General features: G+C 41.2%; 1 protein-coding gene across 1 annotated transcript; it reads left to right on the forward strand.

Annotated features, from left to right (window-relative positions):
• On the forward strand, positions 5,153–120,707 carry MARCH11 (membrane associated ring-CH-type finger 11). Its single transcript, XM_018065811.1, has 4 exons — positions 5,153–5,898; positions 7,082–7,237; positions 93,708–93,900; positions 120,228–120,707. The coding sequence occupies exons 1-4, from the start codon at positions 5,368–5,370 to the stop codon at positions 120,548–120,550; spliced, it is 1,203 nt and encodes a 400-aa protein (XP_017921300.1). The 5' UTR covers positions 5,153–5,367; the 3' UTR covers positions 120,551–120,707.

Raw genomic sequence — 144,179 nt, forward strand, 5'->3', positions numbered from 1 at the left:
AGGGATCAAACCTGAATCTCCTGCATTGCAGGCAGATTCTCTACTGTCTGAGCCACCACAGAAGCCCCAAATTCTCCATATACTTGTTCTATGAGATTGACTGAACACTCCTCTGACCAGGCACTGTTCTAGGCACTGAGGATAGAGCAGCAAGCAAAATAGTCTTCAACAGAGCAAGTGTTTCAGTGGGACAGTGACACAGAAGTCTGGAATTCAATAGTGGGAAACTATTCCAGTGATTGGAGAAGGAAATGGCAACCCACTCCAATGTTCTTGCCTGGAGAATCCCAGGGACAGGGGAGCCTGGTGGGCTGCCATCTATGGGGTTGCACAGAGTTGGACACGACTGAAGCGACTTAGCAGCAGCAGCAGCAGCAGCAGCAGCATTCCAGTGATCCAGATATTAGATAAGAAAAAAAAAAAGCAAGCGAAGTATGCGCACATTATGTAAATATATACATAGCAGTAAGTCAACTTAGGAAAGTATAAAATTGGGCAAAGGTTAGAGTTAGAATGGGGGTGGAGGGTTCTATTTCAGTTCAGAAGGTTGAGGAAGGTCTTTCTGTTGATGTGTCTCAGAGCACAGATCTGAGTGAGGGAGTGAGCCATTATAACTGGATGAAGTGTGAAAAGGGAATCAACTTGGGGCGTAGCAAGGAGGCCAGCATGACAGGAATGAATAACAAGGACCAGGAGAGGGTGGTGGAGAAGATATAGAGATAGATGTCTTTAGAGATGTAGCCAGGAGCTACACTGAGTATTTGTAGGGCATGCTAAGATTTTTGACATTTGCACCAAGAGGGATGGGAAGCCATTGGTGGGTACCGAGCAGGGGGATAACGTGATTGGACTTTCATTGGATCATCCAGGCTGCTGTAGGTGATAGACTCAAGAATAAGAAGCAGGTGAGAGGAGACTATTTTGATAAACCTGGCTTATCATGGTGGTTGAACTGGGATGGTGGGAACAGAGGTGAAAAGCAGTGAACTTTGAACTATAAAAAAAGTACATGTGAGAGAATTTTTTGCCACACTGACTGTATGAGCCAAAGGATGACTCCAAGGATTTTGGCTTAAGTACCCAGATGAGTGAAGAATTGGTTTACTGATTATGATGAAGATCGGGAGATGGGCAGGTTTAAGGTTATTTGCTTTTGGACTGGGTTAGTTTGGAATACTCTTAGGTATCTATGTAGAGCAGTCATACTGACAGTTTGACACAGAAGTTTGGAATTCAGTAAAGAGGTTAGAATATAGGATATAAGTTGTGGACTTTTCTGTACATGGCATTGTGTGGTATGGTGCTGACTCTGCTTCGTTTCTAGCATACAATGAAGCTGTTCTCTGCCCCAAGTACTTGCAACCTACAGATTGCACTTGACTCTCCTCGTTAAAATTACCCTCCCACTCACACAACATAACCTCGTTGCTCTGTCATATACTGAGTTCTCAACTACTTTTCTCTCAGATATTTGAAGACAATTGAGAATTCTCTGTACTGTACTCGATGACCACAGAGATAAATAAATATACCCCAAAGATGCCAAGTCAACAATTTTGGAACATCTCTAAAAGTTAAACTTAATGGAAAGGCAACTTTTAAATATTTTTCATTAAAGTATACTTGATTTACAATGTTCCAGGTGTACAGCAAAGTGATTCAGATATATTATATATGTATATACATACATTCAGATATATAAGCATCATCATATATGTATATATGCATATACATACATATATATTCTTTTTCAGCTTCTTTTCTACTATTACAAGATACTGAATATATTAATAGTTCCCTGTGATATACAGTAAGTATTTGTTGTTTATGCATTTATATACAGTCTTTTGCACCTGTTAACCCTGGATTCTTAATTTGTTCCTTCCCTCCCCCCGTCAACTTCCCCTGTGGTAACCATAAGTTTGTTTTCTATGTCTGTGAGCCTATATTCTGTTTTGTAAATAAGTTCATTTGTATCTTTTTTAGATTCCACATATAAGTGATGTCATATATTTATCTCTGTCTAGTATGATAATCTCTAGGTCCATCTGAAAGGCAGTTTTAAAGAGCTCTTCAGGCTAACTCTATTGGAGGACAGATCAAGGTCATCACACCTAGTGTAGCTTCAAAGTCATTCCTGAAACAACTCTGACCTAGTGTAGCTTGAACTGTTTTCTGCCTAATATCCCGAGGTGACTTCAGGGGACACCTTCAAGATGTGGTCACAGGGAAGTTCAAGGAGAAAATCGTACACATATCCATTAATATCACCAAAGAAATTTTTGGGACATGCTTGCCTGAGGCCCTTCCATCTCTCTTCCATCCTTGGATTCAACTCAAGAGACTCCTGATGTCTAAAGAGTTTGCATGTTCATAATGAAAGACCTTCTTTGGTAAAGATAAGTGTAACTCTGCACATATGGGTGGGTGGGGTGGGCAAAAACATGAGGATAGAGCCTTTTCAAGCATTACCTGTGTTACTTAGATCTTTCTCTTCATTTGTATAGTTTGGATGTGCCTTTCTCTGTTTGCTCAGATTGGTAGAATTGCCTCTCCCTTCATCCATTTCTTAGTTGGTGGATGCATATCAGCCATTGGATGGCTTTCGGTGGCTGTGGGTGCCCTGTGGTGCTTTATGTGATGTCTGTGTCTCTCTGTCAGCTCTCCTACTTGGGTGCCAGCAGCTGAGAGTGGTTTATCCTTTCAGTACACTGCACTGTTTTTATATATTTATGGCAGAGGATGCAGTCAAGGTTACAAAGGTATTTTTTTCCTTGATCCATTGAAGACTCACTGAGTTAAGCGAAGATTACAAACAAGTTTCCCTTTGTTCAGGTCAGCTTTGGAGATTGCTGCTGCTGCTGCTAAGTCGCTTCAGTCATGTCCGACTCTGTGCGACCCCATAGACAGCAGCCCACCAGGCATATGCTAGCAGATAATATTTTTACATGGCTACTCATCATCATAAGGAAAGTTAATTTTCTCTTACCAGAGTTATTTTTCAACAATCAACTGAAAGAACACATCTAGCATTGTGGCCAGTTTACTCTTTAATCCATGTTACTTTGCTGCCTGAGTCATTGCGCATTGTTTATCCAGAACTCACAGCTTTTATATGCTGTTCTTCAAACAATGATGGATTGTATCATATTTGGGAGAAATGTATTAGTTGTAAACTGAATTATTTAGGGGGATTAAAAAACAATTTAGACACCTTTTAATTCAAGAATTTAGGATTAGGGCTTATGATCAGATTACGACTTGTGGCAGTGTACAGTCTTGTGCGATGTCATTTTGACAGGTGAAGACAGAAAATGAAAGCATTATCTACAACCATATTTCTTCAGTGTGATAAGTTCCTAGGGCATTCAAGGATTATTACTGTTATTTAAATGTGCTTGCTGCTTGCCATTTGGCTACCGAAAACAAGCTAGTTGGAGGAGGCTAAGTGTTAGAGGATATCTCTGGGAACTCTCATCTGGAATCACTTGTGACAAAGCATTCTTGACTTCTTTTTCACTACTTCTCTGCTTTCCAACCAAACCAATTTCTGTTGAAAGAGCTGGATTATTTTTTTTTTTAAACCAAATATACTTCTTACTGCCAAATGTATAGTGGAAAAATTAAATTAGGCTGGTAGTTTATCTTAATCATTCAAGAACATCTAGCTATTAATAGAAGTCAGTGCCACCAAACATGCCATGTATTATTAATACAGTATTGTTTTAGGAGGCAGGAAACAGAATTGGGGGAAAAATCATTCGGTGTTTGAGTCAGAAAATCCGTGGAGTCAGGGAGCTCAAAAGTTCTTTGTTAATAGTTCTGTGACCTTGAACAAGTAACTTTGCCTGTCTGATCCTGGCTCTACAGCTATGAAATGCAGCCAAAAACGACTGCCTGGATAGCAAGTCAGTTGTGTCAAAGACATCAAAGTGTTACACTAGTGAAAAGAACCGATGCTTTGAATAGACACATTGCAGTATATAAATCTATCGCTTTGTGATTTTACACTGTACGAATTTGGAAACTAGGCATGTGCACCGGTCCCCGCCCCCCGCCCCCGAGTCTAGTTCCCTGCAGGTAAGGTAGTTTATTTTCAGAAAAGAACTGAGCTTGTTGCCCTGCAGAAAGAGGAGGCTTTTCGGAGGGGAGTTCCAGAGAAACTGGCTGGCTTCCGGGTGCATAAAATCGAAATCCACGGCTGCAGCAACTTCTGCAGGAGAGGTGTCATTTGAGTCCTTTCTATGACAAGGGTGAAAGAGACCACCCGCCACAGAAACGAGGCATCAGGGTTCACTAGGAGGAACCACTCTAGGACATGATATTTCCAATGTCACCAGGATATTTTCAAATAAACCAGGATACTCACTGCAGGAGGGAGAGGGCGAGGGGGGTAGAGAAGGAAGATGCAGGTTTTAGTGACTTCTGTTTTGGAGGCTCCGGAGGGTCAGTGTGTGCGCCCTTCCCTTGAGGGAGAGGGCTCAGGGAGCTGGAAGCCGTCTAGGGGAAGCATCCGTTAGTCCCCAGGGCCCCGCGCGCCCTTTCCTTCGCCCCCTGCTTAGGGGGCGGCTGGGGCGCGCTAGGGGCAGCAGTGTCGCGAGCCCTCCGCCCCGCCTCCATTCCCACGCGGGTCTCGGGTTCGATCGCCCCCGCCCCGTCCCGCGGGCATGCCCCTAGCCCGTCCGGTAACGGTTTCTGGACCCGGTGGCCTCCGACCCGCCCCCCCAAGCCCCCCTCCCGCAACCCACCGGAGCCGCAGTGCTGCGCGGTTCCGAGAGGGGTAATCCGCCCCGGAACAGACGTGAGCGGCCCCGGGGCGGGGTCGCGGAAGGCGGCCTAGGGATTCCCCCACCCGCCTCCCCCTAACTCCATCCCGCCCGCCGTCTCCGCACCTCACCGGAGGTTTGCGCTCGCCCCCTACCCCCGCCCCTTCCCCATTCCCCGGAACGACCCCCGGCTCCTCCCCACCTACCGCCGGGCGCCGGCTCCCGCCGAATACCTCCTCCTGGGCCCATCCCCTTCGCGGCGCGGCTCCTCCCCCTCCCCTGGTTGCCGGGTCCCCCGCCCTCGCTCCCCCTCCGACCCCCCTCCCCCCCGGGCCCCGCCGCTCTCTCGAGCTGCCGAATCCGGCACCGCCTCCATCAGAGCCGAGCCCGCGGCTCCGCGGAGCAGCAGCCTCCGCCGCCGCCGCCGCCGGACCCTCCGCGTCCCCTCCCCGTCCCGCCCCTCAGTCCCAGGCGCCCCGGGCCCCCGTCACCACCCTCCTCCCGCCCCCTCTTCCTTCCCTCCCTCCTCCCTTCTCCGTTAGCCCGCAGCCCGAGCCCGGCCCGCTTGCCGGGCTGGCAGGAGGGCGGCGGCGGCACCACCATGAGCTTTGAGGGCGGCCACAGCGGCGGCCGGCGCCGCGAGGCGGAGAGCGGGGACGCCGAGCCACCCCCGTCGCCTCCCCCGCCGCCTCCCCCGCCGCCGCCGCCGGGAGAGCCGGCTTCGGGCCCCGCGCCCCCTCGCTACCTGCCGGCGCCGCCCGCGTCCCCTGAGCGCCGCGCGGGGTCCGACGAGCCGCCAGCGGAGGTGGTCCCGCGGCACCGGGGCGCCGAGGAGCTGCCGCCGCCGCCGGCAGGGCAGGAGGTGTCGGCGGCCGGCGACTCCGGCGAAGGTCCGAGGCGCCTTCCGGAGGCGACGGTCCCCGAGGCGGCGGCAGGGAAGGGCGGCCCCGGGGAGCCCGAGGCCGGCGCGGGTGGGGAGGGCGAGCGGCGGGGCGCAGGCGACCAGCCCGAGACGCGCTCGGTGTGTAGCAGCCGCAGCAGCAGCAGCGGCGGCGGCGGCGACCAGCGCGCCGGGCACCAGCATCAGCACCACCAGCCCATCTGCAAGATCTGCTTCCAGGGCGCCGAGCAGGTGAGCCCCGGAGGGACGTGGGGCAGAGGGAGGTGGGCTCGGGCAGGGCTGGGCTGGCTCCCGGTCCGGATGGCCGACTTTCAGCACCAAGGACAGCGCCCGCTTCTGCGTTCCTGGGATGAGCGGTTGCGTGGCGGCTACCCAGGGTCCCTTCCTTGCAAAGGCAAATAACCTTGTCCCGGTGGCGAATAGTGCTTGATTTGGTCTACACTTTTTTTTTCCTACCTGGTTTTGCAGTTACACACTCCTCAGGTGTTTTAGTGGTAATGCTATAAGTATCTCTTTTGTGAATTACTAAATGGATTTGGTTTATACATAGAAACCAACCTATATTCCTTTATCTACAAGTTTATCGTGTGGCAGATAGCCTTAGAGCACAAACAGGGAGTGAGTCATTTCAAAACCAAAAAGGGCAGAGTCTTTCCTTATTGCAAATTTTGGTGACTCAGTCTCACTGATGTGAAAAGCATGTTAGAGTTTTTAATAGGACAAATATAAAATGGATTTTGATCTTGTGAAAGAAAGCCTATTTAGCCAACAATGTACTTGATTAGAAACACAATTCTAAAATTATTGACTCCGTTAGAGGTGCATGCAAACTTATAAGCAAGTAATCGCGGGGTAAACAGGATATACATCTCTCTTATGAAATGTGTGGTCTCAGAAAACATTAGGTTTAATATTTTTATAAGTAAGGAAATTGCATAAGAACATGTAAGCTTTCAGGAATATAGTGCCCTAAGTCAATATTTATGATACTACATTTAGAAAAAAATAAAAGCATAATGCTATTGCAAGCTACTTTCTGGGATGGCATGCATTTCTTCTTTAGCAATGATTAAGAATAACTGCAGAGGAAATGCATCTGACCATCCACTTAAAAGTTATTAAAGAGATTTAATAGTACAGCTTTTCCCCAAGGGTATTGAGAGCTATATCTTGCAGACATTTTGTATGTTGGTAGAACATTTATGTCATGACTCTAAGTAATATCTTTGAAATAGTTTTAAGACTTTAGTTTCATTCCCACCAGAGATATAAAAATTTAATTTCATTTTCTAGGATGGAGTTCGATGCTTGTATCCTTCTGAGTAAATTGCTTTGCAAGAAAAGAAAGCAAGTATTGGGTTTTTAAAACAAAAACACAAACATAAAGATTCAGGCTGAGTTGTTCTCTTTTCAGGGGGAGCTGTTGAACCCCTGCCGATGTGACGGGTCCGTTCGGTATACACATCAGCTGTGCTTGCTAAAATGGATCAGTGAGAGGGGTTCCTGGACCTGTGAACTCTGCTGTTACAGATACCACGTCACAGCCATTAAAATGAAACAACCCTGCCAGGTAAACTGTTGTGAAATTTCCTTCCCTTGAAGTCATTTTGCTACTAAGCATGAGGATATCTGCATACACTACTTAAGATATTCTATACAAATCACTCTAAAACCAAGATTTAGAATTTGTAGAGATGTGCTTTGAGAAGTCTGTAACATTTTTATCTGAGAAACTCCAAAGCCATTTTTTATTCAAATGGCTTCCTTTATTAATTGGTTGTTTATGGATGAAATTATACTCATCCTAGTTTGTAAATGGGCAAGTAGGTAAAAAAGTGTCTTATACTCCAGTTAATTCAATTTTATTAATTAGAAATGTTACACAAATTATTTTAGTAGTATTTTGTTAATTTAAGCATTGAAACTCTAAATGGGCTCCATTTACAGGAGATAGATGCAAGTAAAGCAAAAGTTTACTAATCTGGAAACTTTGGTGGGATCTATTATTTCTAATCTGAGCCGTTTTTACACTTAACCAGACTTTCTTTTTCATATGAGTATTTTTTCACAGTTTTATTTTGGCTACTTTCATTCATTGCTCTGTTCAACTACACAGTGGATGCAGAAGTATTCCCAATATTTACTCTCAATAATATTACTGAAATTTTATATATTCTTAGAACTTTTAGTGCATAATCACATGATCGCATAATGCTCATAACCAGACAAAAATTCTTGGAGAGATAAGCTTTTTTTTTTTAAATGGTGGAACAGATTCAGGTTCTTGGAATAGACTGGTGGGATGTAAAATAATACTAAGAAAGACATCTTAGACTAAAGCAGAATAGTGTGTAATTGACAAAGTCTTATAGTGACATGGGATTGAAGTTTAGCCAATATAAAAGAGTAGGTTCAAAACAGAAATGAAGGAGGTAATGGAAGGAAAAGGAAGAGGAACTGAAAGTTAGGAGGGTGAGAAAGTAATAAAGTCCCATGTTCCCTGTTTCACTTTAACTTACCAAATTTAGTTTGCATTGAGCAATATAAAATAGATGGAATTGTTAGTGATGGCAGTAGGAATATGGAAGCTGAATTCAGTTGAGTTCTGTTCAGTTGCTCAGTCGTGTCCAACCGACTCTTTGCGACCCCATGAATTGCAGCACACCAGGCCTCCCTGTCCATCACCAACTCCCGGAGTTTACCCAAAGTCATGTGCATCGAGTTGGTGATGCCATACAGCCATCTCATCCTCTGTCATCCCCTTCCCCTCCTGCCCCCAATCCCTCGCAGCATCAGGGTCTTTTCCAATGAGTCAACTCTTCACATGAGGTGGCCAAAGTATTGGAGTTTCAGCTTCAGCATCAGTCCTTCCAATGAACACCCAGGACTGATCTCCTTTAAGATGGACTGGTTGGATCTCCTTGCAGTGCAAGGGACTCTCAAGAGTCTTCTCCAACACCACAGTTCAAAAGCATCAATTCTTCAGCACTCAGCTTTCTTCACAGTCCAACTCTCACATCCATACATGACCACTGGAAAAACCATAGCCTTGACTAGATGAACCTTTGTTGGCAAAGTAATGTCTCTGCTTAATATGCTATCTAGGTTGGTCATAACTTTCCTTCCAAAGAGTGTCTTTTAATTTGCAATTAATTTGCATTTCTGATACTCACCATTTAAGGCATGATTAGCTGGCATGAAATAAAAGGATGAATTTTCTCAAGCTGACCTAAGGCTGGTAAATAATTTGGAAAGAAGATGAATAACTAATGTGAATGAATGATGATGATGGTAAAGATTGGCACAAACCTGACATATTTTCTCAGAACCACTAACTGATTGACCTACTTGAGTATCGATTTATAGATCTGTCATTATTGTCTTGAAAAGCAGAGGGAACCATGCCCAAATAACAGGATATGAGTAGTATAATTGAATCTATAATAATTTTATGAATAGAATGTGTGGAGATGAGAAATGGAGAGCCTTGAGGCTCCAGTGAAAAGTCCCATGAGAAGTGCTATGGTCAGATGTTCCAGAGCTGATATAGATTGCTAAGTATTTAAAAAACTTCAACTTATGCCACGATGTATTAATTTGCTTGGTGTGGTTAATTCTAAAGCAAATATAAATAGGCACTTGATGTAATTTTAAAATAGAAGAGACAGAGAGTTGGGGCAAAATGATATTTACTAATTCTAAACCTATAGCAGTATAGATTATTACTGTATTTTGTTTCATTTAAAAAATCAGTAGTTTTGCTTCATTTAAAAAATCAGTAGTTATTTTAATAAAAACAAGTCCCCAAAGTGTGTATGTAATATGACTGAAAAATCAAGAGGAAACAAAAACAACCAAAAACCAAAAGCTAACCTAGTATTACTAATACATTTAGGATTAATTTTATTATGACATGTGCAAATACTGTCATAATCTGTGGCCTGACCTGTTTGTTCCAGTGAACTACAAAATAATATTTAGAAACGAAATTGATATGAGCTCATGATGATGATAGTTCAGATCATGCCTGAAAACACAACTTTCCAGGACTGCATTACGTGCTTATAAAGCTCAGTACTCTTAATGAACAGAACTCAGTTATAAGGTTCCCATAGCATAGATTGCCATACCTAGGAGCAGATTATCCTCAGATAAAATTTGAATGATTGACTAACATATCTGTTATTGATGACCCACACACTGAGCATTTACTCTGAGTTTTGGTTTCCTCTGGTGTGAAGCTAATCAAATTTAGCATTTGATTTTTTATGACACAGCAGAGATCCATCTCCTCATGGTATAGGATCAAATGGGAACCATGTCATGTCCTTCCCTTGCACTTTCTGAACCCCTTCATTTTAAGTAGAGAGCCCTCCCATAGCTGTGAGTAGGTAGTTCCTTGGATGTAGAAGGGAAAAAGATTAAGTAATACTAGTAAGAGAAAGCATTTACTGGACACTTACTTTGTGCCAGGCACTGTTCTAAGTGCTTTACATATTCTATTATTGATGTTTAATCTTCAAAATAAACTTATGAGGTAGAGAATATTATCTCTATTTTATACAAAAGGAAACTGAGGTACAGCATAGTTGAGTACTTTTTACTACGCTCATATCTAGTAAAAGACAAAGCCAAGATTCAAACAGTCTGAAGCTCTGAGGTCCATGGCCTTAGCCACTGTGCCCTGGTTGGCAAGTGTTCTTCTCAACTTCATGATAGCCATCCTGATGTTTCTGGGTTCATCACGACTTATCCTGTGTTATGCTGAGTCAAGCAGGCACTGGTTTCAGCCTGAGTCTCGATGATGGTCTGGAAAGGCTTTATCTACTGCTGTTTAACAAACTACCTCACGCACTTAGTGGTTTAAACAACATCCATCGTTTATTATCTCTTAAGAGTCTGTGGGTTGACTGAGATCAGTTGGGAGGTTCCTCTCCATATATGGCATCATTCTAGAGCTGTGAGGTTTGACTGGATGGGAACATCCAAGAGGGGTAACTTTATTTGACTGGACTGACCCAATGGACACGAATTTGAGTAAATTCCGGGAGCTGGTGATGGACAAGGAGGCCTGGCGTGCTGCAGTCCATGGGGTCGCAAAGAGTCGGACACGACTGAGCGACTGAACCGAACTGAACTGACTTGTGCTGGTCGTTGGTTGGAAGCTCAGTTGGGGCTGTCAGCTGGTGCTTCACTCTTTTCTGTGTGTGATTTGGGTGTGGTGATTGGATTTTATGATTGAACATAAAAGTAAAAGTTACAGGTCTGTTATGACCCAGCCTTGGAAGTGACATGGTTTTATGCCTGCTGCATTCCCTTGATTGAAGCAAATCAGAGGATCAACCAGATTCAAGAGAAGGAAAAATAGACTCCACCTTTGGAGCCTGCCTTCTTTAAAAAGAGTGGACATCTTTAATCCCCTGTGGAGGTAGCTTCCAAAATGGTGCCGTCTACTTACCCTGGTGTTCGCATTTGGCCCTCATCAGGTCCAGATCGGTCAACATGTACCACCATAACTCCCCTTTCAGGGATCAGAAATAAAGAAAGTTAAAAGATGGATGGGAGTTGGACTCCATCGGCAGTGCTCGATGTATCCACTAAAGCACTTTCAGAAGTGACTGTTGCCATGATGCTCCTCTTGGTGCCGAGAGAGATGTGGGGAGAGAGAAGGAAAGGAGCAGCTAACCAAGAAGCACGTGTGTGTGCAGGGAACATGTTGCAGTGAATCTAAAACCTTAGTTCTACTGGTTTTTCTCACTGAGATTAGAATTCCTTGAGAATTGGAGTGTAAACCTCCCCATTTTGGGAGCTTTTAGTGATGCTCATCAACATGACCCAACAGAAATCTGATGTAGCCTGTAGAATATATTTAAATCTTAATTACTGTATCATTAGCAGTAGGAGCTAATTAAGACATTAGGAGTAATTAACATGCATTTACGTTCCTACTACCTCCTTGCAGAATCTTTTATTGATTACCATATTCAAGATGATGCATTAATGATAATTTTAAGAGTAAAAGCTAATTCTGTTTTGAATCTCATACTGTGGTATAAAATTAGTGCAATCTAAGAACATATAAGATCAAATTTGAGATGGTGGTGATATTTTAAATTAATTAAGCAAGTATATTTAGCTTTATGAATGCTTTCAGTACTTTTTCAAGAACTAGAGATGTTTGAAGAGAGAATATTTACTAGATGAAGCATTGTATGGGAAATTTTAAACATGCTATAAGACATGGATTATATGGCAACCCACTCCAGTACTCTTGCCTGGAAAATCCCATGGATGGAGGAGCCTGGTGGGCTGCAGTCCATGGTGTCGCAACTGAGCGACTTCACTTTCACTTTCACTTTCCACTTTCATCTATTCGAGAAGGAAATATCAACCCACCCCAGTGTTCTTGCCTGGAGAATCCCAGGGACTGCGGAGCCTGGTAAGCTGCCATCTATGGGGTCGCACAGAGTCGGACACGACTGAAGCGACTTAGCAGTAGCAGCAGCAGCATAATGCCTAAACATAGAAAAATAAAATGCTAATGGAAGGCAGTAGCTATGTTACCTTGGCTGAGTTAACTATTTGTGCCTCAGTTAACTCATATTTAAAAGATAATAAAGGCACCTATTTTATATATTTTTTGAGGATTAAATATGTATATACCTGTAAAATGCTTGGAATAGTGCCAGCACATAGTAGGTGCCATTTTAATGTCGACTCCGATGACATTTACTTGTTCAGTTGGCTGAGAGATGGGGACTCTCACTCGCTCCCAGCAACAGTTCTTGTTGTTTCCTTCAGTCTCTTGTCACTGAAATAAAGTTATTGACTCTTCTTTCCATATCATTCTTTATCCCTGCATGTTTACTCTCTGCTTTTTCTAGGAGAGCCCGCCTAGGTTTCCGACCAGATTGGTTATTATAAATAAAGAAGGAACCAGCGTTTTACAAAATCAGATGTAGTGAGATATAAAATGTTCTCAGCCCGTGGGCGCATGTTTACTCTCCAGCTGTTCCTCCCCATGAGTCTTTACTGGAGTCTGCTTATAATTGGAGAGATGCTTTTTCATGGCCAAGCACAAGGCAGTACCCTCCAGTGTCACTGAGTAGCATTGCGTGTTTACGCTCTGGAAAGACCCCTGAGTTTGGGTGTGTGTGATAAGCAGGAGGTCAAAGAAGCTCCAGAGATCCTGGGGGGGCAGTCACAGAGGGCACAGGCAGGTGGTCCAGCATCAGTCAACGGTGAATCTGGTATCCATCAGCTTTCCTTCCTCCTCTGTTACTTGGGGCACCAACGACTGGCAAAGGGCTTGTGGGGTAGGGTCGGAGACTGCCACGTGGGCCGCCTGCCTTTATAGATAACAGGGCCCCGGCCATCTTTACCAGCCAATAACATTTTTGTTAATCTGCCCCAATGCTTTTCCTTGAAGCTCTTACAATGGACTATCAGCGACAAGTCTTCTTCTAGCAGTGAGACTGATTGGAGCGACTCCTTGAAATGAGAGTAGTTTTCATTTTTATCTATGTTCTTTTCCTGATGGGATTCATTGTGATAGTTTTGAATTAGAGATGAAGTTGACACGAGGCAGCTTCACCTTGGCTACCGTTCTAAGGTACAGCTTCTGGACTACATGTGTACAAAGCGATTATAGACCTTTAATGAGCTTCTCGAGGGCCCCGTGATCATTATTTTGCTAAATAGGGCTCTGTCGTGAAAGGGGTATTTCCTCCTTCAGAGGTGATTTAAGTTGTTCTCATGATGTAGCTGATGAAGTAAGAGAAGCTGACAAACTATCATTGAAAATTGACTGTGATTTTGGAAATGCATTAGGAAAACATCAGAACATGAACTTTATCAGCATTGCTGTCTGTTGAAATACTCAAGGCGTTTGCATTTAATGGATTAAGAATGTCTGCATACATTCAACATGGCTGAAGTGGTGAAGCCACCACTTTTACTTTTTCTCTGTTGCTCTTGTTGGCATCTCTGTAGGTTTCCCAGCAAATGACACGTGGGGGGGCGGGCACGTTTTATTACCATGCCTGAATATCTGAGAAACAGTGCTGAAATGTTAATATTTAAATACATGTACTGATGTATATAATAGGTAATTAAAAATATCAAAATAAACAAAGAACACATCATGAGGCATCTCCCTGGCCTTTGAAGTGATTTTTGTTTCATTTGCTTACTAATTCTCAAAGCACTTAGATCTGCATTTTACTGCAGTTAAACACTGCCCAGTTAAATCTGCACTAGAACAGATTAATAATCCTCTAGTGAATAAAACATGTAAATTATACTGCATCTACTACTATAGCCATCTTACCTACTGTATGGGCTGTGTGTACAGTAGTTTAGCAATCTGTTTCAAAGCCAGATGGTTCCAAGATGATAGTAAAAAAAAAGATGGAGACCCTTCAGGGTATCGCGGACTGGTACTTGCTTTAATCCTTTATGGAGAGAGGGCCAGGAATGATGCAGTCCTGATGGATGATACTCTCCAGAACTTTCTTTCCCACATGTGTCTGCTTTTCTACATTCATTCTAGCTCTTTTCAAGTATATCTTCCTTTTGACACCTTTCTCTTCTTTGCTCTCTTGGCCTCTCCACTCAGCTGCTTGTAGAGGAAGAATCTGTCCCTAAAAATCTGTGGGACAGATTTTAGAAAAAAATGAGGTAACACAGATAATGTAGCTTGGCAGTCACTTTCTTGGTCACTTCGTGGGCATTCAGTGAGTATTTGTAGTAGGCATGAGTGAATGAACACATGAGCAAGTGTTTTAGAAAGATAGAGAAGATCATGGGGGTCGTGTTCGTATTTCTGTGGTGAGAATATGATTTAAGGAAATTAAGTTGCATTTACTCCTCACCCATTAGCCATCTACAGTTAATTTTCAACTCCTTCTTAAATTGACCTCATACTCCTATCTGAATCTGCCTGGGAAAATATGTTTGGTTCTTCAGACCATAGGGAAAAAAAAATCTTAAAAGTAGGGTCTATTTTTAAAAACCTAGAATAAAAAAAAAAAGTTTTCAGTGAGACAGATCTGCTCTTTTCAAAAACTAAAATGTCATGAAAAAGACTCTGTGAATGTGAAATTACCCATGTGTGACACACTTGGTTTCTTGAGGTTGTCACTGGTTGAAGGATTTCATCTAGCATTTGTTCAGAGAAATTGAATAATTTGTTGGAAATTTTACTGTATGATCGCGGGTGTAGATGAACTGCTAAGAATGTCTACTGGGTAGTTTTCTTGGTGTGAAATCTGCCACCTGGCTGAAAACTAGGTGATGGATTTTTTTTTTTTTATTTTTTAATGAGCAGTTTGTACAGTTGTAACATAACTTCCAAAATGATTTTCCACTGGTGAGTACAATACCCCAACGCAGGGCGATGCGGCAAGGGAACAGACCATCTCTCCCTTACTCATTTCCTGCTTTGGCTTGGCATGTGGCTTTGCTGTGATGTGACTGACATTTGCTGAAGGGATCGGAACAAAGGAAACTCAGCTTCCTTCTATTTTTGGACCTTCTAAGAGTAGGATGGGGTGAAGCTACAGTGCTTCTGACCCTTCAGAGCAGCAGGGAACGGACAAGATAATCGCCTACAATTACAAGTAAATGGATAGCGGACATTGAGGACGTTGCCAAGACAAACTGCACCGTGGCTTGTACTTTTCGTATCCTTGGATATTTGACAGCATCTTCCCTGTGCCCATAACTTAATAGTTGAACAACTGTTCTAGTGATTTAGCCAAATTAAGTCCCACATAAGGAGAGGTGGTCTGGAAGCAGTCCCGTGGGAAGACGTGACAAAAACGTTGCTGTGTAAAGTCAGTGAGAACTTACTGGGGAGATATTTCTTATTCAGTCCCTCCTTTTAGGTATATATGCTCTGAAAGTGACTCTAAAAACCTGTTCCCCCCTCCCCAGTTTTCATCTCTTCAACAAAGCTGATTTTGAATAATGACATCTGGGCAATGCATGTGTCCTTTACATGGTAACGGGGTTCCGTTGCCCTAATATGTTTTCCAGTTTTCTTTCTCATTTTGGTATGCTAATTATGTGCAAGTGGCCAAGGCTTAATCTAGGCACAGGGGCCCTCCTGGTATGAATGGAGCATCCAGCTCTTATTTCAGGAGCCCTCTGGGCACGCCTTTGTTATATATGGACCTGCAGTTGTGCCCTGACACTTACATGTCATAACTCCAGGGTACAAAATAGTTCAGATAAACAAGGAACTATTTCAAGAAATGTATACAGGCTTGCCTTGGTTTGTTCAGCCTGTTAAAAAAAAAGTCTTTAAGAAGGATAATATCTCTCACAAATATTAGTGGATTTTATTTATATTCCTGTGACAGAATATTCCAGAAGCCACAGGAAATACTTTTTTCTTTTCTTCCCACCCCAGTGTTAACTTCTTTTCTGTGTTACATTTGCAGATTTTAATATAAGTATGTATAAGCATCCTCGTGTACATACACACTTTAAAAGAAAGTTTTTAAAAGAAAATAAGAAAATCAAGGGCTTCCCAGGTGGTACTAATGGTAAAGAATCCACCTGCCAACGCAAGAGATGCGAGAGACTCAAGTTCAATCCATGGGTCGGGAAGATCCCCTGGAGTAGGAAGTGGCAACCCACTCCAGTTTTCTTGCTGGAGAATTCCATGAACGGAGGAGCCTGGAGGGCTACAGTCCATGGGGCTGCAAAGAGTCAGACATAACTGAGCACAAAGAAATTTAAAACTTTACCAAATTTTGGTAAAATTAGTTGTAATCTTAAGAGTAGAATAATAATAAAAAGCACAGGATTTTCCAGGCATATACTGAGCATTCTGTAAATATTTCTCTTATCCTCCTTCCATCTTTTTCTTCCTTTTCTTGACAACATCTTAGCCTTCTCTTTGTACTGAAGATAACTAGATGGGAGGTTTGCAGGGGAGCCTGCAGCTCTTCAGAGAGAAAAGACACAGTGAACAGGGTGACAGCCCTTGTCCACGCTGTGTTCTCTAGGGTTGACAGGCATGCCTTAGGGCAAACCTGGGAGTGGAAAGAAAATCTTGAATGCAGAATCCCTTTCAGTCCCCTCTCAAACTGTCTTCCTTTTACCTTTCATACTACAAAAGCTTCTATGAAAGACATTTTCAGAACTAGACACGGTTTTTCAATAATTTGAGAAATAACAGAAAGAAGAAAAATGCTAAGTCAACAAAATTAGAACTAATTGTACCAAAATTTGTCAGGTAGCTTTGAGTGACACGTCGTCCCTAGACTTGGGGGAAAAGACCTCCTTGAGTAGTTTGGTGAAGCATAAGGATGGGTGAGGAATGTCCTTACCTCCTGTCTGCCTCTTCTGTCTGACCTACACCCTACTAAGACTGAAGTAGTATACGTTGCATAGAAGGACATCTGAGATAGAAATATGTTACTTTCATTTTGGGCATAATTAAGCTCCACTATAGTAAACTTCAGGGGGAAATTCTCAAGCATTCCTTGAAATGCTTTTGGGGAAACTTTCAACTCCTAGTGATGGTGAATGCACAGTGATTATTGATATAATAGGGCATAGAGCTGGATTAATATCTGTTTATTTTTCATTTAGAAGATCTTACTCATGTCAAGGGTTAGGCTCAAAATATTTCATCTTTTTTTCTACTATGAATTAGTTGATGATTTTTATTGACTATTTTTTCACTCATCAGTACATTAACCACTCCCAAGTTGCAGGCACTGTTCTCGGTTCTAGAGCTATGGAATTTGTTGAAACAGGCCTCTGTTTCTAAATTTAAATTCTTGATGATGAAGGACAAACAATAAACAATAAGTAAGCAAACTAGGTAATTTTAGATTAAGTTAATAATTTCAGTAGGAAAAATCTGGAAGATTTAAAAATGATTAAAAAATGATTTAAAAAATGCAATGAACCATATGATACTGGGTTAGGGTTGGAAACATCAGTGTAAACTCATGTTTTGCTTAATATGGATACAAATGGTTACATATGGAAATATTTATAGATATGTGCTTGTGCATGAGTTAGTATACACACACCCATTTCTTCTCTCTGTCTCTTGAGAAGCCTAATAGTAAAATCCCAGTTACAGTTTACCTAGCACCAGATCTTAGTTTCCAATATCATCCTCCAGTAAAAGGAACCAGTCTTATACAAGATGTTATTCTATGAGATTGGAGTATGTTGTTCCAGAAAAGAAAATGCTCAAAAAAACAATGATGGGACTCAGGAAAAGGACACATGAGCCAGCCTGGAAGAGTCCCCAATGGCTAAATTTGGAACAATTTGAGCAATAAAATAAATAATGTAGTATTGGATTATAATGTAAACTGTAATATGAACTTCCATGTATGCATATTATTATAAATAAATGACTGCATGAATAAGCAAATGGAGGAAAAGAGACAAATCTCCCACAGAGGAATTCTAAATTATATATTTATATACTGTCCTCTCCAGGAAGTGGAGCCCAGCTCCCCTTGGCTCTTGAGTATGGGCTGTACTTAGTGGCTTGTTTCCGAAGAATAGACTGGTTATAGGATAGAATGTGGGGAGAGTGATTAACTTAACAGTAGAGAAGTCTGGCAAATGCCGCCCAAGCCTTGTGGCCAAGTTTAACATTACCAGTGATAAGCCACGTTGCTATTATGTGCCCTTGATACGGTGTGATGAGACCACCTTCCTTACCTTTGTAGTCTTCCTCCTAAAAACCCATAACCCTCACTGAACCATGAAACAGCAGACCAAACCTAATTGGGGTACAGACTACAAAATACCTGACCAGTACTCTTCTGTGAAGAAAAAACAAGAAAAGCCCAAGAAGCTGTCACAAGCCAGAGAAAGCTAAGGCTATGTGGCGTGCATGCCCCTCTGTCCATGGGGTTCTCCAGGCAAGAATACTGGAGTGGGTTGCCATGCGCTCCTCCAGGGGACCTTCCCCACCCAAGGATCAAACCCAGGTCTTCTGTATTGCAGGCGGATTCTTTACCGCCTGAGCTGCCAGGGAAGCCACCAGGAGATGCGGCAACAAAACGTAATGTGGCGTCCTGGATGGCAATCTGGAAATAGAAAAAGGACATTAGAGAAGAACTAGTGAAATCCTAGTGAAGCGTGCTGGTGGTTTCATTTCTAAGTCACGTCCGACTCTTGCGACCCCATGGACTGTAGCCCGCCAGGCTCCTCTGTCCATGGAATTCTCCAGGCAAAAATACTGGAGTGGGTTGCCATTTCCTTTTTCAGGGGATCTTTCCAACCCAGAGATCAAACCCTGGTCTCCTGCACTGCAGGCAGATTCTTTACCAACTAAGCTACCAGAGAAGCTTAGTAAAGCTTAGTAAAATGTGGAGCTTAGTCAATAGTAACGTGCCAGTGTTGATCTACTAAATTGTGACAAACGTACCTTAGTAATGTTAGATGCTGATGGTAGGAGAAATTGTGTGTGTCATATATGGGAACTCTTTGTACTTGTCTTTGCAACTTTTATGTACATCTAAAGCCACTCTTGGAGAAGGCAATGGCAACCCACTGCAGTACTCTTGCCTGGAAAATCCCGTGGACGGAGGAGCCTGAGAGTCTACCATCCATGGGGTCGCAAAGAGTCAGACACGACTGAGCAACTTAAAAAAAAAAAAAAAAAAAGCCACTCTAAAAGTCATTTTTTTTTTTTTTTGAGGTATGGGAAACACTAAGTGTATCTAGATAGAAGGGGTAAGGAAAGTCTTTCTGAGATGATGGTAGTCAAGTTTAAACCTAAAGATTGATGATAATCACCCTGAAAGGAGGAGCAGCTAGATCAAAGACTCGAAATCATGAAGAGCTTGTTGTATTGGGCAGAATAAAAGGGGATCCATGAGTGAGGAAGAGTAGGAGATGTTGGGGAAGTAGGGATGCACCTTACCACACAGGCCACTTGTGATAGATTTGTGTTTCATTCCAAGAGCCATGGGGCATCATTGTAGAGTTTCAGGCAGAGGAGTAAAATAGTAAAAGCAACAAATACCTTTGGGTGGTTTGTAAAGCCTGGATTGGAAGGAACCTGGGCTGAGAGCAGGAATGCTGCTAGAACGCTCCCTGATGGATAGGAAGGAGGTAACAGGGGTTCCTATTTGGATGATGGCAGCAGAGATGAAGAGAAGTGTATCCAAAATGCTTTGAAAGTAGAAGCAAGAGTTAACTTTTTTTTTTTTTGTAATTTATTACATGACAAAACACCTGGACTGAGTTGAAGCTGTTTGTAGTCTTTTTCTAAGGTAGGGTCAGTTTTCATATATTTTGCTGTAGAAATATTGTGATCAATTATAGGATATTGACCTAGACCCTGCTGAGCATGGAGGATATTATATAATACAATAAAAATGTAACATACTTTAAAAATATGGACAATTTGAAATTCTGAAACACATATGGTCTGAAGTGTTTTGGGTAAGGGATTTTGCTCTAACATATGGTCTACTCTGGAGAGTATTCCATGTGCTCTTAAGAAGAGTATATATTCTGCTCTTGTTGAGTGATGTATTCTATCACTCAAAGGTCTGTTTGGTGTAGTTAGTTTATTTCCTTGTTGATCTTCTGTCTAGTTGAAAGTGAGGTATTGAAGTTTCCAAATGTTATTGTTAAATTGTCTATTTCTCTCTTCAATTCTCCCAGTTTTTTATGTATTTTGGGGCTCTGTTATTAAGTGCAGATATATTCATAAGTGTTACGTCTTGATGGACTGACTTTTTTTTTTAATGACAAAATGTTCTTGGTCCCTAGTAACAATTTTTATCTGTAAGATACTAGTATAGCTACTCCAGCTGTCTTTTGGATATGTCTGTGTGATTTATCTTCATTCTTTTTATTTTCAACCTATTTGTTTCTTGAATCTAAATTGTGTCTCTTACAGACAACACATCATTGGATTATTGGGTAAAAGAGTTTGGACCTGTATGTAGTTATTCCTGTAATAGTGTCTAATGAAAATCAACAAATGTTGTTAACATTGCTTGAAAGGAACTATATCACCTGAGGCTTGATGTGAGTAATTGAGAATTTGTGGAACCCTAGGCTTTTCTATGGAGAAGGCAATGGCAACCCACTCCAGAACTCTTGCCTGGAAAATCCCATGGACGGAGCAGCCTGGTAGACTGCAGTCCATGGGATCGCTGAGGGTCGGACACAACTGAGTGACTTCATTTTCACTTTTCACTTTCATGCATTGGAGAAGGAAATGGCAACCCATTCCAGTGTTCTTGCCTGGAGAATCCCAGGGATGGGGGAGCCTGGTGGGCTGCCGTCTCTGGGGTTGCACAGAGTTGGACATGACTGAAGCGACTTAGCAGCAGCAGCAGCAGACTTTTCTAATAAACAGGATATTCTTATAGCTATTCATAAATACTCAACTGTTTCTTCTAAGTCTCCAAAGCCCCCTGAGTATGAGCATTTTGACACAATTAACCTTTGTAATTTTAGATCATCCTTTTATACACTTGTTACACATCTTCTAGAGGAGCTGAGATTATATGTAGGTCAGTGGGATATAATGGATAAAACACAGACTTTAGCAACATGCAGACCAGGGTCTAAATTTTAGCTCAGCTACATACTAAGTTGTGTGACCCACAGTGATACCGTAGGTATTCATTCCTTAGTGTTGTTGGAAAGTCAAATCAGGTAACATTTTCAAAGTTCTTGGCATGTAACTGTTTTATTAGTTCTGTTAGAACAAGAGTTGGAACACATAAAATTCTGCTAGGTTTTGTATTTGTTGTTTATTCACTTACATTCATCCATTTAATCCAACAAATATTTATTAATTACTTACTAGGTCAGGCACTGTTCTAAGGGTTGGAGATAAACAGAAGAGTAAGCAAAAGAAATAAAATTCCTGCCCTCAGAGGGCATATACTCCAGAGAGGGAGGTTGATAATAAACAAATAAAACTTCCTAATAAAAAAATTAGTAAATTAATTCATTGTAAGTGCTAAGGAAAAAACTTTGGCCAAAAAGAGGGGTATGAAAAGCTGAGAGAGGTGGCTAAAATTTTAGATGAAATGGTTAGGAAAGTCTACCCATGCGTGAGATTTGACATTGACAGAAATTTTCCATATGTGGCTTTCTAGAGATAGGAAGTAGGATATACTCATGAATATTTAGGGGCTTCCCCAATAGCTCAGTGGGTAAAAAATCCATGTGCAATGCAGGAGACACAGGCTAGGAAGATCCCTGGTTTGAGAAGATCCTCTGGAGCAGGAAGTGGCGATCCACTCTAGTATTCTTACCAGGAGAATCCCAGGGACAGAGGAACCTGGCAGGCTACAGTCCAAAGGGTCACAAAGAGTCAGACATGACTAAGCATGACAGTGATGTTTCCCATGGTTAGTTTTCCTACTAAAGTACATTCCATTCTGGGTTTTAGTTTTCCATGAGTAGACTGTTGGGGTCCATGTTTTACTGCCTATAGTTTTCAAGTTTGCATACGTATATTAAAAACCTTGGTGAAAGTTGAAAGTGAAGTCGCTGCCATGTCCGACTCTTTGCGACCCCATGGACTGTAGCCTGCCAGGCTCTTCCATCCATGGGATTCTCCAGGCAAGAGTACTGGAGTGGGTTGCCATTTCCCTCTCCAGGGGATATTCTCAACCCAGGGCTCGAACCCAGGTCTCCTGCCTTGTAGGCAGACGCTTTACCATCTGAGCCACCAGGGAAATCCTTGGTAGTGGCCCTATTTCCTTGACCTGTTGTATATCTTGGATATTATGGTGAATGTTCAGACATTGGTTTTAAAAGCAAGGAAAAAGACTACACTGTCATATATATATTAAGAGAAAAAGAATAGTTAAAAGTGTATTTTGGATTCTAAGAATCACAGATGCTCAATTTGTACTTCCTGAATTATTTAAAACATTTGTATTGCCACATTCACTGTTCAATCTATAGAATTATTAAGGGGTTAGGAGAATCCCAGGGACGGGAGAGCCTGGTTGGCTGCCGTCTGTGGGGTCACACAGAGTTGGACACAACTGAAATGACTTAGCAGCAGTAGCAGCAGGATCTTAAATACAAACTATCATATATGAGAAACGTGAGAAATTCAGCCTGTTCAGATTATAATTCTTCTTAACACTAATTATTATAAGTATAATATATTTTATAAATATAGTGATAATAAAACACTTTTCTAGAACAAACACATTTTTTTTTTCTGTGAGAAACACACATTTTCTGAGATGGATTGTTTTGAAGGGACGCTCCATCATCTCATGGAATGCCATCCAAGAAACTTGATTATCTGGAGAATGAATGTGTGAGGCTGTAATTTTCAATGTACTGTAATTAAGAGTTTTTGACATGGCATGTATATGACTTGGCCACTCTGAAAGTCTTGCAGGGGCTGAAAGTGGAGAAGTGGCTTTTTATGTTGCTCCTGAAGCTACAGAAATTGATACTTGGATTTCCAAAATCCACATGACATAAATGGCTTCCATTTATCAGTGCAGCGGAATGCAGGGTACCCATCTTTTTTGAATCTCGGCCATTGACAGAGAATGAGCACAGAGGAGCTCTGAAGGTTGAGCACTTCTTCTTCCTCCTCAGAAAACTTTTAATAATATGGAGACATTTTGTCTCAGCTTATGGTACTTAGCTCACCAAAATGGGATAATCCGTTCCTCAGATTTGACGGGAAATGTCATCTGTAACTTAAAAGCCCTGGGTTTCAAAGGCATGAGCATAAGTGGGTTATGAACAATCTTTTATTCAGGAGAAAAGTGATGGTTACTTCATGGGGAGTGACATGTTATAAACATGTGCAGGAAGGAAGATAGATGTTCTTACAGCAAATATTCTCCATAGAACTCCAGTCTGGGTGTCCTGTGTTTGACTGTAGTGAACTAGTTTAGATCTTCCGTTAAAAATCTAAAGCCTTTTAAGATAACTCAGTATCTTGAGAGTTTGTAATCAGGGCAAGCATCTGATGACTGATATCCCCTTCCCCAGTGAGATGTCAGAAAAACTTCACCGTGCAACTCCGCCCTCTAGTGTTTCCTGGTCATGGTCTCAAAATCGGACCCATGGTGCCCAGAATTTCACTAGGTTACAGATATTTCTATATATTTCACATCTTGTTTGAAAATAAATTTGGCCCAGGTTCCATTTGTGTAAAAGCCTTTGACATCTGTTTTTGTTTACCTAATTTGTTTTAGAAAAGGTGTTCCCCCCATTTGATTAGATTTTGATTGAATCAAACTTGTTTCTTTATTCCACTTTGCAAATATGGAGGATTAAATTTTAGTCTGTTGAGAGACTTTGGAATAACTATGTCTTAAATAGTTTAAGAACATAAATCACGTGAGCTCAAGAAGAATGTTAAACCCATTTGAAGTTATTTTAGGGAGCACATTCACATGTTGATTCCCCACTGACTATCTAGGTGCAACAAGTTTACATAGAAGATGATTATGACATCTAGCATCCCTGTCGGGAGAAGGCAATGGCAACCCACTCTGGTACTCTTGTCTGGAGAATCCCATGGATGGAGGAACCTGGTAGGCTACAGTCCATGGGGTCACTAAGAGTTGGACACGACTGAGCAATTTCACTTTCGCCTTTCACTTTCATGCATTGGAGAAGGAAATGGTAACCCACTCTAGTATTCTTGCCTGGAGACTCCCAGGGACAGAGGAGCCTGTTGGGCTGCCGTCTGTGGGGTCGCACAGAGTCGAACACAACTGACATGACTTAGCAGCAGCAGCGGCAGCAGCATCCCTGTCAAAGCTGTGGTTTTTCTAGAAGTCATGTATGGATGTGAGAGCTGGACCATAAAGAAAGCTAAGTGCTGAAGAATTGATGCTTTTGAACTGTGGTGTTGGAGAAGACTCTTGAGTCCTTTAGACAGCAAGGAGGTCAAACTAATCTATCCTAAAGGTAATCAGTCCTGAATATTCATTGGAAGGGCTGATGCTGAAGCTGAAGTTCCAATATTTGGCCACCTGATGTGAAGAACTGACTCCTTGGAAAAGACCCTGATGCTGGGAAAGATTGAAGGCAGGAGAAGGGGATGCCAGAGGATGAGTTGGTTGGGTGGCATCACCAACTTGATGGAAATGAGTTAGAGCAAGCTCTGGGAGTTGGTGATGGACAGGGAAGCCTGGTGTGCTGCAGTCCATGGTGTCGCAAAGAGTCAGACATGACAGCAATTGAACTACACTGAACTGAGCATTTTTGTCAAAATATTTGCAATATATTGATGATCAAGTATTTTAGATATTTTGCAAATTAGACAAAAATATCCTTAGTATTTGGATTAATGTATTTAAGAGAAACTGCTGCTGCTGTCATTCAGTCACTAAGTCGTGTCCAGCTCTCTGCAACCTCATGAACTGCAGCAAGTCAGTTCTCCTTGTCCTTGACCATCTCCCAGAGTTTATTCAAACTCATGTCCATTGAGTCAGTAATGCTGCCTCGTCTCTGCCTCATCGCATCCTCTGCCTCCCGCTTCTCCTCTTATCCTCATTTTCCCCCAGCATCAGGGTCTTTTCCATGAGTCAGTTCTTTGCATCAGGTGGCCAAACAACTGAAGCTTCAGCTTCAGCATCAGTCCTTCCAATGAATATTTAGGGTTGATTTCCTTTAGGATTGACTGATTTCCTTTCAGTCCAATGGACTCTCAGGAGTCTTTTCCAGCACTGCAATTCTTAAGCATCAATTCTTAAGAGAAACTATTGATTGAATATTGGGGCGGTTTTATTTGAAAGAGAGACTGATCACATTTCAGCTTCTTTTGTTCAGCTTCAGATTTTTCAAAGAGGCCCTTTTATTTTGCTGCAGGCAACGTTTTTAAAAAGAGAATTAGATGAGAAGCAATTTTCATGATGTAAAACTTATGAACTATATGTGAAAATGAGGTTTTTAATTACTGCTGATTGTTTTACTAATGGTGAGCCATCTTGCTTGAGGGAGAAAATTTTTCCAGGAGGCTTAAGCTCTTAGTTAACAACCAGAGGAACCTTAATGAAGCAGTTACTATTGAGGTCCCAGCCACCTCCTGAGGTTTATCACTGTGGGGAGAGATGGTGAAGAGAGAGTGTTTCTGTCTGGTTTGAGTACCCTCAAAATAACTAGAGTAAATGAAAAGAAATAATAGCAGAAGGAAAAGGAATGATAAGTAGAGTTTTCTTTTTATAAGTGGGGAATATAATTTTATTTTAGAGATACAAAGGTTTCTAAGAGTATTAATAGGGGTATTAGACAAACTTAGTTGTCTTGAACAGTGTTAATATCCTTCCAAGTCAGTGAGGCCATAGGTACTCTTGGTTCCATGCTCAGAAACTAAGACCTATTAGTTATTGTGTGTGTGTGTTTCTGTGTGTGTGTGTTTGTGTGTGTGTGTTAAACTTGTGGTTTATTTTGCAAGTAGTCTTGGTAATGTGGTTATATAGAATTGCCCGTGGTTAGAAAACTCAGATGTTTTTTAAACTTTATATTTTATATTGGAGTATAGCCGTTAACGACATTGTGATAGTTTCAGGTTTTCGGCAGAGTGACTCTAACCATACATACACAAATATTCATTCTATCCCACACTCCCCTCCCAACCAGGCTGCCACACTAGCATTGAGCAGCGTTCCCTGTGCTGTATAGCAGGACCTGTTAGTTATTGAAAATGAGTAATACGGAACTATCAATAGGTCAAAGAGCTCAGTTTGTGATACTGTCCCTGCCCTCTTGGCTGAGTAACTCAATTATCAAGAAGTACAAGAAAGGATGGTAAAGGTGGAAGGAACGTTACACTCTATTGGGGGAAACGATTTCAGCACTGTAGTGTCCAGCCTCATAGGTGGGGCAGGGGGCTTGTACAAAGCTTCTGATAGACACTTATGTGGGCATAACATTCATTAAATATATTTTAAATAGGGATAATGTGAGGCGGATTTTAAGTGGACAGATAAACATTTAAAAGAAATACACTGTCTCTTCCATAAAGATGCACATGTAGTTCTTTCGCCTTATCAAAAATTAAAAAGTATTTTGAGACCAGCGTGGATTTCAGAGAAGATTTTAAAAAGCTGAACATGATCATAATTGCATAAATTAGCATGATAAATTTACAGTTGACTGTCTTGGTCATGTATAAGTTTTAGTTTCGACAGCTGGAAAAATGTTCTTCATCAGATTTTCGTACGGTGAGAAAAAAGGCTTACATTACTTAGTAAATGCCTTTTTTCTCTCTGAGTAGCAAACCATAGGTGCTAAATGAAATAAACACAGAATAAATTAAAATTATTTTGCAAGGGTGATAACATGCTTTCAGTGGTTAAATCTTACAGCAAAATGAAAACATACTCATTTTTACGGTGTTATTGCAATGGAGAGTTAATAGAAAATTGGGACAATTTTCAATGAAATAGCATAATGTTTCATTAAGAGTAAGGAGGAAAATTCTTATATTAATCATGTATATGCATTACACGTTCTGTGTGAAAACATATTTGTTTAACCATTTCCCAGCAGCTTCACATCAATATAAGACTAGTATTTCCATAAAGAACCATGAGAATAATGGCCATCGTTAAAGGCAGTTTTAGTTTATAGTTTGAAGACAAGGCCTTAACTTTAAATAAGGTGCTAATTATATATAGATGACAGTTCTGTGATATGAAAAGAAAACACAGAACTCCTTATCAACTGTGAGTCAGAATTTGGCCAGCACATTAGAAGTAAAGAGAAGCTCATTTCTCATATGGTATCAGAATCCAGTGATGGAATTTCCTTTAGATATCTGGTCAAAACCAGCCAGTGTCAGCAAAGTGACTTTACAATAATTAAATTATACAATTACTATCTTTTAAGTATCTAATAAATCCACTCAGAACTCAGTACAAAATTATATTGCTTTGTCTACTTAGAGATATTTGTGGATTAAAATGAACTTGATTGCGCAGTGAGCAGCAGTGCAAAGTGACGAAGATTAGACAAGCGTTTACTTTAAGCAAATCCCAATATGTCATTTCCAGGACTGAAAATATTTCTGAAGTATGGTTGAGAGCTATCTGCTACAAGAGGATTAGAGTATGTTTGAGCATCTCCCCTTGGACACGCTTTCTCTGCGGCAGAGCCTTTGAAGAGCTCGGAAAATAAGCGTGTTTATCGTAAAGTTTGTGTCGCACTACAAGACACTTGTGGAGATTCTTACTGATAATAATAATAGCTGTTGTTTATTGAGCTTGTAGGTGCTTAAGAGGCATTGCCTCATTTAATTCTGAAAAATACTGTAAGAATGAACATTTGGAAAAATGTATCTTACTTGGAGGTGCTTCAGTTTAAGTTTGTGTCTACATTTACAGGATCAACCAAACTCTCTGGAATTCAGTGACATTTAAATCAGTTTGGGAAAATGGAAAAACCCTTTCCAATCAGTTAAGGAGACTGAATGCTAGTTTATGAGTCACCACATATAGTGACTCAATGGTGAAGAATCTGCCTGTAATGTGGGAGACACAGGGTTGATCCCTGGTCCAGGAAGACCCCCTGGAGAAGGAAATGGCAACCCACTCCAGTATTCTTGCCTGGAGAACCCCATGGACAGAGGAGTCTGGCGGGCTACAGTCCACAGCGTCACAGAGTTTCAGACACAATTTAGTGACTGAACAAGTACAACAACAACGACAACAACATGTCACTCTGAGATTTGGGATAAATTTAATAATTTACTGAACTGTTTTTACACAGATAACTCAGGAAAACATAATATTGTCAAAAAAGCATGTTAAAATTGCAATAATTGAGATAATATAGAGGCCAGTAAAAAATGAATAATCTCTCTCTTTATTGACTCTCAAGGCCCCACCCCAATCTGGGTAATCACTGTTGAAACATTGGTCTGTATACTTCAAGTCCTTTTGGAAGAATGCATTTACATATATATAAATATATGTTTGTGCAATTATAGTATTTTTTCCTCACCTCATGCCTTATTCTTTAGTTTCTTTTACTTGATAGTATGTATTACATGACTGTTATTTTTTTAATCAATGAATTAATTATATTGTTCAGACTGAATCTAAGTTTATTGAACAGTTTTTCTGTTGAAGGACACTCAGGTTATAATTTTTCACTGTTATAAAAGTGCTGCAGATAACCCTAGACACATGTTGGGAACATAACAGTAGGGTGGAGCCAGACATGGAAATGTTGGGGTATAGGGTATGTGCCATAAACTTTTGAAAGATAAAGTCACTTCCCAATTGACCACCATCTCCACTGTCTTAATACGACGCTCCATCAGCAGTGTAGGTGAGCATTTTCCGTGTCTTCACGAATACCGGCAATCATCAATTATTAATAGTTAGTAAACTAAATTATTAATGTTTTATAAAAATGACACTTTATTATTTTAAGTTTTATTTCCTTAATTGTCAGTGAGCTGGAACACTGCTTTTTGTGTTTACTGACCATTGACATTTCTCTCTGTGTGCAGATTACATGCTCATACCCTTGGTTTGTTTTTGATTGAGACCAAGTTTATCAGTTTAAAAAATCTATGGTCATGTCTTTACAAATTTTTCCCTTTTCTTGACCAGTTTGATCTGTCAGTTTCTCTTATATAACTTAGAATCTATTGGGATATAGACATTAACAAGTTATCATGCAGTTAATTTTTATATGTATAAGGACTATCTTTGTGTTACTGATTTTTAATTGAATAGCCTTGTGATTAGAAAACATACTTGATAAGAATTCAGTGTTTCAACATTTGCTGAGACTTGAGTTTTGGCCAACTGTATGGGTAATTTCTGCAGATATGTAATGTGTGCTCGCAAAGAATGTGTTTTCTTCAGTTATTGGATGCAATTTCTCAAGTCTGATTGGATCGTCCAGTACGGCTTGCCTCACCCCTTACAGAATTCTTGAGTTCTTAAGGTGAAGTTAACAGATTTGCTGGATGTGTGACTGCAAAAAGCCTCTTGCATCACTTTCTCAACTGTGTCAGATAGGATTTGGTTTAGATGCCAGTGGTGAATATCCAAAATACCCAAAGCTCAGAAAAGATAAGAATTTCTTTTTCTCTTTCATGAAAATGTCAGGTAAGATGCTCCAGTGCTGTGCAGGTGCTCCGTGTGTCAGAGCCCAAGTTCTTCCTCTTATTGTCCTGATATATGAGACCCTCATCTCACGGTCACCTTATTGCCAATATTGGCTGCTTCAGCTCCAGACATTACACCTACATTCCAGCATGAAGGGGAAAAGAAGGGAAAGATCCCTCCTCAAGAGATGTGTGGAAATGTCTAGAGGCCACTTCCCAGAAGTGTGCACAGCACTTCAGACTATGTCCCATGGTCCACAGTTTAGTCTTATGACCTTATCCAGCTACAGGGCAAGTTAAGAAAGGTTTGGTCTTTTTTCTGTGACTTGCCTGATCTGGAGAATTCTTTAACAAAAGGGATGAATAGGTATTGAGTAGCAATTAACCATCTCTGCCATAACCAGTTTCCATCAATATGTACATATATCAATTAATACTCAATTTATTGAATGCAAATGTCTTGAAATGTAAAGAATATGCTTTAATTTTGTGTGCCATCTTTGTTAAAATACTTAGAACTCCACCTTTTCTACATCTTAAACATAACTCTGAGCATCTGTATCCCTTCTTAAAAGCTTTTTCAGCAACTACCAGTTGCCTACTGAGTCACATTCTTGCTCTCTAGCATGGTGGTCAAGGTCTTAATTGACCTTGTCATAGCTTAAGTTACTGATATATGCCTGCTTCCTGGTCTTCTTCTTGCAAGCCTGGTAAAGAGTTATTCTTATTTTCCCAACACAAACCATGAACCCTGCCTTAGTTCCTAAGCTCCTTTGTCATCTAGGAAGTGTGCTTTCTCTATTTTCTACATGGAGAAATCTCTTGCTTTCCAAGTCTAATCCAAAAGCCGCTTGTCCATTGAGCCGTCTCTGATCACTCCAGAATGTGCATTATCTTCCTGTTGGGACCACTGTGACACTTTATCTTTTCTGTAATTGTGTACACATTTTGTCTCTCTGTTACACTGGGAGGCTTGTGAGGGCCAATCTAGTGCCTGAGTTACTTTCCATCCTCTGCCTAGCCATGTGTATAATATTGGGCAATAATACATCAGTAAAGGGGTAAATAAAGTGAATGATTGATTGCTTATAAAATGTGTGTATTTAGTGCCATAATATTTATTTTATACAAATCTATAGTATTAAATTACATTCATGTAATTCTTTTTCTGTGTGGTCCAGATGATATAGTTGGTTCTTGATCACAGTAATAAGCAGAGATGCTTTCAGTTCAAAGATAACATGACCAGCTGCAGGTGGTGAGAGAAACAAGATCCTACTTACTGGCATATCTTAATATTTTAACAGATTTATTCTTAGCCAAACAGAGGAAGCAGAATTTAGAAACAATGCTGGTTCCTGAAATTGGATTCATCAGGGGGCACTTTATTTCATAAACTTTGGGAAAGAGTGATGAAACATCTCGGGTTCCATTTGTGTCTCTGATGGAGGGTAAGAAATGGATGTCTGGTTTTGCTGTGAAAGCTGTTTGTAGGTAATCTTATCCTGTGGTTTTATATCTATCTGGTCACAAGCAGGATTTCTTTACATCAGACTAGATCTTGCCAAAATTTGGTTTAGTGTCTCTAAGATGAATTAATAAAAAAGGCTTGATTTGGTTTGTGACACAGATCTTGATTATACTGTTATTACTCTTACATTGCACATATACTCAGAACATGTGCTTTAACTCTATTTTTGCAAGTTGGTACAGAAACTTGGAACAAATCTCATGTTTGGACAGAAACTGAGAAAAGGGTCTTTGTTAGACAGATGGGTAGGCAGGTAGAAACTGTCTGGTTCATATCACACTCACCATGAGTATCTCAGTCAGTGTGTATTCATCTTGATAGATACACAAAAGCTTCATTTGGAAAAAGTCATTTAATCATAATGGAACTGTGAGAGAAATATAAATAAAAATATAAAACTCAACTAAAAAGTGTCTTGTGCTTGATAACTGAGATACTGGAAATATAACTGCTAATGTCAGGTCAGAACACAAGTACCGCTGTCATCGCAGCTATTTGAAAAATTTCTGGAAGTGCAAGTTAATGCAATTTGGAAAGAGATCCAAAAGAATGGACATATGTTTCTTTCCCTGACACTTGCCTCAAGAGAGAATATTACTCTTTGCCTTCGCCTCCAAATGACAGCAACAAGAAAACAAAACCCAAATAGTCATTATTATTTTATTTGCATTCTTTTGGTTAGTGGGAGTTTGGATATCTTTTCATATGTTTATTGGCGAAGTTAAGAGTGAGTGTTGAAATGTTTACTTGTGGCAATAACTAGAGACATGGAAGGGAGAATTCTGATTGACATCACTTTTCGATAGCTCCCATCTCTCTCTTATACGCACACACACACACACACACACACACACACACACACACTAGCACGTGCACTCTTAAGGCAAAGTAAATAACTAAGCTGCCAGGTTTTTGTCTTTCTAAGAGAAGGCAATGGCACCCCACTCTAGTACTCTTGCCTGGAAAATCCCATGAACGGAGGAGCCTGGTAGGCTGCAGTCCATGGGGTCGCTGAGTCAGACACAACTGAGCGACTTCACTTTCACTTTGCACTTTCCTGCATTGGAGAAGGAAATGGCAACCCACTCCAGTATTCTTGCCTGGAGAATCCCAGGGACGGGGGAGCCTGGTGGGCTGCCGTCTATGGGGTCGCACAGAGTCAGACACGACTGAAGCGACTTACCAGCAGCAGCAGCAGGAGACAAAGTAATTAATCAGTCTCCAAGAGTGGGATGTGTTGGGGAGTGGTTCTGGGAAACGGATTTGGGTCCTATAAATTGATACACTGTTTTAGGAAAGTAATCTGGGAATGTTTACACAAATATAAAATCTTCAACTGTTTGACTTGGCAATCACACCTTGAGATTTACTCTAAGGATATAATTATACAAGTCTGAAATGGTGTATGTACTAGGATATTGACTTCTGTCTTGTTTGTGATAGAAAAATATTGGAAAAGATTTAAATGCTCATCCATCAAGGCATTGTACACCATACAATAGTACGAAATCAGTGAAATGTATGGACTTGGGAGAATTTCTGCATCCTTATTTTGAAAACAAAGTGGAGGTTCCTGAGCACATGTATGTTCTAATTCTACTTTGTAGTTGAATAGACAGGTAGATTCATATCTGTATATCTAAACATATCTATGAATGTAAAGAGATAGTTAGAAAAAACATTTGCTAAAATATTGACATTGATAATTAAAAATCTAACTGGGAAGATGAGCTGGTAAAGATTCCACCTGCAGTACAGGAGACCTGGGTTCAATCCCTGGGTTGGGAGGAGAAGGGAATGGCTACCCTTTCCAGTTTACTGGCCTGGAGAATTCCTTGGACTGTATATAGTCCATGGGGTGGCAAACAGTCAGAAACGACTGAGCAACTTTCACTTTCAACTGGGCAGATACATGCAGATTCAAAGCTGATGGGGAGTAATGAGAGATACAGTAATTCTTAGGGTCTCAGGGTTTCAGAAAAGGAGAAGCTTTGTGTAGCAAGAAAGGTCAGAGGGTCTCACATAGTCAGAAGCACTTGGATTGATTCATTTATCCAGGGTAGGGTTTGAGCAGCTAGAGAGGCGGGAACAGCATTTTAGGTGGGAGTAAAGCATTCATCTGCCTCATTGGTATGAAGCAGTGAGGGCAGACACCAAGAATCACATATAAGTTATGGCCTGCAGACTGAAGAAGCTTATAGACTAGTGGAGAATAAAAGCACCTAAGTTACAATCCAGTGTGGAACATGCATCTCTAGAACTGTGCCCAGGGCACTGTGAGAATACTGAAAATGGGTACTTACCTAAGTCTAGAGGGTGGTGAGTGAGGAGGAGGGGAGATGGGGAGGGGCTCCATGGGGGAAGTTTCCAGGAGTGGTGAGTGTGAGCTAACTCAGAGGGTGAGTTAGCTATGTGGGGATTGAGTAATGCTAGAAATAAATGTGAATGTTTACCTCAGTTTTGATGGTTACATGGATAGAAGAGGCTGCCTCCAACCTACCATCAGGAAATGAATGCATTGACGAAAGTGAAAGAGGAGAGTGAAGAAGTTGGCTTAAAGCTCAAGATTCAGAAAACTAAGACCATGGCATCCAGTCCCATCACTTCATGGCAAATAGATGGGGAAACAATGGAAACAGTGACAGACTTTATTTGGGGGGGGCTCCAAAATAACTGCAGATGGTGACTGCAGCCATGAAATTCAAAGACACTTTCTCCTTGGAAAAAAAGTTATGACCAACCTAGACAGCATATTAAAAAGCAGAGGCATTACTTTGCCCATAAAGGTTTGTCAGTCAAAGCTATGATTTTTCCAGTAGTCTGTATGGATGTGAGAGTTGGGCTATAAAGAAAGCTGAGCACCAAAGAATTGATTTTGAACTGTGGTGTTGGAGAAGACTCTTGAGAGTCCCTTGGACAGCAAGGAGATCCAACCAGTTCATCCTAAAGGAAATCAGTCCTGAATATTCATTGGAAAGGGATGATGCTGAAGCTGAAACTCCAATCCTTTGGCCACCTGATGCAAAGAACTGACTCATTTGAAAAAATCCTGAGGCTGGAAAAATTGAAGGCGGGAGGAGAAGGGTTGGATGGCATCGCTGACTCAATGGACATGAGTTTGAGTACACTCTGGGAGTTGGTGATGGACAGGGAGGCCTGGTGTGCTGCAGTCCATGTGGTCGCAAAGAGTTGGACACGACTGAGCGACTGAACTGAACTGATCTTATGTGGGTGTGATACCCTCCTTCTCTTCTCTGTCCCCTGCTAGGAGTACAGGTCCCTACAGGACTGTGTCTTCTCCTTTCCTACCAGACTCTTTGTGGATCTTTCTTTATAGCTTTGCCTGTAGAAAAGTCCTTTCACCAGCCTCCTGGTCGTCTTCAGTAAGAGGTGCTCCTCATGTGGTTGTATTTTTGACGTGTTCATGGTGGGAGATGAGCTCAGCATCTGCTTACCTGACCATCTCCAGCTCTACCACCTAGTAGGGAGCATACTGGTATACACACACCCAGTCTTCCTCTTGATTAACATCTTACATTAGTTACTATGGTGCACTTGTCACAGCTAAGGAGGAAATACTGGCACATTATGATTGACCAAGCTTCATTAAAATTTCACTATTCTCCCCATCCCCAATAAATTTTGTCTGGCTCAGAATCCTCTCCAGGGCAGCACATGATGTTCAGTTGTTGTGTCTCCTTAGGCTCCTTCAGTCTGTGACATTTTTGAAACTTTCTTTGTTTTTGATGACCTTGACAGATTTGAGGAGAATTGGTCAGGTGTCTTCTAGAATGTTCCTCAGTGTGGGTTTGCTGATGTTTTTCTCTCTTAGGCAGACTGGGATTATGATCATGGTTTTCAGGGAGAGGTGAAGTGTCATTCTTAACACATTGTATTAAGGATACCTGCTACCACTAGGAATTGTAACCACTGATGTTAACCTAGTTTGAGATAATATTTAGCAGGTTTCTCTACTGTAATGTTCCTCTTCCTACTTCCTCCCATAATTTCATAATTTACTCTTTTGAAAACAAGTTAGTAAGTACGGGTTTCCTCGGTGTTTCAGATGGTAAAGAATCTGCCTGCAATGCAGGAGACTCATGTTTGATCAGGAAGATCCCCTGGAGAAGGAGATGGCCACCCACTCCAATATTCTTGTCTGAACAGTTCCATGGACAGAGGAGCCTGGCGGGCTACAGTCCATGAGATCACAAAAGAGTCGGATAAGACTGAGAGACTAACCTGTCGAGTATTCAAAGGGTAGAAGGTCTTTGACTTTATTAAACAAATGTGTTGAACTCTTTTCTATTACCCTAAACTGTTAAAGTGAGTCCCAATTCTTATCCTTATCTAATGGGAAGTTTTTGAAAAAACAGTACTGAAATACAGTTGATTTACAATGTTAGTTTCAGGTGTACAGCAAAGAGATATAGTTATACATATATATACCTGGAGAAAGAAATGGCAACCCACTCCAGTATTCTTGCCTGGAGAATCCCACGGACAGAGGAGCCTGGTGGGCTACAGTCCATGGGGCCACAAAGAGTTGGACACAGCTGAGGGCTTAACATTATTTTTGTTTAGATTCTTTTCCATTATAGGTTATTAAAAGACACTGAGTTTAGCTGCCTGTGCTACACAGCAAGTCGCCGTTGATTATCTACTTTATATATAATAATGTATATATTTTAATTCCACACACCTAATTCATCCCTCTCCTCTTTCTCTCTCTGGTAACCATATGCTTGTTTTCTAGGTCTGTGAGTCTATTTCTGTTTTTTAAATAAGTTCATTCATATCATTTTTAAAAAGATTCCACACATAAGCAATATCATATAATATTTGTCTTGCTCTGTCTGACTTCATTTAGTATAATAACCTCTAGGTCCATCCATGTAGCTGCAAATGACATTTCATTCTTCTTTATGGCCAAGTATTCCGCTGTGTTTATATGTACCACATTTATCCATTCCTCTGTTGATGGACACTTAGGTTGCTTCCATGCCCTGGCTATTGTAAACAGTGCTGCTGTGAACACTGGGGTGCATGTAATGGGAAGAATTTTCTCTTGTGATTTTCCTGCAAGCTCCACGTATTCTCTTCTTGTCATTTCTGTCAGCTGTCATTCTTAACTTTGCCCCCCTTTTTTTTTCTGTTGTGTGCACATGGCATTTAAAATCCAGATTAAGACTGAAAATTTTAGTCAGCTATCCTCCTGTTTCCACTTAATTGAAATGTTTGCCTAATAGCCTAAAAATTCAGATAACAAACTGAAAATGGTTTTTCAATTACAGATTTTGGCACTGTAGGGTGATATACTTACTTTGGCACCGTGAATTTCTCACTTTGTTATTAAATTATATATAATTTCAAGGGATATGGAGCCACATGACTCATATTTGAGCATTCCTTTGTGGGCTTGATAAACAGATTGCAATATGTTGCTTTGATTAAGAATCAGCGGGCTGCATGCTTTAACTAAAAGTGAAAACCCCTAAATCAATCATGTGGGCTGGTGGAAAAACAAGGTTAGGGGATAGAGAGGAGAAGGCCAGTGAGCACACGTTTAGTAGTTAGTGCTGGAGAACAAAGAGAGAGAATAGGACTGTAAGTGATGCTGTTAGGAAGTGTCCCATTATGGAGAGGGCCGAGAGGGCGTGCTAATGATGGCAGATGACAGAGATGATAACGCACTGGGAGAGCATGTATGGTCTAGGCAACTCGGAGCAATTTGATAAGTTTTATTTTAAAGGGCACAAGTCATCTCAGTGAGTATTTAAATAGTATTCACGAATGCAGCTATGGGCTTCCCTTGTAGTCGGTAAAGCATCTGCCTGCAATGCAGGAGAGACCTGGGTTCAATTCCTGAGTGGGAAAGTTCCTCTGGAGAAAGAAATGACAACCCATTCCAGTAGTCTTGCCTGGAGAATCCCATGGACAGAAGAGCCTGGCAGGCTACAGTTCATGGGATCCCAAGAGTCAGACACGACTTAGTGCTATCTTTCTTTCAAGAACGCATTCTTGACTTTTTTCTTTACTAAACTCGTTTTATAGTGTTAATTCTGAGTTTCTCTGAGAAACAGTAAATTAACATTTCATTCTTGTTTTTCCATGCATAAGGTGCTTTCACATTCATTCACTGAATAATCTCATATGAAAATATATGATGTTAATTTTTTTCTTAGTCCCATTTTACAGATGGGTCTTTCGCGGCTTGGGGAGGTTAACCAACTTATTCTGGCTCACCTGCTCAGAGATAAGCAGGAATTTCTATTAATTTCAGTTGACTGGCTTCAGTGAACATAAGTGAGTAACCTTGACTGAATGAGAGTGAGTCGTACACCTGAGTCTCCATACAGCTGCTCTCTACACTGGAGTCTACTGCAGTCTATTTAAATCAGAATTCTGAAGTCCTGCCAGTGTTTGGAGGAGATTTTCCTATCAGGATGTCTAAGCCAAGTTTGTTTTGGGAGGTGTTGCCCAGAGGAACCTGGGAGGCTACAGTCCATGGGGTCACAAAGAGTCGGACATGACTAAGCGACTAACACACACACACACACACACACAGACACACAAACACCCAGACTCAGGCTTGATTATGACTACCCCTCCTACTCTGTGCCCACACTCCACTAGACTCAGGCAAGATTCTCTCCAATGCCTGCCTCCCTCTCTCTGACCTTGCCCTAGTCACCCTGGTTTAGGTAAAAAGGGTGGATTAGGGTTAGAGGAAAAATCCCCTTTTTCTTACAACATTTCCTAGGGCTTGGCTCTTAGGACAGTTCTCTTTCTTGAACACATTCTTACTGAGTGATGTTCAGGTTAGCTCCAAGACAGGCTCACCTCAGAAAGGGAGAAGGTCCACATTCAGTGGCGCAGTGGCCCACTCCAGGGAGTCAGCCAGGAGGAGCAGACTGGCCAGGGGGACCCGGGAGACCTGGCATCGAGGTGTTAAGAGGGACAGGGAATGACTGCACAAAAAGAGCAATGGGTGGGGCAAGATGTGTGTCCCATCAGCCGCCCTCGCCAGCCCCCTGTCTGCCTCCCAGCTCCAGCACGTTCACAGCGCTCTCTTACTCCCCACCTCCCTGTGCTGCCTTAGAAATAGGACGCTGCTGCTGTTTAGTCGCTATGTCGTGTCTGACTCTTTTGTGACCCAGGCTCCTCTGTCCCTGAAATTTTCCAGGCAAGAATACTAGAGTGGGTCACCATTTCCTTCTCCAAGGGCTTTTTCTGACCCAGGAATTGAATCCGGGTCTCCTGCTTGGCAGGCAGATTCTTTCCCAGTCTGAGCCACCTGGGAAGCCCCAGAAATAGGGATAGAACAAAGCTATCAGCTAGAAGAGCTTCAAATAGAGTAGAGAGCCAAGGGCAGGTGAAACAGAAACAGAGAAAGCAGAGGGAGGAGATATGGGCACGGGGTGGGGGTGGGTTGTCTCTTTTAAGGTCTGATACGATTTGCATTTATACATTAGAAGGTGATACACCTGCGGTGATACGCCTGCGTCCCTATGCCTGTCCTGCAAATAGGTTCATTTGTACCATTTTTCTAGATTCCATCATATATGTGTTACTATATATGATATTTGGTGTTCTGTTAGGATGGACATGCAGACACGGGAGGGGAATGGGAGAGTGGGATGAATTGGGAAGGTACCACTGATATATATGCTACCATGTGTAAAGTAGCTCGCTGGTGGCAAGCTGCTCCATAGCACGGGGAGCGGTGGAATGGTGGCACAGGAGGGAGGCGATTAATGTTGTACGGCAGAAACTAACACAGCATTATGAAGTAATGATGCTCCAATATTAAAATTAAAAAAAAAAGTGATGACCCAGAGAGATGTTATGGGGAGGGAGGTGAGAGGGAGGTTCATGTTTGGGAACACATGTACACCCGTGGTGGATTCATGTCAATGTATGGCAAAACCAATACAGTATTGTAAAGTTAAAAAAAAAATTAAATAAAATTAAAAAAAATTTAAATGAACATTTTTAAGTATTTTTGAAAAAAGCTAAAATACACAAAGTACAAACAGGGCTTTCCCTCTGAGCGGACTAACAGAGGAGAGGAAGGCAGGGGTCGTGGAAGCTGTGGTGTGATGACCTCGGCCTGGTCCACCAGATGGCACAGCACCCTGTGCTCCACCAAAATGGCGGCTTCTGGAACTTGTCGGCAGTTTGAGTCCTCAGGGCAAAGCCAGGCTGCGTTTTACGGTACTTACTCTAGGGTATATATATATATATTTTTAAGCTGGTTGCCTTAAGAGCCATCCACTTGGCAGAAGACACTGTTGGACTCAGAAGAGGAATATTTGAAGTCTGTCCCAGTGGTCCTGGAGCGGAATTACTCTTCCTGTTGTGATTCTAATGAGGAAAGTGAGTGTGAGCGGAGGAGATGATGAAGGTACCAGGTCCGCCCGGAAGACTGCGTTCTGGTTGTCAAGTTCTTGGATGCTGTTGCCTCTTAAACATCTCACCTCAGAAACGACTTGCCTTTGTCAACAGAGCACCATTTAATAGCTTCCCCCTTCATTTTAACTACTTGTCGGGAACTGTTATGGTTTCGGAAACCGCAGTGCCAGCTCTTCAGTGGGGTTTTTAGTCATGTTGGCCTGAGTTGATACTCTGTGAATAAGATAGAATCTGCTGTTTTTCCTTTAAAAAAATGGTCACAAGACTGGGCTCCTAAATTTCTGGCAGTGACTCATGTGGAAACCACGGGGAGGCTCTGACTTGCCTTTTAAAAATCTCTATGTTAAAAGTAATTTGCCAGGAAAAAGGGAAAGAAGTCTTTTAAAAATCCAGCAACATCCTGGTCGCGGAGGGCCTTGAGGGCGTTCCTGTACTGTGAGGTAATGACTGTGAAGTGCCCAGATCCTGGAAAGTTCCCTTGACAGGGCAGAGGGTTTGTAGGCAACATCACTCTTACCTCCTCAGGGTCACAGTATATTGTTCTCATGTGCTTCTTGGCTCTTGAGCTTCAATTCACGTTTTCAAGGTGAATGGAAGGAAAATTTTATTGGTTTTTTAAAATGTCCTTTTCCTTCAAAATGTTAAAGTGAACCTGCTGTGCAGATGAGGGTGTCCTAAGCCACTGTTTAACTTCTGATGGGTGTGTTTCTTTCCTAGTTCTGTTTCTGAGTTTCCAAAGACACCGCTTTCTTTTATTTTGCTGATAGGATATGACAGGGTAGTCATGGTTCCTGGTGACACTTGGCCTGCACATCCCATGGGTGCCTTGAGAAGGACCATGGTTTTGTATTCATTTAATCTAGTGCCTGAGGTTTGGGGAGTGTTTGCTAATAATAAATAGGATTCGCACCACTATGTTCTTCCTGTGTTTAGATTTAGGACCAGAATGCGAGACAGATGAGGACAGTTTATTCTCTTGGTAAATCTCCAGCACCTAGAACCGTATCCGGCACCCTGCAGGCATTCAATAAATATTTGCATGTTCCACGAGCGTGTCTGCCATCTGATGAGATATGCATTGGCTGTTGGGTAAAGCAGAGCACCTGCTACACGGTCCCTGTCTAGAGGGTCCAACGGACTCTGGGAGGTAAGCTTATAGATGTGTCTTCTTCTGGTTTAGCAACCAGATGATTCCTGCAACTTTCAGAATAAATCAAGGGTCCTACCGGGTGGGCCCTGCCTCCCTGCTTCCTCTGTTCCCATTGCCCTTGTGTTACTTTCAGAAAAGAAAAAAGAGAGTCTGAATAAGTAAACATCCACCTAAAACACCACGTAGTAAACACTTTATAAATATTAGTTGTTATTATGATGTTACTGAAGTCACCATATTCTATTTTATTGAGTTTTTATTTTCTTTTAATTTTTTTAATATAAATTTTTATTTTTACTTTATTTTACTTTACAATACTGTATTGGTTTTGCCATACATTGACATGAATCCAACACAGGTGTACATGTGTTCCCAAATATGAACCCCCCTCCCACCTCCCTCCCCATAACATTTTAAAAAATCAGGTGAATAAATTTTAAATTTTATCAAATTTTGTCCAATTAATTTTTAATGAAAATCATTTCTCTTTTTATTTATTATTACAATGAAAAGTTATGTCAACATTATTCTCTAATGTTGAACAGTCCAAAATTTTATTGGATTATAGTTGATTTATGGGCTTCCCAGATGGCTTAGTGATAAAGAATCTGCCTGCCAAGGCAGGAGACACGGATTCAATGTCTGGGTTTGGATGAGCCCCTTGAGTAGGAAATGGCAGCCCACTCCAGTATGTCTTGCCTGGAAAATCCCAGGGACAGAGGAGCGTGGCGGGCTACAGGGGTTGCAAATACTTGGACATGACTGAGCGACTGCACATGCATGTATAGTTGATTTGCAATGTTATATTAGTTTCTGGTATCCAACAAAATGAGTCAATTATACATATAAACACTCTTTATTTCTAGATTCTTTTCCCTTATAGGTCATTGTGGAGTATGGAGTAGAGTTGCCTGTGCTATGCTGCAGGTCCTAGTTTTTATTTATTTACTATTTTTTGGCCGTACCATGTGACCTGCAGGATCTTAGTTCCCCAGCCAGGGATCAAACCCCCCTGCAGTGAAGTGCAGAGTCCTAACCCTGGACTGCCAGGGAAGCCCCTAACATTGAACAGTCAGTAAACGCCTCTTGTGAGCCCCACTGAGCTGCATAATTTGGCTTACGTTAATTTAGGACTTTTGCATTGAGAACATAAGTGAAATTTGTCTGTAGTTTTGTTTCCTGTGGGTGTGCCATCTGCAGATGTTGGTGCTGATTTTATGCTGGTTTTGTCGAGTCAAAAGCTTCTCTTCCTTTTCAGTGTGCATTGTAAGTAGCGGTGAAATCTGATCCTTTGAGGATTTGTAGAATTCACAAGTGTGAAATTGATTAAGTCTGGTGCATTTTGGGAGGGGTTATTCTTTTAAAAATGTACTACAGTTTCATTTATGGTAATTGCTAGTGTGCAAAAATCATCCATCCATTTAGGATTTTACATTTATTATAATATTTTTCAGCCAAGTAGTTTTTATGATGCACATATTCTATGAACAATTGTGGTTATTTTCTATAGTCTCACTTCTGTTTCTTTTTCTATTTTGGTTAGTCAAAGGTTTATCTTATTTATTGGCCTTAACTTAAAAAGAAGACTCTCATATATCTATATAGGTAGTTTAGACTGTGAATTTTCCTTTGAGCACATCATAGCTGTATCCCAGAGATTTCAATAGAGAGCATTCCATTTTATTATATTCTGCATATTCTGTATTCTTGGTTTTGATTTTATTTTTGACACAAAGTTTATCTTGGAGAATTAAAAATTTTCAGATGGTAGGATCTCTTGATTTTCTGCTTTTGTTATAGATTATTATTTTATTGTGAACATAAATTATTTTTATCTCACTTTAACTTTTGTAATTGATTGAGGCTTTATTTTTGACCTAATAAATACTCAAAATGGAGTATTTGTAAAGAAGCTGTATTCTCTGTTCTAAGATATGGAATTCCATGTATATATCAGTTAGAACAGTTTTGTGTCTTATTATTTCTTGTTCATGTGATCATTTTCCAGCAGGAATAAATTGTCATCTGTATTTCTTACACCTCTGTGCTTCAGATAATTTTTGTTATATAAATGATGATGGCATATCTATAAATGCTTATTGTGGATTGTACTCTCTGCAGGTTTAAAGTACCCTCTTCCCTTGTAGCTAAGTTGGTAAAGAATTTGACTCCAATGTAGGAGACCTGGGTTTGATCCCTGGGTCAGGAAGATCCTCTGGAGAAGCAAATGCCAACCCACTCCGGTATTCCTGCCTGGAGAATCCCATGGACAGAGGAGCTTGGCCGGCTACAGTCCATGGGTTTGCAAGAGCTGGACACAACTTAGCATCTAAATCAAAACTTCTTATTGGATATCTTTATTTTGAATTCAATGTGCCTGATACTAAGATTAAGATTTCTGGTTTTTTGTTGGTACTTGCCTGGCATGCCTTTACCCAGACTTTTATTTTCAAATTTTCTGAGTCATTTTATTTTAGGTGTTTCTGACATAGAGCATACAATTTTTTTCTTTTTTTTTTACTTTGAGAACCAGTTTGGGTCTTTTTGTTTTGATTTTTGAATATAATGCACATATGTTTCTTTATAATAGATATGTTCAGCCTTAATTCTGTAATTATACTTTATGCTATTCTTCACTTTATTACTTCACTTTTTATTATATGGTCTCAGTTTAATTGTATGTTTTTCTCCTGTTATTTGGAAAGTTCTTGCCCATCATGCCATAACTGTTTTAGTGATAACCTTTACAACAATAGCTTCATCAGTTCAGTTCAGTCGCTCAGTTGAGTCCGACTCTTTGTGACCCCATGGATTGTAGCACGCCAGGCCTCCCTGTCCATCACCATCTCCCGGAATTCATTCAGACTCATGTCCATCAAGTCAGTGATGCCATCCAGCCATCTCATCCTCGGTGGTCCCATTCTCCTCCTGCCCCCAATCCCTCCCAGCATCAGAGTCTTTTCCAATGAGTCAACTCTTCGCATGAGGTGGCCAAAGTACTGGAGCTTCAGCTTTAGCATCATTCCTTCCAAAGAAATCCCAGGGCTGATCTCCTTCAGAATGGACTGGTTGGATCTCCTAGTGGTCCAAGGGACTCTCAAGAGTCTTCTCCAACACCACAGTTCAAAAGCATCAATTCTTCGGTGCTCAGCCTTCTTCACAGTCCAACTCTCACATCAATACATGACTACTGGAAAAACCATAGCCTTGACTAGACGGACCTTAGTTGGCAAAGTAATGTCTCTGCTTTTGAACATGCTGTCTAGGTTGGTCATAACTTTTCTTCCAAGGAGAAAGCGTCTTTGAATTTCATGGCTGCAGTCACCATCTGCAGTTATTTTGGAGCCCCCCAAAATAAAGTCTGACACTGTTTCCACTGTTTCCCCATCTATTTCCCATGAAGTGATGGGACCAGATGCCATGATCTTCGTTTTCTGAATGTTGAGCTTTAAGCCAACTTTTTCACTCTCCACTTTCACTTTCATCAACAGGCTTTTTAGCTCCTCTTCACTTTCTGCCATAAGGGTAGTATCATCTGCATATCTGAGATTATTGATATTTCTCCCAGCAATCTTGATTCCAGCTTGTGTTTCTTCCAGTCCAGCGTTTCTCATGACGTAATAGCTTCATCGTTAATTATAATCTGTTAACCAGTGTCTATCTATGCCTCCTAAGACTCATGAAGAAATGAGTATAATTCTACTTATTTCTACATTCCATTCCTTCCTTCTACCATCTAGTTTTAGTTGATTATACTATATATTTTTAGTTATTCTATTTCCTTTTATACTTTTACTTCACTTAAATTTCCTTTCCTTTACCAGATTTGAATTTTATGTTTTTACCCTGGCAATAAAAGATGAGTCAATCCGTGCATTCCACACGTCTTGACTTCTCTTTCTGCGTGCCCCGAGTTTTGTGGGCTACATTGTTTCTATACCATTTTTGTTCTATTCTATAGCCACAGTTCCCATGGTGGCTTTAATCCCCATTCCTTCATTAAATGCAGTCAGTGCTCAGTACTAGGCATTTTGCTGAAGGTTTTTTTTTTTTTTTTTAATCATCTCTTGGTTTACCTTGCCTGAGGACTTCTTGCCTTAGGTCTTCTACCATGTCTTAATATTGAATGTTTCTGGGGGAGAAGCCAAAGTTAGCTCATGTCTCTTCCTTCAAGATAAAGTTATCTCTTTATCTTATCCGGATGCCCAAGCAATTTTCTTTATTTGAAGTCCCGTAGCTTCATGTTGGTTGTTACTTAGCAGTTTTACCCCTTGGTATCCAAGACTGCACTTTCAGTCTGCTTTGAATCTTTTCTTTCTAATATTTTCTTGTATTACTTACCTGTTGTATATGCATATGTATGTATATATATATTTATCTATCTTACTTGTTTTTCCTTTTTTCTGCAGCATTTATACAAATATAGTGTGTTTGTTTAATTGCTATCACTTTGTCCCTGAATTTTTAAATATCAGATTACATTTACTCCTTAATCTATAGATGAGAAATGAGGCATAGTAAGAGGACTGGCAAGGATTCAAACCCAGGTCTACCTTTTCTGTGTCTTTGTAGAGGGGCACCTGTCTTCCTACTGAAGATCTTTCTAAGTTTGTTCCTTCTCTTTCTCTCCTTTCTTCCTTACCTTCCCCCACCACATACCTCTCTCTCTGCCCTTCCCTCCTCACTTTCATTCCTTCTTATTGTCTTTGACATCTTTCCCCACATCTTTTCACTGAGGAACATGTTCTAAGTAAAAATGTGGCTGTAACAATGTGTGTCATTGGAAGCAGTGGTGGAAGAGAAGGAGCTGGCATGAAGGTCACATTGCTTACTTATACTGTTTTGGAGGCATTGACTTCAGTAGACATGGAGACCTCAGTTACGTTTCATGTACCCTAAGCCTTCTAAACTTTTCAATAGTGTCCTCTTTGGGCTATGTGATCTTGTTTCTGAAAAGGTATTGTGATATATGATGTTTTCCTTTAAGCCTTTCTTTTTAAACTTTGGATCAAAAACTTTAGGTGATATTCATTAAAGACTGAACATGGTCAATGGGATGGGAAGGAATTCAGCTCATGTTTTTGTTAGTCGCTGTAGATTTCCATAAAGCACTTGATTTTATACACAGCTTTTTAATTCATGTTCATTCAGTTCCTGGTCCACTAACTCCTAGATCCATTCTAGACACGCCTGCACGCCCTCTCTGTATTGCCTAGTGTAATTAATGCATGTATTTACAGAGGATGAGATACAATATGCATGTTCTGTAAATGACCCAGCAGACATCTCTTTTGGATCTCATCCTATTTATTTCTGATTGCTTCAGCGTTTAACAATGTCATTCTGAATTCATAAAGTCTTCTGGTTTAGCTATTACGTTTATATACTGCGCCACTGTGTAGTGACCAATGAAAAGATTATAAAATGTACTGAGCCAGGAATTGACTTCAAAAATTCATCCAAAACTATACTAATTATTTTTTTCTTCCAGTTTTACTGAAATATATTTGACATACAGCATTGTAGGAGTTTAAGGTGTAGAGCATAAAGATTTGACTTACGTACATCATGGACTGATGACTGCAGTGAGGCTAGTGAACATCTGTCAGCTCACATCGACACAAAACTTGAAAAATAGAAAAAATATTTTCACCTTGTGATAAGAACTCTCAGGCTTAACAACTTTCCTACATAACATGTAGCCATGTTAATTATATTTATCATATTGTATTAATACATCATATCTCTAGTACTTATCTTATGACTGGAAGTTTGTATTTTTTGACTGTCTTCTTCTAATTCTCCCTCCTCTCACCCTGTCTCTTTACCCATTAATTTATTGATCGACACTAAGGTTGCTATATAACTTATTCCTTAAAAAGTGAATTTACTGATTGTGTTTATAACATTAATGTATGCTTACTGTGCGGCATTTGAAAACTGTGTGTGTGTATAATGTTACATAAGCGTACTCCTGCAGGCACAATGATTACTTAGCATGGTTGTGTTTCCTTCTGGTCTTTATATACACACACACTTTTATTAACTTTTAGTCATGCTTAAATATCTAAAATTTAGTATTGTTTTTCTCTTTGTATTGCTATGTTATCTCATTTTGGTAAATATTCTTTATTTATGATTTCTGTAATGGCTACATAATTTTAAATAAGGCTACACCAAATTTTAATCACTCCCTTATTATTAAACCTCTTGTATTATCAGATTTTGTCCATATTTGTATTTGTTTTATTAAGACAATGTCCGAGTGTAGAATTAATAAGTGAAATATCATGACTTTTTTTAGTGCTATTTATTTGTTTTCTGTTTCATTGTGAACTACTACATGTGTAGAAATGTAATATAAGCATGAGCCTTTTTCAGACTCAAAATATGAGACTCGTCATAAGAATGGCTTGTCATTTTTACCTTCTCACCAAGAATGTGTTTGAGTGGTTGCCTTCCCATGTCACACTCAACATTTAGCCTTGTGAGTTTTAAATTTTATTGTCAATTTAGCATGGAAAAATGGCATTTTTTTTGCTTTAATTTTTGTTTCTTTCATCTATGGAGTTGTGTGGACTGACTGTGATATTTATTATCCACTTGTATTTTTTCTGTAAATTGTCTAAAGAAGTTCTTTGCCCAATTGTCTGTTGGTGTGTAGAGTTTTGCTTATTTCCTTCAAAAGCATTTCAAATATTTCAACATTTTTCATATACTTATATGTATGCATATGTGGGTGCATGTGTATGCATGTTACAATATTTTTGTTCCTATTTAGGTAAATTAGTTAGCTGGTGCTGTGTAACAAAAAAATTATGAAACTCAGTGTCTTACAATTATCCTTTATCATTGTTCCTTAGTCTTTGGGCAGTCTTTCTATGGGTTTTTGATCCTGACTGCAGTGTCTAATGTGTCTGCTGTCAGCTATGGGGTAGGGAGATGTTTCTGCTAATCTTAGTCAAGGCATTTTAGGCAATGACAGGCTGGCTGAATGATGACCTAAACTAGGGCAACTGAGTTCTGTTTTCTTCAGGAGGCTAGAATGGCTTGTTCAAATGATAGGATTTCAAAAAAGCTTGGAACTGGTACACAGCTATTTTTGGTACATTTATTGGCAAAAACCAGAATCAAAGTCACAGAACCAACCCAGATTCAAGAAATGGAGAAACAGACTCCACCTCTCAGTGGAAGGAACTGCAAAAAGCATTGCAAAGACACAGATAAAGGGAGGAGGGGATAGTTGTGAACATTCTTTAAATTTTTCACAGTAGCTAACTAGTTTGGTTTTTGTTTTTCATTGAATCCTTTTAGGATATTTCCTCACCCTTTTGTTTCAAAGATTTTTCTACGACATATCTAAAAGACATTTTAAAATTTAATTTCACTTTTCTTTAAGTGCAAGATTTTCTCAAGTATGTCTTTGATTATTGTATCTATTCCTGCTTATGTGCATGCTAAGTCGCTTCAGTTGTGTCTGACTCTTTGCGACGCTATGGATTGTAGCCTGCCAGGCTCCTCTGTCCATGGGATTCTCCAGGCAAGAATACTTGGTGGGTTGCCGTGCTCTCCTCCAGGGGATCTTCCTGACTCAGGGTTCAAACCTACATCTCTCTTACCTCTTCTACATTGGCAGGTGGGTTCTTTACCACTAACACCACCTGGGAAGCCTGCATGTATTCCGATTGCCTGTGTTAATGTCAGTTGCTTACTCCAGTGTGAATTTTGTCTTATTTGTTATGTTTTATTATTTCCTTGCAATTATTTGTCTCTGTTGTGGCAAATTGTGTTTCTATCTGTTCCTGTTAACTTTTCATCTGAGGGTTTTCTGTCCTTGTTATTTTCTGCTTTTAGCTCTTATAAGGCATTGCTTCTTTTATTCTTGAGGCTTCCAAGAAGTCTTTAAGGTGTTCTTTGGGCTTCTTTAATAAAACATCAGCTCTCTTATTTTTGGTCTCCAGACGAACACTCCACACTGTCTTGTTCTCTGACATTTTAAATATAAATCATCCATATCCAAATGCAACCCTTGATTTGCCTGTTTCTGAACCTTTTTCCATATTTTAATACCTTGCTTATAAAGAGCTCTTCTTATACAGCTAAATTTCCATGTCCTGTTGAACCTTGAACAACATGGATTTGAACTGCATACATCCACTTACACATGGATTTTTTCATAAATGTTACAGTACTACACATCTATTGGTTGAGTGAACAGATACAGAAACTCAGATACAAAGGGCTGCCTATGGGACTCGACAGTTCACAGATTTTGGTCCTGGAACCTTTCCCTTGCAGGTACCAGGGACAGCTGTACACACTTTACACCATTGAGCATCCTTGGTTCTTGCAGTCCAGACACTCTAGGGAGTTTATGAGGGTCATGTTAGGGAGGAAGAAGCCAAAGATGGATGCAAAGTGTAAGCTCCTAGACCAGCAAGGAATGGAGCCCTGAGATGGGTATTAAGTTGGACTGGTAGGATACACATGACTGGCCTGAGGCTGATAAGATCAGACCAAAAGGAACATATTCAAAACAGGGCCCATTATTCTCTTTATCATCACCTTTTCAGACATATTAGTTCCTTTTTGCTTTTAAGCCATTCATACAACTTGAGAATAAGTCACATTATGCTTGGTTCTGGCCATAGCAGCAGCTCCTGCCTCATTCTCCTGCATCACTTGGGCAGCTTCTCCAGCCACACCTGGGGATGCTTAGAGCTCTTGTCCTGAGGGCATGGATCAAGAATGAAAGGAATCCTTTGTAGCAGGCTCTGGGCTATACTCTGGGGCCTAAGTCCTTGACCTTGTCTCTGCTTTTCCTTTCTGTTCTTTTATGTGGGTGAACCTTACCCTACCTCAGAGGATCTGTGACTTTATCATTGTGTCTCCCTTTTAAATGCTGCCACATCACTGCTATTAAATATTTTGCTTCACAAGTTGGCAGAAGATAGAACTGAGTAGGTATTTAGATACAAAAGGACATATATTCCAGTTCCAAGCACAAAGTAAAATGATCTTTCTATTTAAGCTGTTCTTTGTGAAATGGCAATGTTCCCAGGTTATTTGAGCTGAAAAGGATCTAAGAGATCATCAGCTGTACCTGGAAGAAGATGAGCCCCAGACGGGTAAGGATGATTCATTCATGATTCCAAAATTGGAATTCAGATCCAGGTCCCATCAATCCATTGCTTCTTTATTTTTAACTTTCCCTCTGGTTCTTCACACTACTTTGCTGATAACATATTTTATTTTAGATTGTGATTTTTTTCTTTTCTCTCTACTGTACTTAGTCGTATCTGACACTTTGCAACCCCCATGGACTGTAGCCCACCAGGCTCCTCTGTCCGTGGGAATTCTCCAGGCAAGTATACTAGAGTGGGTTGCCATCCCCTCCTCCAGGCATCGAACCCAGGGATCGAACCCAGGTCTCCTGCATTACAGGTGGATTCTTTACTGCCTGAGCCATCAGGGAAGCCCAAGAATATGGAGTGGGTAGCCTGTCCCATCTCCAGGGGATCTTCCTGACCCAGGAATCAAACCAGGAAATCTTGCATTGCAGGCGGATTCTTTACCAGCTGAGCTACCTGGGTTGAAATCTTTTTCACCTTTGTTCTATTTTGTATACTTTCTATATTTCAAAATTGAAAATCTATCCATAATCTAATAGAAAGTCCTAAGTAAGAAATTGTAACTTACTATTTTCTGCTTTCCTTTCTCCATAGTAGGTAATTCTAATGGCATTATGTTACTGCTTATGAACTAGAGTACATTACTGCCTGCTATTTCTTTCATAATGATTGTTTGGTTTCTTCCTTACAAATTAATGAGGAGTTACTGCAATTAGGATTAGAATGTTGAACTTTAAAAAACAAAGCATTATGTTGAACTGTTTTATTAACATGCATTGCCTTAAGTTGCACATGCATCCCGGTGAGCTGAGCCTGGCCTTCTGTCCGAATTCCCCAGGCTGTCCCCTATTAAATGGAACAGTCAAGCCACTGCTGGCTTTAAAGCGTGTGTCTAAATGCATTTGTAAGTATTCACCATTATTTCATCTATTTAAAATGAAATATCAATCCCATCAGATCTCATTTGCCTGGTAAATTAACATGAGCCTTCAGACATGTTGTTTAGTCACTAAGTCATGTCCGACTCTTTGAGACCCCATGAACTGCAGCACATCAGGCTTCCCTGTCCTTCACTGTCTCCAGGGAATTTGCTAAAACTCATGTCCATTGAGTCAGTGATGCCATCCAACCATCTCATCCCCTGCTGCTCCCTTCTCCTCCTGCCTTCAATTCTTTCCCAGCATCAGGGTCTTTTCTGATAAGTTGGCTCTTCCTATCAGGAGACTAAAGGATTGGAGCTTCAGCTTCAGCATCAGTCCTTGCAATGAATATTCAGGGTCTATTTCCTTTAGGATTGACTGGTTTAATCTCTTTCTAATCAAAGGGACTCTCAAGAGTCTTCTCCAGCTCCACAGTTCAAAAACATCAGTTCTTCAGTGCTCAGCCTTCTTTATGGTCCAACTCTCACATCTGTACATGACTACTGGAGAAACCATAGGCTTGACTATTCAGACATTTGTGGGCAAAGTAATGTCTCTCCTTTTTAATATGCTGTCTAGATTTGTCATAGCTTTCCTTCCAGGGAGCAAGTGTCTTTTAATTTGTGGCTGCAGTCACCGTCTGCAATGATTTTGGAGCCCAAGAAAATAAAATCTGTTACTGTTTCCACATCTATTTACCATGAAGTGATGGTCCTGGAAGCCGTGATCTATAGGCCACAGTAAATTTTGTCGGGTGGAAAAAGATTTAGGAAGTGAACTGATTTCAGTAAGAATGGAAAGTGTTGTCTACTATAGGAACATATCTGGAGTTAGACTGTCAGCTTACAGTTGGATCTCTGGCAGTGTTACTGGGTTGATTTGTTGGTGACACGATTGTCTTGTGCCTCAATAATGACAAATTAGAGTATATTTTGAGCACTCTGACTTTGTTTAATAATGCTGTCTCAGTTGTCTTCACCTATAAAATTATTGCTGCCTTTTGCCCTTTTGCGTCTATCCCTTTATGTATATCACCATCAGACTTTTTTTTTTTTTTACCAGAACCAAGGATGTTTTATTTTCCTTCATTGAGTAGCACCCTGCACAGATTTTGTTCTCTAATATCCTACAACTCTACAGAAGTTTGAAAGACAGTAAAACCCAATGGCACCCCTCTCTAGTACTCTTGCCTGGAAAATCCCATGGACGGAGGAGCCTGGAAGGCTACAGTCCATGGGGTCGCTGAGGATCGGACACAACTGAATGACTTCACTTTCACTTTTCACTTTCCTGCATTGGAGAAGGAAATGGCAACCCACTCCAGTGTTCTTGCCTGGAGAATCCCAGGGACGGGGGAGCCTGATGGGCTGCCATCTATGGGGTCGCACAGAGTCAGACATGACTGAGTGACTTAGCAGCAGTAGCAGTATATCCTACAACTCTACAGAAGTCTGAAAGACAGTAAAACTATCTTTATAATGCCCGAATGTCATGGGCACAGCATTTTGTGTCACAATATCTTAATTTTGAGTGTGTTTAGCATAATAGAAGTCTTCAAGTTCAAGGTTTGTAAACACTTGATCTTTTCAAATAGCTCATGATCTTCATTGATTGGAAACATTGACCAATGTTTAACAAATAGTTAGTAAAAATATGAATACACCTATTGAATATGTGTGTTTATCACCTAGAATTGATGGTACTTCCATCAGCACAGCAATTAATATGAACTATTAGCTGAGAGGTGGACCAAATTTCCAAAATTAAATCTGGATTTAATTATTGAGTTTATTAAAGTGAGATTTAACTTGCATTTACATAATTCAGTTAGAATAGAATCTTAAGGGCAACAAATAACTATCTCATTTTCTCTGTAACTGATGTAATATTTTGTCTTTATTAATTTCCTAGGAAATTTTCACATCTTGAAATGCTAAGAAAGGGAAAACATGGAAATTTCATCATCCTTGCATTTACTAGCACACATTTTTAACTTCATAGCACAAATGCATAGCATTGCATTTTCTTTTTAAAATTTTGATTTAATTTTCTTTTGGTCCTTGATCAGTAATAGGAATTCCTCACTCTGATAACAGTCCCAGTGTCATGTAAGGACAAAAATAAGTTGGGACAAGTGGCATAAAATGACCTCAAATGAAAGAATTGTGTAACTTATTGGGATGAATGTCAACTGGAAATTACTCTTTCTCTATTGAAACACCTGAAAACAAACTCAAAAATGGTATTAGTGATATCTTACTCAATTCTACAGCTAATTTTTATAAAGTCCTTTTTGGAGCTCTGAAACTTAGTATAGAAATAAAGTATTGCTCAGCCAGCAAGTTGCTTGAAAAATAATTTACTTAAGGTATAATGGGAATGTAAAATAATCCTAAAATAAGTATTATAAATATCTTTATTTGGACATCTTTATAAAGGGCTTTCCAGGTGGCTAGTGGTAAAGAATCCATCTGCCAATGCAGGAGTCACAGGAAATGCAGATTCAATCCCTGGGTAGAGAAGATACCCTGAAGGAGGAGATGACAACCCACTCCAGTATTCTTGCTGGAAAATCCAACAGACAGAGGAGCCTGGTGGGCTACAGTCCATAGGATTGCCAAGAGTTGGACACAACGGACATGACTGGAGCACACATTAAATAAAATTTGACATAGCTATTTCCTATAAAATAGTTGCCTTAAAAATAAGGACATTTTTCCATTTTAAACTGTGATTTAAAAAAATTATTACAGTCTTTTGCTTCATAGAAAAAAATGAAGGGCACCAACTGTATGCTAGAAAAATGTTTCTTGAGCAATGCCAAGAAAATATACTCAATAAACACTGATAAATAGTATGAAGATGATAGAAAACATTTCCAGGCATTCCACAACTTTAAATACCTATAAATGTCTTTGGATGGTTTGACATAATACTGGTTTATTTGTACAGCATCTGGCTTTTCAGAAATGAGAGAAAGTATTGTGCCAGAGTAAGCAGCAGCATAGCAGCTCATGTCAATTATATGTCAGTTACCCCAATTGCATGAACTATGATGAACAGTTGAGAGATTCAGGGTTGCCACGTGAAGGACTGAATGATGTATGGTAAAACCAATACAGTATTGTAAAGTAAAAAAGGAAAAAAAAAAAAAAGAAATAGAGGCATTCATCTGTAAGATCGCCTTTTCATCAGTCCTTACTAATCAAGGGTTCATGGGACTTGTTTGCATAAGCATAATGTTGGAAGGCAGTGGTTTTGTATACAAAATAGATATTTTGGAAAATGAAACCAGCTCAGCACCAAAGGGCAGAGTAAGTGAAAGTCTAAGGTTTAAATATCCATCTGGAATTGGTGTTTTATAAGTTACTTGCGTGAACAGATGGCCAAGCTTGCTTACATTTTCCCCCCTGAAATTTGGAATATTGGATCAGTTTTCCTATGAACTTTGAAAGACTCATTTGAAGTGGTGTTTTCACACACACACACACACCAAAGTTTACTATATGACTTGTAAATTCATTCCAAGGAAGTCATTTCTTTTGCTAGGGCACGTGCTATTATCAGAGACTTTTCTGACACCTCACTCTGGAATTAAACAGGGACTGACAGCAAGAGCATTAAATTCTGGTTCTCTGGTTCTTGCCTCTCCTTTCTAGGGAGGAACCCTGTACAGCTTCAGACCATTTCCAGATACTCCTGGGCTTACCCAGGGGCCATTGCAGTGGGCTTGAATACACCTTGGCAGTTAGTAGTTGTTCCGCAAAACTGCAGTGGTCAAAGCGCATGGAAAGAGCCAGCCACGGCCTCTTGAGCCCGTACTCGGGCTGTCTGCAAACTGTCACAGTCCTGCAGGTCCCTCCACCCAACAGGTGTGAGGATGTGACTCACTCACTAGGGCCCTGGGTGCCCGTGGGTCTCTGGGAGTCTGCATATAGCCCAGCTGCGCCTTGCCTCGAGTCAGGACAGGGAGAACACCTCACTTTCTCTGTTCAGCTGTATTTCACCTGATGAGGCCACTTTGTGTCTTGGTGTCTTACCATTATTTCCGGAAACATAATTTTAGCCTTTTAAATTACACGCAGCCTGAATGCAACCCTGATAGGAAACACAAAGATCTCTAGATGTGTCTTGTGGATGCTGTGAGCAGGGTGTGTGCATGCTCAGTCACTTCCATCGTGTCTAACTCTTTGTGACTCCCTGGACTGTAGCCTGCCAGGCTCCTCTCTCCATGTGGATTCTCCAGGCAAGAACACTGCAGTGGGTTGCCATGCCCTCCTCCAGGGGATCTTCCTGACACAGGGACTGAACCTGTGTCTCTTACATCTCCTGCACTGGCAGGCAGGTTCTTTACCACTTTTACCGCTAGGACCACTTGTGAGAGGGGTAAAGAGAACCAACGAGACAGCTAGGATGTGAAGGGATGGGGGGAGGGTTCTTGGAGATTGTTCAGAGCTGTGCTGTGGAAGAGGAGGTGAGCTGAGGTTAGAAGAATGTAGCGACTGCTGTGTTGGTCTCAGGTAAGGAGGAAGCAGGGGGAGCAGACACCCCACCTTCACTCTGCTCCTTCCCCTTGACCTTTTGCAGGCTCTTCCCATCCAACCAGAATCCCGAGGGTTGGGGAGCTGATGTGACGGTTTCATAAAGAAGAGAGCAGACAGAATGGAGATGCTTGGCACTAACAGTGCCAAACTAACAGTGCTTGGCACACCGACTTCCCCTCCCCCCACCCTTGCGTCTCCTGTGCTGCAGTAGACTGGGTCCTGGGAGCTGGGTCCGAGTAGAACTCTGCAAAGCAGGTGGCTTATCACTCTCAGAAGAGTCCCTCTCTGCAGAGCAGTGACAGTTCGTAACTGTGGTGCTTGAGTTCATGTGCAGAAGGCTGGCTACTCAGGCAGATGCACTCCTGTGTTGACCCAGGCGCTTCTCCAGACTTGCCCAGACATGCCTCATATTAGTCAGAGGAGTTAGGCTGCAGTGTGGATCAGACTGCAAAATTCCGGAGAGTTTACCCACTTAACCCAAAGAGAACTGCTCACTCATGTTCTAGTCCAGGATGGGTCAAGTGCTTTCTGTCTTGGAGATAAACCGTCTACACATGGGGTCTCCAGAATTCAGAGAAGGAAGAGAAAGGGAGGATTACAAAAGATAATTTTATGGCCAGGCCTGGTGGGGCTGACATCTGGCCACTCACAATCTCTTGACCTCTTAGTTACCTGGTTCCACACTGCAGACAAAGAAAGGCAGGACTTTGAAGAGTTTTGACGGTCTCTATTGTGTGCCTGAAGCCCAGCAATGAATATAACTTAGAGTGAGTGGAGCTCCTTAGGACATGTTCATTGAATACTCAGCCCCCACCGTGTGGGTTCTCAGTCACTCAGTCGTATCCAGTTCCTCACGACCCCATGGACTGTAGCCCACCAGGCTCTGGGAGAAAGCCCATGGAATATTTTTCAGGCAAGAATACCGGTATTGTCCTCCTCCAGGGGATCTTCCCAAACCCAGAGACCTCACCTGAGTTCTCCCAAGTCTCCTGCATCACCGGGGATCCTTTTCCACTGAGTCACAGGGGAAGCCTCCACAATTGTACATATCCGTTAATTCTTGTTATCCTGGGGATTTCCAGCATAGCCTGTGAAACCTGAATGTTTTACTAGTTACTCTAAATCTTTAATTATCCAATTAATTAATTTTATGTAACTTTAATTGTCTCCACAATTCATGTTTGGAAGAACCATTGTGGGGGGTGCTTTTTACTTATTGATTTTTTGATTGAGTTGAGATGATGTAAGTAGGTAGATTTATGTTGTTATTAGAGATTTCTGACCCTTCAAATATATTTCCCCAATGTTTAGTACCTTAATCAAGTTATTAATTTATCTCTTTATAAAGCATCCATGCCCATTAAAAGTAGATGCTTATCAAAGCAAGACTTTTAGAGATATCATATCTTAAGGTTAGAAAAAACAGTATTATGGTGGGCAGTTACTATGGTGAATTGATTTAATGTCAGTACTTATTAGAATTTTAACTCTACAACTGGAATCTTAATTCAGTATGTCCCATTACATGAGTACCTTAAAATATTTGAAACCAAATATTTAGGACTAAAGAGAGGTCCAAAGGGAGAATATGTCATTGAGCTTTTCTTGCCTTAAGAAATACAGGACCATCATATAACACTAATATTTTTCATTCTTATAAGCACTTTAAAAATATCTCTGCAGGGCATTAAAAAAGTAGCTGTTGTAAAAATAAGAACAATATAGAAAGCCTTTGCAATTAAAGACTTAAGTTGAATTCCAGCTGCAAAGTGTTATAATTTGAAATAGGGTACAAAATAATTCATGTGTTAAAAATTGGTCTATCTGCCAATGTTTTTTTGTAAAAGATTTAGTTGTTAATTAGAGGCATTTATATGACACGTTCTTAGCATGCGACTTCATGGAAGCACTGTGCAGATGAGAAACGGATTCATCTTAATTCTTGATTCTCCTTTATTTAGATGTCAAGTGATCCATATGAACCCCTTACACCCACCACCCCAACTTTAAACCATCCATGGTTTATGTTAAAATGATGGCTCCTTTTTTCCTTCGTTAACAATTTCTCCTTGACTGCACCAGGTTGCAATGCTTAATTTGCACAATAACTGTTAGTGGGAGTGATGTTATTTAAGAAACACAAACTCAACTGAAGCAGTTAAGGGATTCATCTGAATTTTTTACGGTGAACACTTTCTAAAGACTTGCCAGCAAGAAGTTATGTTCACAAATCAGAATGAGGACATTCTCATCACGCTGACTTGGTATTAATATATAGGGGTTTTAGGGCCTACATGTCTTTGTTCTCACTCATTCTGGATTTCTTGACATGGATCCCTTTGATAGTATAATGAAGCAGAAGTCAACAAGAACTTACAGACTGCCAGGGTTCCCCTGCCGAGAGAAGTCCATGGATGAAGCAGTCCTAAGGTCCTGGCTACTTTTACAAGCTCCGAATCCATCCTGAGATGCCCGCCTTGGGGCTAGATTCTTCGTGGCAGGCCAAGTATTGCTGGGAATATTCCATACTTTAAAAGCCACATGGCAAGTGGCCATTTTGAAGACCAAACAGTACTGAGAGCTCAAAGATAATAGGATTTATTGAACTTGAACCACATGCCATCCAAGTCATAGGACAGTTACATGTATTTTCCTCAGTCTGGGTTTCCAGGTGACTCAGTAGTAAAGAATCCACTTGCCAATGCAAGAGACACAATTTGAATCCCTGGGTCGGAAGGAACCCCTGGAGGAGGAAGTGGCAACCCACTCCAGTATTCTTGCCTGAGAAATCCCATTGACAGAGGAGCCTGGCAGGCTGTAGTCCCTGGGGTTGCAGAGTTGGACACAACTTAGCAACTAAGCCGCAACAGCAGCATCCTTAGTCGACACAGCAGCAGCCTTACTGATATTTAACATACGAGTTGGCTTTTGCGCCAGTATTCAGTTCAAACGTCAGATGGTCATGAATATGCTATCAGCAATGTTCCAAAGGAGGAACCTTGGCAGTGTCATCCTCATTGGGGTTGCATTTCAGCTTAATGTGACATATCCCGTTATCAGGACCCCATGGGATAGATATTGCAGATGACAGTACTTGGTTTAAACTCCACTTTACCATCACACAACTGACAAGAGGTTAAAAAACATTCTGGTAAAGAAAGCTTGGCTGAAAGGCAGTTATAACAATGCACACCTAATCAAACAATAAGAACACGGTTCAGCTGCCTCGTAGCAGTGCAAATCTAGACATCTGACAAAACAGTTAGCCCGCAACTTAGAAACGATTAACAGATTAGTAGAAATTGAAAGATGTAGATTTGCATCTTCTATTCTTAATTATGAGACTTGCCCATATGTGTAATGTTATGTTTGAGATATAAACTAATGATTTTATAAGTCTCTGGCTTGGAAATTTATGCCTGGCAACTTCCAGGGGCACCACTGGATACTGTCAATTTTCAAGGAAAATATGGCACCATCTGTCTGGAAATGGGTGAATTGCCAGCTCAGGGTAGTTCATTGTTTCAGGTTTCCAGCTTCCTTCTGATAGCCTAAGTTTGTAAAGTCAGATTTTCAGGATTGCTGGGATACGATGAAAGTGCCCCGTGAAGATAGAGCTGAAGCAGGGAATGGAGGAGGCAGTATCTTCTCTCAGTTGAAAACCTGAGAAGCTGATCAGGGTCTAGCAGGGACACATGCTATGTTACAAGTAATTGTGGTCATTGAATAATGACAATTATTATTTCTTCACGTGGCTACTAAGTTGTTTAGAAAGGTACTTATTTAAGTGTCTGGATCTGACTACGTCATAAACAAACAGGACTTTAAGCTGTTTTGTTTGGCTTAGGGACAATGTGAGAAAATTTATTGTGATGATAGGGGCCCTGTGAAACATTTAGGATTCTTGCCTGTAAATCCATCATTACCAAGACCTTTTCAAAAATTAATAGGCAAAAAGGAACAAATCTATTACATCATTTCTCTAAAGATAGTTTCAAATCACATTTTAACAGAGCGATCATTTTTACTCATGTGCCTAGAATCTTTATGAATGTCTTATGAAACCTGCTAGTTCTCACCATGTCTGCAAATTTTTATTAGGCTGACCTCAGCTCTTATCTTGAGGCATTATTCACCTTGAATTGGTGACTGAATTTCCAAGAACCATGGCTTACCTTGGGTTTTCATTTCATTATGCAGCTGTGATGATACAGACTGAGGATGCAACCCAAACACCTATAGCTGTCGCTGACGTGAACAGATATGAGGTTCCTTAGCAGGGGAGCATGTTCCAGCCTTCCCTATGGGCAGTAGTGATCAGTATTAACAGAACATATAGGGAAGGAGGCCATGCCCGCGTTTTGTCTTCATTTCTAGGGAACATGCTTTTGTACTCCCTACACATCTCTTTTCAATCCATTTTGCTGACCTCCAGCCCTAGCTATCCATCTTGTGTAGAAGTATGGTCCCCGACTCATGGTTCTGTCCTCTCCTGGCTTAATGAATAAGAGAGGTCATAATTTCTGAATTACTGAGTCTCACTTTTGAATTCCAGGTTGAATTAGAGTCCTTGTTATCCCCGCCACATTCTAACAATACCAGGCAACCAACTCAGCCTCAAAATAAAACCCTCAGTGTTCAGTGACAAGGCAGCACAGGACATATCCTAAGGCCTTTTACTGTGTATGAGTTGCTACGGCTGCAGGAATAGAGTGCTGCTGCGCACTGGCCGTCATGGACCACAGAACTTCCTAGTCTTACAGTTCTCAGGCTGAAAGTCCGGATCAAGGCATCAGCAGAGTGGTTCCTTCTTAGAGCCATGAAGGAAAGGTCTGTTCCTGGCCTCCGTCCATGTCTTGGAGATGGCTGTCTTCTCCTGTGTGTTCATGTGGTCTTCCCTGTATATGTGTCTTTGTGTTTAAGTTCCTGCTTCTTACAAACACACCTATTTTACTGGATCAGGGACCACCCTAATGACCTTATTTTATCTCAGGTACCTGGTGTTATGAATGGAATGTAAGTATACCTCTCAAATTCATATGTTGAAATCCAGTCTCCAGTGTGATTATATTAGGAGGTGGGACTTTTGGGAAGCGATTAGGTCATGAGGGTGGAGCCCAGTGATGGGATTAGTGCCCTTATAAGAAGAAGGCCAGAGAGATGCCTAGTTGTCTTTCTTCCATGTAAGGATATAAGAAGGCAGTCTTATGAAATCCCTGGGCAGACTCAAGGAGGCATCTTCACTGGAACCAATTATGCTGGCGGCTCTGTGGGCTTCCCTAGTGGCTCAGCGGTAAAGATTCTGCATGAACTGCAGGAGACATAAGGGACATGGGTTCAATCTCTGGATCAGGAAGATCCCTGGAGAAGGGAATGGCAACCCATGCTAGTATTTTTGGGTTGCAAAGAGTCAGACACGACTGACTGACTAGCACACACACATATCATTTTATAGATTCCACATATAAGTGCTATCATATGATATCTGTCTCTGACTTCACTTAGTATGAAATCTCTAGATCCATCCTTGTTGCTGCAGTATAGCAGCAAAAATATTTTATGTTACATTGGAACATAGTTGATTAACAATGTTGTGTTAGTTTCAGGTGTACAGCAGAGTGATTCAGTTACATCCCTGTATCTATTCTTTTCAAATTCTTTTTGCAGAATATTGAGCATAGTTCCTGTGCTACACAGTAGGGTCTTGTTTGCTATCTGTTTTAAACATGTCTATATGTACATGTTCATCCAAAACTCCCACCCTTTTCCCTACACTAACCAGTTATGTTGGTACCCTTATCTCTTGATCACCGTAAATTTGTTTTCTAAGTCTATGAGTTAGTTTCTGTTTGTAAATAAGTTCCTTTGCATCACTTTTTTTAGATTCTACATATAAGTGATATTATATGATACTTATCTTCGTCTGACTTACTACACTCAGAATGATCATAACCAGGTACATCCATTTTGCTGCAAAAGGCATTATTTTATTATTTTTGTGACTGAGTAATATTCCTCTTTATATGTGTACCACATCTTCTTTATCCATTCATCTGCTGATGGACATTTAGGTTGCTTCTGTGTCCTGGCTATTGTGAACAGTACTGCAATGCACACTGGAGTACATGCATCCTTCCAAACCATGCTTTTCTCTGGATATATACCCAGGAGTAGGATTGCCCCAATTGCTTGTGTTTAAATCCAGTACTACTGATTCAGTTCAGTTCAGTCACTCAGTTGTGTCTGACTCTTTGCGACCCCATGGACTGCAGCAGTATGCCAGGCTTTGTTGTCCATCACCAACTCCCGAAGCTTACTCAAACTCATGTCCATCGAGTCAGTGATGCCATCCAGCTACTGCTTAGCACATACCTAAATTCTCCGTCTCCTAGTTTCTGTCTGTACAATGAAGATAATAATTTTCAGTTCAGTTCAGTCGCTCAGTTGTGTCCCACTCTTTGCAACCCCATGAATCGCAGCACGCCAGGCCTCCCTGTCCATCACCAACTCCAGGAGTTCACTCAGACTCACGTCCATCGAGTCAGTAATGCCATCCAGCCATCTCATCCTCTGTCGTCCCCTTCTCCTACTGCCCCCAATCCCTCCCAGCATCAGAGTCTTTTCCAATGAATCAACTCTTCGTATGAGGTGGCCAAAGGACTGGAGTTTCAGCTTTAGCATCATTCCTTCCAAAGAACACCCAGGACTGGTCTCCTTCAGGATGGACTGGTTGGATCTCCTTGTAGTCCAAGGGACTCTCAAGAGTCTTCTCCAACACCGCAGCTCAAAAGCATCAATTCTTCAGTGCTCAGCTTTCTTCACAGTCCAACTCTCACATCTATACATGAGCATTGGAAAAACCGTAGCCTTGACTAGACAGACCTTAGTCGGCAAAGTAATGTCTCTGCTTTTGAATATGCTATCTAGGTTGGTCATAACTTTTCTTCCAAGGAGTAAGCGTCTTTTAATTTCATGGCTACAATCACCAATGAGTTAGCATGCATAGTGTACCATAGACAGTACCTGGAGCAGTACAGTCACTTGAAAAGATTCATATTGTGATTATTGTTACCTGGGATAGGGTAGCTATAATGATATTGATGGCATAATTGATAGGAGAGGTCATGAAAGACTACCTACTTCAGGACTGGTACAAAGCTCTAGCCTTCCTTTTTGGATCTGTCGGTGGACACTGACCCTCGGCAGTTATAGTGTATTCAGCCGTGATCAGAAACAATGGCATTATTGGTGTGACACTTACATGCAAACCGAAGAGTTTATTCCGGTGTTCATGCAGATGTCGCTACCTCAGCAATTCCTTCTGTCACCACCAAATCTGAAGGAGACACCAGTACACTTACTACCTCATCATCCTATTTTAAATTTTTTTATACTAGTTATTGCTATCTTATGTTTCCTGGTTTGTTTCTTTCACTCATTGGCTTACTTATTTCCTACCATGTGCTAGGCATTGTATCAGTTACAGGAAACATAAGGATGATGAAACAAGAAAAAGCCCTGGTCCTCATGGGACTTATATTCTAATGGACAAGGTAGATTAAAAATAAATAAATATATAAATGTATGGTAAATATCATATATTAGATGGTGAGAAACCTCATGCAGAAACACAAAAACAGTGCTGGGCTGCAGTAAGTAAGTTTGCAGTACTATATACTGTGTGCATTTCAGACTCTTGTTGACTGTGAGGGCTACTCCATTTCTTCTAAGGGATTATTGCTCATAAAAGTAAATATAATGGTCATCTGAATTAAATTTGCCCATTCTGGTCCATTTTAGTTCACTGATTCCTAAAATGTCGATGTTCACTCTTGCCATCTCCTGTTTGACCACATCCAATTCACCTTGATTCATGGACCTAACATTCCAGATTCCTATGCAACATTGTTCTTTACCGCATCAGACTTTTTCACCACCAGACTCATTCACAGCTGGGTGCTGTTTACTACGTTGGCTCAGCCTCTTCATTCCTTCCAGAGCTATTTCTCTGTTGTTCTCTATAGTATATTGGGTACCTACAGACCTGGGGAGTTCATCTTTCAGTGTCAAATTTTTTTGCCTTTTCATACTGTTCATGGGGTTCTTAAGGCAAGAATGCTGAAAGAAGAACCAGTTCCAAAGAAGGGCAATGCCAAGAATGTTCAAACTACTGCACAGTTTCACTCATCACCAACTCAATGGACATGAGTTTGAGCAGGCTCTGGGAGATGGTGAAGGACAGGGAAGCCTGGCGTTCTGCAGTCCATGGGGTCATGAAGAGCCAGACACATGACTGAACAACAATACTGTGTGCAAGGAATGTCTCACTAAAGGCTCACAGTTGGGCAGAGATCTGGAGAGTGTGATATATGTGGATATCTGGTTGAGAAGTGCTCTAAAGGGAATAGCAACTGCAAAGGGTGGGAGGTACACAGTTTAGTTGTATTCATGTGACAGTAAGGAAGTGGGTATGGCGGGGATGAAATGAGTGAGGGGAGATGCATCAGTTAGCTTTTGTTGTGTAATAAGCTGCCTCGGAGAAGGCAATGGCACCCCACTCCAGTTCTCTTGCCTGGAAAATCCTCATGGACGGAGGAGCCTGGTAGGCTGCAGTCCATGGGGTCGCTAAGAGTCGGACATGACTGAGCGACTTCACTTTCACTTTTCACTTTCATGCATTGGAGGAGGAAATGGCAACCCACTCCAGTGTTCTTGCCTGCAGAATCCCAGGGACGGGGGAGCCTAGTGGGCTGCCATCTGTGGGGTCGCACAGGGTCGGACACGACTGAAGCGACTCAGCGGCAGCAGCAGCAAGCCACCTGAAAGCCTAGTGGTTTAAAACAGTGACCATTCATTTAGCTTAGTAACCCATTTGTGGGCAGTTTAGCTGGATAGTCTTCTGTTGAACTTGACGGAGCTCAGTCACATATCTTTGGCAGCTATCAGAAGCTGAGCACTGATTGGCCTTGGGGGCCACAGACAGGATGGCTTATCTCTGGTCCTCATCCTCTAACAAGTTATTGGAAGCTTGTTAATATGGCAGCTCACTTTTCCCACATTCTATTGGTCAAAGCAAGTCTCATGGCCAATCCCAGGTTTAAGGCCTGGAGAATTTGACTGTTGTTGGGACAAACGGCCAAACACTGTGTCCATTTTTTGCAGTGTGCCCTAAGGAGAATGGCAGGGCATGAGGTCAGAGGATTTCAGCCTTGCAAGTTGTAAATGTGAGTTGATATTTTATTCATAATGTAAGTTGTAAATGTAAGCTGGAAAGCCATCCAAAGGTTTGGAGCAGAGCTTTGACATGGTCTGAATTAATAATTGAAAAGTCTTTCTTTGGCTGCTCAGTGGAGAAGGGACCATAAAGGGACAAAGTGGAAGTTGAATATCCAGTTAGGAGGCTGTTGCAGTAATCTTAAGTGAGGCTTGGTGGCAACTTGAACTGGGGTGGAGGCAGTGAAAGAGGTGAGAATTGACCACATTCTCCATGTATGTTGAAAGTCATCCCTGACTTATTCTCACTCTCCGTCATTTTGAATGAAAACTCCTCGTGGGCAAGGAATATTTTATTTCCCACAATTTTCTCAGCTCCTAGGACCACAGCTGCCATGCGGTAGATGCTCAAAGCATATATGTTGAATGAGTGAATGAGTAAATGAATCTGCTGGACTTCAGATTTCCAAGGTGAACTTGTGGAAAGAGATAGAGCCCCATTCTCAGACACTCCTCCTGGGATCCAGTGGCTCTGGGCTGCTCATGGTTCCTGCAGAACAGCAGGTGCAGGCCCTGCTTGCTGTCCTTGGACCATCTGCTGGGAGGGGAGTGTCCTTGAGTTAAGCACTTAGCAGTGTAAGTAAGTATGGGCATAAAGCCTAGGGGAAATCCATTTGTGAAGGGTTATTTAGTACACAGTGCATTTTAAGCTAGTTCATTTTACTTCATTTCATTCTGCATGTTTATTTGAATCTGTGGGTTGAGTTTTTATTACCATAAATAGAAGTAATAAAACACTGAGTCTTGGGGTTTTTTGCCTTAGAGGTATAATTGGTGGAATAAACTCAAAATTAGAGGATTCTTAAAAGGTATTGTCAGCAAGTCAGTAAACATAATTGTTCTGTTGGCTGATTGGACTTCAGCATCACCAGAGTCTTCATGGGCAGGCAGCTTTTAACATTTTAAAATCCCAAAGCTTCCAATCTTCATGGCTCTGGGAATTTGGATTACAATCAAGTTTTCCTCAAGCCGTGTGTATAATGTCAGTGATGCTTCTGGCGTGATCTCTCCCCAGCTTGGACCAGAGAGGGAAGAGCAGCCTCTTCAGAGCTCATAACTCTTCTCTTGCTCCAGACCTCAGTGCTCCCTCCCTACTACCAACAGCTCGAGTCTTTTGTTCCTTGGTTGTTTCTTCTCTTTCTTGACTCTTCAACTGGATTATTTCCAAGAGTGGTGGTACAGAGTTCTATAGTCTCCCCTCATTCTAAGAAACAGAACTGAAAAAGCAAAAAGCCAACAAATAAACCTACCTTTGACCTACTCAGCTACTATTTCCTTTTTCTTTCCCAGCCACACTCCTTAAAAGTATTCCCCATGATTAACTGTTTCTACCTCTTTGCTTCCCAGCCATTCTTCAACCCACACTAAGCAGGATTCTTCTGTAATGTTCCTGAAACTGTTCTGGTAAAACCAGTCATGGCCTGGGAGAGGGGTCTTCAGACATTCCAGAATACGACACAGTGGGTGATGCCCTCCTTTTCTCCTATTGCTCTTGATTTCCCTGACCTGGGCTCTTATCTTCTCTCTGACTGCTCTGGCTTTTTTGTTTGTTTGTTTGAATTTTTATCCTGGTTCTTCCTTCTTTATATAGTGTGGTAATTTTTTCATGCTCATAAATCCAACAACTACCATCCTAAAATGAATTTTCTACTTCTACTCAGATCCATTCTCTATCTATACATCACCTCTCGTGTTAAAATCCTTCAGTGGTTTGTTTCCCTGTGCGTTGGGAAAAAAAAATTTTCAGTCCTTAAAATGACTCGCAGGTTCTGCCTGACCCGGGCCGCGCCTACATCTTCAAGCTCCTTTCGTGTTGCTTGCATGCTCAACCTGCCACTTTCCATCTCTGGTTCTATATGTTCCTCAGAGTCCCCCTAGGTGTTCAGTGCTCTTCCCCTTGCTGTGCACACCTGTCCCCAAGCTCTTCTCCTGACGAACTCTTGCCCATCCCTCACGTCTCAGGATAAAAGAATCTTTTGGTTGAAGGGGCTTTCCTGAACCCTTAAACCCATATCCTCCCTTCCTCCTTCAGAGCAGCCTGTGCTGTCTCATAGCAGTTGTCACAATTTATAGTTACGTGCCAGCTTCCTTTGTGCCATTTTGGGTCTAATTTCTGCATCTTCTGCTGGCCGGTAAGTATCATGTGAGCAGGAACTTGCCTGTCTTTTCACCAACACAGGTCCTACATCAGGCACGTGGTAAGCATTAAGGTGTAGGATGAATGAGCGAGTTTTATGTCTGAGTTTATTGGGGAAGAAAGCAGCCATCAATTTCCTTGGGCCTGTGGCCTTCCTGAGGGACCAAGTCCACCAGTGGGTGTGGCTTGGCTCTGTTGCTTTGTGTAGAATACTTCCTACCTGCATGTTATTTTTTCCCCGATGTATAAATGGATGTGAGTTCAGGACTGTGAAGAAAGAAGCTGGCCCTGAAATGTGTTTATGCAAATCAATTTTAGCAAAGAAAATCTGATGAAGTCAATTTTTATCAGAGGGCTTTAAAAGGTTAGTAAGTCAACATGCTGAATGGGTCCACAGTCAGGAATAAATAATTCACAGCATCCCAAATGAGTCCTATTACAGCACAGCTGATTCAGTCATATTTTATTTATCTCTGGATTGAAGAAAATCAGTTTGAGGAGATTTGCAGGGCGATCCCAGTATCCTGGTACTTACCTGCTATGGCTAAGTGGGCAAGCACCAGAATGCCAGGTGTGTTAAGTTAGATGGTTCTTTTCAAGTGAAACAGCTGCACAACTTCCTCCTGCTCTTTCTGCCTCTCTGATAAGATCTTCACTGCAGGTATTCAACACCACTGCAGTTTTTGCACATTTGTCCTTCTCAGTACACTCTGACTTGTAATTTAAATGATGGCTCTGGGGTTCTAATAGTCAGAATGACATTTACGTCAGAGTTTAGTTCTTCTCCTTTATCCATGTCTTCCCTAAACGTCCTAGCTGGACAATGTCAGATCTTCTCCTTGAGCTTTCATTCCTGTGCCTGAGAAAGTCTTAGCACTTCCTAGTGCCTGACCCTTTATGAGGTGATAGGACTCTGAGAAAGCAACTTCTGTTATAAGGGTGCTTTGGGGGAATTTTACCCAAATTTGATTGCTTAAACATTTGTCCCTCGATTTAGATAGCTCTTTATTTAGATGCATGAGTGTGTCTGTGTGATCAGGCATGGCCGACTCTTTGCAACCCCGGGACTGCGGCCTGCCAGGCTCCTCTGTCCATGGGACTCTTCAGGCAAGAATACTGGAGTGGATTGCCATCCCCTTCTCCTTCATGAGCTTGGAGAAGCAGGCAATCCCAGCTCCCTGCTAGGCAGGCACACATCATGAAGTTAGTGTAGTGGGTGAAGTATATTTTCTGGTGAGAGGGATTCAGTTCCTGGCTCCAGGCATTGAAGTGTGGTCAGTTTGATTTCTTAGTGTGAGATTCAATTTTGTGGTTGTTGACAGACAGACAGAAAAGACTGAGGACAGTAACGTCAAGAATGCTGTTCATTGACTTTGAAATACTCAAGCATAAAGAGAGTGGTTTTCTTTGTTGTCTGCAGGGTCTCTTTTGATGGTTATTAAGAAGTGCACGCTTATTTCAAATGCGAGAATCAAGTCACTAAACTTTGCCATCTCTCTCTCAGTGATGCTCAGCCTCACAAAATGCATGGCAACGTGGGTTTCCAAGAGTATCTAATTCCCACAGAGAAACCCGCAAAGCCAATCTCAACACAGGTGTTCATACTGAAATGTTCCTGGAAAACAGATGAGTTTTAGAAAAGTAAGCAAGCTCCAAGTTTTCAGTTTAACTGATAAAATTTTCACATCAGTCTTTTTATTCTATCCTGCTTACCCAATGTTTTAAAAATTGTAGATGACTCCTAACTTACATGCTTCCTACAAATGCTTTTTAAAAAATTTATTTGTAAATGCTTTTTTTAAGAAAAAAATATTCTCTTCACATGTCGTTGCTTCTATCTTCTCTTCTACCTTCCAAGGGTCTTGATTCAAATTTAGTGATATGATCCTGTAATCCTACTCCTGGGCATATATCTGGAGAAAAACATGGTCCAAAAGGATGCATGCACCCCAGTGTTCATTGCAGCACTGTTTGCAATAACCAAGACATGGAAGCAACCTAAATGCCCATTGATGAATGAATAAAGACGGGGTACATATATACTGGGAAATATTACTCAGCCATTAAAAAGAATGAAATAATGCCATTTGCAGGAACATGGATGGACCTAGAGATTATCATACTGAGTGAAGTAAGTCAGGCAGAAAAAGCCAAGTCTCATATATCACTTAACATGCAGAATCTTAAAAAAAATGTGATACAAATGAACTTATTTACAAAATAGAAACAGACTCACAGACTTAGAGAACAAACTCATCCTTACCAAAGGGGCAGGGTGGTGGAGGGAGGGAGAGTTAAGGAGTTTGGGACTGACATGTACACACTGCTATATTTAAAATGGATAACCAACAAGGACCTACTGTATAGCACAGGGAACCCTGCTCAATATTATATAACAACCTAAATGGGAAAAGATTTGAAAAAGGTTACATGTATATGTATAATTGAATCGCTTTGCTATACATCTGAAACTAACATAACATTGTTAATGAACTATACTCCAGTATAAAAATTAAAAGAAGATAAAAAATGGATTTAGTGATGAGTTCATTCTTCTCCCCTAAACTCATGAGGCTGTGGCATCAAGCTGCACCTGACGGTTTTCCTCAGCCGAGGAGAAAGCCAGAAACTCACAACACGCACTGCAGGGAAGCACAGGAAGCGGACCTGAGTGCATGTCGAATGCAAGTGTTATGAAGGAAATGGAAGAATTAAGGAATGAGAGGGCACTCAGTACAAAATAATGGCTTAAATTAGATTCACAGATTTTATCTTAAGAAGCCGACTGACGAAATATTTCAAGTTATGCTCACTGCAAGATGCCCTTTACAAAGTCCCACCTTAGCCTCCATTAAAAATGTTACTGCAGAGTCAAGACTCAAAATCTTATTTATGACCTTCACTGATGACAGGAATGTATTCACTGCAGAAGGATAAAGTAATAGCAAGAGAGTGAGCCATGCTGTGCAGCTGCTGCTAAGTCGCTTCAGTCGTGTCTGATTCTGTGCGACCCCATAGATGGCAGCCCACCAGGCTCCCCAGTCTCTGGGATTCTCCAGGCAAGAACACTGGAGTGGGTTGCCATTTCCTTCTCCAGTGCATGAAAGTGAAAAGTGAAAGTGAAGTCGCTCAGTCATGTGTGACCCTCAGCGACCCCATGGACTGCAGCCTTCCAGGCTCCTCCGCCCATGAGATTTTCCAGGCAAGAGTACTGGAGTGGGATGCCATTGCCTTCTCCGATGGCATGCAGCTAAATACTGTAAATACCGTCAACTAGAAGAGCTTAGCCTAATGGCTTTTGATTCCACAACACAGTTTTGTTCTTCTTTTAATTCTTAAAAGAACAAGCCCAGTAATAAAAGTAGATTTAATTAAGGGAAAATATGAGACCACATCGCATTTCTTTTTCATATCATTAATTAAGGCAGCCGTGTCTTCCTGATAACAAAAGACTTCCAATAATGTCGGCCCTATGTATGCACCACAAGCTCCTCCTCACCTACTGGTTCCACAGTGGGACACTTCTGGACCAAAAGGGAGATTGCCGCTCAACAATAATGATGCTTCTTGGGAAACAGACAAGCTGGAAATAGGAAAAAAGGGCATGTTGGCAATTGACCTGCAAGCCTAATCAGTTCACAAGTGAAACACCAGAAATGTTTTTTGGATTTTGGCTTCCTTCTGTATTTTATCTTGAGTTGCATAAATCTCAGTTTGTATATTATAACCAAAGTTTGTGTTAATTTTTAAAATTCTTATACTATAAATCAGCTCTGTGAAAAAACTATGATAATAGCCTTTCTTTGAAAAAAAAATATGCTCTTGATATAAAGTATTGGTATTAGGAGGGAGGATTGTATTGTTAAAATTTTTTCAAAGACATTGTGATGTTGAGATTTGTTTAAATTGAAGTATAGTTGATGTACAATATTGTATAAGTTTCAGGTGTACGATATAGTATTTTAAAGGTTATGCTCCATTTATAGTTACTATAAAATATTGGATATATTCCTTGTGCTATACATTACATCCTGTATCTTATTTATTTTATACATAATAGTTTTTGCATCTTAATTCCCTACCCTTTCACTGTCCCTAATCACCTTCTGTCTCCTCACTGGTCACTACTTGTTTGTTATCTATATCTGGGAGTCTGGTTCTGTTTTGTTATATTCACTATTTTATTGTGTGTTTTATAGTTCACATATAACTGTTATCATATGGTATTTATCTTTCTCTGTCTGACTTATTTCACTTAACATAATACTCTTTAAGTCCATCCATGTTGTTTCAAATGGCACAATTTCATTCTCTTTTTATGGCTGGGTTAAGATAGGCATAATAAAGGACGGAAATGGTATGGACCCAGCAGAAGCAGAAGATATTAAGAAGAAGTGGCAAGAATACACAGAACTGTACAAAAAAGATCTTCACAACCAGACAATCACCATGGTGTGATAACTCACCTAGAGCCAGACATCCTGGAATACAAAGTCAAGTGGGCCTTAGGAAGCATCAGTATGAACAAAGCTAGTGGAGGTGACAGAATTCCAGTTGAGCTATTCCAAGTCCTAAAAGATGATGCTGTGAAAGTGCTGCACTCAATCTGCCAGCAAATTTGGAAAACTTAGCAGTGGCTACAGGACTGGAAAAGGTCACTTTTCATTCCAATCCTAAAGAAAGGAAATGCCAAAAAATGTTCAAACTACTGCACAATTGCATTCATCTTGCATGCTAGTAAAGTAGTGCTCAAAATTCTCTAAGCCAGGCTTCAACAGTACGTGAACCGTGAATGTCCAGATGTTCAAGCTGGATTTAGAAAAAGCAGAGGAACCAGAGATCAAATTGCCAACATCCACTGGCTCATCAAAAAAGCAAGAGAGTTCCAGAAAAATATCTGCTTATTCTCTATTGACTACACCAAAACCTTGTTGGGTGGATCACAACAACTGTGGAAAATTCTTAAAAGAGATGGGAATACCAGATCACCTGACCTGCCTCCTGAGAAATCTGTATGCAGGTCAAGAAGGAACAGTTAGAACTGAACATGGAATAACAGACTGGTTCCAAATAGGAAAAGGAGTACATTGAGGCTGTATATTGTCATCCTGCTTATTTAACTTATATGCAAAGTACATCATGTAAAATGCTGGGCTGGATGAAGCACAAGCTGGAATCAAGATTGCTGGGAGAAATATCAATAACCTCAGATATGCAGATGACATTACCCTTATGGCAGAAAGTGAAGAAGAAACTAAAGAGCTTCTTCACGAAAGTGAAAGAGGGCAGTGAAAAAGTTGGCTTAAAACTCAACATTCAGAAAACTCAGATCATGGCATCCAGTCCCATCACTGCATGGCAAGAAGATGGGGAAACAGTGGAAATGGTGAGAAACTATTTTTCAGGGCTCCAAAATCACTGCAGATGGTGAATGCAACTAGCCATGAAATTAAAAGATGCTTGCTCCTTGGAAGAAAAGCTATGACCAACCTAGACAGCATATTAAAAAGCAGGGACATTACTTTGCCAACAAAGGTCTGAATAGTCAAACCTGTGGTTTTTCCTATAGTCGTGTATGGATGTGATAATTGGACTACAAAGAAAGCTGAGTGCCAAAGAATTGATGCTTTTGAACTGTGGTGTTGGAGAAGACTCTTGAGAGTCCCTTGGATTGCAAGGAGATCCAACCAGTCTATCCTAGAGAAAATCAGTCCTGAATATTCATTGGAAGGACTGAAGTTTAAGCTGAAACTCCAATACTTTCGCCACCTGATGCAAAGAACTGACTCATTTGAAAAGACCCTGATGCTGGGAAAGATTGAGGGCGGGAGGAAAAGGGGATGACAGAGGAGGAGGTGGTTGCATGTCATCACTGTCTCAATGGACATGAGTTTGAGTGAGTTAGTGATGGACAGGAAAGCCTGGCATGCTGCAGTCCATGGGTCACAAAGAGTTGGAGATGACTGAACAATTGAACTCTACTAATATTCCATTTTATGTGTATATGTATACATATATAGTGCTCCCCTGGTGGCTTAGATTGTACAAAATCTGCTTTGTATGTATATATATTCACATCTTCTTTATCTGTGCATCTGTGAATAGACACTTAGGTTGCAGTCATATATTGGCAATTGTAAATAATGCTTCTATAATCATTGGGGGCATGTATCTTTTTGAAATAGTGTTTTCATTCTTTTAAGATCTCTACCCAGGAGTGGAATTGCTGGATCCTATGGTCGTTCTGTTGTTAGTTTTTTTGAGGAAGCTTCATATGGTTTTCGACAGTGACTGCACAAATTTTCATCACCACCAACTGTGTACCAGGTTTCTCTTTGTTCCACATCCTCACCAATATTTATCATCTGTGTTCTTTTTGATCATAGCCATTCTGATAGGTATGAGATGCTTTCTCATTGTGGTTTTAATTTGTATCTCCCTGATGATTAGTGATGTTGAGCATTTTTTCATGTGCCTACTGGCCATTTGTCTGTCCTCTTTGGGAAAATGTCTATTCATGTCTTCTGCTCATATTTTAATCAAATTATTTTTTTGATGTTTTGTTGTATGAACTGTTTATACATATTAGATATGAACTCCTTATTGGTCATATCACTTGCAAATATTTTCTCCCATTCAATAGGTTGTGTGTGTTTTTAAATTTTATGTGTGTGTGTGTGTTCTCAGTGATTTCCTTTGCTGTGCAAAACTTTTGAAGTTAATTAGGTACTCCTTGTTTATTTTTGCTTTTATTTCTTTTGCTTTAGGAGTGGGATCCAAAAAAATATTGCTGAGATTTGTGTCAAAGAGGGTTCTGCCTATATTTTCCTCTAAGAGTTTTATGGTCTCTGGTCTTACATTTAGGTCTTTAATCCATTTTGATTTTATCTTTTTAGGTAGTGTGAGAAAATGTTCTAATTCCATTCTTTTTCTGGTAGCTCTCCAGTTTTCCCAGCACCACTTATTAAAGAAACTCTGTTTTCTCCATTACATATTCTTGCTTCATTTGTTGTAGATTAATTGACCATAAATAGGTGAGTGTATTTTCAAGCCCTCTATTTGCTTCATTGACCTGGGCCAATCCATGCTGTTTTGATTACTGTAGCTTTGTAGTATAGTGTGAAGTCAGGGAGCATGATACCTACAGCTTTGTTCTTTTTTCTCAAGATTGCTTTGGGAATTCAGGGTCTTTTTGTGGTTCAGTATAAATTTTAGGATTATTTGTTCTGTTTCTGTGAAAAATATCATGGGTATTTTGATAAGGATTGTGTTAAATCTGTAGATTTCTTTGAGTAGTATCAACATTTAACAATATTAATCCTCTAATCCAAAACACATTATATCTTTCCTCTTCTTTGTTTCATATTCAGATTCCTTCATCAGTGTTTCATAGTTTCCCTAGTATGGGTCTTTTACTTCCTTGGTTAAGTTTATCCTAGATACTTTATTCTTTTTGGTGAGATTTTAAACATAATTATTTTCTTGCTTTCTCTTTCTGATAGTTCATTATTAGTGTATAGAAAAAGAATCAATTTCTATATATCAATCTTGTATCCTGTAAGTTTACTAAATTCATTTATTAGTTCTAATGGATAGAGACTTTAGGGCTTTCTATATTAAATATTATGTCATCTAAAAATAGTTGTAGTTTTAATCTTCTCTTCCAATTTGCATGCTATTTATTCTTTATCTAGTCTGATTGTTGAGGCTAGGACTCCAATACTCTATTATGTAGACATGAAGAGAGTTTAAATTCTTGTCTTATTCTTGATTTTAGAGGAAAGGCTTTCAGTTTTTCACTGTTGAGTGTGTTAACTATGAGGTTGTCTCATGACAACATGGTCCCTCTGTACTAACTTTGATGAAAATTTTTATCATGAATGAATGAATGATGAAGTCTACCAAATGTTTTTCTGTGTCTACTGAGATCATGTGCTTTTTTCCTTCTTTTCATTAATATGATATATCACATTAATTGATTTGTAAATATCAAAGTATCCTTGCATTCCTGTAATAAATCACTTAATCATGGTGTGTGATCCTTTTTGTATATTCTTAGATTTGGTTTGCTATTGTTATTTCTCCACTTTCATTTCTTATTTTGTTAATATCTGTCTTCTCTCCTTTCTTCTTGATGAGCCTGACTCATAGATTATCACTTTCAAAAAACCAGCTCTTGGTTTTATTGATCTTCTCTATTGGACTGGAGGGGATCTCTATTTTATTCATTTCCTCTATGATCTTTATTTTTTCCTTCAACTGACTTTGGGCTTTGTTCTTCTTTTTTCTAATTCTTTTATACACCAAGTTAGGTTGTATATTTCAGATTTTTCTTGTTTCTTGAGGTAGGCCTTCTAAATGCTTTTTTTAAACCTCTAATGTTTAGTTCAAATAAATGCGTGCATGCTAAGTCACTTCAGCTGTGTCCAAATCTGTGTGACCCCATACACTTTAGCCTGCCAGGCTCCTCTGTCCATGGGATTCTCCAGGTAAGAATACTGGCATGGGTTACCATGCCTTCCTCCAGGGGATCTTCCCAATGCAGGGCTCAAACCCATATCTATTACATCTCCTGCATTGATAGGCAGATTCTTTACCACTAGCGCCACCTGGGAAGCCCAGAAAAGTGAACACTAACCCCAACATGATTTGAACACACAATCTTTTGATCTGGAGTCAGATGTGTTACAGTTGTACCACAAGGTTGGGCTCAAATAAATACATATTTAATATTATATAATTGTATTGTTTTCTAATTGTGCATTCAGATACAAAAATGCTGCTCTTTACCCACAACTAGGAACCCACATATAAGCAGTGAAAAATGCAATGAATTTTTTCTTTGGGTTGTGTGATTTTCTTCTTTAAATCTGGTCTCCTTTGAGTCCAGTGACACAATTTAATGATTCATTTGTGCAAAACAGTCTTACAGGTACAGAAAGTGAATTATGTGATCTTGATCTCAGTTAGTGTCCTAAACATTAGTCTTTGTCTTGTTCTTGTTTTCTAAAGGAGGCCTTTAAAATTGCATGTATTAGAAATTTTCTAAATTAATAAAAACATATGAATATAATTTGTCTAGAGATCTAGGGAGAAAATATATTCCCTATGTTACCAATACATTGCACCAATGGTCCTGGGGGAAAAAATGTGACAGTTGCTGTTTTTGCCTATTGGATTAAACATGCTTGGGCATGCCTTCTCTCAGGGCTCAGCTGGTGAATTTCTGGGAACTTTGACCTCTTTACAGTTAGTAGCTAGATGCAGTCCGTTGAAACCTTCTGTTCCAAGGATGCCACTAAGTGCTTAAAATCATCTCCTGTGATGCTCAAAGTAATCCAATAAGGTAGGTATGATTAGCCTGTTCTGAAAATAAGGAAACTGAGGCTCTGAAAGGTCAGGCAGATTTCCAGGCTTATGTAGGAAATAGCAGAATTAGGACTCTCATTGAGACTGGACCACACTGAGGCTTGTTCAGTTCAGTTCAGTCACTCAGTCATATCCAACTCTTTGTGACCCCATGGACTGCAGCACGCCAGGCCTCCCTGTCCATCACCAACTCCCATAGCTTACTCACACACATGTCCATTGAGTCGGTGATGCAATCCAACCATTTCATCCTTTGTCGTCCCATTCTCCTCCTGCCTTCAATCTTTCCCAGCATCAGGATCTTTTTAAGAGTCAGTTCTTTGCATCAGGTGGCCAAAGTATTGGAGTTTCAGTTTCAGCATCAGTCCTTCCAATAAATATTCAGGACTGATTTCCTTTAGGATGGACTGGTTGGATCTCCTTCTAGTCCAAGGGACTCTTAAGAGCCTTCTCCAACACCACAGTTCAAAGGCATCAATTCTTTGGTGCTCAGCTTTCTTTATAGTCCAACTGTCAGATCCATACATGACTACTGGAAAAACCATAGCCTTGACTAGCTGGACCTTTGTTGGCAAAGTAATATCTCTGCTTTTTAATAAGCTGTCTAGGTTGGTCATAACTTTTCTTCCAGGGAGCAAGCATCTTTTAATTTCATGGCTGCAGGCACCATCTGTAGTGATAAAATCTGTCACTGTTTCCATCGTTTCTATTTGCCATGAAGTGATGGGACCGGATGCCATGATCTTCGTTTTTTGAATGTTGAGTTTTAAGCCAACTTTTTCACTCTCCTCTTTCACTTTCATCAAGAAGCTCTTTAGTTCTTCTTCACTTTCTGCCATAAAGGTGATGTCATCTGCATATCTGAAGTTATTGATATTTCTCCCGGAAATCTTGATTCCAGCTTGTGCTTCTTCCAGTCCAGCATTTCTCATGATGTACTCTGCATAGAAGTTAAATAAGCAGGGTGACAATATACAGCCTTGACGTACTCCTTTCCCAATTTGGAACCAGTCTGTTGTTCCATGTCCAGTTCTAACTGTTGTCCTGACCTGCATACAGATTTCTCGGGAGGCAGGTCAGGTGGTCTGGTATTCCTATGTCTTTCAGAATTTTCCATAGTTTGTTGTGATCCACACAGTCAAAGGCTTTGGCATAGTCAATAATGCAGAAGTAGATGTTTTTCTAGAACTCTTTTTGGTTTTTCTATGATCCAACAGATGTTGGCAACTTGATCTCTGGTTCCTCTGCCTTTTCTAAATCATCCTTGAACATCTGGAAGTTCACGCTTCACACTGAGGCTTATGATATGAACTATCATCAATGCCAGGCAGGGGACACAGGTATGTGGTCATAAACACACATACTCATGTATACATGTGTGTGTTGATGGAAGAAAAAAAATACAACATACAAGTTGTAAATTTTTATTTGGAAACCTTCAGTTCAGTTCAGTCACTCAGTCGTGTCCGACTCTACAACCCCACATGCTACAGCACATCAGGCTTCCTTACTGAGGATTATAGCCTGGGAGCCAGCCACTGAGCTCTGAGGAACAGTTCCAAAAAGGTAAGAGAGGAGCCTGGATATATAGGAACTTTTGCTGAAAAAAGAAACACGTAGTCAAACAGGAAAAGATTACTGCTAATCACACAAAAAATGATTATAGTGCTTTTCCTTGTATAGGAAAGTACAAGGGTCTGGGCTCATTGATTTCTTAGATATGCATCTTAACTATCACAGGCCAGTATCCAGAATACAGAGCATTTCCTGTTTTTCTTCATTCTGAATTCCCCTCAGGGCACACCACTGGGTACCGCTGCCAGGGCTGGTGGCTTGCTGGTGGGCAACACTCATAGTTTACTGGAATGGCTGGCGATGTTCCTTTTTCATAGGCATGCACGCACACAGAAACACACACACACAGACACCGCACACACTGCACAGATGCTGTCTGCACAGAGCTCTTTGCACAGAGCTCTGCTCCTATAGCTGCAGGAGAAACTCAGACCAGAGCATGTCTTTCTCATGCCATCAGCTACCTGGAAAGACACTGGCCCTGTTTTCCGTTGTCTGCTCTCTTGGGCCACTTCAGCTCGGAATCTATCATTTTGCAGACCCCCTCTTCACCGCTCCCTCCTCTGCCCCAGGTCGCAAAGCCTTCTGGAAAGGAATGGAACTGATCCTCTCTGCTCTCCCTTTTCTCCAGAGCTTGTCCTTCCTGGGGATGGTTCTGCCACCAGCAGGCCCCCTTTCTCTTCCCTGACAGATGTTAAGACAGGACCTTCCAAGTTCCATGCCCATCACTGCAGCCCTGTACCTGCCCTCCTCTCCCATCTCTTAGCCAGAGATTTAGGCTTTATTTCTTTAGCAGGAGCACGTTTAATATTGTAGCCATTTAATAATTTGTTAATTACTTGGGAGCACAGGAGGCCTTATTTTACTGTCTGCAAAGCATGCTTAGTTTCAGGCATTCATTCTTCCTGCTTCCAACTATAAAACTTTTGTCAGAGAAGTTTTTTGAAGAATAGATTTTTATTTAATAAGGATATAGTCTCCTAAAAGGACTTCCCTGGTGGCTTAGCTGGTAAAGAACCCTCCTGCCAACGCAGGAGATGCAAGATATGCAGGTTCAATCCCTGGGTCGGGAAGATCCCCTGGAGAAGGAAATGACAACCCACTCCAGTATCCTTGCCTAGAAAATCCCATGGACAGAGGAGCCTGGTGGGCTGTAGTCCATGGGGTTGCAGAGAGTCAGACATGATGCACGCACACATACAGCCTTCTAAAAAGGGTAATATGGTAATCTAATTTAAAAAAAAAACACACATCAATAATGCTTCCCTCAAGCCCTTCTCTTTTCTCTAAACTACTTACTTTTTTTCACTCTAAGCATTTCTTGGGGAAGGGAAAGCTCTGGAAAAGTTGCCTTCATGTCTCCTCTTAGATAAATCCTGTTCATAAATGAAGTGGCTTAAAAGCTAGGTCAGCTGTCATGTGAATAATTTAATATTCATCTCTTCTGCAATGTACATCATTTTGGAACATTTCTCAGGATAGACTGAGATTTCCTAAGAAGTAGAGGAGCAGCTTAGTGAACACCTGACCTGTAGCCAGGTCCCTGGCCAGTGTTGAGGATCCTCCCTGAGTTGCCTCTGATATTGTGGGTCGTGGGGCAGGGGGTTTCTACCACTATCATAAGTTATGGGCTGGATCCGTGGGCTTGACGAGGAAGAGTTAAGAGTGACTAGTACATTAGCTCATCGGAGAAGGCAATGGCACCCCACTCCAGTACTCTTGCTTGGAAAATCCCATGGATGGAGGAGCCTGGTAGGCTGCAGTCCATGGGGTCGCTAAGAGTCGGACACGACTGAGCGACTTCACTTTCACTTTTCTCTTTCATGCACTGGAGAAGGAAATGGCAACCCACTCCAGTGCTCTTGCCTGGAGAATCCCAGGGACGGTGGAGCCTGATGGGCTGCCGTCTATGGGGTCGCACAGAGTCGGACTTAGCAGCAGCAGCAGTAGCAGTACATCAGCTCATAGGAGTGAGATGGCCCAAGATGAGAGAGGAGAGGTTTCAGGGTAAGTTCAGAGGCATCACGGCAGAGTGGCTGGACCAACGTCAATGGTCACGTTGATGTCCCAGCAGCCAGCGTGGTGGCCTTGACTAGCAGTTTGCTTCTCTGCTGGGACCTCTCTTTTCTCTTCCTTAAAACGAAGGGCCTCTGAGCAGCTTTTTGCCTCCTTCCACATGTGTTTCTACAAGGACAGGTTCTTGGTTGTGCATGTTCAAATCTGAAACAGGTTGATCTCTGACCTCAGTAGACGTGGCTTTCATCCGCACCCATCATTTCTCTATAAACCAGATTATCTTTGCTTTTCTCTCTTATCTGAAGAGCTCTCCTCTCTCCAGGACCACAGGATTATTTAGTTTCTAGGGTAGGTTCCCTCTCTGAGGTGCCTAATCCAAAAGCTGTTTGGTATCAGAATGTTAGAAATACCCTAAAGTTGTTGAGTAACTTTCTTCTAATTCCTAATCAAAAACCATAAAAGGCTAATTTGGGTTTCTTCAGTGTATGGAGACTCTGCGCAGGATGATAATACAGCATTATGGATGCTTTAGTGACCTTGGCTGTGGCCTTGGATGGGGGTAAGTCAGTCTGTCTTTCCATCTATCCAATCATTTGTCTACCTATCATCCATCCATCCACTCATCTATCCTTCCCCTCTCTCTCCCTCCCTGTGTCCCTCCCTCCCTACCCCCTTCCTTGTTTCCATCACTCCCGCCCTTCCTTCCTTCTTTCCATACTTCCCTCTGTATCTGGAGTTATAAAGAAATCTTTCCTTAGCAACATGCTTTTCCTTCCTTTATCAATGCTTCACTGAATCATCTGTCATTCATTTCAAAAATTAGCATGCTGGGTTAATAGATGCCTGTAGGTTATTTCATGCAGAATCACAAGGAATTGGAAATTTTTTTTTAATTGGCACATTAGTCACCGTCTGACATTGTCCTCCCCGCACTGTTTCTCACGAATTTTCCAGCTGAGTCACCATGTAATGCAGTTGGCTGGCTGATGAGATGACCCCTGACACACTTTGGACATCACCGCTGTTAGGTTTCTCAGGAAACTACATTGAATTATCTTGAAAAGAATCAAGCTTTTTCCCTCTCATTTTCTTTCTTTCTTTCTTTCTTTTTTTTTTTAAGATAAGCATGCTTTAGGTTCAGAAGAGAGTACAGCTAAAATACCCACAATCCAAACACAGTGTCTATTTCAGTCTTAAGTGTGACAAACTAGTTTCTCGACCTTGGCACTATCGACATTTGGGGACTGATAATTTTGTGGGGCTGACTTGTACACTGTAGGATGTAAGCAGCTCCCCTGGCTTTTACTTCCTAAATGCCAGGGGCACCATTTCCAGTGATGATAACTGAAAATGTCTCCAAATTCTGTCAAATGTCCCCAGGGGAGAAGGTGGGCAAAAATCATCCTTGGTTGGGAACTAGACCAGAAAGTTACAGTGACTTTGGGATCCTTTCATGCTGTCAAAACAAATCACTCACATAAAGAGATAAAGCAGAACTAAGTCTCCTTCACTGACTCAGTGTGAGTTCTGATGATGTGCCAGGCACAGTGCCAAGTGACAAGGATTCAGTCAGACATTGAGAAGGTTTTTGTCCCTGCCTGCACAGAGCTCCCAGTGAAGTCAGGGAAGCAGACGTGTAAACCGATCACCATGTATCGATGGGACTTAATAGAGAGAAAGTTAGTCATATTGCTGGATGTTCTGTGTCTCAGATTGTAGACCAACATCACTTCTCAAATGATTCTTCTGGGGTCCTGCGAATACAGCCTGCCTTTAGATCGGGGACCCCAGAAGCATCCCTTGTTCTTTCCTTCACCTTGGAGCCTTGCTCAGGTTGCTCCTCCTGAAACATCTCATGTCAGACTTTTCCATCTCCACATTTCCCCTGTCACTCACAGGCAGGCCAGGGAGCCGTTCTGGGTCGCTTGAATTTGCGTTGATGTCTGCCCACCTAATTCCCATCTTGAAACTCACAGTCTCTTCTGCACAGTCGATGGCTAAATTGCATGCTGTATTGCTTGATTCCCCTGTTTCTCATGCACTGGTCTCATCCCTCAAGTAGATTATGGGCTATTTGGGGTGGAAGCCAGGTATTATACTCAAATGTTTACATTAATGGCCTAAGAAGTCACTATTTGACTGCTGTTGGCTTGCAAAACTAAGTGTGAGAATAGAACTAAAATCTATTATAAAAGACAGGTGAAAGAATGATAAAATGAAATTAAAGCAAAACCTGTAGCCAAAGAGAGAGAGGTGCTTGGTCTTCTGTCTGGCACGTTCTTTTCTGCCTAATGAACCTCTACTGATGCGTCAAAACCCCGGAGAACATTACCTTCCTCTTTATGCTTTTGTGGCTTCAGATTGTGAAGCGCGTCTCTGCTCTGCACTTCGAGAGTGGTGTGTGCACAGATGTGGTTGCTGGGGAATCCCCTGGGGTGAGCCGCTGCCTCAGTCTCTAGAACCCAACTAAGGAAGGAGTGCGAGGTGTGAAGATGTCTGTACACAGTTATTCTGAGACAACTATGTCAGATGTCATTTTACAGTGAAGAACACTGAGGTCCTTAGGGGAAGAGTAACTCATGTGGTAGAATAGCCAATTCAGTTCTCTTTTGGAACCAGTCCCCCCATAGCCAAGGGAAACCACTGTGTAAAGACTGCATCAGTTACACAGAAGAGGTGATTTTGATTCATGCTCTGGTCCTTAACGATCTGGTCCTAACGATCAGGGGGTACTGTTCTGACCCCCAGGAGAGTATACGGTGTTCAGTCTTCTCAATGACAATAACCAATAAACCATCTATGGTAATAATAGAAAAGAGCTTTATCTGAGATAAATTGAAGACTGTATCTCAGGAGAGACCCTTTCATCTAACTCCAAGGAACTGTTCCAGAGAAGCACGGTTTTCCTGCTTGTCAGAACAAAGAGAATGAAACAAATCAGGGCTACATTCCTGGAAGGTTTCAAGAAAAACAGATCAGGATGTCCACAGCCAGTCAGTATGGCCTTGGCACCTGGAAGACAGTCTTATCATCAAAGGAGGACCAGCATTGGCACCTCAGGGAGGGAGGCACTTAATCTTGATTTTTAGCACGGACATTCTCTTCTGCTCCTCAGTGCACCCTTTTCCTTAATAATTAAAGCAGGCGTGCAACGTGTGTTTGATGGGCCACAAACAGGGTGTTTTAGGTAGCAGAAAATTCACGTCGACTCAAGTATAAGCCAAATGACTTCCCTGTACCTCAGGATGTGAACGTTTCCTTCATCAGTCTGCATGAACTGAATATTTCAAATGAGAAGGTAGTTGCTTTCCGTGCAAATCTTGTTCCAAAAGCAAGGCTGAAGACTAGTAACAGCCCATTGAGAGTTTTAGTTCCATTAACAAAGGTAGCTTTCAATTCGTGGAGAGAACAAGTAAATACGATTGTGACCACCTACTAATTACTTAGAGAGGCCCTGGGCAGTGTGTGTTCAAACGTTGTGCTAATACATGCATGCTTAGTCGCTCAGTCATGACCTTCATGGACTGCAACCCGCAACCAAGCTAGTTCCTCGTTCCATGGGATTTTCCAAGCAAGGATACTGGAGTGGGTTGCCATTGCCTATACCAGGGAATCTTCCCAATCCAGGTATCAAATTTGCATCTCTTGGGTCTCCTGCATTGGCAGGTGGGTTCTTTACTGCTGCACCACCTGGGAAGCCCGTTCAAACATCATGAGTACCAAATATTGAGAAGAGTATTGAAACAAAAGTGCTTTATATGCAGGCATACACTTTTAATTCATATGGGATAAAATCTAGTTATTGAGATTAACTATATTAGACAGTTGACACTTGAGGCAAATTTCCCTGATTTGAAATAATGGATAGCACCTGCTTTTGTTGCAAGAAAGAATTAACACAGAGAGGGAAAGGGCAATATAAGGTCTTGAACACTGAAGAGCTAAAGTGTATTTTTATTTGAACACTTGCAACGTTAAATTTGGATCAACATGCCTTTGACAAGTATGGACATCTACAACAATCAAAACAGTTGAACAAGAGATTACCTTGAGGGACGAGATATGGATGGTTCAGAAAGAATTAGACGAATAAAATGCAGGAGTAAATATGCATTTTCTTAAGTGAGATCCAGAATCTTTGGTATCTTCATGTAGACTCCATACCCTACAGTTGCTAACAAAATACTAGCTTGTGGCCTTGTGGTAAAGAACCTGCCTGCCAATGCAGGAGAGATAAAGAGACGTGGGTTCAATCCCTGGGTCAGGAAGATGCCCTGGAGGAGGGCATGGCAGCTCACTCCAGTATTCTTGCCTGGAGAATCCCATGGACAAAGGAGCCTGGAGGGCCACTACAGTCCATAGGGTCACAGAGTCAGACACGACTGAAGTAACCTATTACAAATTAGTTTAAAAAGCTGTTGCTCCTGTTAATACCAAGTCACTTGAGAGATTTTTTTCAGTGAGGCAAAACCTTACATCTAACAATACTCATCTCTTATAAAAAGACTTCACACTTTCTTCTCTTTTGATCTTTCATCTTCCTGTGACTCTGGAGACAGCTAGATAGGATGGTCTTCAGCTTCCATTTACAAAGACTTGGGATCTGAATAGAGGACAGCTTTGGTTAGAAGGGTTTTTCTGGACAGATAATGTGGAAAGGCTCATCTGACAGATGAGTTAGTGTCCATCTCTCTGGCCATTCACAGGCACTTCTTCTGTTCAGCTTGCCTCCCTACTCCATGTCTGTGGGCTCTGCTGGTCCTGCTTCTTACTTAGTGATGAAGCTTTCTCTTTGTTCCTCTCATCCTGGAGTTGAATTTTCAAACTTGCCATGCTTATCTGATCACTCTGGCCCAGCCCTGAATTTTTGGTCCCTTTGCTGTTCCACGTGGCCTCAGGCCAGTTTAACATTTTTTTTTTTCCTGATTCATCCAAGACTATTCTCCTGGAGTTAAAGTCAAAGGGTAGCCTTGCCCCAGTTCAGTTTAGTTCAGTTCAGTCGCTCAATCATGTCTGATTATTTATGAACCCATAGACTGCAGCACGCCAGGCCTCCCTGTCCATCACCAACTCCTGGAGTTCACCCAAACTCATGTCCATTGCGACAGTGATGCCATCCAACCATCTCATCCTTTGTCATCCCCTTTTCCTCTCTCCTTCAATCTTTCCCAGCATCAGGGTCTCTTCAAATGAGTCAGTTCTTCACATCAGCTGGCAAAAGTATTGGAGTTTCAGCTTCAGCATCAGTCCTTCCAATGAATGTTCAGGACTGATTTCTTTTAGGATAGACTGGTTGGATCTCCTTCTAGTCCAAGGGACTCTCAAGAGTCTTCTCCAACACCACAGTTCAAAAGCATCAATTCTTTGGCACTCAGCTTTCTTTATAGTCCAACTCACATCCATACATGACTACTGGAAAAATCATAGCTTTGCCCATTCATATGTAAACTCCATGTGACCCGAGTTGTCATGTGGAAAACTGGGATGACTCTCAACACTGGAGGGAAATCTTCTTAGGGTCCGCCTTCTTTCAGAGGTTTCCTTCCTGAGGGGAGAATATTTCTCTCCTACTTCATAATCCAAGGACCCAGGCACATAGTTCTGGACACTCATCCCAGGAAGTGTGCACATTTTGAGGTACAGGGAATGCTAAGACATCTTGTTTGTGGTCCATCAAGCATGCCTCGTGCTGGCCTCCCTGGTGGCTCAGTGGTAAAGAATCCACCTCCAGTGCAGGGGACTCGGGTTCAATCCCTGATCCTGGAAGACCCCCTGGAGAAGGAAACGGCAACCGCTCTAATATTTCCTGCCTGGAAAAATGCCATGGACAGAGGAGCATGGTGGGCCAGTCCATGAAGTCTCAATGTGTCCGACAGAACTTAGCAACTGAACAAAAACAAAACATACATTTTACAACTGCTTTAATTATTAAAGAAAAGGGTACAAAGACCAGAAAGTAGTGAATGTCACTCGTGCTGCATTATTATATTTATATATTGATGGATTTGATTTGCTAATATTTTATAGAGGATTTTTTTTTTTTCATCTATGCTCATAAGGAGTATGGTCTGAAAGTTTTTGTCTTTTTTTTTCTTGTAATGTTTTTGTCAGGTTTTGGTACCTGGTTGATGCTGACCTCATAAAATGAGTTGGGAAATATTCTGTCCTCCTTTATTTTCTGAAAGAATATGTGCACAATTCACATTTTATTTTCCAAATGTTTGATAAAATTCTCCAGTCAAACTCTCTGGTCCTGGAGATGTTTGTTCATTTGTTTGTGGAAGGCTTTGGATTAAAAATTCAATTTATTTTATATAGTATTATTCTATTTCTATACATTCTATTTCATCTTGAGTCAGTTTTGGTAAGTCTGTTTTCTTCAGAGAATTTGTCTGTTTCACGTTTGTAATTGAATCCATTGGCATAAAATTGTCTACAGTGTCCTCTTAGCGTTCTTTTCCTCTGTAACATCAGTCATCACATTTCCTCTTTCATTTCTTGGTTAGTTTTTCTAGAGCTTTATCAATTTTATTAACATTTAAAAGAAGCAGTTTTGTGTTCCCCTAATTATTTTTCCTAGGTTGTTTAGATTTCACCTTTTTCACACAAAGCAAATTTCTCTTGCATGACGTTTATCTCAGGTCTGACAAATTTATGAAAATGCTTTTCTCACAGAGAAGACTCATATTAAGCCATGAAATCATTTTTAATATGCACCCTATAAATGAGAGTCTTCAAAGAATAGGCATATAATTAACTGAATGTTTTATCCGCCTGTCAAATTGATTACACATTGAGATGTTTTCTGCCAGCGTTTCAAATTCCAACTTTAGTGGTTCAATTTAAACACCATCTAAAGATGATTGAAAATGGGTTTTCACTGAATTCACTTTTCTGTAGAGGACCCTTCTTAAGAGCAGGTGTTTTCTCCTGTGACATTGGTAAGTAATACCACCTGTCACACTGCATGTTATAAATCACTATTCTGCAAATCTATTAGCTGTGATTCATATCTGACCTGCCTTGTAAAAACAAAGATGAAGCAGTGCTTCAGACTGAATGATTTAATGCACCCTGAAACAATCTACTTTCTCTGAGTTTAGCCTCATTCCCTCTGAGCACGTGCTATTTTCAGGGAGGAAATTGGTTCTAAATTGAGAGGCTGCATTAACTCTTTCAGACAACAGAATGACAGGAACACATCATTCTAAACAGCTTCCTGGAGGCCTGATAGAGTGCACGCCTTTCTCTGGTTCTCATTTGACTGGCTAGAAGTGATTTATACAAGGAGGGGACTCGATCTCGTCATGGCTTGGGCTCCCATCATTTCTTTAAAGAAAATTCCTGGCTTTTTCTTCCATCCTTTTTTGTCTGAAGACAGTAATACACCTGTGATTGTACTGTTGTTCAGTCATTCAGTCATGTCCGACTCTTTGCAGCCCCATGGACTGCAGCATGCCAGGCTCCCCTGACTTTCACCATCTCCCAGAGCTTGTTCAAACTCATGTCCATTGAGTCAGTGATGCCATCCAACCATCTCATCCTCTGTCAACCTGGTCTCTTTCTGCCTTCAGTCTTTCCCAGCATCAGGGTCTTTTCCAGTGAGTCAGCTTTTCCGATCAGGTGGCCAAAGTATTGGAGCTTCAGCATCAGTCCTTCCAATGAATATTCAGAATTGATTTCCTTTAAGATTAACTGGTTTGATATCCTCATAGTCCAAGGGACTCTCAAGAGTCTTCTCCAACACCACAGTTCAAAAGTATCAATTCTTTGGCACTGAACTTTCTTTATGGTCCAACTCTCACATCTGTACATGACTACTGGAAAAACCAAAGCTTTGACCAATAAGGACCTTTGTCAGCAAAGTAATGTCCCTCCTCCTTAATATGCTTTCTAGGTTGGTCATAGCTTGTTTTCCAAGGAGCAAGTGTCTTTTAATTTCATGGCTGCAGTATGATTTCATTGGTAATGGCAACAGTTAGTGCCATGGTTTCAGAGCAGTCTATAGAAATTATTGGGATACTTATCAAGTTTCCCATGAAGGGGATACCAAACCAATATGGACCCTTACACAATATCATACCCTGTTTGGGGCCACACACACTTGTCTGTGTCTTTCTAGCACCGATGGACCTTACTTGGTACATCTCTGAACAGTTATATATAAAGAGAATGTTAAAAAGTTTCCAGTATGACTTTATTTCCAAACTTTGTTAAAATTAAAGAAGTATAATTCCATCAGCATGTCATCATTATGTTAATATTCATTTACGTGTATGTATATGTGCTTAGTCCCTCAGTCGTGTAGCCCACCAGGCAAGAATACTGGTGTGCATTGCCATTTCCTTCTCCAGGGAAATCTTCCTGACCCAGGGGTTGAACTCGGGTTTCATATTGTAGGTGGATTATTTGCCATCTGAGCTACAAGGAAAGCCCAATATTCATTTAACGAATTGCAACTTTCATACTGAAGAAGTATGTGAGGATCGATCCCATTTGAAAAGCTATTGGTCAGGTTTAGTTGGTATTCTGCTGCTCTGCTTTTTGCATTTGTTGACTTTTTTCATCCCTAGAGTTACCTTTAGGTAGGTATAGCCATGTCCTCTTTGGCTTTGCTTTTAGATGTAGGATGGGTCAGTTTAAATAGACAGAAGGTGTGAAAAGCAGACAGTATGCAGAGGCAGACACTTAAGAAAGAAGTCAGGCTTTGGAAACAAATCTGAGTTTAAATTCTCACTTCTTTACTCACTGGTGGCTTCGCCAGAGCTGAACTTTATCCTGTCGGCAATGACAGAATGGATGTGGAGAGAATGTTAATCTGGCAATCAGTTAGGTGATGGAAACTAAAGTCAGGTATGGTGTATTTAAAGCATTGACTAGGTGCGCTCTGCTGTTTGGTGAACACAACGGGAGGTGAGACTCAGCTTCTGCTATCATGTCATGCAATGTGTGGACGATAGGATTCCAAGACAACATGGGAGTCCAATGAAAGAAATCCATGCTAATCAGAAGTATACAGACTGGCTCGTGGGGTCCATAAGGAGGAATTCTGCTTAAAAGAGAAGGGGCAGGAGGGGGCTGCCTTTTTAGAAGAGCTGGCATCACAGCAAGTTGTGGATGGATGAGAGATTTCATCAAGTGAGAACGTGCTCAAAAGCAGAGAAGGGACCTAAGTAAAAGGTACACAGCCTTTGGGAGAATACAGAGAATCAGATGAAGCTGAATTGAGGAGTACACCTCTCTCTCCTCTCTCCCTCCCTTCCTCCTTTCATCCCTCCTTCCCTACCTTGCTTCTTTCCTTCCTCCCTCTTTCTTCCCTTCTTCCCTGTCTTCCTTGTGATATTCTTCCATCCCTTTCTTCCATCCTTCCTGCAACAGTTATGTGCCAGGCCCTGGGAATATGTGCTGAACCAGATATTTAGCCTCCTTAATGGAGCTTAGAGTCCAGCCCAATGGGGGCAGGTTTTCTTTCATTAGGAGTATAGATTTGGGAGTTAAATAGAGGATCAGTGAGTGACTCACAGCTGGCTATGCAGCTAGAAAGCTGTCTCAGTAGACCAGAAAAGACAGTCTTGAAGCTTTTATCAAAAAACTGCCATGGCACTGAAATGATGGGGTATAGGAGAAGGACATGGCAACCCACTCCAGTGTTCTTGCCTAGAGAATCCTGTGGACAGAGAAGCCTGGTGGGCTGCTGTCCATGGGGTCGCACAGAGTCGGACATGACTGAAGCGACTTAGCATGCATGCATGCGTGCATGCAGTTAACTGTTATCAGAGCTCAATGAAATTATTACACAGAATAGTATCAGGGTTGAGAGCATGACCTAGAGGCCAGACTAGCTGGGTTTATATCTCAAATCCAGTCCTTACTAGGTGTTTTAATTTGGAGCAATTGTTAAGCCTCTCTCTACCTGTTTCCTTATCTGTAAAATGGGGATTGTAATAGTACCTCCCTCCTAAGGTAGCCAGGGGAATTAGATGAGTTAATATGTATAACTTCTTATAAAAGTGCCTGACACATATTAGTCCTGGATAAATACAGGGCATGAATATTAAATTACTTCTTCTAGTACACTAAATTAGAAGAACTTCCCAAAGAGGAACCAATTGGTCCCATTTTTTTCTAGAAACAATAGGTTGAATAGTTGTGTAAGGTGAACAGCTTTTCAGGAATATAAAAGAGTCATACATATTCACATATTATAGACTGAAAGAAAATAACAGCAATTATTGGCTTTAAACCAATCTGATTATTGTTACTTTCCTTTCCAAACTTGGGAAGACATTTAAGTGAAAAAAATATATATATATACATACTTATGTATGAAGTTTTAGAGGAGGAAAAAAAGTGTGCTCAGCAGTTGACAAATTTTGTTCAAGATTCAGAAGTGCCTTACAAACTGCCGTCCAGGCCTTCAGTATCCTTGTGGTAGAGAGAGATGCCCCAAGACACTTGTCTACTGTTTTTATTGTCCAAGCTAATGGTCCATTAACACAGTTCCTTTAGGCTGAGCCTGGTAGATAATGAGTGTCTTCCAGGGCAAGGAGTATTTCCTTGTGGTGGGAAGTAGTAGTATTTTTCCTAGGGGAAGAATGTGAAAAATCCCACTTTTTGTACATAATGGTAAAAATAAGAGAGCGGTATACAGTGGGTGAAGAAATTATCAAGATGGTGTCAGTGTTCAAAGGGCAATCTCTAAGTTCATAATTGGTTTCATAAATTTAATTTCAGTAATGGTTTGTCCTCATTAGCTATTCAGTGAAATAGTACCAATTTTAAGGTTCATCAGCATGTGAAGAATATACATGCACTTTCAGACACACTTGCACGCACGTTTGCACTATTAGTGAAGTAACAGAAAACCAAAATTGCAGGGAGCTCATTGCAGATTTTGAGCAGTTTGTCCTTCTTTAAAAATAAACTTCAAAAGTCTCAAATTACTTCTTATATCCACCACTAAAAAATCATTTCTATGATAGTAAATAATTGAGCCTCCAGGTGTATTGTAATCAAGAGTTGTTCTTTTTTATCCTAGCTTCCTGATATAATTTTAAATGCATTGATTGCAAACAGCCAGGCATTTGAATTTTAAACCATTTTAAATCTGGTAACACGAAACAAGTATGAAGCATCAATATTTCCTTTTTCTCTTGTTGGGGTATAGTTGACTTACAATGTTGTGTTAGTTTCATTTGTACAGCAAAGTGATTCAGTTATACATATGCATATATTTGTTCTTTTCAGACTCTTTTTCCTTATAGTTCACTGCAAAATATTGAGTACACTTCTCTGTGTTATATAGTAGGTCCTTGCTGGTTATCTATTTTAAGTATAATAGTGTGTATATTTTAATCCCAACCTCCTAATTTATCCCTTCCCACCCCCACCCTTCCCCTTTGGTAACCATAAATTTGTTTTCTATGACTGTGGGCCTATTTCTATTTTGTATATAAGTTCATTTGTATCAAGGTTTTTTTTTTTTTTTTTTTTTTTAAGATTCCAAATATAAGTGATACCATATGCTCCTTATTTCTAGTAAGTCTGTCTTGTTGTTCATTCACCTTTCTTGTCAAGGCACGGCTGAGCCTCATGTTTGGAAAGCCTGCTGCCTGAGCACGGCCTCCCTGTCTTGGCAGTCAGCTGACTCTGAGACCCAGAGTCACCAGCTTCCTTGTCCCAGGACACACCACAGCACCATAAAACCAGCCCCACCAGTTCTCCCAAATCCAAGTGCCCCCGAGGGTGTCTGTGGCCATCATCAGTTATGCTGTTACTCAATTGTCATGCAGGCAGCCTGGATCAACTAATTAATTAATAAGCTTAACTGGAGCAAAATATAATTAATTATACAATATTGAGCTGTCCAAATTTAATGCCGCTGAAATTACATAATGAATCTGGAACATAAAGGATTCCTGGCAAAAGGGAAAGAGATATCAGTATGTAGAGTGCATTCCTGGTGAACCCTCTTCACACACTGGACTTTTTGACTCCTGTGATGCAGGCGTATGTATTTTGAAACCTGTAGCCCATCCTGTGAAAATCAAACATACATACATACGCACACAAATTGGACACCTTTGCCTCTTGGGTTTAAAATGATGCTTTGTTTTCATCTGTGTGATGTGATTAATAAATTGATAAAGACTAACATAGTGTATACAGACCTGTTAGCATCCATCTAAGCTGGAGATTAGTTGGAAGCAGTTTTCTGTGTTGCTAACTATGTTGTTGTATTTCATGCAGACTTTAATGGATATCAAAACTAAACAAGACCACAGACACTGACACTTCACACTTGGCTGGCAACACCAAATTTAAAATGGTTTAAAATTCAAATGCCTAGTCATTTGAAATTAATGTGCTTAATGTTACATCAGGAAGACAGTGGGAAAAAAATAAAGCTTCAGAAATGTGCTCAAAATATAATACTGATTTATTTGTAGTGATATAATAATATGATAAAATGATATTGACTAGTTCAGTTATTATTCATGCAAATTTATAAAGATAAGAACCACTTTTCAATAAATTAATCTTCATATTAAAATGATTAAAAATGTCTTCATTATAGAATCCACAAACTTTTTCATTTGGTTCTGGTTTGTGTGTGTGTGTGTGTGTTTTTTTTCAAGAGAAGCCAGTAAGTGACTTGAGAGAATGAAGTATTTTGAATTCATTTTACTATTTAATCTTTAACAAATGTAGACTTATGTGTCTTAAGAATACGAAAGGTTCAAATCATGCTTAAAATCATTATATGTAACTTACTTGTGGTGAGAGAGGCAATGAGGAAGAGAGGGAAGTTATGAGCAGTGATAGACTTCTTTCTGGGGATTCACATATTCACACTCCAGGTAAGTAAAGGGTTTAAGGAGGTTGTCAGATTCACCCAGTGGATTCTGACTGTTGAAGCTCATTTGTTTTTTAAAGGTTATTTAAACTGTTTAGCAATTCTTCTGACAAGCCATATGTTGTAACAGCCACAACTCTCACACATGAGGAGACTGTGCCGGTTGTTTTGAGTTTCATTGCTTGATTTACTGGCAGACCATAATAGCAATTCTAGTTGTGTTTCTGTCTCAGTGATGCAAAAGTGAGAACATGATTAATTAATTCTCTCAAGTTGTTAACACCCTTGAAAGATTTTTCATCGTTTGTACAATAAATCCTGTCAAATGTTGATGCTTTGGACACCAAATTATTGTCTCCACTGAATGGTGGTTGCTTATACAGTTTGTGAGTTTCAAAGATACTCCTTAAAGTACAAATTCTAAATCTTGACAAGAATGGCTTCATGGATTGCTCATTAGATAATAAATAGCCAGTAATATCTGAGCATATGAAATGTAGCAATAACAGATAACATACAGTTTTATAGTTTCCTTATAATTATTTCAGTGTGTTAAATGACTTTTTCACAGATGTTCTTATATAGATTCTTTATTTACTTTTTACGTTTTTTCACAAAAGGAGATACTTCCCTTTTTTGCAGTAGCCAGATGTATTAAGAGCAAAATAAATTTCCAGGCAGAGGAGCCCTTACCATGTTTCTTCAGAGTGCATTTAATTTCATGCATGTGTGAAAGATGACAATGTGATTCCTCGGTACTAAATATTCCTCAGCCATTCACACTCAGTACGGTTATCTGGAATAAAACTAGATTAAATTTGCAGAGTGGTGAAATACTGAAAATAATGAAGTTGAGGCAATTCATTAATCTTTATCTACTGGTCTATTTTTTATACACTGAATGAAATGGGAAAAAAAAAATCATTGGGGGACCGATCAGATTGAAAAGGGTCTAATGTGAAGAGAAACATGGGGCTAAAAATGTTTTTTTTTTCTTTTTAAATTATCCACAGCACCTTTTCTTACATGCCTCTGTTTTTCTTTTAGTGGCAGAGCATTTCTATAACACTGGTTGAGAAAGTTCAGATGATCGCTGTAATTCTAGGATCCCTGTTCTTAATAGCGAGTGTGACCTGGCTCCTCTGGTCCGCCTTCAGCCCCTATGCAGTGTGGCAGAGGAAGGACATCCTTTTTCAGATCTGCTATGGAATGTATGGTTTTATGGATCTAGTGTGCATAGGTAAGACCATGACGTTCAACGCTAACAAACTGTCAGTAATCCGTTTCTTCCAGCTCTTTCGTTTCCATCAGTCGGATCTCACCTAGAATGTGGTGGTTCACGTGATCTTGGTTCTCTAGCTCATTAACTACCTGGGGCGCCACAATCCACCACTTTTCTCAAAAAGCATAGCGTCTCTGTTCCCAAGTAATCTGAAAAAAAATAAAATGAACAGGATAATGCCCCTTTAAAGTGGTTTATTTTGCACCATAAAGAAGGAGGAGTTGAAGAAATTATTTGGGGGTGGGCGATGGAAGGATGGTCATTTAATTGTCAAGGAAGAATAGCAACTAAATCCCTCACGTAGCTGGGAAGGTATTGACTAATGTCAACGGCCATAGTGTGTGTCTGGGGAGAACACGGATACCTGGAGGTCTTACTTCGTGGCCAGGCAACCTCAGACTCCCTGCCCAGGACATAAAGGGCTCCTTGGAAGGGTAAGGACTTGGGGACAGTTTTCCTTGCCATTCTGTGCCGCTTAGTTTCACTTATTACATTTAGCAGTTCAGAAGGGGAAAAGGATGGGGGCACTTTAGCCAAAATAGACACTACAAAAAGGTTCTTTGCACGTTTCACTGGCCCAATCTCATTTCCCTTGTACCATGGGAAAACGGAAGCTGATGCAGGCAGCATCTACTTGATGTGTATGAGGTGCCACAGGCATTGCAATGGTGACCAGTTGGCACCAGTGGACAGGCATGGAGAGCCACCGTACCTTACCCAGGTGAGCCCCTGCTCCAATGTGGCTCACAAGTTATGGGATGTAAAGTGAGCCCACGGAGGAAAGTATGGTCCGAGGACCACTCTTGGCCACAGCAGCATCTGCAGCGCCTTATAAAGAAATGCACATTCTCAAGAGCCACCCCAGACCCGCCAAATCCAACATTTCAGGGTACCCCCTCTCCAGCCACCGTCTGTGTTCACAAGCTCACCAACAGGCAGATGATGTGAGAGCCACTGACTTCAGGGAATGGACTCGACCTGCCATCGAGTGCCTTGGTTTCTAACCCTGGCCTCTGCTTGGACAGGTCAACCTTCTCTCTCTCTATTCCTTTTTTTTTTTTTCCCTCACCTATAAAAATGGGGATAAGCCTCCATAGCACACAGACTTAAATAAAGGAAAAGGCTATTATAAAATAATTATGTTAGTAACTGAGAGTTGTAAAAATTAAGTGTGTTTGAATAAGACACAAACACTGAAAGACTTGAAATCACTTAGAGTAATGCCTCTACTCACAAAAGCCTTTCAATCAGCAGCAATTTCAATATTCTCAGTCAGTTTTTCTAAGAGAACTTTGTACATTTAAAAACTATGATCAGCTGGAATTTCACCTCTTTTTCTTCTTTTCACCATTGTTACTAACACAAGACTAGTAAGAAAGAAAAGTATAACATTTCAAATCAAGAAGGAAAAACGAATGGAGGGAGATGTCATGAAAAATATGTAAACTGAGCAGGTGTGGCCTGAATAATTGGGCTAATCATGTATACGAACAATTTGCATTAAATGTGATAATACTTATGTAGGCATTTGGAAATTCCAACTCTCTATTCAAATAAATCTCTGAGGTATGGCTCTAAATTGAAAAGGATTACAGAATTGTTCTATAAATCCTTCAACAAATTCAGAAATAGTGTTTTCTATCTTTCAATATAAAAGTTATAAAATGTGGTATTGCACTGATATTTAAAGGAGAGATGAAAAACGAAAGAACAATTAGGCTCCTAATCTGACCTGAAGGGAAAAACAATTCCAGTTGAGTTGATTACAGCACTGAAAGGGCCAGGCCTTTCTTGCTTAGGAGATCATCTTCTTGAATATCATAGCTTATATTTAATACTGAGTTATTATGTCTTGTGTTTTGATTGCTGATGCCAGTCTTTTAATCAAGATTATTAGGATTCTGGTTTTAAGAGCACACACATAGGCACTAATGATCTTTTTGACAACATAAGATGTATTTGGGCCTCCCTTTTGAAATGTGGGTGTTTGCCCATTTTATAAAGTTAAGTTTCTTAGGAAGAAAACCCAGTGGACATTTTCCTGGAGAAGCTTTGGAGAGTGAGTTTTTATCTAGGTTTTAAATATTGACAATGCTTTTCATTGTCTTTTGGCTCATCAAATCAAAATCCCATCATTTAGTGATTTATTTGTATATTTTGAAAAATATTAAAGAATTCAGATGGAACAACAGTATTTATTTCACTTTGCAATGTCATTAGTTAGCCTTTTTGGACCCAGAAGTGAAGTGAGAGTCGCTCAATCGTGTCTGACTCTTTGCCACCCCATGAACTGTAGCCCGTCAGGCCCCTCTGTCCATGGAATTCTCCAGGCCAAAATACTGGAATGGATTGCCATTTCCCTTCTCCATTTTGGACCCAGAGAAAAGTTTATTTTTCCCCCAAGAAATTGGAAACCTATTAGATTTAGAAAGCAAATACATGTAGGCTACCAACAGCCAGCTGGATCATGGCAGGTAATTATTCCTGCTAACATTTCAAATTAATTAAAATGTCAGCTAACTAAATGTAGGCAGTAACAAAGTAGCTTACATTGATTATACCTCAAATACCTGTGACTGCAAGACCAGATTCAGAGTGAAAAGTGTACATCTTTGTGTCCAGTTTGTTCAGTTCAATCAGCTTCCTATGTGTCAGACACAGTGCTAAGTGCTGGGAGTGCAAATGAGAGCCGATCACTTTCCTGCCCTCTAGGAGCTCCCAGCCACACAGGGAGGACAGATATGAGAGCTAGAATTCAGCAGGATGTGCAGTGATGGACTTAAGCACAGGAGATGGTAGTTGAGCAAAGCTGGGGGAGACTGACACTGGTTGTTTTACGTGGGAAGGGAACTGTTTCAGGCAGATTTCATGGGGAAGCGATAGCTGAGCAGGCTGATGGATGAAGAGATGCTTGGCACATGGGGAGATAGCCCCCTTATCACCGCTAGAGGCTGTAAGATTGGCTCTCCATTTGGAAGGCTTTAAGGCGGCTGGAAACATTCCCATATTCCTGTTCGTCTAAGCTTTTCAAACTTATTTATACCTAAACGGAAAAGGAGCAGATTGACAGCTTCATAAATGTTCTTCTTAAAAAATATTTCTGTCAATTCATAGAAGATTATTCCAGAATCAAAACAATGTTATAGTCCAGTCAGGGTAAGTAACATGTTGTACTCAGTCACTCAGTCATGTCTGACTCTTTGTGACCCCTCTGTCCATGGGATTCTCCAGGCAAGAATACTGGAATGGGTTGGCATTTCCTCCTCCAGAGGATCTTCCAGACCAAGGGATGGAACCCACATCTTTGGCGTCTCCTGCATTGGCGCCATCCAGGAAGCCAACATAATGTTTAGGAAAATAACTTGGGGAAATTTACTTATTCCCAAAGTTAATTCGTTGTTTTCATTTATTATCAACTAATATATCTGCTTTCTCAAGATCCAGTTTCTTCTTGCTGTTAAAGTTTTGAATTCTCCCAAGGGTCTGGGTACCATGATACTTTAAATACTTAGATCAGGGCTGTCCAAAGTTCTCCAGAACTTTCTGCAATGAGTAAAATGTGTATCTGTGTTGCCCAATACCAGAGACACTAGCTCCATTTGTCTGTTGAGCACTTGAAAGGTACTTAGTGTGAATGAGAAACTGAATCTTAAATTTAATTTTACTGAAACTTCACATAAATAACCACCTGTGGCTCATGGCTACCATATTGGACAGATTTCTAGATGATGGGATGGTAAATGTGTAAGGGTTAGGGTTGACAAGTTTCACCTTGTCTTTATAACAGGTTACAGTTCCTAAATGATGAAGTAACTCTGTTTCATGAGATGAATAAAGTGAAAATGAGTGCAAGAGGATTGGGAGAAGAGTATTAACAGTGAGAGGGAGGTGGTCCTGAGCTAGACAGAGAGCTGTCAGAGGGAGCCGTCTTAAGGAAATGGGAGTACAGAGAGATGTAACTTTAGATTATATTTGGGGAGCTCTTTTAAATATTTAAGTAGATGGCATTCAGACTATAACTGTGTACTAGGAAAACTAATATAAAGGATCTCAATTACTGAGATGCTATAGCCCAGGGGCAGCAATTTAGGGAGAAGTAATAGTCACAGCAGGCTCACAGTGGCTCCCTCCTAAGAAGTTTTGCACAGTGGACGCAGAAAGATGAGCCAACTCAGAAATTAAAAGCAAGTGCCTGGCAGAAGGCTCTGAGCACAAGACCTGGTTCTCAGCTCCATACATGGCACACGGAAAAAACAAGACTCCTGCTTATATCGGCCTTGTCCCTCTAAGGATTCTTGGACCACAAGAGGAATATGTTTCTGAGTGACTTGAAGAAATGAGGGATTGAGATCATCTGATGAACTTGCATCTGGAAAGTGAGGGCCCTTACCAGGTCCCCTCAGTGTCTGGTGACCCTGAGGAGGTGAGTTCAGTCTCTCATAGAAGCAGTAAACTAAAACAAAAGCCTCATCATGTTCCCTATTATGTGGGATTCCCGGAACAGAGGCAGCAGTGCTAATACCTACCTCGTCTCCTGCACACGCCAGGTTAGTGCCAAAACCACATCTGGAAGATCCGTATCTTCCTTGGAATGATAAGGGAAGGGTGATGAGGGTTATGGCTACGAAATTTAGAAATCTGGATCACTGTTGTTCTTTCGAAAGGTTTTGTTCGTCATCCACATAATATAAACACACATGTATTCAGACTAAAACACCTTTCATGTTTACAACTGCGAAATTATATAAAGTTAAAAAAAAAAGACCCTTTCCCTCCCACTGCCCCTTTTCATGTCACTTCCTGTGCAGAAATGTCCCCTCTCCAATGGTGATGTATATCTTTGAGATCTTTTTCACACTTTCCTTTTTCGACATAGTGATCGGTAGTTTGGATTGCATTTAACGCCATTAGAGTGGTTTTCTTAAAATCCGTTCTATGACCATATCCCCAGAGAAGGAAATGGCAGCCCACTCCAATATTCTTGCCTGGTGAATCCCATGGCCTGTAGCCCACCAGGCTCTTCTGTCATAGCTCAGTTGGTAAAGAATACACCTGCAATGCAGGAGATCCCGATTCGATTCCTGGGTCAGGAAGATCTGCTGGAGAAGAGAAAGGCTACCCACTCCAGTATTCTTGGACTTTCCCTGTGGCTCAGCTGGTAAAGAATCTGCCTGCAATGCGGGAGATCTGGATTCAATCCCTGGATTGGGAAAATCCCTGGAGAAGGGAAAGGCTACCCACTCCAGTATAGTGGCCTGGAGAATTCCATGGACTGTATAAGTCCATGGGGTCACAAAGAGTCAGACACAACTGAGCAACTGAACACATGACTATCTAGGTTTGTGGGACAAGTTTATCTAAGAAAGTGGGAGTGGCCACTCCGGACCTTGCTCCTATGCGGCTTGTCCTGTCTGGCGTCTCTCAGGGACATCAGGATTGCCATGTGCAGCTTTCAAGAGAAGGACAGTGTAAATTCCATCTTATAATTTATCTCATTATTTCAAAAGCATCCTGTGAGGTAGTTCTGGTTCCTGCTCATTACATCTGTGTGTGTGTGTGTGTGTGTGTGTGTGTGTGTGTGTGTGTGTGTGAGAGAGAGAGAGAGAGAGAGAGAGAGAGAGAGAGAGAGAAAGAGAGAGAGAGTATATGCGCTGTTGTGCATGCTTGTACTTGAGTTTGAGAAATAGAATAATCAGGAGAGTCAGCGATAACAGAATTGGGACATTAGCCACAGAGCCATGTGACAAAGGGAAGCAATTTTTCTTAAAGCAATTTCTGGGAATGTTTACTACATGAGAAAAAGAGATTGAGAAGTGAAAGGCTTTCAGTGTTAACAGTGTAATAGGTATAGAAGAAAGTGACCCCAGAGCTCCTGAATGTGCTGGAGAAGGTTGAGGGTCTTGGGAGGCAGTGATCTGGATCACCCCTGCTGGATTTTGCTTTCCAAGATCTTCAGAGCAGATCCAGTATTTCAGTATTGTATTCAAAAGTAACCCCAGACATACTAGAATAAGGATCAGATCAAGGTGCCTTCTTCTTTCTGCATCAATTATAGTCAATACTGAACAGTGCTGCTTCTGCAGAAATTTCATGCTCTCCAATATAAGGTTTTTCTAAGTTTCAAGTCCATTTTTTTTTAATCTATATAAATGTTTGGATCTATTGAGGCCCTTTTGAATATCTGTTTTTCATAGTTGATAATAAATCTAGCTAAAGCTACTCAGGCAAATGCAAGAAAACTATTTAGAGTTACCAGTTGATAACTTTTATTCACATTTCATTCTAGAACTTTGGAAGAACAAACAAATACAGCAGTTTCCTGTGGTCTTGGATTGACGATATTAGACCTACATTTACTGTTTAAAAGGCACAATAATTCTCTTTAAAAGGCACAAATTCTCTTGCTTTTGACATTGCTTCACTTCTCTATTTTTTTTCCTTCAGTCAGAATAGCTAAAAGTAACACAGAATTTAACATTTGATTGATGGGAAGTGTAAAATGCAAATTTTCCATTTTTTAAAAATATTATATGAGGAAAGATGAAGAAGTTTGACAGAAAGTTTCCAGATATTCAGAGTCTGGTTACAAGGAATGAATCCTTGCCGTGAAGGATGACCAATGTGTATTTCATGGTGGGGTTGTTTTCCCCTAAAATGATGCTTCTAGGTCATCTTCCTTCCTGTGGCTGGGTTTCAACACATACAGCCTAATTACATAAGTGAAGCATAATCGAGAAAGTGAATCAACTAAGGGAACAAAATCCTAATGCATATTTATATTTCTGAATAAAATATCAGTGACGTTGAAACCATCCCCTGTTTAAAATTTTCCATGCTTTCTGGCACTTCCCAGCATGATTCAGAAGTTGACAATATTTCTTAGAGTATTTTAGGTGAAAAACACATTTACTGAAGGAAATTAGTATTGGAATTGAAACATGCCACAATGATTTCGAGCAGAAAAAAAAAATGGGTTTACTGAAGAGCACCCCCTTCCCTGTTCTTACCTTGTCACAAGGGGTCGTCACGAAACAGAGGTGCAGCTGTTGGTGAGGTTTGCAAAATGTGCAGCCCCTGGGCTGTGACAGAGAGACAGAACTTTCTTCTTTTTAAAAAAAAAATGTATTGGAGTATAGTTGACTTACAATGTTGTGTTAGTTTCAGGTGTAAAACAAAGTGGATCAGTTATGCAGATACATATATCCCCTCTTTCTTTAGCATTTTTTCCCATATAGGTCATTACAGAGTATTGATTTGAGTTCCCCGTGCTATACAGTAGGTCCTTATTACTGATCTATTTTATATATAGTAGTGTGTACATGCTGAGAGACAGCATTTTCTTAAGCTGTCGAGGATGTATGGATAAATATAGAATTTGTCAAACACTCCATTTCACCACACTCCTAGGGCCGGTGAGGTCCTGCACAGAGCAGGTGTGGATGTCCGCCAAGGTCACCTCTTGCCGGGTCCTCCCAGCGGAGAGCCTGGGCCACAGAGCCCAGTTTGACCTGAAGTGGGGCATCTCCACTTGAAGAGGCTTTCTCTGTGGGACAGGGGGACCCCTTTTCTCTTCTTCTCTTCTGCCCAAACGACACAGCCCTGACTCATTCAAACTTGCCAGCAACTTTGATCATGAGATTTCAGATGCACATGAAGTAGATTGTTTTTGGTGGGAGACAGTCCACCCTGTCCCACCCCGGTCACCACCACCACCATCACCACCAAATCTGGGATCTGCGTCACTGGAATCCCTTGGGAAAACAGAGCTTAGACTGCCAGTAGGTCCACATGGAGCCTTGGGGAGAGGATGGGGATGTGAAAGCTACTTGCGCGCCCTGGTTGGCGTTCTGCATTGCAGTGGATGGTGGGGGTTGTGGTTGCCTTTGTGTCGCACCTATTTTCATAGGAAGCACAGATGTGGGTGCATCTGCATGAATCATAAGATGTGAGAAGGAAAGAAGCGCAACTTAAAAAGTGTTTGGCAAAATAACTAGAAAAGTCAATTAGCCCAGTGCTTCCTTTTTGAATCTTCCTATTACAGTTTTCCCTCTAGACAGGAGAGGACCAGTCAGCCACCTCAGCTCCATTTCCTTCTTCCGTTTCCTGGTCTATAATTTGATCGGGGACCAACATCCCTCCAGCATCTCAGTTTGGCATCCTGGGAGACCTTGGCCCAGCTGCTGACTTAGGACAGACAGAAGCCTTCTTCTCCAGCCCGGAGCTCCCCTGGGTTTCTCTTCAAACATCTCCCCAGGGGAAGACTGGGCTGGGAGGTTGGCCATGCTGCCTGGTGTTACCCTTGCAGCCAGGGCTGTTAACCAGATTTGAATGCTCTCCTGGTTCGTTTAGAATTATTTCTTAGAGCAGAAATCCTTTACAAGCCCAGATCATTTTTCCTGATTTCAGAATATCTTGGTGTGCTTCATGCCCCCAGGAAATGCCCCAACTTCACTTAGAATCTAGCCAGACCCCTTGGAAGGAGAGGCAGAGTGGCCCCTTGTAATTCAACATCATTAGGGAAAGAACAGCTCTTTACCCTTTATATGCTGAGAGAAGTAAGCTGTTATTATCTCTTTACTCTGGAGGTACAAATTATAGGCTTGTCTATGCCTTAATCATACTGATGTTTACCAGTTTTTCCAAAGATTACTGTCATAGTTGGTTATTAGTGGTACTGATGCCTTTAAAACCCCAGGAAAGAAAGTAGAAGCGATCTTGCTTTTGCTCCTTACCCTCAGGGCTGTGCTGAAAGGGTCTCTCAAAGTGAATTCACTCTTCAGCCCTCCTCCTGGCAGAGAAAACCCAACCCCAGACCTTCCCCTCCTGTGACTGGGTACAGTTCAAGTTTTTTTTTGGCGAAACATGGACATGATTAGCTGAGCAGCAGATCAAATATATTGTTGTTGGTGACTTTTGTTTCCTCTTTAGAAAAAAGTGTGAATCTTTCAACCTCTCTCAATTGGTGGCTCAGATGGTAAAGAATCTGCCCACAATGCAGGAGACGCTGTGTTGATCCCTGGATCAGGAGGATCCCCTGGAGAAGGGAATGGCAACCCACTCCAATATTCTTGCCTGGAGAATCCCAGGGACAGAGGAGCCTGGAAGGCTGTAGTCGGACACAAAGTCGCAAAGAGTCGGGACACAACTGTGCCACTAAGCACGTGTGAAATTGGGGGTGGTTTAGCCAAACAAGTATTAGTCATCTATTGGGCCAACATTAATTGGGTATTTATCGTGTCCCAAGCCTGGAGCACAGGCTAGAGATACAATTAGTTCAGAGTCTGCTGCCTGTTTTTACCATATAAGATCTAAGAATGATTTTTGTGTTTTGAAATGGTTGAATAAACATTAAAAGAATATTATTTCATGACATATGGAAATTATGTCAAATATAAATTTCCATGGCCATAAAAAAATGTTTTGTTGGAACCCAGTCATATCCATTCATTGATATGTTATCAGTGAGTGGTTGCAGCTTCAACAAAGAGGGACTATGATATCTGTATAACCTATAGTACTTACTGTCTGGCCCTTTGCAGAAGAGCTTTTGGACTATAGCATCCTCTCTGCTCTCCAGCTGCTGGCGAGAGACCGTCAGGGAAGTGAGCAATTAAGATACAACATGGAAAGTGCCAGGAGAGAAATATATGTGAGAGCAGATGGGGGAAAGGTAATCATCCTTAGGGTTGGAAATTTGAGCTGGGGGTTTATATCTGGTAGCTGAAACCAGCATCTGCAAGGGAAGTGATTCAGGAGAGATGAGCAGCATTTTGAAGAAGACAGACACAGAGCAAGCAGAGAGATGAGCATGGCCAGAGAAGGAGAGAGTGGGGTCGGGTGAGGTGAGGAAAGGACTTGGGGGCGGAGAAGCAAGCGGCTGACAGTGCCAGATGCTTTATCAAGAGTAGGTGAAATCAAGCCAAAATGCATCACTGGATTTGGCAGTGTGGGGGTTGGCTGGATAGACACAGATTGCAGAGAATGGCTGGGATAGGCAGAAGGGGCTCAGGATGTAAGTTTATAAATCATGTTTGAAAAAGAGCACAGTCAAATGAGGGTAGAATCTAGGGGTGGGGGTGTGGAATTGAGAAAGTTGCTATTTGCTTGTTTTCATGGTGGAGTGAAGTTTGAGCAAATGTTGAGAAGACAGACTTAGAAGGAATCAGAAGGCAGATTGAAGATCCGGGGGGGGGGTGGGGGGGTGGGACAGCTTGATGCCCTTTAGGTGCAGAGATGGAACTCAGCACTCAGGAGAGGGGTCTGTCTTGCACAGGAAGGGTCCTCCGACCCTGAAATGGGCAGGTGGGGCAGGAAAGGGTAGGCATGGCTGTAGATGCCTCATGCACTGCTCTGGGAGAGTAAACAGAGGGACCTCCTTGCAAAAGATCTGTTGCTCAGGCAGTAGGTGGATGTGTGGTCAGTCTCTTAGTCATGTCCAACTCTTTGCGACTCTGTAGACTGTAGCCCTCCAGGCTCCTCTGTCCATGGTATTCTCCAGGCAAGAATACTGGAGCAGGTTGCCGTTTCCTCCTCCAGGGGATCTTCCTGACCCAGAGATCGAATCTGCCTCTCCTGCATCCCCTGCTTGGTAGTAGGTTGTGTGGTCCTCTGCTGAGATGGAGAAGGCACTGTGTGGGGAGAAGAGTCTGTCGAGAGCATTATAAGTGATGGTCAGCTGCAGAGAGCTTTGGGGAGAGGAGGCTGAGCCAGGAGACAAGAAGAACCACAGGACATGGCTGAGTGCCCTCCTGAGGCTGGGCCAGGGGTGCCCCAGTCTACAGGGCCAGGAGGCTGTATGTTTTTACCCATTAGGGCTGAGGAGTGAGTGCAGAGGGGTGAAATAGTGAGACTAGGTTAGGATGAGGCTTTGTATCCAGAGCTGCTGGAACACCAGCAAGGACAAAGATCAACCTTGTCCTTCACCTTGAGAGGTGGAGAGTAAGTACAGGATGGGATTGCTTTCTCAGAGACTGGGGAAGGAACCAAAGCCAGAAAGAAGCTTACCAAGGAAGATTGCCCAATAGAGGGGCTTGAAGTCATATGGAAGCAGAATAGGGTGCATTCATTGAAATGAAGTAGCTCAGTTGGTAAAGAATCTGCCTGCAATGCAGAAGACTCGGGTTTGATCCCTGGGTCGGGAATATCCCCTGGAGAAGGAAATGGCAACCCACTCCAGTATTCTTGCCTGGAGAACCCCATGGACAGAAAAACTTGGCAGGCTGCAGTCCATGGGGTCGCGAGAGTCAGACATGACTTAGTGACTAAACCACCACCACCTTTAAAGTGAAGAAAGTGGGTGAGTGAGAAGCGCTGGAGGCGGTGGTTGCCAGCAATGCTGGGAGAGTGTCAGGGCTTGTGGTTGGACCAGTTTCTGGAAGGGAGAGGCCTGAGCTGAAGTGAAGGAGGGACAGCAGAGGGTAAGAGTTACACAAGTCAGGTCACGGTGAAGTCATCCACATGGACGTGAAGGGGGTGGGTGTGTGGGGCTGCAGAGATCCAGGAGCCAGGGAACCAGTCATCCGAGATTATTGGGAGCAACTGAGGGGTCAGCAGGGGACATCCCTTGTGGTTTCATTCTGTACGTGAGCATGCACATGTGTGTGTGTGTGTGTGTGTGTGTGTTTTGTGTGACTTCACTCTCTCTCCAACTTGACTGTTTTCCACAAGAGCGGTTGTGTGATTTCTAAACACATGAGGCTTGGAACAATTGCAGCAACTTTGGAGAGAGCTGAATATATCCCTAGGCTACTCTAAAATGAGGTTATTAAAGAGGCCAACTCAACTTGGACACGGCAAGTTTTCCTTGGAAGAGAAAGCAAAGGCGCCCGTGGTAATGGGAATGGTGAAGTAAAGCAGCTTCTTCACTTCAGAACCTAGAGATGGTTCATCAGAACTGGCATCCAGTCTTTGGGGACCTCCTGACTTCAGACGATTTTGCAACAAAGAACTTTCTCACCAAGGAGAGTGTGAATGTGGTGATCTTTGTAAACTATGTTCCTACTTGGAACACAAGTAGGTGTCCTGACAGGGTTCCTCTGGGGTCAGGAAGAACCGCAGAGATGAGCGCATTTCCAAACATGTTGAAAGGAGGTTTTCAAACCAAATCTCCAGTGATGGCTAAGATTATGTTTACTGTGATCCAAGCAGCATTCTAAGCACTTTACTTTGGTTTTCACACTCAATTTTCATAACAGCCCTATGGGGTGTAGGTACTCTTCTCATCTCAGAGGTGAGAAAACTAAGGCACCATTAACTAGTTTCCAGAGGCCATACAGATTAGAAGAGGGATGCAAGATTGTGGCTCCAGAGCCTGTTACAGGCTGAGCTTGAATTGGTAATTTATAAAATGTTCCTGACTATTCAATAAACTGAAACTACTTCTTTAGTTACTGTCTCAAATACCTAAGGTATGATACCGGAAATAAATATTTGTTTTAACACTTTGTTTTAGATCAGAAATGGAGAAAAAAAATTTCCCTAAAAACTCAAAGTAATTAGCTATTTTGTGAATCTTTTATTTATTATTAAGTAATAGAACAAAAACTATGCAGAAACATATTAAAGATAAAATATTTAATATTACCATACCAAAATCCATTTCTCTCTCCATTGTTTTAAGTGAAGCAGTTTCTTGATAAGAATTATTTATGTAAAGAATCACATCTCAGCCTTGAATTTTCTTGCTAGATCACAGAATAATAGTATATTAAGAGGAGAGTGAAAAAGTTGGCTTAAAGCTCAACATTCAGAAAACGAAGATCATGGCATCCGGTCCCATCACTTCATGGGAAATAGACGGGGAAACAGTGGAAACAGTGTCAGACTTTATTTTTTTGGGCTCCAAAATCACCGCAGATGGTGACTGCAGCCATGAAATTAAAAGACGCTTACTCCTTGGAAGAAAAGTTATGACCAACCTAGATAGCATATTTAAAAGCAGAGACATTACTTTGCCAACTAAGGTCCATCTAGTCAAGGCTATGGTTTTTCCTCTGGTCATGTAACGATGTGAGAGTTGGACTGTGAAGAAGGCTGAGCGCCGAAGAATTGATGCTTTTGAACTGTGGTGTTGGAGAAGACTCTTGAGAGTCCCTTGGACTGCAAGGAGATCCAACCAGTCCATTCTGAAGGAGATCAGCCCTAGGATTTCTTTGGAGGGAATGATGCCGAAGCTGAAACTCCAGTCCTTTGGCCACCTCATGCAAAGAGTTGACTCATTGGAAAAGACTCTGATGCTGGGAGGGATTGGGGGCAGTAGGAGAAAGGGACGACCGAGGATGAGATGGCTGGATGGCATCACGGACTTGATGGACCTGAGTCTGAGTGAATTCCGGGAGATGGTGATGAACAGGGAGGCCTGGCATGCTGTGATTCATGGGGTCGCAAAGAGTCAGACACGACTGAGCGACTGAACTGAACTGAAGGAAGTCTAAGGTCTGAGCCAGAGAAGGCAATGGCAACCCACTCCAGTACTCTTGCCTGGAAAATCCCATGGACGGAGGAGTCTGGTGGGCTGTAGTCCATGGGGTCGCTAGGAGTCAGACACGACTGAGCGACTTCACTTTCACTTTTCATTTTCATGTATTGGAGAAAGAAATGGCAACCCACTCCAGAATTCTTGCCTGGAGAATCCCAGGGACGGAGGAACCTGGTGGGCTGCCATGTCTGGGGTCACACAGAGTCGGACATAACTGAAGCGACTTAGCTGCAGCAGCAGCAAGGTCTGAGCATTTTTATATTCAGGTTAAAAATTCTAATTAACATCAATTCAAATATATCAAATTTAATTGATATTCTCAACTACAAAATATTACTGATGTTATGAGGCTGAAGTCAAAGAGTTATACATTTTGCTTATGCTGAGACGACCGCTTCTGTTTGGAATATTTACCCACAGTCTGTGTGATTTAAGAGAAATGAAAAGCAAAGTCAACAAAAGTGAACTAGCCTATGTCAGGTCCAAAGATAAACAGGTTTTAATTAGATATTTCAATTAAAACGTCTAAAATATTGTTCTCACCCCATGAAATGGAAGAATCAATACATGTATTGTTTATCCCTAAGGTTAATAAAATCATAATCTGCAGGTTGGCAGTAGTTAATCCATTGGAGACGGAAGGGAAATTTGCATAAACATATTTTGGCTTGCCACTAAGAAAAGTCCACTGATAGCCTCCTTCTCAGAACTGGCTTTGGTCCAGAGTGTGGGAAACAAATGGAAATCTACCAAGGTAGATCCTGAATCCTTAAAGAATTAATTCACAGAAGATAGACATCTATCTTTAAACCAGATGCTGTAGCATTGAGGTTTGCAGAGTTATTTATTAATATTTTATATATTGTGAAGGTCACTATAGTCCTCCCCTTTCCTACCCAGATGTGGCCATGCACACTTTAGGATAAAGGTCAGAGGAGAGCTGACCATCACAGCCTCTTGTGTTACTGAAGAAAGATTTTGACTGTCTAGTCATAGTCAGGTAATATCCCTCGGGTCAGAGACACACATGTGAGGACAAGTTTGGCCAGGGATGGCTCCTGAAATCTGAGTTCTTGCAGAGGAGTATACTGGATCAGGCTTCAAGGGTCTAGCTCTGATTCTGGCTTTGAACGTAACTGTGGCCCGTTGGTCAAGCTATGTCACTTCTCTGGGCTTCAGAGACTTCATCTCTGCATATGAACAGGTTGGGTTAAATCATACCAGTATTTCCTAATTTTGAGATTTAGTTACTGTGTTTGTACACTTCATATCTCTCTGATGCCAGGTGTTCCATCTGTCCATAATTTGAAGGACAGAATTGGAGTTGCATTCAACTGAAATTAAACCAATTCTAATCCATGCTTCCAGTTACAAGGAAACTCTGTGTGTCTGTGTGCTCAGTCACTCAGTTGTGTTCGACTCTTTGTGACCCCATGGACTGTAGCCTCTCTGTCCATGGGATTATCCCAGCAAGAATACTGGAATGGGTTGCCATTTCCTTCTCCAGGAGATCTTCCGGACCCGGGGATTGAATCCCGAGTCTCCTGGGTCTCCTGCATTGGTTGGTAGATTCTTTACCATCTGGGAAGCCCAGGGGAACTCTAGGATACCTGTATTATATATTAAAAAAAGTACTGGACTCATTCTTTTATGTCTTTTATTGAAATAGTAATATCCACAGATCTTTTTTTCCTTGAGCCCTATTGGGTGGAAACTTAGATAATATAACAATTCTCTCCAGTGAATTATTGTAATCCTTTTTTAAAAAAATTTGCATACTGTGTATTTTATAATGTATAACAAGTTTGCAGCTTTTGAGGAATATTCTGTGAATATGCCTATGGTAGATTTGTGCTCCAGGGCTGGTGATTGAAAGAGCAGAAGAAGAATCTCCTTTCTACAAAGGAAGAAAAGAAATCATTAAAATAATTAATTGATGGATTGATTTCTGAACAGAGCAAGTGGCCAGAAAAAATGGCCAGCATTTTTTTTAATTCTCCTGTTTTGTCTGGAAATAGAAGAGAATATCCACTTCTGAATTGTAGGCTTTTTGGTCTGGCACAGATGTTTGTAACTATATCATTCATGATTGTTTAACTCAAGTAAACATTTGATGACCAGGCCAACAAGATAGAGGGAGAGGCTGCTACAATTTAGTGAGGCTAAAACAAGCCCTTGTAAAGAATTTTCGCTCTTCTACTTCTGGCAGGCTGTGTGTATGTGTGTGTGTTTATTTTGAAACGTGAACGTGAACATGAAGTCGCTCAGTCATGTCTGACTCTTTGTGACGCCATGGACTGTAGCCTACCAGGCTCCTCTGTCCATGGGATTTTCCAGGCAATAGTACTGGAGTGGATTGCCATTTACTTCTCCAAGGGATCTTCCCAACCCAGGGATCGAACCCGGGTCTCCCGCATCATAGACAGACGCTTTACCATCTGAGCCACTGGGGCAAAACCCACTGTTATGAAATAAAGGCCCAAATTTTTAAACCCTTTTCATTTCTAGTCTTGAAATACATGTTTCAGTTTGTCTTTGGTATCTCCAGGTATTATTCTAACTTTTGAAAGAACAGTACTGGAGACATTTTGTGTTTTAACAAGACTGTTGCGCCCAGATGGAGTCAGTCTTATCACCTTTTAGATTCCAGTGACAGTTACTCTTCTCTTTCTCACTCCCTCTCATTTAGCAAAGATTTGTTGAGTTCCTACTATGTATCAGCAATTGGATTAGGATTCCTTTCCTCAGAGAGTACATGGCTGATTGCAGTCACAGGCAGAAGGTTCTCTGTTCTATGATTTTATCTCAGATTTGTTAAGAAGACAGAATTAGCAGAGCTCAGTGCAAGAGGATAGACTACCTAGGTGATCATCGGGTTTTAGCTTAACTGATTTGAGGGGATGGTCATTAGCTGAATTAAGGATATTAGGTTGAGAAGCAAATCCAGATTATGTCAGGACCTTCTAGAAAAGGGAGGGCTTCCCTCACTACCAACTAAGGGAAGTGACACTTCATGTTAAAGTTTGCCTCTGCATCTTGCTCTGTTCCCAGGCAGTGTTGTCATCTGCACTGAAGGGGCAGCATGAATGTACGCTTAGCATCCAGGCTGGTGACACAGACTTCATTGAGTGGAGAGGAAGGTGTAGACGGTGACAATGTTGTAACACAAACGCTGCAAACTTCCTTTGTTGTGCTCTCAGAGGTGCGGTCATTTAGGGTCTTCACTATGATCATTTCTTCGTGGGTGCCATTCTCTACTTTGAGGGTGCAGAGGATTAGATCATCCATATTTAGATATTAGCCAGTCTCTAGTGTCAGGGGTTTCCATATTGTGAGAAGTTACTGAATAAATTGTTGTCTTTATCTCATTTCTTGTGCAGAAGGTTTTATTGCCAGTGCTCATGATGAATCTGTTTTGAACTGCTGAGCTTTAAACTCTCATAACCAGCCTATCATTCTCAACTTGGTTCTGGGAGTGAAGTGAAGTGAAGTCGCTCCTTCATGTCCAACTCTTTGTGACCCGTGGACTGTAGCCTACCAGGCTCCCCCATCCCTGGGATTCTCCAGGCAAGAGTACTGGAGTGGGTTGCCATTTCCTTCTCCAGGGGATCTTCCCGAACCAGGGATCAAACCCAGGTCTCCCGCGTTGCAGGCAGACACTTTACCCTCTGAGCCACCAGGGTGCTGGGGGTAGGGGTATATCAAAATATAATAATCAACAATAGAAAAATCAACTCATCTCTAATAGATAAAAATACATTTATCCTAAAAATGTAGGATATCTCTTTTTATTATTTGTTTTGATGGGCAACATTGCAAATTTGTATTCTCAAAAATCCCCATATGTAATCAGGACACTGTATTGATAGCTCCTAGAGGCCTAGATTTAGGGTATCAGAATGATCACTTTCTTTTGTGAACTTAGTGATTTCTGTAATTGAATATGTATTGTCTTTCAGTCTTTATGGGCTTCCCTCATAGCTCAATTAGTAAATAATACACCTGCAATGCAGGAGATCCCGATTCGATTACTGGGTCGGGAAGATCCACTGGAGAAGGGATAGGCTACCCACTCCAGTATTCTTGGACTTTCCCTGTGGCTCAGCTGGTAAAGAATCCGCCTGCAATGCGGGAGACCTGGGTTCAATCCCTGGGTTGAGAAGATCCCTGGAGAAGGGAAAGGCTACTCACTCCAGTATAGTGGCCTGGAGAATTCCATGGACTATACAATCCATGGGGTCGCAAAGAGTCAGACATGACTGAGTGACTTTCACTTCTATCTTTATATCTCTATTTAAGTTTTGTATTTTTGCACTTCTTTTTGTTTTCCTGATTTTAGTTTTACTTTAAGCTTCATATATATTTGAGTCCAACAAAACCCATTCATCATACATAGAAATAACTTGTGGTTATTTCTTCAAGATTCATATTAACAAGATTCAACAATGGAAGAATGACCTTTAAAGTGATTACCTCTTCTCTTACATCTAAGTTTCCATAACTGTTGGGCATTTAACTGTAGAGTATCTTAGGAAAATGTGAAAGAAGAATTAATGCATTTTATTACATTCTAGCAAAGATGACCTCAACAGAAAATATCCTGGGCCACTGTCTTATTTGGTTAACCCTTGTTGTTGTAACCACACTCTGGTCTTCCCCAAGTTCCTCCAGGGGAATTAAGTAGTAAAACTTGGGCTATTTTATGCTGTTGCTGCTGTTAAGTCACTTCAGTCATGTCTGACTCTGCAACCTCATAGGCAGCAGCCTACCAGGCTCCCCCGTCCCTGGGATTCTCCAGGCAAGAACACTGGAATGGGTTGCCATTTCCTTCTCCAGTGCATAAAAGTGAAAGTGAAGTTTCTCAGTTGTGTCCGGCCCTCAGCAACCCCATGGACTGCAGCCTACCAGGCTCCTCCGTTCATGGGATTTTCCAGGCAAGAGTACTGGAGTGGGGTGCCATTGCCTTCTCTGGCTGCTTTATGAGGTTGACTCTAATCTACTCTAATCTCTTCTTCTTAAATGGAGTTAAAGGGGACCAAAAGTCACCATTCTACTGATGGTACACACTGACTTTTCAGAATGACACAGGTTATATTTACAGAGTTCAGTTATGTGGAAACTCACTGAGAAAGAGAGGGGGAGAGAAAAAGAATCTTGGCCAGGGAGAATAGTTAAATTTAATTGAGAAATCTTGGACATTTTCACAATCAAGAGAGCCTTTTCAGGGAGAGCGGTTAAATTTAATTGAGAAATCTTGGACATTTTCACAATCAAGAGAGCCTTTTCTGGCCAATTATCTGCTGAGAGTTCTTTAGCTCTCCCAAGGGTCTCTGTGACTGAACCACACACAGGCCTTTAGGTTGTGTTATAATTAGGATTTTGCATGCCTTGGGACAGCTCAGGATGGGTACAGCTTACCAGATAGAGAGCGCACCACTCACAGTGTTGCCTGCATATAAGGTTCCTCAACACTTCTCTCTCCTAAAGATGGGGGCAAATGGAAAGGGCTGTTTTATTGGCACTCCTAGAGATGAAATAGTGTTGGTGACACACAAGGATATTAAAAATGGCAACTAATTATATCACTTTGCCCAAATCATAGTTTCTGGGTCTTAATTTACTTATATTTTAAATGAGGGTATTATAGTTTATATACCAGGTCTGTCTTGGTTTGTTTGAACTGCTTATAAAAAAATACCACCGCCTGAGTGGCTTAAACAATAAACATTTATTTCTTATAGTTTTGAAGGTTGTGGGAAGTCCAAAGTCAAGGTGCTGGCTTACTCAGTCTGGGGAGGGCTCTCTTCACCCTGTTATTATCCCACAAGGCCTTTCTTTGGTGTACACACACACACACACACATTTGCACACAGAAAACTCACATCTCTTTCCCTTTGTATAAGGGCATTGGTCACTCTCAGGAATTATAACTCTAATTACCTCCCAAAGATCCCACCTCCAAATACCATCATGTTACAGATTAGTGCTTCAACATATGAACTAGGGGAGATACATTCAGTCAATAGAGTGATCTCTTTCAGTTGGTCATTATGTGACTAGAAGATACAGCCATCCATTGGAAATTTACCGTGAATAGGCTTGGAGCACTCAAGGTTTGCAACTAGACAAATTTGTGCTTCAGTGTCAGAGCTGATATCATCATAACATTGGACAACTGGCTAAATCTCTGTAGGTCTCAGTTTTCTTAACAAGGAAACTAACTATTCAATAATATATCTATTTGTAGAGTTGCAGTCAAGATTACACAAGAAATGAAATGATTAGACTGGTGGTTTGGTAGTTAATATCAACATTTGTTTATATTTGACCATAAATTTTGCAAGTCTCTGTTAATTGTAACTCACCATTTGTCTATGGCCTTCCCTGGTTCCTCATCTGGTAAAGACTCCACCTGCAATGCAGGAGACCCTGGTTCAATTCCTGGGGCAGGAAGATCCTCTGAGAAGGGATAGGCTACCCACTCCAGTATTCTTGGGCTTCCCTGGTGGCTCAGACAGTAAAGAATCCACCTGCAATGCAGGAAACCTGGGTTTGATCCCTCGGTTGGGAAGATCCCTGGAGGAAGGCATGGCAACCTACTTCAGTATTCTTGCCTGGAGAATCCCCATGGACAGAGGAGCCTGATGGGCTACAGTCCGTGGGATCACAGAGAGTCAGACATGACTGAGTGACTAAGAACAGCACAGTATAACATGTTTGTCTATATTGAAATAAACATAGACAAATAGTGTATATGTCTATGTGTGTACACAGATGCACACATTAGTCTGTGTACCTTGAGAGTCTTCCCATCATTTCTTGGTTAGTTAGCTCATTTTCTACTACCATATAAGAACTTCAACTAGCACATCACTTCCAAATTTGGGATATATTTTACTTTCATAACCACTGTCCCCTTATTTCAATGAACCCAGAAACTATTTAAACCTTTTCTGTTGATAAAGATTATTTCATAACAAAAATGTTCCTTTGTACATCAATAAAGGGATGATCTAATTAAATGCTACTGGCAAGAAAATGATAAAAAAAATGAACCCACACAACCAACCACACACACAGGGACAGCCCTACACACATATTCTCCTCAAGTCTCAAAACTCCAAGTTCCCATGAATCACACCTTGTTGACATCTTTGCCATTAATAATGTAGCGAGGACAATAAAATATTTAATATTTACATTTTCTAGAAATTATCATTGCTTTTCACTTCAGAGTTAGTGACTCAGATGAAGTAAATCTAAGCTTGTTTTCCCTATGACCCAAAATGTCAAGATGACAAGTTCATTTTAAAGCTTATCTAGAGATGTAAGTCAGAGAGTGGCTATGGATGATGTGAAGTGATCAGTTATGAAACAAGAGGGGACCCCCAATCATCAGGAGGATTCTCAACACATGAACTGAAATAAAATGAATCCTTACCTCTGGATTTCAATGACCATAGTAGTCAAATTTTCTCATGAACATTCATAAACACAAATGATATTTGCCACAGCTTCAAACAATGTAAAGGAGAAAGAGGGAACATGCACATTGCAAAGGACAGTCTAGGGGTGAGATAGGGTACCTCATATTTTGGTAAAATGAAAGCCTGCAGAGGGTGAGGAGCAATTCCAGACATTATGGAGAATATGGGCTTCCCTGATAGCTCAGTTGGTAAAGAATCCACCTGCAAAGCAGGAGACCCCGGTTTGATTTCTGGGTTGGGAAGATCTGCTGGAGAAGGGATAGGCTACCCACTCCAGTGTTCTTGGGCTTCCTTTGTGGCTCAGCTGGTAAAGAATCTACCACCTGCAATACAGGAAACCTGAGTTTGATCCCTGAATTGGGAAGATCCCCCGGAGAAGGGAAAGGCTACCCACTCCAGTATTCTGGCCTGGAGAATTCCAAGGACTGTATAGACCCTGGGGTCACAAAGAGTCGAACACGACTGAGCGACTTTCACTTTTCACTATGGAGAATAAAGCCAAGTCAAAACATCTCTCATAACTTAAATGCAATTAAGAAGCAGCACATGCAGGGGAAAACTTAAGAGGATTTGTCCTCATGAGAACTTCAAGTAGTTCTCCTTCTTTAAATTCAGTTCAGAATGTACTATAAAGACCTGTGGGATTTATTTCTGCTTGTTGGGTATATTTATGTATTTAGGAAAAGGCTACCAGGAATATATTCCCAGAAAATGATTTAAGCTCAAGTAAATGATCTGATTTCTGGTCTTTCAAAGGAAATCAACAAAAGAGACTAGGATCCTATGCAATGAGTGGATTTCCCTGGTGAAACCACCCCCCGCCCCATTGCTGCCCTTATCCAGGATGAACCTCTTGCAGACTGGAATGGTCTTGTGATTATTGTGACTGAATGCCCCTCACCACCCTTGTGACTTAGCTGGTAAAGAATCCACCTGCAATGTGGGAGACCTAGGTTCCATCCCCAGGTAGGGAAGATTCCCTGGAGAAGGAAAAGGCTTATCCATTCCAGTATTCTGGCCTAGAGAATTCCATGGACTATAGAGTCCATAGAATTCCTGGACTATACAGTCCATGCGAATAGAGTCGCAAAGAGTTGGACGCCACTGAACGACTTTCACTGCACCACAAAGATTCACTATTGATTTTTAATTAATAATAATGTCTTGTATTTAGATAGTTACCACCCCCAAGGAAATCTGAGTGCTTTATAGTTGATTAATTTCAATCTATCTTCATAGCATCTGGCGGAATATACAGATTAGGTATTCCAATCACATTTTAAGGAGGAAAAGCAGAATCAGAAAAGTTAAATTATTACCTGTGGAGATTTCACAAATCTAATATTAGAGTTATCAGTTAAAACCTGGTGGTCTTGACTTATAACTCTGACTGCTTCCCCAAAACATCTGGTCATTTGGGTCAACTCTGATTATTCCTTAGGAAAACAAGAATCAAACAATTGAATTGTTATGATTGACAAAAGTTTACCTTTCTTCTTATTATTTTAGTGGTATATAATAATTGAGTTCAAGATATTTTTGTTTATTAGACTACATGCATTTTTTAGTGGCCTGTGTTAGTGTCTTTGGAATGCTTTAAGTCATGTGTGTTAGAAGTTTATCTCCTGGTAAGGGATAGATGTTGCTGTTCATAACACAGCAACTGAACAACAACAGAACGGGATAGATATAAAACTTAAATTCTGATATTAGAGACGTATAATCTTTCAAAGATGAGGTATCTCCATGACCTACCAGCAATGTCTTCAGTTCAGTTCAGTTCAGTTCAGTCGCTCAGTTGTGTCTGACTCTTTGTGACCCCATGAATTGCAGCATGCCAGGCCTCCCTATCCATCACCAACTCCCGGAGTTCACTAAAACTCACGTCCATCAAGTCAGTGATGCCATCCAGCCATCTCATCCTTGGTCATCCCCTTCTCCTCCTCCCCCAATCCCTTCCAGCATCAGAGTCTTTTCCAATGAGTCAACTCTTCGCATGAGGTGGCCAAAGTACTGGAGTTTCAGCTTCGGCATCATTCCCTCCAAAGAAATCCTAGGGCTGATCTCCTTCAGAATGGACTGGTTGGATCTCCTTGCAGCCCAAGGGACTCTCAAGAGTCTTCTCCAGCACCACCGTTCAAAAGCATCAATTCTTTGGCACTCAGCTTTCTTCACAGTCCAACTCTCACATCCATACATGACCACTGGAAAAACCATAGCCTTAACTAGACGGACCTTAGTTGGCAAAGTAATGTCTTTGCTTTTGAATATGCTATCTAGGTTGGTCATAACTTTTCTTCCAAGGAGTAAGCGTCTTTTAATTTCGTGGCTGTGATCACCATCTGCAGTGATTTTGGAGCCCCCCAAAATAAAGTCTGACACTGTTTCCACTGTTTCCCCATCTATTTCCCATGAAGTGATGGGACTGGATGCCATGATCTTCGTTTTCTGAATATTGAGCTTTAAGCCAACTTTTTCACTCTCCTCTCTCACTTTCATCAAGAGGCCTTTTAGTTCCTTTTCACTTTCTGCCATAAGGGTGGTATCATCTGTATGTCTGAGGTTATTGATATTTCTCCCAGCAATCTTGACTCCAACTTGTGTTTCTTCCATGCCAGCATTTCTCATGATGTACTCTGCATAGAAGTTAAATAAGCAGGGTGACAATATACAGCCTTGACGTACTCCTTTTCCTGTCTGGAACCAGTCTGTTGTTCCATGTCCAGTTCTAACTGTTGCTTCCTGACCTGCATATAGGTTTCTCAAGAGGCAGGTCAGGTGGTCTGGTATTCCCATCTCTTTCAGAATTTTCCACAGTTTATTGTGATCCACATAGTCAAAGGCTTTGGCATAGTCAATAAAGCAGAAATAGACATCTTAGTTGACCAAAAAAACAAAAATCTCCTCAACAAAAACGTCCCAAACACTAACTCATTGTCTGCATGGGAGGTTATTATCATTCTTTCAATCACCCCTTCTTCTAGCCTTAAAAATGGGAGACTGATTTTTCCCCTTCTTGCATTTACAATTTCTGTCAGTTTTTCCTCTGACAAGTTTCTTTCTTTGTTTCTCTGTGTCTTCCTACTGCTGACACTCTGCTCCTCACATAAATGTGGTAAACTCCTTATTTGTCTCCCTCCTTCTGTTGTCTGTTCCTCAACCCATCTTAGATCAATTTTGCTAATAAATTTTCCAGTATTTTTGAAATTATCAATTATTTGGGTACACAAAAGCATATAGAATAATACATTGAACATTCACATCTCCACCACCGAGCTTTAAAAAACACGATACTAAAGATACAATAGAGAGCCCTCTTTGAAGCCTCTCTCCAATGTAATCCCCCTCTATCATGAATTTATTGGTCATTATTCCCATGCACATTTTAACATTTTTACCACATATATATCTATATCCATAAAAAACGTTTAGTATTTCTTCACTCCAATCAATTATACTTCTAAAACTTTCATTTGATATATGGCTTTGAGATTTCCACTATCGCTTCAGATTTGTAGTGCCTGTGACTTTGTTCCCTTCTCTTTCATTGCTGTGATCCTTTGGATCCACACACTACAGTTTATCCATTCTTCTCAGGATGGATATTGAGATTGTTTGTGATTTTTTTCATAAATACACACAAATGTATAAAACATTTTTTACATGCTTCCTTTTCCTTATTTATGACATGAGTTTTCTAGGACATGCACCCAAGATTGTAGATGCTGGGAGGTGGTAGGATCTTCTCATTTTCAAATTTTGGTTAGATGTGATTGTGTTAACTGACACATCCTCCTTACCTGCCATATTCCATTTTAAGAAAGACTTCTTTGGCCTCACCTCCAACTTTCAACGGAATTTCAGATTCCTCTAAGAGATACTCCTTCTTGCTTTTCTATCTGAAGGGATCTCTCCACCAGAGACTCCTTTTTGTGATGGGTCACAGATTCAAAAGCTTTCAGACTATGCGGTAAAATGTAAATGTGTGAAAATGCAGGGTGTGCTGGGATCTCGGATGGATGCTAGGGATGGAGCCATGTATCGGGCACCACATTTACAGATGGCCAGTTTGCTGTCCCCGAGGTTCCTGTGTTATCTTGTTTATCTTGTTCTGAGTCTGTCTCAGAAATGTGTGGTCATCCGTTCACTGTATAGCATCAGAAAGCCTTCTGGAGCTTGCCTGCCTGGGTTTGAATCCCTGCTTCACTGCTGCCACCAGTGTGCTCTTGTAAAGTGGAGAACATGCTGATACTTGCCTCATAAGGGTGTGGTGAGAACTGAACGAAATGATATAAGTAAAGCTCTCAAAAGAAAGAAAGTGAAAATAAAAGTCATTCAGTTGTGTCCGACTCTTTGTGACCCCATGGACTCTGCAGTCCATGGAATTCTCCAGGCCAGAATACTGGAGTGGGTAACCTTTCCCTTCTCCAGGGGATCTTCCCAATCCAGGGATCGAACCCAGGTCTCCTGCTTTGCAGGCGGATTCTTTACCAGCTGAGCCACAAAGGAAGCCCCAAAGCTCTCAAGTAGACACTTAATAAATATTTGTTGAATTGGTGAGGGGAGGAAAAATAGCAGAAGGTTTGCTCATACCTCCTTCATATCATCGTTTTAGAAGCTGCGGAGATGGCAATGAGCTTGACATCTGTTTCACAAATCAAGTTGGCAACACAGACCAAGCCCCTAACACATTGCTTGGCTCACAGTGGGCACTCGGGAAATATATGCTGGTTAATAAACGAACCTGAGAGTTTCCTAGTGTTAGTGTTGGTCTCTCAGTGGTGTCCGACTCTGCAACTCAGTGGACTCCATGTGGCCCACCAGGCTCCTCTGTCCATGGAATTCTCCAGCCAAGAATACTGGACTTGGGTTGCCATTCCCTTGTCCAGAGAATCTTCCTGACCCAGGGATCAAACCCAGGTCTCCTGCATTGCAGGAAGATTCTTTATTGTCTGAGCCACCAGGGAAGCCCTGATGGTTCTCCTAAGGCAGCATTTTATTAAATAAAATGCAGATTGAAAGCATTGTATTAAATACCTAAGCATACCCTGCGCCAAAATGAAGCAAGTAGTTTGTACCCAGGATGACCTTACTGTCTGCATGGCAGTAGATTCTTATTTTTGAACATTGACTACACCTGTGTAATACAGAGAGTAGCTTGCCATTAGACATAATATTTGAGTAGTCAGAATACCAATTTGTTTGATGATGCTGAATAACAGATACTTGACTCTTTCCTTAATGTCTTACTTGCATACAAAATAACATTCTCACCTTTTGGATGATGACCTGTCTTTCCCCCCGCCCCCCTCAAATTTCAGGTCTCATTGTCCATGAAGGAGCTGCAGTTTACAGAGTGTTTAAGCGCTGGAGAGCTGTCAACTTACACTGGGATGTATTAAATTATGACAAAGCCACAGACATCGAAGAAAGTAGCCGGGGAGAGTCTTCCACAAGCAGGACTTTATGGTTGCCGTTGACGGCTCTGCGAAACAGGAACTTGGTCCACCCAACCCAGCTGACCTCCCCAAGGTTTCAGTGTGGCTACGTGTTATTACATCTGTTCAATCGAATGAGGGCCCACGAAGATTTGTCAGAAGATAACAGCTCGGGGGAGGTGGTGATGAGAGTGACTTCAGTGTGACAAAGCTGAGAAGGTGCGGTGTGGACCACCCTGCACATTTTGGAATGTAATTGCAATGAATGGCAAAACCATAGCACTTCTAAAAACACACATCTATGAACTTTTTAAAATTTATGCTTTTTATATGAACATTTGAATTGCAAATACATTTTTCTGAAAAAAGAGTCCTCCTGTTCTTTGCTTTCTAATTTATCACATCTTTTATAAGTTGGTACTTGAAATCATTATATGTATTATTTAACTCTACTTGGTTAAAAGAATGATAAAAGTTATACTTAAGGTCAAAACTATTTTTTCTTGCTTGTTTTAAATATATTTTTATCAAACGTTTTGCTCCATGTGTAATTTTTCAGGCATGCTACAAGTGGGGAAGTCTTTAGAATGCTGTGGGAAATTTCCAAAGTGCCCATCAAGGACAAAGCAAAACATCCTCTGTGATGCTCACACTGGTGCTCCTCATGCCTCTGGCTGGTTGTCAATCTAAGCGTGACTTTTTTGTGTGGGATCAATTAAACTGTCACCAGGAATGCAAGTCCTAGGAATTATGGCTTGTTTTCTAACTTCTGAAATAGTTCAGATAGCTTATAAAAAGATACAGATGATTGGAATAAAAATAGTCTTACAGACATACTTCAAAGATACTACAGGTTCCCTTCCAGACCTGCAATAAAGCTGATATCACAACAAAGCAAATCACTCGAATTTTTTGGTTTCCCGAGCATATAAAAATGTTTACACCGTACTGCAGTGTGTTAAGTGTCCAATAGCATTATTTCTTTTAAAAAAATAACCCCCAATGTACTTACTTTAAAAATCTAAATAGTGTTAGCCATCATCTGAGCCTTCAAGCTATAATAATAACATCAAAGATCACTGATCCAAGATCACCATAACAAGTAAATAATGGGAAATTTGAAATATTTCAAGAATCACCAAAATATGACACAGATACATGAAATAAGAAAATGTAAAAAAAAAAAAAAAAAAGAAAATGTTATTGGAAAAATGGTGCCAATGGACTTGCTCCACACAGAGTTGCCCTAAACTTTTGATTTGTAAAAAAGCGCAATGTCCGTAAGGCACAATTTAAAAAAAAAAAAAAAGAAGAAGTGCAATAAAACGACGTATGCCTGTCCTATAGTGCAGGTTACATAGACAAGGCACCCCGCCTACTTATAACTCTAAAAGCTCACCAAAATGTTGCATCTTGACCATGTAATAATAACACTGCCTCGTATTTCCTAACCCTTTCATAGACCAGCCGCAATTATTTCTGTTAATTATTAGTGTCTTGATTTCTGTTGAGTACCATCTTAATTAGATTTTGTTTTTGAGAGAGCTTATATACCTGCTTAACCCTTTAAACACTGATTCTGTCCCTTGGTTTAATGAAGTCCTGGGGAATATATTCTCCAGCAGCGAGAAGTGGTTCTCTTTTACTACATAAGTATTTTTTAAGAGAAAAGAGGAAAAGAAAAATTAATCTTGTGACTCCCCAGGAACAGGTGGCTAAGTAGATATACCTGGAAATTTTCCACCTTTTTCTCCTCCTCATGGAAGTAAATGGCACGTTTTAACGGGTAATGACAGAATAGACGAGGAGGCAGGCGGTCCTGCTTTCATTGGAAACGAGACGAACAGGTAGGTCTGAAGTAACTGATGGTGAGATTTTTAAAGCACATGAAATCAAATGCTTTGCATTCTATTTTCTGAAAATAACCTTTGAATGATTCATAATAGAACAGTTAACATTTACAGGTAGCCTTGTGATTCATACAGAGCCACTTCTACTAAAAGTTGAAATAATTTCCCAGTTAATAAAAAGCTGCATCACAAATGAGTTAAAGCTGTGACCATTTGCAGAAACGTGAAGAAAGAATCAGGAAATCATGAAAGAAGGAAAATTAAAACTACTCTTTCGGGATGGATCTAGAAAGTGAGAGGATCTAGGAAGTGGTGATTGTTTGAACCCGATGTTACAGGAGCACCATCCCAGGCGAGGCTCAGTCCTGTCTACCTGCTCTCTGCCCTCAGTCTTGCCACTCGGGGCAGAAAAGAAGACTGTTTATTTAATAGACAACAAAACCAGGGATGCAAATGTTCTGGCAAAGCAGCAATCCATGACTTGTGCCCATGAGAATGGACACTTGCCCTGGACACTTTAATCACCAAGGCAGTCTTCAATGACCACATTTAATGCAGTGTGCTCTTGTTTAATTAAACACACATTTAACTTTGGGTGCTCTTGTTTATAGCATGATGGTAAAAATACTGGATCAAGAGACTGCAAACACAAGTGAGACTATCACTGCTCCACCCCTTGTATTCATACCAACCTTTGTATTCATATCAACTTCCCCAAAAAATGAGGAGGAGAGGATGGGAGACTCTTTCTGTAACCCTGCATGGAGTGCCCAAGGCTGAGGCACCTGGAGATGACAAGACTCAACAAACAGGTCTGTCAACCTGAAAGGAAGATTCACCCCAGTCTCCCCTTCCCATGGCCTTGCCCTATGGACACCCATTTTGTCCATGCCTTTATCTTCCCTCACCATCTTCACAGGCCCCAGCTCCTGACACACTCCCATACCCATATGTGACCCGAATCAATGCTGGAAAAGAATCTGGCAGAATTTCCATTCAACAAAATGTTTGGTCCCTGAAACGATTACGTAGAAACTCAAATTACTCTGGGTGGAAGGTAGCATGGGTGCATTGAGAGAACTGAATTTTCTGTTTCAAAATGAATATTCTACAGATTTCCCTGGTGGTCCAAGCTTACACTGCAAGGGAACTAAGAGCCCACATGCCATGTAGGGTGGCCAATATATAAATAGATAAAAATTCTAATATGCTGTATCAGTTGTGAACTTTCATGATGACTCAAATGGTAAAGAATCTGCCTGCATTGAAGGAGATCTGGGTTCAATCCCTGAGTCAGGAAGATCCCCTGGAGAAGGGAATGGCAACTCACTGCAGATATAAACAATTTTCAATTGTGAATGCTATAGTTCTAGCTAAGGCTGTCTTAAATTTCAAAACAATCCATGGTAGAAAAAAAAGTTGGAAGTATTTAAAGAGTATTTTTCAATATATATAAATCTAGACCTGTATCCGTTCTGTCTCTCTTCAACCAGTAATCTGCAATACAAACAATGATGGGGCACCTTCAGTGTGCCAGCTGGGAGCCGTGGCTGTGGAATGACCCAGGTTCTCAGCGAGACACACTGCATGATATGGGTCAGGTTCCAGGTGAGTGGAAGGCAGTGGCAGCCCACAGGAGCAGTCAGGTGTCTCTGGGGCAACTGAAGAAAGCATCACTGAGAAACTGGCAGGACCTGGGCATTGAGGCATGAGTAGAAGTTCGCAAATCAGGTAAGTGGAGAAGAACATTCCAGGAACAGCTTGGGGGTAAAACAGAGGTATGTCCCAGTAATGGTGAGAGAGCTCACATGAGGGAGTGTAGGGTACATCTGAAAAAGTGATACAACCTGTTGACTTAAAAAAAATAAAGCACAACCTGAGACTTTCGAGTTAAGCTTTTGGGGGGCAAAATGAGGACTGCAGCCCAGGAGATAGCACCCAGACAGCTCTGAGAGGCTCCTCTAAAGAGGTATGGGGCAAGGACAGCATATACGTGATTTTGCTGAAGGGGGAATACATGCAATCAGGACTTCCCAGGTGGTGGCTCAGTGGTAAAGAATCCATCTGAAATGTGGGACATTCACAGACGATGTGGGTTCAGTCCCTGAGATGGGAAGATCCTCTGGAGGAGGAAATGGCAACCCATACCAGTATTCTTGCCTGGAAAATCCAATGGACTGAGGAGCCTGGTGGGCTACAGTCCACGGGGTTGCAGAGAGTCAGACATGACTGAGTATGCACTGCTGCTGCTGCTAAGTATGCATGCAATCATGCACTTTTGTGTGTGTGTGTGTGTGTGTGTGTGTGTGTGTGTGTATGTGGGTGTAAATTTGTGCTGGCCTTGTGAGGCTTCTGCTAGTCATGAGAAAACAGTCACCACTGTGAAGGGTGTCAGTGCTTTTCTCTATATGAGGAGATACAAGAACTGGGCTCATAGAACTCATAAAATCAGCTCTTGAGATTATCTATCTGAAGATCCAACCTGCTGGTTTTCCTGGAGCACAGAGTGCCTCATTTCTGCTCTCCACCCTGAACTCCTTCAGGGGGTGTTGGAGGTCAGCAGCTGCAGCAGCACATGATTCAATCCTTGTGGAGGCAGATGGCAAGCACCCAGGGCAAGCCCCAATTTGTTGTTGGCAAACCCTATGGGATTTGATTAGGTAGCTGGGACTGAATCCCACAGGGCCCAGTGAGAACATGGTGCTCAAGCATTAGGTGCTAAAAGCCGGCAAGGTCAACTTTGGGGGGAATAACTATCCTCTTTTGACCCTGTAACTATGGGTCACATTCCCAGTTCTCAAGATCAGGGGCAAAATGTAATGAATTATGACCCTGTCCTCAAGAGAGTCTGGAGACATCCTACAGCAGGCAGCAGGCAGCCACTGTTGCTATACGCTAGCTACCATAGAAAACTGGAGCATCAAACGGATTTTCCTCCTCTCTCCCAGAAGACAGAAAAACCCTTAATTCTGAAGTGAAGAGCATGCTGAAGCTCTTGTAAAATAGAATATAGTTTCTTTATTATTGACAATTTAGTTCAGTTCCATCACTCAGTCATGTTTGACTCTTTGCAACCCCATGGACTGGAGCACACCACGCTTCCCTGTCCATCACCAACTCCCAGAGCTTGTTCAAACTCATGTCCATAGAGTTGGTGATGCCACCCAACCATCTCCTTCTCTGTCATCCCCTTCTTCTGCTGCCTTCAATCTTTCCCAGCATCAGGGTCTTTTCTAAGGAGTCAGTTCCTTGCATCAGATGGCCAAAGCATTGGAGCTTCAGCTTCAGCATCAGTCCTTCCAATGAATATTCAGGACTGATTTCCCTTAGGATGGACTGGTTGGATCTCCTTGCAGTCCAAGGGACTCTCAAGAGTCTTATCCAACACCACAGTACAAAAGCATCAGTTCTTCGGGACTCAGCTTTCTTTATGGTCCAACTCACATCCATACAAGGCTACTGGAAAAACCATAGCTTTGACTAGATGGACCTTTGTAAGCAAAGTAATGTCTCTGCTTTTTAATATGCTGTCTAGGTTGGTCATAGCTTTTCTTCCAAGGAGCAAGCATCTTTTAATTTCATGGCTGCAATCACCATCTGCAGTGATTTTGGAGCCCAAGAAAATAAAGTCTGTCACTGTTTCCATTGTTTCCCCATCTATTTACCATAAAGTGATGGGACTGGATTTTCATTTTTTGAATGTTGAATTTTAATCCAGCTTTTTCACTCTCCTCTTTCACTTTGATCAATAGGCTGTTTAGCTCCTCTTCTCTTTCTGCCATATGGGTGATGTCATCTGCTATCTGAGTTATTGATGTTTCTCCCGGCAATCTTGATTCCAGCTTGTGATTCATCCAGCCTGGCATTTCACGTGATATTCACTGCATAAAAGTTAAATTAGAAGGGTGACAATATACAGCCTTGACGTACTCCTTTCCCAAGTTGGATCCAGTCCATTGTTCCATGTCCAGTTCTAACTGTTTCTTATTGACCTGCACACATATTTCTTGGGAGGCAGTTCAGGTGATCTGGTATTCCCACCTCTTGAAGAAACTTTCACAGTTTGTTGTGATCCACACAGTCAAAGGCTTTAACATAGTCACTGAAGAAGAAGTAGATGTTTTTCTGGAATTATCTTGCTTTTTCTATGATCCAGCATAATGTTGGCCATTTGATCTCTGGTTCCTCTGCCTTTTCTAAATCCAATTTGAACATCTGGAAGTTCTTGGTTTACATACTGTTGAAGCCTAGCTTGGAGAATTTTGAGCAGTACTTATTGACAGTACTTCTAAACATTTCCCAGAGTAAATAAATTTTATCATCTGTCTTTTCTTAAATACCATTTAAAATGTTTTAATTCTATATGTTAAAATTATACCAAAATAAAGCAAGCTCTCACTGTTGGCTTGTTTCAGTCTAGGACTGCTACTCTTCTTCTTTTTTTGATTTTTCCCTCATAAATAAGCAACACTTACATACTGTATTATTATTTTTGATTCCCAGTCCTTCTTTATCTGTGGAGTTAAATTACAAAATTAATTTCTCTTTGCTTATCCAGAGTTTGATTCCTTATCATCTAGCAGTTTATCTCCAATTTAAACACTGGACATGTCTTACCCATATTTTCCTTTAAAGCTTACTTTTTTTAGTTAAAAATTTTAATGATAGTAGATTGCAAATACCAGATATTCTAACAATTTCTTTCCAAGATCATCCTTTATCAGACTTCAGTGGTGAAAATTTGGTTTTTATTTTTAATATATATGCTCATATAATGATGTAACACATACAGTATAAATTTACATTCAGTATATTTAGAAATAATTGGTTAAAGATCTTAGGAAGATACTTTAGGCTGTTAGTTTAGTTACAGTTTATCAGTTCAGAAAAAAATGTTCCCATCATGTTTGTGTGACACAGAATCACAACAGGTGCCATATTTTATAACAAAGTTCAAAGCTCAGGCCTCTGTGGAATCTACACAATAATTCACTATCTTCATAAAGATGCTATTTTATACACAGTGAATTTGTTTAGCCAATTAGTCAAGACTAATATACAAAGTTATTTTAAGAAATATTCCCTTAGGATCCAGTGGGGGAATGAAAACAATGTATGATTTCCTGTAAAAATTTTTAAATTTTCTTTTTTGGTCACATCATGCAACATACAGGATCCCAGTTTCATGACCAGGTATCAAATTCATGCCCCCTGTAGCAGGAAGGCAGAGCTTTGTCCACTGGACTGCCAGGGGTGTCCCACATCTGTAAAATTTTGATGGTGTATTAAAATAAAAAACCTTACTCCAAAGCATTTCACATTGATTTTCCAAAACAGGTTAGCAGTCTCTTAATTTTCGTGAAGACTCATTGTATTTTTGAGAAGTTTTTCAGGGCTTTAAGGGGAAATCATCGTAGTGTCCCAAGGAGAAAAAAAGAGATTTGCTGTCAGATGCACAGACAATGGAATCTAATGTATATAAGCGAATAATGGTAACCTGGGCATTTTAAATTCTGCTGTATGGAGCCAGAAAGCAGGAACACTCATCCAAGCTGCTGGACCACAGAAGGACATCACCCATGGGTGAGAGGAGCCAGGAGAGAAACATCTTCTGACAATGCCACCTTTAGCTCCTTGTCACAGCTCTAAGGGGAAAACTTATTGCCTAGAGGCTACTATGGCAACAAGGACAATGTGGAAGGATGCTGGAGATTCTCTGTGGGACATTCTTTCCATAACAGTCTTGGTAATGTCAGGAATTAAGAAGGAACCAAGGCATTGATTCAGAGACTAGGAGAAGAAGAAACAGTGCCACCCAACTTATGCTGCTCACAGTGTGATTGGCTGGGTTAGCTGCAGCTCTCAGGATGCTACTTCTGCAAATTCCCTCTCTCATTCATCAATCCTGCCTGAGGCGGATGAGGTGGAGCCATCCTTTGATGTGACATGCATGAGCTCAGTCATGTCACACTCTTTGTGACCCCATGGACTGTGGCCCAGTGGGCTCCTCTGCCCATGGGATTTTCCCGGCAAGAACCCTGGAGTGAGCTGCCATTTCCTTCTCCAGGAGATCTTCCCGACCCAGGGATGGAACCCGAGTCTCCTGCGTCTCCTTCATTGGCAAGCAGATTCTTTACCACTGAGCCGCATGGGAAGCCCCTGTAGCCTGTTAGGCCATGGTTAAAAGCACTGTGACTAGGCACACAGCAGGCTGCTCCTGGTGGTGACTACGAAGAACCAGCTTTCCTGATGAGCTGGACACACCCCCTTCCTTAGAGAAGTCGAGAAGAGATCAGGTGAAGCAGCAAAAATGAAAGGACAGGAAAACGTGGGGCATGGTGGTAACAAGCCCAAGGGACTGCCCATGAGGTGACACCAAGGGAAGGCCACCTGGGGATGGACACGAGACAGCCTGATTGCAAGAAGTTTGCGGTCTTGGGGAGGATGAGGTCAAATATATTGGCAAATCAATTACAGTAAGTTCCCTACACATGAACGAGTTCCATTCCAGAGCGTATTCGTAAGTCCAATTTTGTTTGTAAGTCCAACAAAGTTAGCCTAGTTACCCAGCTAACACAATCAGCTATATAGCACTGTGCTATAGTATGTTTGTAATGCTTTTCACACAAATAACACATAAAGAACAAACAAACACAAAAATTAACATTTTTACTCTTACAGTATAATACCTTGACAAATGAAATAATACAGTACAACAGCTGGCACACAGGGGCTGGCATGAAGTGAACAGGCAAGAAGAGCTACTGGTTGAAGGAGGTGGAGGAAATGGGAGATGGTAGCACTGAAGGATTGTCAGCAATAGGAGATGAGGGCAAACGGCAATTCCACTCATGCTTGACATTGACAGAATGCATGTTCGCATCTTTGAAAGTTTGCAACTTGAAGGTTCCTATGTAGGGGACTTACTGTAGGTGGCTTAAGGGTTGCAATGTCAGAAACAAGAATTTAAGAAAGGAATGCATAAAAAGGACTGAGTCAGATGGAAGGCTCAGGGAAGATTTCCTAAAGAAGGTAACATCAAAACTGAGAACCTGAAGAATCAGGAGGCAGAGAGAGAGTTCAGGAGAAGCCAGAGTATCTGGAGAGGAGGAGGTGGCAAAATGAGCCTAAGTTCCGTTGTGGATTAGCTGAGTGTGTGTGTCTGTAAGACAGCAGTGTGGAGACATCTAAGAGGCATTCGGATGTGTGAGTCCAGAGCTCAAGAGCAAGGTCTCTGCTGGAAGTAGTTGTGTGTGCGTGTGTGTGTGTGTGTGTGTGTGTGTGTGAGAGAGAGAGAGAGAGAGAGAGAGATCAGCATACAGTGGAGCAGGAAGGGGACAAGAGGAAGGGGCAGCCAGAGTGGGGAGAATAACCAAGGAAGATGACTGTTTAGAAGCCAAAGGGAAAACCTGCTTCAAAAGGGGAAAAGAGGTCAAGAGTTCAGACATGCCAAGTTGCTTCAGTCGTGTCCAGCTCTTTGCTGACCCCATGGACTGTAGTCTGCCATGCTCCTCTGTCCATAGCATTTCCCAGGGAAGAATACTGGAGTGGGTTGTCATGCCCTTCTCTAGGGGATCTTCCCAACCCAGGGATCAAATCTATGTCTCTTATGTCTCCTGCATCAGCAGGCATGTTCTTTACCACTAGCGCTACCTGGGAAGCCCTCAAGAGTATTAATTGTAACTAAAAAGTTAGGTGGAGACTACAAAGCATCAGTGATATTTAGCAAGGGGGCCTTGATAATCTCGACAGAAGTGGTTTCTGTAAAGCTGGTGGTGGGGAAGAATTTGTGATCCAGTTATGAATGGCAGTGAAAAGTACACGACAGCTGTGTTCTCAGAACAGAGTTTTCTTTCTCCCTTAAAAAAGGTTTTCTTTCTCTCCTTCATTCCAGGAAGCAAGCAAAAATGGAAATAAGCTGACATGGGATGGGGTACAACTGAGAGGCTGAAATTGTAAATAAATGAGGGAAGGGACCTCTCTCTGGTGGTCCTGTGTTTCAGACTCTGCTCTTGCAATTCAGAAGATGCCTGTTGGATCCCTGGTTGGGGAACTAAGATCCCACATGCATTTAGGTGCACCCAAATAATAATTAATTAATTAAGTGAGGGAAGGAGATGATCCTTACAAGCTCCCTGAGGAGGGTGTGGGGCGGGCAAGGATCTGGAGCTCAGATGTGTGTGTGTGTGTGTGTGTGTGTGTGTGTGTGTGTGCGCGCGCGCGCGCACACGCGCACACGCACATGCTAAGTCACTTCAGTTGTGTCAGACTCTGCAATGCTATGAACTGTAGCCAGGCTTCTCTGGAGCTCGTAAACAGTATTCAAAGTATTCAAACTTTGACCTCAACTGGAGGGGAAGGAGGAAAGGGAAGCAAGAGGTGAGGATGAGTCTGTAGTTTTGAGGGAAGAAAATTAAGGTGCCTCTGCCTAGAGGAGCCTGTCTTCTTGAAATAGGAGCTGAGGCATCTCCGACTGTATCCAAACCAGAACTGCTGATCTCGCTTTGAACACCTGCTCCCCTGCCATCATCATAGATGAAAATTCCACTCTTTCAGTTAACTGCTCAAGCCAAAAGTCTTGGTGTCATCCCTGAATCCTCTTGTGTCCCACAGTAAGGCCGCTAGTGAATTCTGTCAATTCTGTAACATTTTCCCTGAGTCTGATGGCTGGTCATTCCCTCCCTTTCTGGTCTAAACCACCATCATCACTCATGGGGACCATTGTCACAGCTTCCTTAGCCAGAGATACTGGGGTGAATGCTTTTTCCCACCAAATGCATGTCCATATGGACCCTAAGAATGTGACCTTATTTGGAAATACATTTTTACATTTATAACTAGTTAAGATATGGTGATAACAGATCTCTAAATCCAATAGTTGCATCCTCATATGAAGGCCACGTGAAAACATACAGACACAGACAGCCGAGGAGGATGCTGTGTGATGATGATGGAGGCAGAGACTTGATGGTGCAACTGCAAACCAGGGACTGTTGGCAGCCATTGGGAGCCGGGAGGAGGTGAAGGAGAATGCACGTCTAGAGCCTTCAGAGACCAGCCCTCCGAACACCTTGATTTTGAACTTCTGACCACTAGAGCTGTGAGAGAATAAATTTTTGGTTGTTGGCATCCAATCCCACCACTTCACGGCAGATAGGTGGGGAAAAAATGGAAACACAGATAGACTTTATTTTCTTGGGCTCCAAAATCACTGCGGACTATAACTGCAGCCATGAAATTAAAAGATGCTCACTCCTTGGAATAAAAGTTTTACAAATCTAGGCCTCATTTTAGAAAGCAGCCAGCAAAGGTCTCTATAGTCAAAGCTATTGTTTTTCCAATAGTCATGTACAGATGTGAGAGTAGGACCATAAATAAGGCTGAACACTGAAGAATTGATGCTTTTCAAACCATGGTACTGGAGAAGACTCTTGAGAGTCCCTTGGACAACAAGGAGATCAACCAGTCAATCCTAAAGGAAATCAGCACTGAATATTTATTGGAAGGGCTAATTTCATTGAATATTCATTGGACTGATGCTGAAGCTGAAGCTCCAGTACTTTGGCCACCTGATGCGAAGAGCCGACTCATTAGAAAAGACCCTGATGCTGGAAAGATTGAAGGCAGGAGAAGGGTACGACAGAGGATGAGATGGTTGGATGGCATCACCGACTCAATGGACATAAGTTTGAGTAAGCTCCAGGAGTTGATGAAGGGCAAGGAAGCCTGGTGTACTACAGTCCATTGGGTCACAAAGAGCTGGACATGCACAGAACTGAGTGACTGAACAATAGGATTTTCGTTGCTTTGCCCCAAGAAACTAATCTTCTCTTTTTGTCCCCCAACTGTCCCAGCTCAATGAAGCAGCAGAGTCCTCGTTTCCAAATGTAAATCAAGTCGTGTCTCCCTCTACTCAAAGGCCCTCTTAGGAGGTCCCTTCCCTCTGAACATGAAATCAATGTCCTCATTCTCACAGGTGCCATGTGGTCTGACTCTAGTTGCCCCCTGATGTCAGCTCCTCTTACCCTTCTCACAGCTCAGTCTGGCTTGAGCTGGTTTCCAAGCACATAAGGCACATTCCTGCTTCAGAGCTTTAGCACCTGCTTTTCCTTCTTCCCAGAATACTCTTGCCCTCCAGTCTTCACAGCACCACTTCAGTTTCTTCTTGTCAGGAGGTCCTTCTGGACCTCTTAAAAATGGCACCCTCCTCCCGGTTCCCTTTCTCCACTTTGTTTCCCTGGCAAAACACTTCCTTACCCAACACAGTGTATGCCTACTTATTAAGTACTCTCTGCATCCACACAGTACAAGCTCCATGTAATCTGGGGCCATGTCTGCTCATTGCTCCTTTCCTGATGCCTAGGAGACTGGCTGGCCCAGAGTGGGTCCTCAACAATTATATTTTGAGAAAAATCACTAAATGAATCTGTTAAGAATAAAAAGGGAGAGGCTGGAATCAGAGGAGATTGTTGAAAGTACTTAAAATGGGTGAAAAATGGAGAAGAAAGGGGCCTGAGAAAGAGACGGACTGCTGGCATATTGAGGGGACCGCTGACAGCAGATACTGTGAGTTCAGTCAACCCGGTGAGAGCCACACCTGGGTTTAAGCACAAAGAGGGTTCAGTTGTGCCAAAGAGACTCTGCTCACCACTAAGTCCCTTATTAATTGGCTAACCTTTGCATTAAGAAATCATGTGACAATTTTTAAAGCAAAATAAAGCATGGTCATTGACCTGCTAGGAGATTGCACTGCATGGTCTAGTCAGATTAGATAACCTCTAAGATCTCATTTGGAGAAGGCAATGGCACCCCACTCCAGTACTCTTGCCTGGAAAATCCTATGGACAGAGGAGCCTGGTAGGCTGCAGTCCATGAGGTCATGAAATGTCAGACACGACTGAGTGACTTCACTTTCACTTTCCTGCATTGGAGAAGGAAATGGCAACCCACTCCAGTGTTCTTGCCTGGAGAATCCCAGGGATGGCAGAGCCTGGTGGGCTGCTGTCTATGGGGTCGCACAGAGTTGGACACAACTGAAGTGACTTAGCAAGATCTCATTAACCATAACACTTGGCAATTTTTTTCTTTTCTTTCTTCCTCTCCTTCTCCTCCTTCTGTTCCTTCTCCACCTCTTCCTTCTTCATCATTCTTCAGCAACACCACCATTATCAAAATCCATAATTTATTTCCTTTTTTGAGAAAAGAGAGCTCTTTCTGACTGTCACCATTTCAAAAAAGAAAAAAAAAAAAAAAGGAGTATGCTTTATATTAAGCCTAGAAGAAGAAAAAAAAAATGTACTCTTTCCTGAATAGATCATCTTTCCAACAGTTACTCTGCCAGCTAGGATCTCTGGAAAATCCCACAAATATCTTAAGGGCCTTTGTGCTTGAAGCGAAATCTCCTGAAAGGAAGAAGTCATAAGTGTTTTGGGAACACATAAGCTAGGTTGTTTACAAGTCCCTGATTGGATGGATTGGGCTAGGATTAATCTTATCACTGCATATAGAGTTGGCCTAATGGCTATTGAAATGAAAAAATCAATTTTTCATTTTATCAGCTTCCTAGAGACTCTTCTGTGAGCTTCAAAAATTATCTATGCAACTGATGTTTAAATGCCCTGTGTAGAATATTGGTGATAAATTGTTGTTTAGTCACTGAGTCATGTCCATCTCATCCTCTTTTGTCCCCTTCTCCTCCTGCCCTCAGTCTTTACCAGCATCAGGATCTCAGCCTGGGCACTTCTCAGAAGATGAGGAGGAGGTCATTGAGAAATGTGACAGTGAAACCGACGAATGATAAGCTCTGGGGTTAGTTTCCTGTTGCTGCTGTAACAAATTACCACTTCCCACTAATGGCTTAAAGCAACACATCTTTATTATCATATATTTCTGGAGGTCACAAGTCCAAAGTGGATCTTCAGGAGCTGAAATCAACAGGGTTCCTTCTGGAGGCTCGAGGGAAGAATTGCTTCCTTCTCTTTTCCGGCTTCCAGAGGCCGCCCACTTTCCTTGACTTGTGGTCCCTTCCTCCATCAGCAAAGTGCATCACTATCACATCTCTTCTCTTACTTTAACTGTCCTGTGTCCCTTATAAGGGCTTCTTATAAGGGCTCTTGTGATTACACTTGGTCCCCCCAGATAATCTAGAATGAGTATTATTATAATTATATATTATTAAAAATTATCCCCATCTCAAGATACTTAATTTTAATTAAGGATTAAATTAAATTATCTTCCAAGTCTTTTTAGGACAAATTTGCCTGATGTGCCTACAGCAAGAGTGATCTTCAGTTTGTGCTCACCTGCAAGTTTATTATTCTCAGTGTCTAAACTTTTGCTAAGTAAGGCTGCCTCTTCTAAGTTTGGGTCCCAGTTGGGCACAGGTACTGCTGGAAGCAGATGTTTCCAGAGATGCCTTCATCATATTCATGTCATCAAATTATTTGCAGTAAAACCTTTAAAGCATGCAGAGTCTAGGTCACCAGGTAGCCAAACAAGAGAGGGGGTGAAAAGGGAGAGCACTGTTCTGCTCTTACCTCCAGGACCCAGAGCAGCTGCTCTACCAAGCAGGCAAAGTCTTAAAAGTGCAGGTTTTGGCTGTCCTACTCAAGTTGCGAATTGCATACGTGCTCAGGCTCCAGGAAGAGCCATCACAGAACAATCTGCTTCAGTTTCTTCATAATCCCTTAATGGCTTAGATCTCCCTTCACGCAGGGACTGCCTCTTGAATTAAGAAACCTATTGGAATTCACGCATAATGCAATGCAATCAGATAGACCTGCAAGCAGAATCATGTCACTCTCCAAATTTCCCTTGCGTTAGTTTTTGTTTATTTGTTACGCTTATTTAATTTTAGAATTTTTGAAAACAATTTTACTTGGCAAATCATGTGTGAGGATGGTTATTAGAAGGCACAGCGTTAGAATAAAAATCAATTGATTACTTCTTTGAATGTAATTTTCCACTATGATAATTGAATATTATGACCTGTTCAAAGAGACTGTATGATTTAAGAAAAGCAACTGACATTAATGAGTCTTCACTCTGTGCTAGGCAGTGTTTTGTTGTTGTTCAGTTGCTCAGTTTTGTCTCATTCTTTGTGACCCCATGGACTGCAGCACCCCAGGCTTCCCTGTCCTTCACTATCTCCTGGAGTTTGCTCAAACCCATGTCCTTCGAGATGATGGCGTCATCCAACAATGTCATCCTTGGACACCATGTCTTCCCCTTCTGCTCCTGTCCTCAATCTTTCCCAGCATCAGGGTCTTTTCCAATGAGTCAGCTCTTTGATCAGATGGCCAAAGTATTGGAGCTTCAGCTTCAGCATCAGTCCAATGAATAGTCAATGAACTCAGCCCTTCCAATAAATATTCATGGTTGATTTCCTTTTGGATTAACTGGTCTGATCCTCTTGCTGTCCAGTGTTTGGAAAGGTTATAATTTCTATTTTATGGATGAAGGAAGTCTGGCCTAAAAGGTGAATGAAACATGGACGACTACTGGGTGGTGAGTGGTGAAACTGAGTACAGACTCACGGAGCCTGACTCAAGTTTCTTTCTCTTCACCTCAACGATATTCCACCTACCATCTAGTTATTTTAGTATCCCATAAAGGAAAGGCTCTCAGGACTTCCCTGGTGGTCTGGGGGTTAAGACTCCTCCTTCCAGTGCAGGGGGTACAGGTTTGATCCTTGGTCAGAGAACTAAGATCCCACATGCCACAAGATGCAGCCAAAAATTGAAAATGAGTAAAGCTCTCCAAATAAAATGTTTTAAAATTTCCCGAAATATCCAGATAAGGGATTTTAAAATTTCTTTTAAGCGAAGCTATTAAGATTCTGCTTAATGCCCTTTATAGACTTCCCCAACTTTCCTTATCACTGACGCTTGTCTATTGCTTTGGCCTCTGCAAATGCCATTTCTTAGTGAACCCAACACCCATTCCCTGCTCTCTTGCAGCTGTCTCTTACAGCTGTATGTGTATGTGTGTGCTAAGTCTCTTCAACTGTGTCTGATTCTTTGCAACCAAATGGATCAGAGCCTGCTAGGCTCTTCCGTCCATGGGATTCTCCAGACAAGAATACTGGAGTGGGTTGCCATGTCTTCCTCCAGGGGATCTTCCTGATGCAGGGATCTTCCTGACCTAAGGCTCTTATGTCTCCTTCTTTGGCAGGCCAGTTCTTTACCACTAGGGTCATGTGGGAAGCCCTTGCAACTATATATGTATAAACACATATAACTTCATCATTAGTTTCAGCTTTTTGGCCAAGGATGGCAATGTGCCACCATTTGGGAAAAGATACATAGACACAAGCCAGGTAGGGTAACTGGGAGGAAGTTCCTGGTTTCTTGATTAGAAGGGTCAGACTGGTGACCCGCCCCCTCCCTGCTTTGAATGTATGTGGAGGCTAAAGCTGAAACAGCCATCTGGAAATTTTAGGATAACAGAACTTCAGACACATTGGTGCTAACGTCATTGAACATTTGAACCAATGACAGCAACCACTTACCTGTTAGCTTTTTGCTATGTGAGATGAATGAAACTCTGTCATTCATTTTCTGATTTGGTTTTGTTTTTGCAAAAAAAAAAAAAACAACCCTTTTGCAAACTGAACACCCAATCTTTCAATTTTTCTTACCACTCCATTGTAGAATTTTTAGCCAGGAGTTTACCTAGTTCTTCCTAATCTCTTTATTTTCTTTACCATCAAGCCAAAATTCTTTGTTGAGTTTTAAGACCTAAAATGCAAGAGGACCTTGGAGGTATCCTCTTGAATCTTCCATGGACATTTCACAGTAACAGGTTAAAAGCTCATCATTTCTCCCTTCTGTTCCTCAAATCCACCCCTGCACCATATTCCTTTCTTATTAAATGACATCACGACCCACCCAGTTGGCCAAGCCAAGATGTAAGCATCATTCTTATATTCTGCCTTCCTATGGATTTACTTCCTTGATCTCATCCAGTCCCATTTTATCCACACCCACTGCCACTCTCTTTTAAAAAAATACCCTCACGACTTCTTGCCTAGCTTTCTTCAATAGTCTCTTATCTGTCCTCTCAGTTTCTAATTTTGCTCGCACTAAACCCCATACTTCTGTCAGAGTGATTTTTCCAAGTGACAAATCTAATTGTGTCACTCACTGACTTAAAACATTTCAAAGCCTCCTCCTTTTTGCCTTTAGGATAAGATCCAGACTCCTAAAATGGTACCCAAAAGTTGATTCCTTTCTGTCTATCCAGCCTCATTACTTGCCACGATCCCACCTGCTCTAGCCAGAACAGAATGAAGACTAAAAACCAGAATGAATCAGGATGGAAATGTAAATGTGTGTTCAGTCACTCAGTCGTGTCTGATTCTTTGCAACTTCATGGATAGTAGCCTGACAAGGCTCTTCCATCTATGGAATTTCCCAGGCAACAGTGGAGTGGACTGCCATTCCCTCCTCCAGGGCATCTTCCTGACCCAGGGACTGAGCCCACATCTCTTTCTTCTCCTGCAGTGGTAGGCAGTTTCTTTACCACTGCCTCACCTGGGAAGCCAATTGGAATGTATATACTATAGCCCAGATTGTCAAAAACAAAACAAAAGGGATTTTAGTTTTTACGAGTGTGACTCTAGAGTTTTGGGGTCCCTACTCGCATTGAAAGTGCAGTTGGGGTAGGGGTGAGATGTTTAAATTTGCTGGTTAAGATAATTCAATCTCTTCTGGTTTAGAGTACAAGTTTCTAAATAAAGGCTGTATCTTGTGAACAAATAAGAGCAAATTTAATTTTTAAATCTTTTTTAAAAAATAATTTTTAACTCTCCTCCATTTTCTTCTCTATTATTTAGGAGGCAGAAGAGAAAGCGGAAAGATTTGTATTATATACCAGTGGTGGGAGGAGGATGTCTGGTCTGCATGTGATCTTACTCTGCAGACTGACCTCAGTCTCTGGTGTAGCTGGTTGACCAAAGGGGCATCAGCCTCGGTGCCCACTTCCTACTGGCTGCTCCAGTAGCCCACATGCCTCCTCTCTCACTGTGGTTTCTATGGTGACCACTCCAAGGGAGTTTGGCGACCACTCCTGGCTGAGTGTCCTGCCAACCTGGGATCTCATGAGGTTGCTGACTGTCTGAGCCTTACCCAGGTCCTTCAATCAATGCCTAGCAATGGATTACCTGTCCTATGGCGTTTGATTGTCCAAGGGGTTGAAAACTCACTGCTAATTAACATTATTAATTAAAACAAGTTATAGTTAATTACTAATTATAATAAATAGACATGTTAGTTAAGTTTTTCTTATAAATTAATTCTATTGTTTTAATGTGCTGTGTGCTCTAGTTAGTCATTCAGTCATGTCCCACTCTGTAATCTCATGAACTGTAGCCCACCGGCCTCCTCTGTCCGTGGAGATTCTCCAGGCAAGAATACTGGAGTGGGTTGCCATCTCCTCCTCCAGGGGATCATCCCAACCCAATGACAGAACCCAGGTCTTCTGCATTGCAGGAGGATTCTTTACTGACAGAGCCACCAGGAAAGCCCAACAGCAAAATGAACACACATTAAGCATACAGTCGATCAGTTCAGTTCAGTTCAGTCGCTCAGTCATGTCCCACTCTGTAACCCCATGAACTGCAGCATGCCAGGCCTCCCTGTCCATCGCCAACTCCCAGAGTTTACTCAAACTCATGTCCATTGAATCGGTGATGCCATCCAACCATCTCATCCCCTGTCGTCCCTTCTTCTCCTGCCTTCAATCTCCCAGTATCAGGGTCTTTTCTAATGAGCCAGTTCTTCACATCAGGTGGGCAAAGCATTGGAGTTTCAGCTTCAGTATCAGTCCTTCCAACGAATATTCAGGACTGATTTCCTTTAGGATGGACTGGTTGGATCTCCTTGCAGCCCAAGGGACTCTCAAGAGTCTTCTCCAACACCACAGTTCAAAAGCATCAATTCTTCAGCGCTCAGCTTTCTTTATGGTCCAATTCTCACATCCACACATGACTACTGGAAAAATCAGTTTGTCTTTGACTAGACAAACTTTTGTTGGTGAAGTAATGTCTCTGCTTTTTAATATGCTGTCTAGGTTGGTCATAACTTTTTTTTCCAAGGGGCAGGTGTCTTTTAATTTCATGGCTGCAGTCATCATCTGCAGTGATTTGGGAGCCCCCCAAAATAAAATCAGTCACTGTTTCCACTGTTTCCCCTCTATTTGCTATGAAGTGATGGGACTGGATGCCATGATCTTAGTTTTCTGAAAGTTAAGTTTTAAGCCAACTTTTTCACTCTCCTCTTTTACTTTCATCAAGAGGCTCTTTAGTTCTTCTTCGCTTTCTGATATAAGGGTGGTGTCATCTGCATATCTGAGGTTATTGATATTTCTCCTGGCAATCTGGAGTCCAGCTTGTGCTTCAGCCAGCCCAGCATTTTGCATAATGTACTCTGCATATAAGTTAAATAAGCAGGGTGACAATATACAGCTTTGACGTACTCCTTTCACAATTTGGAAACCAATCTGTTGTTTCATGTCCAGCTCTAACTGCTGCTTCCTGACCTGCATACAGATTTGTCAAGAGGGAGGTCAAGTGGTCTGGTATTCCCATCTCTCTCAGAATTTTCCTCAGTTTATTGTGATCCACACAGTCAAAGGCTTTGGCATAGTCAATAAAGCAGAAATAGATGTTTTTCTGGAACTCTCTCGCTTTTTTGATGATCCAGCGGATGTTGGCTATTTAATATCTAGTTCCTCTGCCTTTTCTAAATCTGGCTTGAACATCTGGAAGTTCTTGGTTCATGTCCTGTTGGAGCCTGGCTTGGAGAATTTTGAGCATTACTTTATTAGCATGTGAGATGAGTGGAATTGTGTGGTAGTTTGAGCATTCTCTGGCATTGCCTTTCTTTGGGACTGGAATGAAAACTGACATTTTCCAGTCTTGTGGCCACTGTTGAGTTTTCCAAATTTGTTGGCATATCAAGTGCAGCACTTTCACAGCACCATCTTTTAGGATTTGGAATAGCTCAACTGGAATTCCATCACCTCCACTAGCTTTGTTCGTAGTGATGCTTCCTAAGGCCCACTTGACTTTGCATTCCAGGATGTCCGGCTCTAGGTTGGTGATCACACCATCGTGATTATCTGAGTCATGAAGATCTTTTTTGTTTAGTTCTTCTTTGTATTCTTGCCACCTCTTCTTAATATCTTCTGCTTCTGTTAGGTCCATAACATTTCTGTCCTTTATTGTGCCCAACTTTGCATGAAATGTTCCCTTGGTATCTCTAATTTTCTTGAAGAGATCTCTAGATTTTCCCATTCTGTTGTTTTCCTCTATTTCTTTGCATTGATCGCTGAGGAAGGCTTTCTTATCTCTCCTTGCTATTCATTGGAACTCCATTCAAATAGGTATATCTTTCCTGTTTTCCTTTACCTTTCACTTCTCTTCTATTCACAGCTATTTGTAAGGCCTCCTCAAACAATCATTTTCCTTTTTGCCTTTCTTTTCCTTGGGGATGTTCTTGATCACTGTCTCCTGTACAATGTCATGAACCTCTGTCCATAGTTCATCAGGCACTCTGTCTATCAGATCTAACCCTTTGAATCTGTTTGCCACTTCTACTGTATAATCATAAAAGATTTGATTTAAGTCATACCTGAATGGTCTAGTGGTTTTCCCTACTTTCTTCAATTTCAGTCTGAATTTGGCAATAAGGAGTTCATGATCTGAGCCACAGTCTTGCTCCCGGTCTTGCTTTTGCTGAATGCATAGAGTTTCTTCATCTTTGGCTGAAAATAATACAATCAATCTGATTTCAGTATTGACCATCTGGTGATGTCCATGTGTAGAGTCTTCTCTTGTGTTGTTGGAAGAGGCTGCTTGCTATGACCAGTGTGTTCTCTTGGCAAAATTCTGTTAGTCTTTGCCCTGCTTCATTCTGTTCTCCAAGGCCAAATTTGCCGGTTACTCCAGGTATTTCTTGACTCCCTATTTTTGCATTCTAGTCCCCTATAATGAAAAGGAGATCTTTTGGGTGTTAGTTCTAGAAGATTTTGTAGGTCTTCATAGAACCGTTCAACTTCAGCTTCTTTAGAATTACTGGTAGGGGCATAGACTTGGATTACTGTGATATTGAATGGTTTGCCTTGGAAACGAACAGAGATCATTCTGTTATTTTTGAGATTGCATCCAAGTACTGCATTTCAGACTCTTTTGTTGACTTTGATGGCTACTCCATTTCTTCTAGGGATTCTTTTCCACAGTAGTAGATATAATGGTCATCTGAGTTAAATTCACCCATTCTAGTCCATTTTAGTTCACTGATTGCTAAGATGTCGATGTTCACTCTTGCCATCTCCTGTTTGACCACTTCCAATTTGCCTTGATTCATGGACCTAACAGTCCAGGTTCCTATGCAATATTGCTCTTTACAGCATCAGACTTTACTTCCATCACCAGTCACGTCCACAACTGGGTGTTGTTTTTGCTTTGGCTCCATCTCTTCATTCTTTCTGGAGTTATTTCTCCAGTGATCTCCAGTAGCATATTGGGCACCTACTGATCTGGGGAGTTCCTCTTTCAGTGTTCTATCTTTTTGCTTTTTCATACTGTTCATGGGGTTCTCAAGGCAAGAATACTGATAAGTATTGACAAATGTATATACCTGTGCAAAAAATGTCCCAATGAAAATAGAGAACATATTCATCACTGCGGAAAGTTGTTTTATGTCCATTTCCATTTGGTTTCTGTGCCCTCCAGAAGCAGCTGCTGTCATATTTTCTATTGAGATGGATGAGCATTGGCTGTTCTGAACTTCATGTAAATTAAATACTACATTCTCTATACTATGGTATGTACAATTTATGCCAGACAACTTTTGCTCTTCAAAATGTTTCTGAGATTAATCCACAGTATGTATCAGCTATTTGCTCTTTTTTTTTTTTTTTGTATTTTTGAGTAGTATTCCACTACATGAACAGACTCTTTATCTATTCTTCTTTGATGGATGTTTAGGCTATTTCCACTTTGGAATTGTTATGAAGAAAATGGCTGTGATCTTTCTCACGTAAGTCTTCTGTGAAGAAATATTTTAAGATATTTCTCTTGGATAAAAATACCTAGGAGTAGAATTTATGCTTATAGTTTAGTTATGAGAACTTTTAGAGTAAGTAAATCCTCCAGCTTTGTCAGTTTTTCATTAAATTTCCATATACACTTTGAAATCATCTCATCAGCTTTACAAAAGGGAACAAAGTCTGCCAGGATTTTGTTTTGCTTTACATCGAAGTCATAGACAAACTTGGGAGCAAATAGACATTGTAAGAATATTGAGTCTTTCAACACATAAACAGTCATTTAAGGTTTCACTAATTTATCTCATTCACGTTTTATAGTTTTAAGTGTGGAGGTCCTTTGCATATTTTCTTAAAGTCATTTCTTTTGTGTGTGTGTGTGTGTGTGTGTGTTTTATTTATTTATTTATTTTACTTTATTTTGCTTTACAATACTGTATTGGTTTTACCATACATTGACATGAATCAGCCATGTGTGTACAGGAGTTCCCAATCATTTCTAAGTCGTTTATATTTTTATGGTTTTGTAGATGGTATTATATTTAATCTTTTTATTTGTTGCTAGCATGTAGAAATGTATTTATTTGAACTGATATTCTTTGAAAAGAATTGATGCCTTCAAACTCTGGTGCTAAATAAGACTCTTGAGAGTCCCTTGGACAGCAAGGAGATCAAACTAGTCAATGTTAAAGGAAATCAATCCTGAATACTCATTGGAAGGACTGATTCTGAAGCTGAAGCTCCAATATTTTGGTCACCTGCTGTGAACAGCTGCCTCATTAGAAAATATCCTGAGGCTGGGAAAGACTGAGGGCAGAAAGAGAAAAGGGCAGCAGAGGCTGAGTCACCAATGCAATGGACATGAACTTGGGCAAACTTTGGGAGATGGTGAGGGGCAGGAAGGCAAGATGTGCTGCAATCCATGGGATCGCAAAGAGTTAAACACAACTGGCGACTGAACAAGTACGTAGAAAAAATTTGATTTTCTATGTTGCCCTTGTGTCTTGAGATGTAGCTAAATTCCCTCATTATTCTCAAGTGTCTTGTTATTATGACCTGATGTTCTCTACATGCACAATCAGGTCCATATCTATAAATAATGACCATATTATTTCTTTCATTCTACTAAATTTGAGCTTAATTTTTCTCTTCTTTGTCTGCTTCTTATGGAAGAAACTCAGACCATGAATTAATTTAAACCTTTAATCCTTTCAAATATAAGGCCTTGACTCCTAAGTAGTATAACATCATTTCTGCCTTGTGCTATTGGTCAAAGCTGGTCTCAAGACCAGCTCAAATTAAAGAGGTGAGAAAATAGATTCTACCACTTCACAGGAGGAGAGACAATTAACTGGTGGCCAAGTTTAATGTACTACACTTCATGAAGTTTTCATGATTCTTAAAAAAAGTGTGCTCTTGTAATTGTTGGGTGTGGTGTTCCATAGATTCCAATTATGATGAATTGGTCAATGTTTTTAAAATCTATATCCTTACAGATTTTTAAAATTTAACTGTGGTTGTACTGGATTCCACTATCATTGTAGATTTGTCTGTGTTTTCACTTGTAACTTTTTATTTCACATATTGCAAAGCTTTACTCTAATAGATTTCATTTGTTTTCCTGATAAATTGACCTTTTTCATCATGAAATGTTCTTCCCTATCTCTGATATGGAAATTTTACCTGGTCAATATTAGCTGGGCTGTAACAGCTTTCTTATATTTGTAATGATGTACATTTTCTCATCCTTTTAATTTTTTGTATTTTTATACTTAAAGTTCTGAATTTCCAGGTAACTCAATGGTAAATAACCCACCTGCCAATACAGGAGACCCAGATTTGATCCCTAGGTCAGGAAAATCCTGTGGAAGAGGAAATGGCAACCCATTCCAGTATTCTTGCTTGGGAAATACCATGGACATTAAATTCTTTGATC

Source organism: Capra hircus, chromosome 20, assembly GCF_001704415.2.
Source record: "Capra hircus breed San Clemente chromosome 20, ASM170441v1, whole genome shotgun sequence".
NCBI classification, from domain to species: Eukaryota; Metazoa; Chordata; class Mammalia; order Artiodactyla; family Bovidae; genus Capra; species Capra hircus.

Bases quoted from the DNA above. Each gene is read 5' to 3' on its own strand.
- MARCH11 (XM_018065811.1), top strand. From the start codon at position 5,368: ATGAGCTTTGAGGGCGGCCACAGCGGCGGCCGGCGCCGCGAGGCGGAG. The intron at 7,238-93,707 runs GTAAACTGTTGT...TTTTTCTTTTAG, and splicing joins AAATGAAACAACCCTGCCAG to TGGCAGAGCATTTCTATAAC. The intron at 93,901-120,227 runs GTAAGACCATGA...CTCAAATTTCAG, and splicing joins TATGGATCTAGTGTGCATAG to GTCTCATTGTCCATGAAGGA.